The following is a 144,179-nucleotide window of genomic DNA, read 5'->3' on the forward strand; positions in this document are numbered from 1 at the left end:
AGTCAGGTGAGTTCATATGTATTCAACTCTCAATGGATTTTCTGTAGATAGCCTTCGAATACACGTTTGTCCATTATTAATGGATCATATTCAAGGCCGGCAATTTAATTGAAATGTATTGGAATGAAATTTCTATGTAATTCTCAAAAATGAACCCTAGATACTAAAGGATAAAGGATGGACGCATATACTGTACTTAGATGACTTGACCAGTATATTCTATTTCCTGACAAATCCTTCATTCAATTTTACCTGTACCTACCGGTTAACAATGCTTTTATCGTTTGGATTTCTCCTGGTATATCCTAGATCGGTTGCAACGTTATAGACAATTATAAAAAGTATTTCTTTTGAACGAAATAAATTCAAACATTTTCAATCGCCTCGTACTACAAATGTGCATTAAAATAACAACAAATAACCAATGTACTTCCAGATAACCGATAGCCACAAGGTTAATGTTGATAGCTAAGCAGTATGAGGTATCTTGATTTGTCTTCCTCTTTATAGTTTAATACCAACTTCTTAAAGCTCAAATTTTGTCCCTTTGTACAAAAAAGAAATCATTTATTTTTGTTTCCTTCGTGTTTAAACCTAGTCAATATCTTCAATGTAACTTGATCGCCATATAAATCTTCCTTTCTGCGAAAACATATCTATTATAATCATGAAAACACATGGTAATTATAAAATTGAGTAAAAAGATTGTTTACATATGTAATTGACTAGACGCCCGATTGTAACATCGTCGCTACATTTGATGACACTGTGTATAATTAATGTAATGTGATAAGTAAACCAAAACTAGTGTGTTTTTAAAGGATGATGTTATCTCTGCTGTTACAAAGGCAGAGCGTAATAAAAGCTTGCACGCACAATAATACTCAAATAGACATCTTAACCACAGGTAAATTGACCAAATTGTCGTTGAAATTCCAGGAAACGAGTTAAATGTTCGGTCACAATACTCATTACCAAAATAATACACTGCATCGTTTTTATAATTGTGAAGATTTTGGACAGTAAGGTAGCGTTGTAACATTATCTAAAACTGATACATTTTATTAGTCAGCAAGACTGTATTAGGTTGTGTTGTTTGTTCATTATAAACACAAACACCTAGAGTGTCATAAGTGTATAAGAACATGGTGTTGTTAAACTATTTAAACTGATTTAATACAGTGATGTTTGTTTATCATTATACTGTTTCAATGGTTATAGATAGATATACCAAGTTCAGAGCAGCTGCTTGTTTAATCATGCCGATACTATTTCACTTTCACCAGTGAAATATAAAAAAAAAATCAAACAGATAAAAGAGTCACTTTTCAATGAAAAATAACGCATTTGTACCATTTCCGAAACACTTCTGCACACTTACACTTATGAAAACAGATAACAGATAATTTTATAAAAACTGACCAATCAAAAGGTCTGATACAAAAATACGAAAAAAATTGATATGTATGGATATTTCACTCAAGTGTGTAACATTGAAAGATACTTAAATAAAATCATTAGTATACCTCTATGTACTGTTTGTCACGTTCGTGTGGTATAAGTGATCATATGATTATACATGTGACCACCTCTCGTCATACACTTCCGCGGCGAACTAATCGTATAAAACTGACTAACCTCGACAATAATGTAGAGGCGTATTGTAAGGTAGTGATTTGAAGTATATATCAAGACTCCCTGGGAGATGAAAGTTATATAATATACATTGATTTAAGTGAACATTTAAATAATTCCATACACAGATTTATTGATAAATAATGATTTTACATTCAAAAACAGATTACACGTTATTACAGTGTTTGGCGCGGCGACTGGAGGTAAAGGTAACACATGTTGTGGGAAATCGGATTCCGGCACTGAATGTGTCACTTCTATACAAGTAAAGTGTCCCAGAGAACTTCTTGTCGCCCAAACTATTCATTGGTTCTAAGGGGCGTGCCAAATCATTCCGCGGATCGATTGTAGTTGAATATATGTACATGTCTAACATTAGACATCCGCTTCTGGTATCATTACTGCTACTTCTTTGTCCAGTTATTATCACCAGATTGTCATTTCGTAAGTCCATCTTTATGGACAAGTTAATTTAATAGATATTGCAGCTTCAAGCAAGCGTAGTGCACGAAGATTGAATGTTGTTGTCTCTAGATACATAATACCAGGACGTTAAAGTCGAATAAAAGAAACTAGAAACGCAAATATATTTGTAATAACCAACGGTTCAACAGTTCACATACCCTTGCTCAACGAACCCATTATTCAAATGAACGAGCCTGCTACCACTGTAAATATATTATCTTGTTATAAAGTATACAAGGGCCTTTTAATAGCCATCTATAGGCTATCTATACGGGCCTGTTTCTAGGATTAAACACAATTATTATGTTACTCCAACTGCACGTGCCTGTTATTAGGATTAAACACGATTATCATGTTACTCCAACTGCACGTGCCTGTTACTAGGATTAAACAAAATTATTATGTTACACCAACTGCACGTGCCTGTTATTAGGATTAAATACAATTATTAGTTACTCCAACTGCACGTGCCTGTTACTAGGATTAAGTACAATTATCATGTTACTCCAACTACACGTGCCTGTTACTAGGTAATTAGTATTAAATCTAATGTATTTGTTATTATGTAACTAGTATTTAACCTGAACTGTCCTGTTACTCCACTTTAACGATCCTGTTACTTGTTAAATCAAGCCATATGGCCCTTAGCTATTCGGCTCAGTATCTCCATCTATATGGATGTGTTTGTTCAGCTATGCGACCACATAATTTGTATGTAAATCTAGCTTTAGACATATCTACATGACTAGGTTAGTTCAGTAATATCGAACGTTAATTTCAACTGTATATAAATTCTTCATTTTACTGTATGTGATACACTACCCTAATCCGTAATATCGACATCTTTGGAACGATTGATATGAAAATATCAACTTTAGAGTGTCCATGATATATATTAGGTGACAGCGTCTTTGAAAAGGGCCGGTTAGATTTTGCATGCTTGTATACAATTTCGAAAAGGCGTGTTTATGTGAAGGGTGCTAACAACTATACGGCACCTTAATTTCAATGCTATTTGTACTGTGCAAACATATTATTATTCTCTTTATTTCCTCCAAGCTGAAGATTTTACAAACAGAATAATAGTCATTTACATATCAACGCATATACAATTGTTAACAATAACATTACTTGAGCATACTAGATATACATCAATTGAAAAACATAATTGGCAATTATAATTAAGAAATACAGTTCATTAATAGTTTCACTATCCTTATGATGTACCTTCCTTGATGGTCAACAATAGAGAACATAATATTAGTAATTAACAATTAGTAATTAACAATTAGTAATTAACAGTTTTACAGCAAAAGTAATTGCGAAGAGTTTCAGGTACAAAAATAATCAAAGTATTATGAAATCATAAAATGTTGTAGATACAGGTATGCCGACTGAAATGTCAATACACAACGCATAAGAAATCTCGTAGGCAAAGATAAGAACCCGACACAGGAATTCTGGATCTGCTTAGCAATGGAAAACATGGGACTTATTTCTACATTCGGAACGTTCTACCGATAGTTTCTTCAGTTTGTTTCTATACACAATATTCGTTAATATCTTTAGAGTAGCTAGCATGTTAAATGAAGAATATAATGTCGCGGTTTAATGGTCGCCAGGGAAACATCCGTTTTAGATAGCTTTTTCTAAGTGAAGAACTTCTTTTCAAACTGATAGCAAATTCTGTGATGCTGAGATGATTTCAATTTGATCATTGATAAACCCTTTTTGAAGCCACATCCTCTGAAATGGTTATCTGTAATATATAGACCTCTAATTGACTAGTCTGGTTTTGAGTTCACGGCGCAGTTTAACTAGTAATGTCATTTGGGACTTTCATTTTTTCAGGTGAGTTCACATATTCCCATTATTGATACCACAAATTAAATCATGTATATTTCCTCTGTCTAAGGGTAGTATCATTTTGAAACTAACTACCACCAACAGATTGAACAAAACGAAACTAGAAATTCATCGTACTATCTCAGATATAAATCTATATGTTATAGCACCTATTTGAATTGACGATATCAATTACTGTCTTTTCACCGTCAAGCTAACAAGTCTGATCTTCTGCTTGATTACACGTGGTTTTATAAGAGGTCTTTGCATCATATACCTGTTGATCAAGTCGAGGTATATAAATAAAATCTGTCGACAAAATGAATTGTATGTACGTTTAACATGGCTGTCCTTACATACCTCTCTCGTACTTCACACGTGTAGATTTTAGTTGCGTTTAATTGTTCTGTATATTACCACATTTATCATGATATCAAAGTATAGTGTTTATAGTCTACGCTTGCCTGTTGGCTGAATCTGCTGTTATTTGATCACGGATTTCAATGAAACAATTTCAGTCTTAGCGTTCTAGGTCATATATTTGTCTAGTGTATTGAATGAAGTTTCTTACACAGGATACCGCAACGTATGGGTACTAAAGTACATACTAAAGAAGGGGAAAAGCATTGGTTTGGGTTGGGTTTTTTTTTTCGTTTACTTTTTCAGAATTGAAGGAAGTTGACGTCGAAGGGATTTCGCCTTTATGTAGTTTTAATCTGGTAATTTCCATATTGTACATTAGAAATATTGTCAGACAAATATACGTACAAAAAATTCAACATGTAATTTTCCTGCGTGACGTAAATCGACTCCTTGTTGATTACCGAATAAGTAAGTAACCATACAATCGGTTTTTGTAAATAATAACGACACCATATTAGACAAGTGTGATGTTTACATTCGTCATAAACGGACGGAGAACATGTACGTGTGAAATCATCCTCGTATTTATTTTGATTTTCAACTGTTGTAAACGATCATTTTTAATTGAGAGTTCTCTCAATATCGTACCCGATATCCCGCGTAATACTTCTATCAACGTGTTTATCTCATGGAAAGCAATGTACCAAGTCATAAATCAGACAAAAGTACACATCTTTTTTAAATCTGTGGTAGATATCCGGTAATAAGAACACTACGTGTGCATCCACCCTTAACACTATAAGGATTCAATTAAAGTGTGATGTATGGCATCACGATTGAAGGGGTTTTAAGCCTTCTTCATATTTATGCTAGTTTGAAGTCTGATAATGTGCACATCTTAATATGTATTTTCGGAAATGTACCAGAACAATTGTGGTCCAAATGGAAAATATTGGGGTGAATATTTGAAAATAAAGAAGCAAACTAATGAAAAGACCTGGTGACACGTGCACACAAGAAAGAATACCTTCTGTGAAATGTATGTATGTTTGTAATTTCAACGGCGTAGTATAATTCATTATTTGAATCTACTGTATGTAATTCTAAATTTGTATTGAAAGGTGATATCAACCAATATTTTTATTTTAAAAAATAGAGATTGAAGGCGGGAGACATTCCTAGAACATGTTTTTATTCATTCGAGTAGTGGCGCGGTTCGGAATATATACGAGTGGCACGGTTCGGAATATATACGAGTGGCCGTTCGGAATACACGAGTGGCCGTTCGGAATATACACATGTATTTGACGTTCCCCTGATATTATTCAGTGCTGAAAATCATAAAATGACATTTGGGGAAAGTACATCCCCTCCCAAACCCAGGGTCTGACATTTTATCGACCAATTTCCAGTTTGCTCAGTTGTCTCCAAAGTTTCAACATTTATGCCCATTACTATCGGCTTCTGGAGGAACATCTGAATAATGAGGTTGAATTAATTGTATTACTCTACCGTATCAAACTGAAATTTTGTATTGAAATGTGATATTTGACCAAAGATAGGTGTCCGTTATACTGTGGAACTGAACATACAAATTTATATTTGACTTGTGTCATTCCTTAACATCTTTCCTATACACTAACACACTCTTCACCATAGTCACTCTGTTCTCCTGGTAGGTCATTCCAACTGCCGTAAATCAAAGTATTTTAAAGTATCAAGTTATTAAGTTTGCAGTAAATTTACCATTCTCGGCTTGTATAGAACTAAGACAGAAGAGAATATCGAGTTGAATCATTATCGAATATCAGTTCGAGGAGAGAAAGTCAAAAATTGCATTTGTACTCCCTATTTAGAAAGATTGATCCAAAAGCATCATCGACTGACCAATGACGCTCCTATTCCAAAGCGGCAACAAACCACCATCTGCTGCCGATACGTCTATATAATGTCTGAATTCCAAATTAAACGAAACAAAGTTAAATTTAGTCAGACAAGAAATGTGTTATTCTGCTGACCGTGTCACGATGTCAACACCTGTTTGTTAAATGCATGACCATTGCGCGTTGACAGCGTTATTAATAGATACAGAGTTAGGCTGCAGCATAACAAGATTCATTAGTGAATGACACATGTCACATTAATGTTCATGATAAATAGATAATCTGATTTTGTTTCTTTTCATCTCGTTAATCTGTAGGAGCAAGTGCTCTGTAGCAGTGTATGGCGGTATCATCATCTTATTACCCGATGCGAAGCGATTTTCCCATGATCCCACACCCGATTTTTTTAAACGTTATTGGCTATGTAGTACCTGGAGGAGAGGGTGAAGGGAGAAGAAGGGACTTCAATCGTAATGCCAGTCACAGGATAAACCAGTCAAACAATCCACGAGGTATAATGATCAGACCGAGGTGGTACATGCATATTTTGTAGCGGAAACATAACATAAGATGATCACGTGATATTGTCCTCCACGTGTCTTCGACAATGGAGGGCGTTGTTCACGGTGTCTCACTATTCGGTTTCGAACAATCCTTGCCATATTTATCATTGTCGTTCGTGCGAGCGTGAAACAGGTGCTGTTTCCTAAATTAGACCTACCCTGGGATGGCTCGTGGCCCTCCAGAGTTCCTGATATCTTCCATTCGCAGGCAACACTAAAATCTTACAAATTTATCGCTGATTAATTTGTCACACTAACAACATATTATAATTTTATCCTAATATAGCATCAATTGTAACTTTAAAGTTATTTATTAATTTTCATATGTTTATAACCCCATAAAATTGTTATATAAATTGATAACTAATTAATTAAGATAATCATGTATGTATCTCCGAGCTTGTTACTTACATTTTGTACTCGTTTTTTATGTCATTAAATATGCTTATATCTATGGTTTTGCATTAGTGAAGATGTAGTAGATCATGATTTGTATTTGTTTAATTACAAACAAAATGATCAATTCAGATTATCTATCTCTTAACAGCATGTGTCTGAGGTTCCGGATTCAGGTTGAGTATCTATCAGCTATTTAACAATATCAGCTAACACTTTTCATAATTATCTATAGGCAATTAATATGTCAATACATAAGTATAGGCCGCTAACCAATAAAACATCTTGTGATATACCAATTTTTTAGACTATCATAAATAATTAAATTAGTATAGACAGTATTTAAGGTAAATAAATAAAATATAGTAAAATGTATAAAATTTGAATTTAAGCGGCCACAAGCTATTAAGTGACAAACTGATAGTTTATATATACACGGTAATAATCAGGTGATGACTGCATTTAAATAAAATTCATACACATATCAAAATATATGCATTTGAAAATGATAATTAAATCACATTACCATATTATAGATTGCACTCTTGTGTGTATATCTTTTGTATTGATTTGTATTCTTTGTAAATAAAATTAAAGTTAAATTAATAGGATAGGAAAGTCACACTGATAGATACGTAACAATCTTATTTACTTTATAAATCAAACAAATTATACCAAAAGTTAAGTCCTCTAGATAACAGTTACATCAATTAATACTATAACAATTCGTCCATGTAGTAAAACTACAAAAAACAATCATATTTAGGTGACACAGCAATTCAAAGTCCTATTGTTCCCATGTAGATATAAAGCAAAGTCTGACTTTGAGATATGTAGTATTAAATAGTAGTTACGGGATAATTAGGGGTACTTAAGGTCCGTTCCATCGTCATGTATTGTATATATGGGTATAGGCCTATTCTCACATAGGGCGTGGGACTTCACTGTTTAGCGGTACTGTATATCAGTATATAGGCCTGTTCTCACACTAGGGTGTGGGCCTTCACTGTTTAGCGGTACTGTATATCAGAGTATAGGCCTATTCTCACATAGGGCGTGGGACTTCACTGTTTAGCGGTACTGTATATCTGTGTATAGGCCTGTTCTCACACTAGGGTGTGGGCCTTCACTGTTTAGCGGTACTGTATATCAGAGTATAGGCCTATTCTCACATAGGGCGTGGGACTTCACTGTTTAGCGGTACTGTATATCAGTGTATAGGCCTGTTCTCACACTAGGGTGTGGGACTTTACTGTTTAGCGGTACTGTATATCAGGGTGTAGACCTGTTCTCACACTAGGGTGTGGGACTTCACTGTTTAGCGGTACTGTATATCAGTGTATACGCCTGTTCTCACACTAGGGTGTGGGACTTCACTGTTTAGCGGTACTGTATATCAGTGTATACGCCTATTCTCACAGGGCGTGAGACTTCACTGTTTAGCGGTACTGTATATCAGTGTATAGGCCTGTTCTCACACTAGGGTGTGGGACTTCACTGTTTAGCGGTACTGTATATCAGGGTGTAGACCTGTTCTCACACTAGGGTGTGGGACTTCACTGTTTAGCGGTACTGTATATCAGTGTATACGCCTGTTCTCACACTAGGGTGTGGGACTTCACTGTTTAGCGGTACTGTATATCAGTGTATAGGCCTGTTCTCACACTAGGGTGTGGGACTTCACTGTTTAGCGGTACTGTATATCAGTGTATAGGCCTGTTCTCACACTAGGGTGTGGGCTTTCACTGTTTAGCGGTACTGTATATCAGTGTATAGGCCTGTTCTCACACTAGGGTGTGGGCCTTCACTGTTTAGCGGTACTGTATATCAGCATTGCTTGATAACACGAACAAACCACCACTTTGTAATCACCACTATACTTATCTGATTGTCACAGGCTCGCAGGTTGTTTGGGACAAAGTGACATCAATTTGTGATAGTTTTATCGCTTTGGATACACATATTTGAGGATATAAATGGCTAAATGGTTAACATGGGAAATTACATTAACAAAGAAGGAGTTATTTAGTCGTCTGTTATACATCTACTTAAATAAGAAATAAAACTTCCTCGTGCTGAGAAAAAATGTTCAGTTGATAACGTACCACTAAACTGGATCGATATTTTGTTTCGGATATTTCAATAATGTGTGGTGTGATTAAAAATCATCGAACAAATATGCAAAATAAACTCGAACTAATATTTGATAAAGAAGTCGTAGACATTAAAATATTTGAAAAATTGCATCACTTTTCATCGCAATATACAAATATTAAGGAACAAGTGTAGATACATTCTCGAGTAATCACACGGTCTAATTGTCACGTGCGTGACTTACCGTTCTACAACACAATCTCACAGGACTTGTTTTATTGATTTTTAAAAATGTGGAATCCACATACTTCATCAGCGTACGACGTACAGGATCTTAAATGACTTTACATTGCATGAAACGAGTCTTAAAAGTGTTAGTTTTGGCGAGCAAAAATTAAAAGTTAGAGACGCGTTTATACATTTGAGATACATTTCAAGAAATCGGTCGGAAAAAACGTTTATTTTGACAGCATCTAAAGTAAGATTGTGAAGGACAAAATCAAACGGAGGCAGCTATTTGGCTGAGCCATTCTCAATTAATAACGTAACGTCATTTTCAACATTACGTCATCAGAAACGATTTCTTACTGGTGCAGCCAATTAAAAATGACCACTATTGACATACAGGGCGAATTCACCGGACAACATGTAGATAGTGTGATAAAATGTCGGTAGTTTATGACTAAATATTAATTGTGATAGCGCATTAAACTGATGGCGTTTGTGTGCATGCGTAAAATAATGATTTAATACCATTGATATTGTATAACAGAAGTATTACTCGTGATCGGCAGAAAAAAGGCTTCTAAGTATGTTATAGATTGTGTCATCATGATCCTCGGTACAAACAGGTCTTAATGAAATGATCGACAAAATAACATCTGCAGTATGACCTATGTTACGGTATCAAAATCTCGGAAGTAAATAGAATTTCGCTCGATGTAAAGTTACATGTCTTGGACGCTTGATGTTATCGTTGTATCCGTTTATGAAAGCTCACCTTACCATGATTGATCTAGATTTTCAAAACGGAAATGTAAAATACAAACGTAAATAGCATCATTCAATACGAATTTTGAATTCGATACACCATACATAAGATAAAATTAACTACCTAATGTTGTTTTCCTGTAAGGACCATTAATACTAAAGTTAAGTGGAACGCTAGGAGGCAAGTAAAAAACAAGTATTGACATGTCAACAGGACCAGAATTCAAAGTAAAAATCAACGAAATGAAAAAAAAGTAAAAGAACGATTTACATGAAAAACACAAATACATGAAGTATAATACAAGACGTTTCAAAAGGGTAAGCGTCTTTTGCTTACTTCATAGACGACGCCCGCAATTTAATGTGGTCTGTATTAGTAGGTTCTTAGCCAACACACATCACAATTAAGATGGGGAAGTGCACTAACCTCGTTAATCAAATCTAATAATTTCTAATGTTACATGGTTTCAAAAGAATATCAATGTCTTATTATTCTTGACCTTTTCAAATTACACACGCTCATCTTATTCTTGTTCGTGTCTTTTATTTGCTTCATCGAATTGGGGTCAGTTAAACGTACTTTTGATCGTGTGTTGGGATATTGTGGTTGTTTTAGTCACTGGATAAAACCGTTACTTCATTTTGTAAAACACGACTACAAACATCAATGTATACATTTCATATACATGTTAAGGAAAAAAATAAAGAAATCAAATATCACTATTTATTAATGATCTCATGTGACTGAGCAATTTTTAATTTTCATATTTCACTCTATCAAACGTTAGGAATGTAACACTATGAGAGGAAGTAGAGCAAACAATACGACAATAAAAACAAATACATGTGTAAACGCTTGAATATTGATACAGCGATCGAAAACGTCGCGTTGTCAATAGCATTCGTGACAAAAATGTGTCTATAAAATTTCTGCTGTGATTGTGTTTCAGCGTATGATTCTATTTGTCTATGTCTAATAACCTATCAATCTAACCAGCTACAGTAGCACACAGCGACGATCTGAAGACCTTCTGTCGCTTACAAATCAATCCATTTGAAACTAGACTAGCTAAATGCATTTCAAGGCATACTACTTAATTATTATTTTGTTGGAATGGGGATATTTATATTCTGGACATGATTTTAATGTACAATAGCTTGTTGAATATTTAGAATGAATGACGCTTTTCTTTGTCTAATCCATATACATAGGTATTATAAGGTATGATAGATGGATATTACAGATGGTAGACAGCGACCTAACACAAGCAATAACACATAACTCCGTAGGGAAGGATTAATATAAGTTCTCCCTAAACATTGTCCATGGTTAATATTATAGTAAAAGTCTGTATGCGCTATCATATGAAATGCAATGTTACATTTAGCGAATAAATGGAGACTGACTAATTTGCACGAATCATGCAGAGTCTTACTGCAACAAAAACGCTACACGAGACGTACCACAGGACTGAGCCACACTATATAAACCAACTTCATATCTGTGAAACATGTTTACGCTGCTCCATACAAAATGCTAACTTTTACGACAGAGAAGGATAAAAAGAGAAAGTCAACCATGTACTTTAGACGTAAGGCCTAGGGTTACAGCAGTGATGTGGACTCGATAACATTGCGCAAGTGTAGGGGACATCTGATAAGCGGGGTACACATACAGCAACCACTCGTGTCTTTGGTCGAGTGTGTATTTTGGAATCAGATAAAGTTTTAATTATCTCCAGACATATCAAAGTTTTTGAATGAAAAGCATTTTTGCTTGAAAATTTGACCATGCAAAATTTCAAGTTTTAGGTCACTGTATATTATAAAAGAAAATTATAAAATAGTGTTCAGGTATTAGATATCATGTAAGCGAAATAGATATTTAAACTCTTAGCTCATATGACGTACACCGTTTACACAATGCAAAACACTTCAATGTCAAATAGGAGGGCCATTATACATGCATATTTATATGGAATCTAAAGGGATATCTAGCTGTGTTTGTACCTCCAAAGATGTCTACTATCAAACATTCTGACTGGCTTTATTAACACACAACAACGGCATCCGAAAGGACATCATCAGCACAGTTTGAGACAAACATTAAATAACGAAAAGCTGCCACAATTAATAGCTGATATGGGTTTACCACGAGAACAAATACTTCACGATCTTCAGTTACTTTTATAGAATTATTGATTAAAACAAAATTGATAGGACGAATTTAAAAGGGTTCGTCTTCATATACAACATCAAAATTCATAGAGATAGGCACCCAATCACTGGGAGATCGAGATCCTTGTTTTTGAATAGATATTTTTATGGAATATAATAGTACTGACAATTCGTTTCCAAAATGCTTGAGCAACACCTAAAGTGAAAAGGCAATTTTAAAAAATAATTACATATTTCGATAATGTGTCTGTTGATAAATAAACACTTACTAATTACTTCAAGATACACGTCTTTTAATAGAAGACAGTTAGTACTACAACAGGGAGTAAATACTACAGAAGACCGTATTTGATATAAGTGAAAACCAAAGGTGAATGTGATTATAACAGTAGTGTAATTACTTTAGGTGACAGTAATATCTACAGGATAAAGTAATTAGTAACGGAAACTGGTATTACTACAGCAGAATGTAATTACTACATGAGAGAGTTATTACTGAGGAGATGACAGTGAGCACTACAATTGACAGTAATAACCACCGCAAACATTTTTACTATAGATTATTAGTGACAGTACATGACAAAGTTATTAAAACAGGTGACAGTGATAACTATAGGAGACGGTGATAACTGCAGGAGACGGGTACAACGTTATAACTGATTGAGACGATTATAAGTACAGGAAATTGACTACAGGTAACAATAATTCTATTTCAGTAGCGGTATTCCTTTAGTGTCAAAGAGATGGAAAAATAGACATGCTACATCTAAAACAACGTTGTTTAGTAGGTACTCTTCCGGAACACATGGTCTTAATCTCCCTGTTCTATTTCCAGTAGTCTCCGTGTGAATCTTTCTTTGTTTATATTTTACTCTAGTTTTATTGAATTTGAGTTTAGATTATGATGATGCTGACATGTTTGTATTTCTTATTGTTTTTGATATTACGTTGTATTAAAGATTGCTCCAATTTCATTTCCATCAGAGATCGCTATACAAATGTTTAACGCCACATCTGAATTATGCGGGAATATTGTTGATATGTGTACAGGTTTATGGGAAAGTGATATGGTGTGATTTCCTGAAAGAATTTCGATAACAAAACGCATGTATGTTTCCCATTGCCTATAAATAGTGAACGAGCTCCGTGTGAAAATTTGTGTGTATATCTTTGGTGTGTAAGCTTATCGAATTGATAGACCACTAGTCAAGTACGAGTAAATCAACTCAGAAAATATGCATTGATTGGTGATGGTGTAGATTACAACATTCTTTAAACTAATTCAGAAATCTTATATTACCAAAATAACCTGTATTTATCCTTTCTGCACTGAATACTCTTCTACAGCACGATACGTTGTAAAGGTATATTATATACAACATATAAGTATACGTATTTAGTTTTCCGTCATGCCTGGACTATTTACAACCACTTGGCACAGGGATCTCGTCATGTCATACTGACTTGGGTCTTTTAACCAGGGTTAGAGAATTTGCTACTATAGAACTTAAGAAAGTAAAGTATAATTCATGATACAAAGGCCCCGAATGTACTTTTTGTACGAAAACAAAAGTTAATTGCATAATAGAAAAAACAAGTAACTTCATGTAAAGGTTAGAAAAGAAAATAACAAAAGAATTAAAAAATTATGTACCAACTTGCCGGGTGATCTTATGGTCTGTTTCGACATTATAAAATATCAAAAATTGACATTTTACCTTGATCTGGTCCACTTATGACCTAACTAAAACAAACTGCTCTCTAACATGGATTACTTATATCATATTCATATCAAGGACGGAAGGCCGGTAAAGTATTAGAAGCTGGCCTGCAATATATAACAGATTGGTGGGAAAATGATCGTGAGAGCGGAGTCGGAAGATTTGGGAACAACACCGGGGAGACTGGAAACACTCGAGTTTTGTGTAGTACTCTTATCCCTAGAGTCCGTGCAGATGTATTTTTAACACAAATGGGTTTCTTCAACAACATCTTCTTGGGAATCTCGCGGTGAACTAAATACCATTTCGCGTAGGTATGATTGATAAAAAAAATAAGTACAGCAAAATGTAACATGCAAGATTTTCTAGTCCAAGGATTAAGAGATAACAACATCGTTTTGAGGTGAACACACACCAGATTCTTTAGAGTTTCTGGGACTCTGACGTGCGTGTGTAAAGCTGTATGTTGACGTTGTTGAAATAATATTAACAATAAAAAGGTCGAATCGTCGTGTTTTGTTTTATTTCAAATATATTTGTTTTGAAAATCGTATATTTGTGTTTCAAGTGAATGATTTATTTGGAAAAAAATACGATGTACTATGAACACGTTCTCCTTTATGAGATGTCCTTTTTTTCCCCAATATCGCTCTCTCGAATGATGCACGTGTCTGTTAAATTGATGATGATTTACATCAGCAACATTTAGCCACACGAATAAATACCATTTTCTTCAGTACCAAAACACCAGTAACTGGTATTTATTATAATTTTTATTGGTTAATGCATTGCTTTTGATTTAGAGAAACAAAATATGCGGAAGACAATCCTTACACGGTCCAATGAATTAAGGCAAAAACTGACGGTTACCTGTATTTAACAGTTTTAGATGACCTAAGATATTAAAGGTCATAATTGACCTGTAGTCAACTTCAACCCTACAAAATATCCGAATTCAGTTCAGCTATTCCAACCACTGACACTCCCTATCTAGTATCGATTTCTAAGGCTTAATATGGCCGATAAAAGTCCGTTCTCAAAGCACTCTACCGAACATAGAATGGCGTGGGAAACAGTGTGTAACACTCTTAGGGAAGTTTTCATTGATATAAAGTCCATTTTATGAGCCAATTTACATTGTTCTATATTAAGAGAACTAGTTATTGGCAGCAAAGCAGCTGATCGTAACGGATATGTTGAGTCTGTGAAGTAGAAATCTCATGGAATCATCGGTAAGTCCACTCGGCACTCAAGGGGGCCATCGAAATCTCTTATGTACACGTGTTTCCATCCTCGTTACAACATCATCATCATCTTGGGAAATGCTCATTCGTCAGGATAAGTGGGAATAATCCAATCCTTTTTTTTTCTTTTAGAAAATATCTCATCGGTTCAGCATGCTACGAACATACATAACACAAGTGTGAATAAACGATACAATACCGAATCTCGTGCACTCCACTCTATCGAGCATACCAAAATGACTCCGGTCTTTTTCGAAATATTAACGGTTTCACAAATAAATTTAATTCTGTACTCACTACAGTGTATAAGCTTCAACAAAAAAGGGCATAAAACAACTGTAAAATCGACGGCAACCTATACAGAATTGGGAGTAGTTAAATTTTTGCTGAAATTATAGTTTTTGCTTACACATATATACGACATTTATAGTTTTGACAATGGAATAAGTAGTACAGAGAAATGACCACAAAAAGTTAAACAAAAGACAATGGTTCTGTAGAGGCCCGATTAAAATCCTACCATAAAATAGAGCTGCTGGTTAATTAAAAGTAATCCGATATACAACTGCTGTTTTTGGTTCTAACCATGTGATAATCCCACACTGGTTTATCACGTATCACAGCTGTACGTAGTGCAGACTGCCCCACACAGATATTTATATTGTGGGAATGAGATGCTTATCGAACCTCTGATTAACTCAATGTTTGATTGATCATGTGTAGTTAAGTGCAAGTGTTCCAGTCTCCCACCAAAGCACGTTGCTCCCTGGGAATAGCGTTCCCGGTAAGTCCAGTCAGATTCGGGTCTAGATTGTGTTTTGTTTGATACATTGTCACGGGACAGCACAGGCCACCGTATGTTACTAACTAGGAAAATATGCTGGACTTTACAATAACAAGACATCGTTCTCTGTAACAATAAGATATGCATTCCTTGGCGAACTTAAATGAATTGTTGTACACAACAGCTTCAATGGGATGATATGTGAAGTACCTGTTTATAGTGTTAGGTAAGATAGAACAACCATGTCACCATTATATAGGACAAAAATTAAATAATATAAAAATCGTTAAATCTTGGCAAATTAAGGTTATAACATTTAGGGTAAAAGAATATAAGCATTCACCACTGGGTCATCATACTGGAGAAATAAGATGAATCGGTTTCTCCTTTAAATAGTTCCTGTGAAGCTCCTGTTACCCGCCAGTGTGTATTTTAATGCGCGCATCTGTTAGAGTTGAATGTATACCTTATCACATTCCGTCATAGCAACAGCTGTTACTCTCCACCAAGAAATATAGTTCCGCATCTAGTCTAAATCTATATTTAGACAGGTATGCATTTATACTATTCAAACTTGCCAGAAATCAGTCTAAGATAACATAGCAGACAAATTAATGTCAAGTTTGACCTATATTGAATTAATTGGAAAGAGAACGAACCCCGATGTGCAATCATTTTCTTCGAAATTTCACGATATTGTCATGGGGAACATCCCTTCTAGATTAATTTCACTTCTTCATACAACAATATCGACAGGCCAGCTTCCTCTTGAATTCTTCAAACAGTCCGCACCAAAGAACCTGGCCTGCTATCTCGTTGGTGTTAGATGATGTCTGATAAAGATCACCATCACAAACCGTTCAATCGATGCTCTTATCTCCGCCAAACGATGCGATGAGCAGGGTTGGTTAAACTCACTTTCTTACTGATAACGAAGTCATTGAAACGAAATGAAATTATCACGAAAGTTTCTTCGCATTTTGAATGGGATGAGTTGAAGACTTTTATTGGTTTTCATAGAAGGATGTTGAAAAGTGTTTCAATGATAGAAATGTGATTTTCTTATAACACAACAGTGAAGTACTCTTTAAGATGATGGATTTATCGTCTGCTGTTTTATCGGTATCATGGGTGCTTCGAAGAGAATAAAGGCGCGGTTCGGTGATTTTTAAATATTTGTTCAAAGGCACTTTGACTAAGCTCCAGTGAATTAACACGTTTTTTATATGCGATACCCATGGTCAGTTGGCGAGGAGACATATACCGCCGTCTCGAGTGACCAGTCCTAATATTTGTGTCTGGTTTATGTCATTACATCAAACGAACCGCTGTCTCTGAACTATTTGACCAGAAATATGAATCATCAATCACGGAGTTTGAAAGTGTCGAGATTGAATCGGACCGGTCACCGAATGAGGAATGAAAGGTTTTCAGCTACAAACAGTTCAGAAATGATACAATAACAGGTGTATACGTTCATAGGTCTTCAGAAAATGACATTTGTGGCCATGGCTGTCGATTTAAATAGGACGATACATTTTATACTCGTTTATACCCTGTACCTAATCAATTTAATTGCACGTGCTTCCATGCTCGTGCAAGCAAGACAATTTAAATTAATTCAAACTTTCAAACTTACGTCAAGTAATTCTATGGCAAGTAGCGTAGCAAATAATGCCTTTCGCCGTATGGTGTTTGCGAAGCGTAGGGCGCCGGGTGTATCACCCTTCCATGTTTTCTTGAATAAAAATATCTCTCGTGTTCTGGCGACTTTTTCCCCTGGTGTAATTAAGAAGTTAAATACACAAGTTTATTCGACCACATTTACATAGTGGAACATTTTTAATCTAAATGTTTAATTGCCTTTGTTTTTCCCTAAAGTATATAAGTTGTAACGAGTTTTTTTTTCAACGTGGTTATGTACAGAGAAAGAATAATTTTATACGAAAGTGTATCTGATCATTTTGTGGCCTTCATCCGTTTATGTTGCTATTGAGCTTTTTCTAAACATGCAATTTTTCAGCAATATTTCACAAGGAAACAGTGCAGATATTAATCACTTTTCAAAAGCAGTCCTTGACAGGATGAAAAAAAAAGTAAGATTTTTAACAGAAAATGAATTTTGTCTTTGTTCGTACGGCACAGTGGGCTCCGTGGCATCTAAGTACTGCGCTATCATGTTACGTCTGTATGAATGAAATAACAAGTTTTCTCAAAAATCTTTTCCCGCTTTAAGATGCTTTCATTGATAACATAACCAACGTACTGCGAATGTAAACAAGGCGAGAGTGAGGAGGGGGACCCCCCGTAGGGAGGAGCCTCGCCGGGAGGGAACCCGGCCCGACCCTTATTTAGAAACATATAGAAAAATATGAAAAGCTGCACAGGACAAACTTCACTGTTCGTGGTGATTTCCTGAAGTTTGGGGATACACCCATCATGTACAATATGAGCCAGTTTAGCAAGTGTTACAGTTATTGCCGGTCTCCGGTGTGTTTAACGATATTTTACTTGTTTTTGAAGATATAATGTATTATGCGAATAATTAAGTGGGCTTCAATATTTTTCACTTTTTAATTTTCTTTGGGAGGAAGACAACGTTAATGAAGCAAATCGGAATGAATTGCAATTGTAAAAAAAATGTCACATAAAAAGTTTACATACAACGAACACAATTATGATTTTAGTTTCCAGTTAGCATAACAAGAACTTATCAAATACTTAAAATTATGTTGCATAGGCTCTAGCCGAAGCTCACCACTCTCAATGTTTGTATTTATCCATACTTCCGCTTGGCGAGTAGAGAGTATACCGTCTTGTCATTACTTATACGTGTTGTAAATGCAAGACATTTGCTTGCACGCAAAAACTATATAAACGTTTAAATGTTAACATTGTAAACATGTAATATAGTACATGTATTTGCAAAACGTTCAGAAAAAAAAAAACAATTTAATAATTCGCTCTTACAACTATTTTGTTGGTGTTCGCGTTGTCAATGACACCAAAGCAGCGCCACATGCTGCGTCCTGTTTTATCAGTGTGTATGACTTAATTTGTTTGAATGTTTCATGAAATTTTGTGGTTATCAAATGTAAAAATAAGGAATTTTATCAATCAAAAATAAAAAAAAAAATCATAAGTTATAAAAAAATCAATCGGTATCTGCTGAATATTGTAAAAAGCATAATTCGCCTCACTAGGTGTAATAGTCCCAAACAAGAGATAATGACTGTGAGACAACATACCATGCGACATTTGTATGACGGACAGTAATTACTATATGTCTGTTCTATCAAGCACGTACAACACAATATTATGTCAAAGAGCTTGATATTGTTACAACATCGTATGTCAAAGAGCTTGATATTGTTACAACATCGTATGTCAAAGAGCTTGATATTGTTACAACATCGTATGTCAAAGAGCTTGATATTGTTACAACATTGTATGTCAAAGAGCTTGATATTGTTACAACATTGTATGTCAAAGAGCTTGATATTGTTACAACATCGTATGTCAAAGAGCTTGATATTGTTACAACATCGTATGTCAAAGAGCTTGATATTGTTACAACATTGTATGTCAAAGAGCTTGATATTGTTACAACATTGTAGGTCAATACAATGTCAGTTTGAAACTGTTACAACATTGTATGTCAAAGAGACTGTGATGCTGATAGGTAATACATTGTATGTCAAAGAGCTTGACATTGTTACAACATTGTATGTCAAAGAGCTTGATATTGTTACAACATCGTATGTCAAAGAGCTTGATATTGTTACAACATTGTATGTCAAAGAGCTTGATATTGTTACAACATTGTATGTCAAAGAGCTTGATATTGTTACAACATTGTATGTCAAAGAGCTTGATATTGTTACAACATTGTATGTCAAAGAGCTTGATATTGTTACAACATTGTATGTCAAAGAGCTTGATATTGTTACAACATTGTATGTCAAAGAGCTTGGTATTGTTACAACATCATATGTAAAAAGCATACCCCACTGGTACATCTTTGTATTCAAACAGCATGATATCGGTACAATATTGTACTAAAACAGTGTGATACCGGTACAATATTGTACTAAAACAGTATGATACCGGTACAATATTGTACTAAAACAGTGTGATACCGGTAAAATATTGTACTAAAACAGTGTGATACCGGTACAATATTGTAATAAAACAGTGTGATACCGGTACAATATTGCATTTTAAGTCAAAGTACATATGATACACGTTGAAACTAGGAAACATAAGTAAACATTTCTCAACTTCCTAGTAACTCATGTGATGATTTATTACTAAATGTACTATTTTAGTGTGAATTCATGAAAACAACATGGCGGGAATAACGATCCACACTTGGCCGACTTAGCGGTAAATTCAGCCACACATCAGTATAATGAACGCAATGCTTATCTGTATTCCAGATATACAAAATGCGTGAGTTATGATGAAATATTTTCTGGTGAAGCAAAATCTGAATGAAAACCTGAACAAGAAATAACATAGATATTAACATTAATTGCCAAACCTGTTTTATAAGTTAAAAAGACTTACGAGACAAGAAATGCAGGGACTCAGCACCTGCCTCCGTAGTGGATACGGTTTATCAGCGAATAGATTGGTATCGGGAGTCGGGTTTCTGCCCGGGAGGGGGAAATTCGTCAGGGAGGGGGACTAACAGTCTTGGGAGGGGATCAAGCCAGTACACCAGGGAGAAACCTATATAGAGTTACACCAATTTGAGGCCATCATCCGTTACTGCAGCAGATTCGACTTGGCGTTTGCAGTTTTATGACCACTTGTACATAGAGATTGCTGTCGTAGGTACATAGCCTTACATTCACAATTTGGCGGCTACATTGCAATATATTTTCTTTTTAAAATCTGTGCGGTTTTTTATTTGTTTTTCACGCCCTTCACACTACCAGCGTTATGAGTTTCAAGTACACGTGTACATCCAGTTACAAGTTGCTGTGTGCATCACTGTCAAACATAACGATCTCCATAAAATGAGACAATTAAACGGCTATTACTGTGATCGCGACAGGTTGGTTATATAACACGTTATTGAGTCAAATCGACAAATTCAGTTTTTTTTTAAGTACTATGATGTATTTGGGAAAAATGCCAGTCATCTAAATTTACAAAGCGACTTTGAAAGCTTGATATAAAATTTAAAAAATTACTTTCACTCTAAATAGTGTACAAGATAAATTAGGCTTGGCCGAGCTAAGTATTAATATTGTCAAGAAACGAAGATATAAAAATCACAGTATTTCTGCCGTGAGGATTCCAGTAAATGCATGAGAGTGTTAAGATCATTAGCATGAATTTTCCTCGATAGACAGAAACGTCAGTGGATTTTAGGTGTACAGTTGACGACCCGGGAGTGATTCAGTATATATATTGGTAGGTAGGGATGTTGACGGCCCGAGAGTGATTCAGTATATATACAGGTAGGTAGGGATGTTGACGGCCCGAGAGTTATTCAGTATATGTACTGGTAGGTAGGGGTGTTGACGGCCGGCCCGGGGGTGATTCAGTATATATACTGGTAGGTAGGGATGTTGACGGCCGGCCCGGGGGGTGATTCAGTATATATACTGGTAGGTAGGGATGTTGACGGCCCGGGAGTGATTCAGTATATGTACTGGTAGGTAGGGATGTTGACGGCCGGCCCGGGGGTGATTCAGTATATATACTGGTAGGTAGGGATGTTGACGGCCCGAGAGTGATTCAGTATATATACAGGTAGGTAGGGATGTTGACGGCCCGAGAGTGATTCAGTATATATACAGGTAGGTAAGGATGTTGACGGCTCGGGAGTGATTCAGTATATATAAAAGTAGGTAGGGATGTAGACGGCCCGGGAGTGATTCATGAAGTGTGGTTAAGAAGTTGATGATCTTGAATTGATTCGATATAGGGATGGTGACTTTCCGGGAACGATCAAAGTAGCATTTTTTTTACTCGTGTCCTGTCCGGGCCTCGAACACACGATCTACAGCACCAAATCGCTAGTCAAAAATTTTAAAATGCATAACTATTACATCACCTCGAAAAGGATGTTTGGAAGTTGTATTGATAGACAGCTGGAGAGGGCAGGAGTCAAAAATTGTCGTCCTTCGTCAATTGTGTTACAATATCCAAAATATCAATAGAATTTGAATTACCTGCCGTAATTGTACCAGAGCTTGGTGTTTGTTGTATACATAGCTATCCAGGTGTTCATATTAAGTTATTACACAATTCGTCACTGTGATCATGAAAGAATTTCTAGAATATATATATATGAGCTAATGTTTAAATTTACATGTTTTTCAAGTTTAATTTGATATATATGTGATCAATGAAGTTATAACGACAGTTTGGCAATCAAGACACAAATTTCATGAGTGTTCTATAGAAATATATATTAACATCAGTGATTATCCTACGCAACGTAGCCAGATTTCTTTAACACATTTTTTATGTTTGAATCACCATCTTTCATCTAAGATGTTTTTTGGCCCCTTATAAAGGAACTTCGGCGTTCATCGGCCGAAGAGATTATCGGGACACCTAAATTGACATTACCGTTCCCGATTTTAATCTATAACTTTGTACTTGTTTTCTGTTCTATGCATCTAATGTCATGTATGTTATATTGTCTTGATAAATGAACACATTGTTTCGAAAAAAATGATAATACACTTATCCGTACTGTCGTTATTACTTCATTGACTAAATATACATGGTTAAGAATGGTGACGTTCGGAGTATTCAGCATCTGTAGGACCACGTAGGGATGTTGGCTAAACCAGCTTTGTACCATTTGTGAGGTCGCAATTAGCTAAACCAGTCAAGAAAGAATGAGAACGATCTTGTAGTATTTTTACTACCCAAGGGTTCCATCCATTTCACAAAACTTCTTCACAAGTGACCTCTAAGTAGTTCTTGTATCAAAAATGAAATTCAGCTTGAACACTTTGTCTATTAAGGATATTTGAGTAGCACGCGTGGCTACACCGTCTTGACCATCACCCTCTCCCCCAACACACACCAGTTTGCTTTGAATGTAGACACGTCTTATTGGTGTATCAAAGCCATATAACCTACCCCAACTTGATTGATCCGTTTGTCATTTCGCCCCTAATGGAAGGTGTAGATAGGTAACTATAGGAAAGCATACCATAGAGCCATTTGTACGGAATGGCATGATCTCAATGTTTCCTAAAGTAGGTCATTGGCGGTCATACACTAATAGTCAATTGGCTGCTTTCTATATAAAAAGTGAATAAATATCCTCTCCCCAGACCTCGTAACCCAGACAGGACTTGACCTTATACCTTCTCTAAGTGACCTCTGACCTTCACTGTCACCCTCTACGTCAAGTACAATGTCTTTTTTCGCCTCATAAAGCACAACCCCTTCATCTGCTTCGCTCCGGAATTTGAGGAAAAGAAGATTCACACCTCTGTGTTTAACCAAGGTGAGCGTCACATCAACAGAGATGTTAGTCTTTCAAGAATTTACAAATTCGTTTCCAGTCAATACATACGTATTGAAAAAAATATTTCAGACTTTTTTCCATCCCTAAATTCAATTTTAGAATTTCTAGCAAACCGATTTTGGACTCCATTTGTAATTTAGAGCCTAATTAGATAAGACGATTCGTTTTTTGTGGTCACATCAAGCTTACAATGCGTCTGCCAGCCAAGCCTGATTGACATCGAATCACCCGATAGCGCATTCCCCACGGTCCTCTGGAAATGAGAGGAATATCTATAATTTGTTACGTGACGTCTCGATACTCTGCATTTCATGAATGAAGTCATAAAGCAAGAACATGTACGTGTTCGGTCACATGAGAGAAAAATGATTATTGTAAGCATGTTCTATAAATAGAAATTCTTTGCTACATATCACTCATTCTTGAATATATTTGTACATAAGATGCATTTAGATAAAGAATATGGGTGCGCTTGTTTGTCACTTATATATAATACACTACATAACAAAGTTAATATATCACTATTTGGAAATACTCATATAAAAGGAACATGTAGACATGTCAAGATGCACGTGGTATGTTGCTTAACTATAAAGTAAGGGAAGTAACTCCCAATAAATTTACATACTTTCCTGTAAACTAAAAAACTGAAGTTGCATCACGTATTCGGTCGCGGACTTCTGTAATTTTATATCACCACAAGTTAAAAAATGTATAGTATTTTCTTATACCTGGCACATACTAGTATTGGAAAACCGATCTGCAAAGGCGTTTTCAGTGGCTCCAACACATGACACGAGAGAACTGTAATTCTGACATTTTAATAATGCTCGATCAGTGCTAACTCAACTCCCGTCCTACAAATTACACTTTATCACACTATTGTAGCACAGACACACAATCTGTAAAAGAAGCAATTGACCAAGTAAGATTATCAAACACTGCCAGAGTAAACATATAAACAAAGATACCAATTTCAACAAAAAATAAGTTACTGTAGAAACGAGATCCCACAGGGATCTTGGCGCTTACCATTGAGCTTTACTCACTCTTTCAAAGTTGGATTTTCCCCCTTCTTTTATCTTCTCTGTTTTTGCTCTAAACGATGAGAAATTTGAACATTGCAGAAAAAGCGATGATAATCTTTACCTGCCAAATCCAAGATGGTCGCCTGCAAGCAATTTTGTTATTCTGATAAATCCCAAAATCAAAGGGGCACAACTAGAGACGAAGGGAAACCTAGATATGGAACCTGGGAGATCTCCATGAAGTACTTCACAAACAATGGCAGTAACAAAGTTTACTTGTCTTCATCCAAGATTGCCACCTGCCGGCCATTTTGTCTTTCTGATCAGACCCAAAATCAAATGGGCAAAAATAGGGATATAGGGAAACCTACATATAAAATTTGAGAGAGATCCCTTGAGTACTTCTTAAGAAATAGGGATAACAAACTTTATTCAGCGAAATCAAAAATGGCCGCCCGCAGGCCATTTTCTTTTTCGGATCAGTACCAGAATCAAACAGGCACAACTAAGAATCAAGGAAACATACACATAAAAATTTGAGGAAGATCTATGCTGTAGTTCTCAAGATTTAGTGAAAACAAATTTTAAAGTAAAAATAAAAAATCGCCACCTGTCTGTAATTTTGTTCATCTGATCAGATCCAAAATCAAATGGGCACAACCAAGGACCAAGGCAAACCTACAGGAAATTTGAGAGATCAATCCAGTACTTCTCAAGAAGTTAGAGATAACAAAAATTTATAACAGACAGACGAACAGTCGCACTAGCAGATGTAGGGCAATTTGAACGGCCCACCATCTGGTGAAGGCGAGATAAAAACAAAACCAATAGTTTTGTAAAACTCTAAATCATCAATTGCAGTTAGGGTTGCCCGATACCCTGCAATATCTTTACGACAACTGTAATGGCTATTTACAAAATTAACATAATTGTCACAGAACCATTCCTAGACAACTATATTTTGTGCTTTGGTGATCGTAATTCTTTATTATTTTGTTTACTCACCTGTTATTCATGTCACTATTGTGAACTTTCAAGTGTAGTAAAGTCAAACTTCTTTTTATGAGATAAGCAGTAGTGACATTGCTTTGTCACTAATGGATCTTTGATGGAATGTTTGTTTTGGCGATTTTTGCTGCATTTTAAATCATGTAATCCAAGTATGTAAGATTTTATTATGACAAATTCCACCACTGATCATCTCCGAAAGTCTAGAACATCTAGGCTACTATGTTAAATCTTTCCTGGTGTCTAGTTTTATGACAGCTATGCATCAGATTTGGTCAAAATAACGTGACGCAAACATACGAACAGCAAAAGAATTTTAAAGACACAAGAGCTACCACTGTCAGTATACAATGACTGTAGATGTTCCACTATGTTATGCATTACTGGTCAAAACAACAACTATCTTGTTAAGTCAAATGATGTGTGCAACACACCATAAAACATTTTAATATTGAAATGATCCCTGTGAAATGAACACCCAAATTGTATATGTTTTAAAATTGTGGGTTCCGAACAAGGTAGTATTCTAATCATTGACCAAATACCATTACCCTGAATCCTTGATTTAAAAATTTGACCCCTGTGACTTCCGTCGATGGAGGTTCTTCATTTGGATGAGCTTGATTGCCATTGATCATGGTATGTTTTGGGAAAATTGTCAAGAACCTGAGCTTTAATGTTGTCAGAATTTGTTTTGAAATTGTACCACCCATAGCTCATGTGATCTTGAATGTTGTTTAAGTCATTTATCTCTATACATCATAGTAAAGAAAATAGCATGATCTGTTTAAAACTACATCAAAATCTGGGGTAAAACTAAGCCAAGGAATCACACAAGCTCAGCTGATGAATCCAGAACATACATGTCATCTTGTCTAGACTACTTTTAAAAGGTAAATCTAAAATGACATTTTTACATCCTGGTTAATTTTCGTGCTAAAACAACAAAATATGGCTCTGGCACAAGTGTAGGAATAACATGGCTGTAGTGCTGCTTTTAAATCATCATTTAACTGCAATTAACTCACATGTAACCACCTTCAGGCTTTCACCGGTACAAACTTGTATGGTAGCTTGACATCATTATTTATGACAGTCAAAAGTTATTTACAGACAATAATCTGACAAACACCATTTATGTGACCCAACTATTTACCACATTTAAAAACAAATTTGGAAAACATGCATATTCCTCAAAATAATTCAGCTTGATTAAGCTGAAACCTGTTTTATATATCAAAGAACTGCCTAAACACCTGAACAGCTCGACTGTTTTGACACCTGTATAACTGCCTGTATACCTGAGCAAATCAAATGTTACAACACCTGTACAACTGCCTGGATACCTGAGAAAATCAAATGTTACGACACCTGTACAACTGCCCAGAGACCTTGACAACTCAACTGTTCTGACATCTGTACAACTGCCCAGATACCTTGACAACTCAACAACTATTCTGATACCTGTGTAATTGCCTGGATACCTTGACAACTCAACAACTATTCTGATACCTGTGTAATTGCCTGGATACATTGACAACTCAACAACTATTCTGATACCTGTGTAATTGCCTGGATACCTTGACAACTCAACAACTATTATGAGACCTGTGTAATTGCCTGATTACCTTGACAACTCAACAACTATTATGAGACCTGTGTAATTGCCTGGATACATTGACAACTCAACAACTATTCTGAGACCTGTGTAATTGCCTGGATACCTTGACAACTCAACAACTATTCTGATACCTGTGTAATTGCCTGGATACCTTGACAACTCAACAACTATTCTGAGACCTGTGTAATTGCCTGGATTCCTGGAAAACTCATCAATTGTTCTGGTACCAGTGCAACTGCCTGTATACCAGAACATCTGTTGGGACACTTGGACAATTGCCATGTTTTCTGAACTGCCCTATTATAATATAAACATGTACTATATATATATATTTCTTTGTGTTGCTTGAACATACAAGAGGACAGCACTTCTCATTAATTTACATACAAAATATTAACCTTTAAATGCTACACCCTTTGACTTTTACTGCTATCAGCAACAACAATTCAAGGTATAGACAAAAATATACTGTATAATCAATAACAACAACAATGGTATGTAAACAGAAACATTTTGTATAAGACCAATAACATTTTAAAAAATAACAAAAATAAATATATCTCTCAAAACCTTACAAATATACACCGACTAGGAATTTTATGAAGTTCATAAATAAAGAAAAATACCAAAGTAAACCTTGCTAGCAAAATCTAGTGAAATCTATATCCTATTTATGATGTCTTAAAACATAACTAAAATAGAAAGTGTGATAATCATCTGCTCAAATCATGATTTGTTTTGTAGTCATGAGTAAAGAATAGGCAAAAAACCTCTTTATTCTCATTGTAAACCACACACCCATTCTGCTTGGATGTTCTTCCACCAAATAAACACAAACAACTTGTTATTATTGAAAACAACACAGTCATCATGGTAATATAAGGCACAGCTTGCGTGCTGTCTTTTGAAATCAATCACATATCAGATTCATTTGTTCTAATACAACAAGTACAGACCTCTAAGCTGATCTTCATTGAAATGACTTACCAAATAAGAAAATGTCTGAGACATAGATGACCCCACTCCAAGGCCTATACTGTATCATTATTTGAAGAATTTGAAAATATTGCCAAATATGACCTCTGATTCTTTAACCTTGACTGATAAGTATCTTAATATGACATTCAGCCCTTCTTGATGTTATGACATCATAATGGTAACATGAACCCTATCTATTGCGAGGTTCTAAAGATAGAACAGTGAGTTTGAACAAGGAATGAATCTAGAGGACGGGATGGACACAGGAAATAACACAAAATGTTCCTCTCATCAGAAAAATAGGTAAAGTTTGCTTGTTCAGATTGCAAACATAACATACAGAGTTCATAGGTTTCCTTGAAAGCGTTACATAAATGCCAAGTTTGTGTACTTTTAGACAACAACATATACATTTGTTCTTTTGGTGCTTTCTCTGTTGCAGCGACCACATTAAGGCTCTCTGTTATTTGGCCACAGAGATGATGTTTGTGGAAGGCAGACTGGGTGAAATGTTGGCAGATGTGACTAGATTAACCTGATCATCATATTTCTGTGCCTCCAACTTTAGTTTATCATGGTAGGACACAGAGAGAACGGCATTGGGATTGACATAATCTGGTGTCGAGCTACGGCTGACATTATAGGTAGCCGTTATGTTACTGTTTCCATAGTATTGATATAATGATTGGGTGTCAAGAAAAAGTCCAAATGTGTCATTTCGATCAACACCAGTTTGTTTTGTCGACATGGGAGGATTAAAAAATGTTGCAGATGAAAAAGGGTCATGTGATGTGTTGAGGACACGCCCCCCAACTGTTGAATCATAGTCATAGAGAGTGGAGGTGTGTGGCATCTGCATGGACTGGTACGGAAACGTGCTGTTTGACTGATCTGGAAAAGAAAACCACAAAGTTTTTCTTTCCATTAATCAGAAGAGAGAATATTTTACATTTAACTCACATCTAAAATATTGTTACAATAGATAAGTATGAAGTGTCATGTACCCTGATTAATGAGGAGTTACAATAAACATATTACCGCAGGGTACTACAAATAGGGAGGTCAAGGTCACTGATCTAGCATGAAGGCAGGTCACTTTAATGAAGTGGAAAACAGGTCACATAATCATATGAAAAGCAACACTGACAGTTACTCCAAGAGCAGAGCTGATTTCATCATTTGATCATCAGCTGACACAACTCGAGGCCCCAACATTGTATTCAAAGCTAGGCGATCGGTAAATATATATGGACCACCAGATGTCAAATAACATCATTATTTCACTTTACATTTTGAAAAGATAATCATGTTTTGACTGTCCCAATAATTGTAAGATTAAAGGTTTTAACAAACAATTACCCCTAGTCATATTTAGTCGCAATCCACTCTCCCCATACTGATATGTTAATTTTAACTTCAGCCAATACACAAGCAGAAACATGTATTTTATAGGCTTGTTTCTTCGTCAACTCCCATTGTAATGCCATTTCCATCCAGTAGTTTCCTACCCTGCTAAGACACTTTCAGACACTTTGATTGTAGGCAATGCCGACCCCGATAGCTCAAACTCTAATTTATTTTCACAAGCATAATTTCAAAACGGTTCAGGTTTAAAAATATTTTATTCATTTTGTTTGAACTGACCGAAGGTTTACTGTATTTATACCATGTACAGATATAGGCATACATTTACTTCAATTTACCACAAAACCATGTTTGGTTTCATCTAGAAAGAATCATCCACTTGTAGAAAAAAGTACAGTAATTTTATCATACATAAAATGACGGCATAATTCATAAACCTGACCCTAAACAAATGATTAAGTTAAAGAGGTTCCTACCTAGACTGGTGCTTTCCTGTCGGGAAATCCTGATGTTTTCAAAGGAAGGGAGAGCCTGGATAGGGGATGCACACACACTCTGAAGGTCAGATAGAGGCTGAAGGCAAAACTTCTTGTTTGGTTTTGATTCATGTAATGTCTTTGGTAACTCTGAAAATAAACATTTTCTGATGATGATTTCGCTCACATTTAAAACCAATTTAACAAATTTCATACAGGTGATTAAACCACCTATTACTTAATAAGTAAGTAAACAATCTGAAAAACTGTATTTGCAGACAAAAAATTTTGAATAATCTTATGTCATACCAATTTCATTTTCTTCAGAAACTGATGTTAAACTTGTTACCAAATGTAATATCCTTTGTATTATTGTTTATTGATCCTGTTATTTAGATATGGAAATGATATACTGAAATAGGAGCGAGTAAGCAAAATTTGTTCTTTCAACTTTAAAATCTAAGAAATTGATGAAAGCACATATCAGTAAAAACCTAGAAAGGGACCCTTTCCCTCATTCAGCCCTCCCCCCGCATTGCAATTTCTCAAAATTCACCAACTTTCATGATTGTATATGAAACATTATTTGCATCTCTACGTTATGTGAGATTTGAATTCTACTCCTCAGAATTCAATTACACACTGATTGTTTCAGCAGGGTACAAATCCATAATGCCATGAAAATGTCAAATGTATACATGTACAAAATATTTCCCCTAATGATTACAATTAAATGAGCAAAACACCAGTCCAGTTTTAAATCATTTAGTGCAATATTTTTTTTCCTTATCTCCACAATTACCAATTACCAAACTCCATCAAAATTTGATATTTTTTATCCAAAAATTGGACTTTATGAATGCAAATATCCATCTTGTCTTAATATCAGTTGTACACCCAATGAAGTAATTAAACACTTTAATTAGATGAATCAAGATACATACTGCTATAATATAATACTTTCTGAGAAACCGAACCAAACAAAACTTTTTAACTAATGCTGATATATAAACAACATGATGGCCCTTCACTGTAACAAGGCCAAAATCTCACCTCGCTTCAGTATGCTGGCTTCTGTTTCTCCAATTGAAAAGTTAAATGATCCTGCTTCTGTTTTTGGTGTAGAACTATCAAATCCAGTTCTGTGAAATATATTCTATTGCTCAAGCAATGTTTGTATATAAAATCAATAAATATACTGTGAAACAAGACAGAGCATTGAAAACACTAGGTATTTAACAGAATACACTATATAACATTGTGTAACTACTGAACAGGAAATATCAAATAATTAATGTATCAAAGATATAAATAATTATTATTTGTAGTATGTAACAAAGAACCATTATGAATTTACACCATGAAGAAATTTAAATGAGCAGCTCTGTTAGAAATTGTCCACCATCTTCCAATAAAAAGACACCAAATATATTTCTATACGATAAAACCGTAACTAAAGCCAATCTGATAGTAGGCAATCTATCCTAGCTACCCCCTTACCTGGATACCTAATACAACATATAGTAAGTATAAATAAATACCCAGTGACAAAACTATCCAGATTGGCAGGCTTTCAAGAAAATTCAAATTTAATGCTTACTTATCTGACTCGACAGTGGATGATACCAAGTTTGCAGAGGGAGATTCTGAAAACTGGGAACCCCGTTTGTTTTTTTTTGAAGTTGATCCTCTTGGTCGTCCAACTGTGGATGTGGTGTCCTTACTTAGCACATCAACAATCTACAACATCAGCAGTGATTAGGATTTGAAATCTCTGTAACAGCTATAAATGACATCAAAGATGAAACCATATTTATCTTAATTACTCGGTATCTGGCAATGAGTCTATAAAGGGAGACCACAATTTCAGGTGAAATTGTTCCGTCATAGTAAGCCCATACTGTTCCCCAAGCCTACATGGAACCAGAGGTTATATTTGCCCTCTGGGATTATTGCAAAATAAATGCAAAATGTATTGACATTGATGATAATAATGTACAATCGCAGTCTCCAGTATCTATATTACAAAAAAAAATTTTGTCTCAAGAAAAATTTGTTTTGTTTTTTCAACTTATATGTTTTTCATAATAAGTACTGTCACATCTTAAATCTTGTCTTCAACAATTCAGTGGTGATGGTTTGGTTCTCCACTTTTCCTGCTTTTCCAAATAAATAATTGGAACATCATGCAGAAATCAACTTGTTTCATCAACAATTTAAAACACTTCAATGGATTGAACATTGTTACTATCAACAGTTTATTTGTGACATCACCTGATCGGTGTACTGACTTGATCTTAATGTTTCAAAACAAGGTACAGATCTGGGAAAGCTCAGAAAGAAAATATATTATGTACATTGATTATGATCATACAGTTGGAGTAACAGACATTGCAAGTGTGATACAACATAATGAAAGATTTAATGCTCTATAGGTACATATAAGGAAGAAAGCATTCTCCTGCAGATACCCATTACAGACCAGCTCACAACAAATTCTTCACACCAACTATGCTGCTTGAATACATGTAAACCTTCAATGGTATCCTGGTATGTTCTGGCCAAGAATATCACTGTTTATATATACCTGTGATTGGAATTGCTGTGGTAGAGCTGCATTTACTATTTTAAGGTAGTCAACACACATTTCCAGGATGGATGCCATGTCAGTTTTGCGGCCCCTGATATAAGGGAGCAGGACCCGCAGCTGGTCACAACTGTCTTTGATACGTTCTCTATAAATATAGATATATCAATATACTTGTACATCTTATAATCTCTGAGATTTCATGGCAGCTATTAATACATAGTAGGTCAGGATTCAGTGTCTTATATATCTTATAAATGTGTCATGCCTAATTTGCAAAATAGGAATAATTTTGGCACTTAAAAAGTGCCAAACTCACATGAATGTACATCAGTATTTTTGGAATTTTACCTAATAATAATTTAATAGGATGTCTGTTACTGAAGCAATTGTTTTGTCTTCCTTTCATTTTTTCATTTTATTCTTTTATTCAAGTAGATATCCGCATCTTTTCTTTTGATGGAAATCTTGAACTGAGAGCTTAAAAGTGCTCACTTGGTTCAAGAGAAGCACTACCAAAAATTACCTGGTTGGTTCTTAGCTTTCAGAACTTTGCGAGGCATTTGCATATTTCTAAAAGATATGGCTCCTCTGAACCCAAACGTTGATGGCAATTAATTTCTTAAAGTTATAGCACTCCATGCCAGGAAGCTGTAGTTAACACATTTCAGTTCTCAAGAAGGAGTTATTTTAGAGCTATTAAAAATGCAAGGCTGCTTATTTTTACAATACAAAGAAAGCCATAGCACATCATTATTGACTAAATATATACATTGTACCTCTTGGATTTTCTACTCTTCAGCTTGTTCAGTGATCTGAACAATGTTATTAAATGCCCTTCTAATATTTGGTTTGCCAATAGATTTTGTAAAACAATTGCAAAATTTTCTCTATTACTTTGTAAGAACTTGTCTCCTGGCATAAAGTTCAACAGATCACAGACTTAGCAAAAGATTGCATAGCCAAGTGAATGCAAAGAAAATGGTTTACAGATGACAAGAATCCATTCCTAATTCCCTATGGTACCAGCTTAGTATCCTCTTTGGATCTGATAAGGCAAATTACTCTATCAGAAAACAGAACGAACTCATATTTGTATCAATTATGATGACCAGTGATTATTTCCTGAAATGATTTGTTAGAACTCTATATTAACCTCCTCAGTTTTTCTTTTGTGGTGTGGTCAGCAACAATGGAGTGCTGCCTAGGTTTGCTGATTGGTGCCTGTAGATTGGTTAGTCCTGACAGTGCACAGCTAACCTGTTCCGGGGTCATTTGAGGTGTGGACACCAAAGAATCAATGCCACTGTCCAGAGATAGGCTGGCAGATAAAATGAAAAAGAAAACAAAAAAAGTTTTATACCTTAACTACTTCAGCTTAAGAAAAAAAAAGTCAGCAAGTAGATGTATGTCTTGGAACCAGATATCATTGATAACCATAAGATTTTAATAGTTATCTATTTAACTGTATCTATCTTTAATTTTTTTTCATTAAATCCTTGATACGATCAAAACACAGAATCTGTAAAGACAACAATAACTAAGTTGTCTGATGTCTAAAATGTGCGACAACTGTGATACCTGAAGTGTGAACTATCATCAGAGACAGAGGCTGGAGTTGCAGGTGTAGCTGGAGTGTCAGGGGACATAGGGGTCAAAGGTGTAGCAGGGGTCGCTGGCAAGGAGATGATATGGCTGTCCAGATCTTTCAGACTGTCTGATTCTTCTGTAACAAGAATATGTGTACAAATATTAATTCTTCTATAAATGCAAAAGTATATTGAAAATTGTAATACATAGTAACCCTCAATACTGTGGTGTGACTCTGGTGAGTATTTTCCATTGAATGCTGGCATAATACCTCATGGGATGAATTGAAGAATTGATGGCAAGAGGCCCCTGAGCCTTAACAGTAATCTGACAATAAATTTAGCAGTAGCAGTAGTTATCAAATTATTAAAATAATCATAAATATTTTAGCATTAAAGGAAAAAAAAAAAGAAAAAAAAACATTCCTCCTTTCTGTTTCTCAACATTTCCACAAAACTTCAGCTCAATGGAATCAGTGGAATTTTGAAGTTTAAGATGTGTTTTTCAAAAATGCAGCCATACAACTATTGGATTGCTGATGACCCAAAAAATAAAAACAATTGGTCAAGACGATCTCAGAATCATTTCAGGCAAGTTTCAGCTCAATTCCACTGGTAGTTTAAAATAAGTATTGTTCATAGAAACCATAATCAAGGTGACCAGCACAAGAGGTCCTTTGGGTTTGCACTGCTCACCTGGTATTCAATGTTTTCACAAATACATCAGTGACATTTAAAGTATTTCTACAATGTATATCAAACCTTTTTAACAAAGTTTGAAACTTGCATGCTTACACAACAAGGTAAACATTATCAAACTAAAATTGATGTATCCTGTTGTGGATGGCTTAATTCAGTCAATACCAGTTATGAAATGGTAAAGCCTTTTTTTGGTCAAGATCATCACATTGAGCAAACTTTGTTTGATTATATCCCATCAGTAAAAAGTTAAAAGTAAAGAAAGAGCTTTTGGCTGATCAGAAGGTTTTTGGGTTTTTGTTGTTGGGCTTCATACCAGGAACACAAATATCATGATTCTTTATCTTTTAGTTAATCAGAAGAAATTATTTAGTGAATGATAACAGGAGCAATTCTTTTCAATAATGTAGATGTATTTTATGAAGGAGCAATTCTTTTCAATAATGTAGATGTATTTTATAAACAAACTTATGAATACATTTAGGATAATTCAATCTATAAACTATAATGAAATGTATTTATGTCTTCATCCTGTGCCTATACCTGCCACCAGCTCCACTGATGTCCATTTAGAGTACTTCTGCCTGATGGTCAGTGTGGATACTGGTTGGATGACTACCTCATCTATGCCATGAAGTCTTAAGTCAACTGCAAGTATTATAGTACAACTTGGCATTAATGTACATGTGATTTAATGGTTAAGATAATCACAAGTTGTGTAAATATCACATCATGTCAAGTCAAAAGTCATCATATTTGAGGAAGGTCTCACCAATGGTATGATCAGCACCAAGACAAAACCTAGAACTGTCATCCTATGGATATCTGGAACCCCGCCCCCTCCACTTATGCAAAGACATTACATCTTTTAGTTTCAGTCCTACTGACATCATTGTTTTTATATGAATGTACCTGTATATGACCTGTACCATTCCTTTGTAATGCCCCACCTCTTTACCATATATCCTACAGTTAATTGATTATGTGACTCCTGTAAGTCCCAACCAATAAACACAGAGATGACATAAAAAAGGGAAATCAATTGATTAGAAAGTCAATTAGATATAGTACAATATGTACAGTGGTTAAGTAAAGAACAGTTCAAATAACACCTCAATTTTAACCAATCAACGCATCCGTAGTAACAAAGCTGGAATTTGAATGCAAGGTTGAGTTGTAGGGGTTAACTAATGATGTGAATACTTTCAAATTCTTAACTGATTAATTCACATGAAGTTTTTTTTTCACATATATAAACAAAAATGCATATTACTTGATATTCTCTCAACATCATTTCTTAACTAAAGATTTTTTACTAATCTAGACATGTCATGTATAAAAGAAAATGTAATATTTGAATCAACTTTAATTTTCGATAAATTAAATACATAATAAATCACAAAGAAAAATGTTTTCTGGTTATTTTCAGTATCATATTGATATTAAGTAAGAATATGTAAATCCTGAATTATCTTTTCAATTCTCAATGAAATTATTACCATTTCCTACCATATCAGCTTCTAACATAGGCTAGTGGCACATGTAGCCACAGGTTAAATACATGTAAATTCATCTGAAATAAACTATTATCATTCTAACAACCTTCCTCTGTCCATTTTATTTTAAAAAGAGGGAAAAATGGGAGACAGCCGAAGCAACTTAGACAAAATTTACTTGTTCACTAACAGAGGTATTCAGAAGACAAATCAAGAAACATATGATTTTATGCAGTAGTAAACTTACCTGCAGAAGGGCTGGTGGAAACACCAATTAACACGGTTCCTCTGTTGCACTTACTTGCATACCTATTTATATAAAAAGTGAAGTGAGTAAAGGTGACGATGTAGAAGTAATATTATCTATACATAATACGATATCAGCGGAGTATCAAGCTGAAAATTATCTGGTTACAAGATATTTCCACCAAAAGATAATAAACTGTACATGTATTATAATGAAAGGTTATTCAATGTTCAAATAATTCACAGAAAAGTTAATAGTATCAAGCTGAAAATTATCTGGTTACAAGATATTTCCACCAAGAGATGATAAAACTGTACACTTAAATATTATTCAATGTTCAAATAATTCACAGAAAATATAATACTAGAGGTTTTCATTGAACAGTTGTGTAACAAAATTCTGCTAATCATAATGTCCTTGATTGCTTTGGGATTTCTGTTCTGGAAAATAAACATTTTTTGTCTAAAAATCTGTTTTCATGGCAACAAAAAATCATCCAAAGACAGACATTAATTCTAGGTATCAAAATGCATGACAAGTATAAGACAAGTGTAGAAATTTTTGGAAGTTGCTTTGAATTAACCTTAGAAATTTTCTAGAAACAGTAAGGTCTGTATGTTTTACCTGTATGTTTCCAGGGTAACAGAAAGTTTTCAAAATGATTCCTACAAAATAATTGTGAAATACACAACAAGAGTGACAGTTTGATCAGCGTTTTAAGTGTAGTTATCATGTTTAGCAGTGGTGTCATGTCGCTGAAAACCTGAAACATGTCATTGTGTATATGTGTATCCAAAGCAGTATAGTGGAGAAATACCCATAAATGAGAAGTTCTCCACAACAAAAACCACAATCATATTACTATCTTCAAAGTTAAAAACAGTGGTGAAGACACAACATCCCTTAAAGTGTAAACTTCAGAAAGACCTACCATGAATAGTTGGAGTTAACTTCACAATCAGAAGAACCAAGGATATCCAAACCTGAGTGAAGACAACAAAACGTGTCAATGTAATGTAATTGTTACAGGAAACATGGCTTGTACCATATTGATATGGTTTTACCTGATTGATGTAGTAAGACTAAGAATATCTTGTCCTGCAGGCATGGTCATCAGGAGCCATATCAGGAGATAACTTCTGTTGTTACACATCTCAAAGGCATCCTCCTGAGTGCAAGTGAGAATCTGGTGATCTGTGGTCAAACTGGAAATCTGGCTATATAGAACCGAGGTGTCTGGCTCATTCCCCACCACCAAGGACAGGTGGGATCCATCTGGGGCCTATAACAACAACAATTAGAGCAATGATGGTTACTTTACAGTGTCACAGGAGAAAAAAACAAGAACTACAGCTGTAACAGTAACCATATATAAAATGAAAGTTCTTATACACAGCCACATATACCAGAGAAAACGGCTTAAACAAGAAATGTAATTGTTACAGAAAACATGGCTGTTACAAGAAATACAGTTGTCACAGGAAACAAACTGAAACAAGATATAAAAGCACTGCCTTAAGTAGTGCCAAACAGAGCCATGCTGTAAGTAAGCCTAACAAAAACACTGTGGGTCTTGTTATAAAATTCTGATGATCAAAATATATATCATGTTCTATTCTGCAGTAAGTCCATTGGTGGCAATTTGCTCAACCATATCTATTGCTGTGGTTGGACAGAAAAAGTGTACGAATAAATACTCAATTATCATCCCGTAATATGCTCACTCCATTTTTTGACTCCGAGGCAATGCATTTTTCTACCACCTATAACAATAATTGTAAAATAAGTTTCTCCAGCTTATATTAACCACTCGTTGGCACAGAGATAAGCAGATCAAGGGTCCTGTGAAAACCAGAGGCCAGACAAGTGACCCTAAATTTAATTTTCATGTCCATTTCGGGAATCAAATCACTGAAGCTTTGGTGAAGGTACCACTAAACCACCTTCACATACTCCTCTGTCCATATAGGATACATCTCTCTTTAGTGTAATACCCAATTTTCAATTTTTAATTGTGTGATAACTGTAATCCTACAGGGGTGTAATATGAGTGCAATTTCAATGTGATGGTACTTGTCATCTTCTGTTCAAAATAAATCAGTACACCAATTCATTATGAACAGATTGCAGTGTTCTTGAAATTTAAGGTATGCCAAAGGTATACCATACTTGTGATCTTTTCCACAGGCACTCGAGGCCAGGATATTATTTTTTAAACATTGATTTTTGTTTTCGCAGTCATGACTGACGTTATTTAAACGAAATATCAGCAGAATTCAAGTTGATGTGCCGGTTGACAAATCCGAGGTCCACGGTCATTAAAAATACACTTTTAATGACCGTGGGCCTCGGATTTGTCAACCGGCACATAAACTTGAATTCTGCTGATATTTCGTTTAAATAACGTCAGTCATGAGTGCTAAAACAAAAATCAATGTTTAAAAAATAATATCCTGGCCTCGAGTGCCTGTGATCTTTTCATATATTGATATACTTTATAAGGCTATAATTCAGCAATGTTTCCCAAATTTAATATGTTAAACACAGTGATATATGATATTCTGATATACCACTTAAATATTTAAAATGTAGATTTCTAGATCCTCAACTAAGATAATCCACATTCATAGAAAATATATGAAAAATTATCTGGGCAAAGAAAAATAACCAAAATCAATCTCAAAACTGGTCAATAATGTTTCAGTTGCTTACGTGTTTGTTTTGACTACTTTACTGCAATAAATTAAACCCTTCAGGAATCTTTATCATAAATATTAGAGTCATATTGAAAACATCAAATTTACCAGGTTATATAATTTTATGTTTGGCAAGCTAAACCCATATTCTCGTATATTCTTGACACTGTTCAACCTGAAAACATCAAGCCCATTCCTCCCCCTCTCCTTTTTTGAGCAATCTGACTTTACAGGGTACTGTTAGTTTTTAAAACAAATTAATTTGCAAAATATATTTGGGTGGCAGTATAATTCATTTTTGAAATAAAATTATCAGATATTTGGTGAACAACATGTATCAGATACAGATCATCAATAAGTAATTTCCTGATCTTGTTTATATTTTTGTCCTCATTTTAAATCCAGATTTTGGTAACAAGTCAAATTATCTTGTTTTCTCTAAAATTTGTTTTATACAATGCAAGCCAATTAGCTCTTTCACTTCCAGTTTGTTATTCCAGACCATGCATTTGTCTGCAGAGATTTGTTAACCGAGAGTCAATATCATGAAGGCTTTTATGGTCAAAGCAGATCTGCTGAAATACCCCAACTGGTTGACTTGAACAAAGAAAAAACGATAAAGTTGAGTAAAATAGTCACATATGGCTATGTCAATCATTATCTCATTCCTGGTTGATTGTTTCCTTAAATGTATATGCCACTCCTGTTATTATCTGGTTACGTCCCCATCTTGATTAAAGAGTGACATCTAGGGAATGGATTTTGGGAGGTAAGTGATTGAGGACGGGGTGATTAGCAAATAGTCTAGATGTGTCTACTTGTAAGTTTTCGCGTATTGCAGAACTATGTCAGCTAAACAGTTGACTAGTTAGTGAAAAAGGGTTAGGGGTGATCGCTGTGGTGGAGTTGAGACGAAAATAGCCAAACTCAAAAGTGGAAGTACAGAGGCATAAAACGATGCCTCTGAATGGAGACATATATAACACATTATATATGTCTGCTCTGAATGAGGGGTTACATACTACACAATCGTCTCGGTTTCATCATCGCCCATCAGTCATGATTGAATTCGATTTAGTGCAACTCGTGAAAGGCGCACGCCTGGGTCTGATTGCAAAAAACCGACGCAACAACAATCATAACAAATAAATTCGTACGTCATTAATTCATAAACACCTTTTCATCTTCTCGTTTTGATCTCTTCTTTGCTTGTCGACCCATATCGTCGTATCGGCGGATAATGCGATTGGCCGTTGGCGTGCTCACGTAATCGCAATCTCGATTCCGAACACGGGCGCATTCGGAACGTGGTGTTTATCTAAAAGGTCAGCCAGTATTCCGTCCAAATTCGGGAGCATTCGGAGACGCAGGGACATATAAATGATTCAAATCACTAATCAGATTTCCATACAAAATCGGCATACATGACAACAGCATAAGTCATCGCAGTGTATCGATCAGAGTCGAGGTACAACAATGCTTAAGTATGAACTTTGACCTTGTAACCTTGATCGATGGAGATCCTTTGAGCTTGTGGCTGATTAGATATGCTTATGCCTGCTGTTTCCAAGCACCTACATATGTAAAACACAAATTAGAAACCACCAATTCTTTCCGCGAACTATAACAGATAGGAACCACCTACCACATGACACATTAAAGACGACACTTACGAAATTAAGTCAAATCAAGTCTTTCGTCTATTTTTTGTTACTATTCTCTCCAATGGCTATTTGCATGTACCATCGAAATGACAGTCTTCAGCTTGTTGAAGGAGGTTACTAAGAAGTAGATATTTTAAAGTTACTTTTTGGAGAATAATTAAAAAAAAAATGTGTTATAGCTTTGTGTTAAAGTTTGGATCAAGATCGTCTGACATCATAAACCGATGGAAACAACAGAAGGGCTATCACTGAAAAGTTATTTTCCTGTGAATCTGGTTATTAGTTTGAATCCAATATGCGTAAGGAATGCCACGACACAATAACGAGACGGGATACCGCGGACTGTATAATGGAGTTATTGCAGTCTTCGTTTTAGATTGAAATAGATCTATGGCATTAGGAAAAATTGTGGCTAAAACATTTTAACTCGCATGAATCCCAGCGTAAATCTGATATATTTTATTTTAAAACTGTTGGAAAATGCTCGATTTCGCATTTATGTCTCAAAATAACCTCCAGGAAAGGTACCCGCCATCCGGAATTTCCTTCCAAACCAAGAACACCTTTTGAACCTATATCCACTAAGTATAAGCTACATTTACCTCAGGTTACTTACCGACCAGGAAAAAAAGTGAGTGATCAACATCACCTACACACCATTCCTGGTAAGTATTCACAAAACCCGACAAGTGTTCTTTTTTTGTAAAAAAAATCTCCTTGGTGTTCATAAAAATACACCAAATTGTGGGCGTTAAATTTTAACCAGGAACATATCCAATGACAACTTACAGGATAACTGTTACGCCTTAAATTTGTTGAAAGGTGAATATCATTGTTCTATAACTATTAACGGCGGCCTATAGAGAGGACTTGGCTGGGATGCACAGATTGTTGTAGTTGGTTTATTAACAGCGAGGATGTTATTTTATACGATTACATCCCCAAACTGTCTGGGAATGTCTAAACACAGTCAATACTTTCACGAGAAATTGTAAATATAATATATGTTTTTGGATATATAACAGATTTATGTCCCTCTTGCTCGCCGATAAAGCAGGGAGACTTTAAAAAATGCAAAAAATTGGCTTCTTTGACAGCACAGAAAGTGTGGTGTGTATATTGTTGGCGGGTTCGTTAACTATAGCTCCGGACATTTTTACGTGTCTTCTGCACAAAAGAAAGGGTTTAGTTGCTAGATTAAAGCATAGCTTTTTTAAATCGATAGGTATTGAAGACAAATGATATATAACACAGAAGCATATGACAGCGTTTCTCGAGAAGGGAGGCTTGTGTTGTGTTCTATATATATGTCTTCCCCTGATATAGATATTTTGAAAGCAGATTTCCGTAAATCTCCTAAATATTTCTAAACCAATCACTTGTGTTCTTTGCGCGTTCACAGACTGTAGCAATGTCATCAGAAAGCAGAAATGAGACCGACCATGTTTATAATCACAGCAACATAAACACGAATTTCAAGTCAAATTGTATTCATCGCTTCCGGAGGTGTGAGAGTGTCTGTATCTTATTTATTCGTTCTAACAAATGGTGAGCTGTTAAGCTCAAAAGAATAAACGACGTTGACCTTTGACTACCTGCCAAACACCACTCTCTGATGCACTGTTTCATGAACAAAACATTGCCTTTACATGTCCCCATATCTGGGCGGACTATCATGATCTACTGTGACTGGTTCAGAAATGATGTATGACAAAGTACAGTATTGAAGAAATTCAAAGACTGCAAAAAATTGCAAAAGGATGTAAATAAAGGATTACTAAGCTGTAGATAGGGACTTCATGGATTCGGACCAGTAATCATTACCACCAGTAAGTATACCGATGACTTTACCGATCCAACTCACCCACATATCTGTTGGACTCAAAGGTCGGGGAGTGCATATGGGGTCATCGTATACTTCTTCCAGGCATAGTAGTGTATCACTACTGAGGCTGTCATTTTCGTCACAGCCGATATTATGACACGTTTCCTTAGCAACGTTCTTGTCCGGTAAGGCATTGGTACCAGTCGCCAGGGCACGTTGTGTGTTACTCTGTTGAACACTTACATTCCTGTTTTTCTGTGCACCTTTGCCGACGACTATCGCTCGTTTACTAGTCCCTTTCTTGTATCCATTGGAAGACGACATTGGTGACCCTGTGGTTGAATGTTGTACACCGGTTACATACCTGTTGATTGAGATCAGCTGTGACTTTTACCCAATGACCGAGGTACTCGATGGGGGTGAATATATACCTTCAACAGTGATAATGTAATCTTCCTCAGTTTAAGTTACATTCTTTTTTGTTGTTGTATGTTAAGCGACTTGTTTAACTCTAAGGTAAATCCAATCTCCTCGAGGTGTCAACTTTAGTGCATAGATGTTTTGCAAAATTTTTAATTGTACATGACCAATTCCCTTGATCTAACCCTGTCACCCACATGGAAGAGTTCATTGTACGAGGTGGACGAAACCATTGATTTTCTGGTCCGTTACATCGGCAGCTAGTTACAGTTGACTGGTTTATGTACACAGGAAAACGTCGTTGCATGCACGTGGTGTTTAAGTACACACATATCCGTATCCGTTATTTTCGGTTCATCTGGTCCGAAGGACTAGTCAGACTGTGCCATGGCATGTAGTCCATCGTCCGTTCGTCGTCCGTCCAACCTTTTTCATGAACGACTGAGCGGAGTTTGACAAAATTTGGCAAAAAGAATCCATGAGAGAAGGGAAGCGTATTTTATGTAAAGGGTGCCCCGCTCCCCCACCACTTCGCCGTGAGTGGCGGGGCCCAAGTTCCCCAATATGGGGAATAAAGTAAATCCTTAAAGATCCTACTCCTCCTGTAGAGTGGATTTTGTCCAAATTTGTCCAGATTCGGTCGGAAGGATATTTGGGTGAAAGAAATCAATGTTGTATAAACGGCGCGTAGGGAGGGGCCCAATAGAGGAGGCAGAGCATTGAAAAAAATCTGACTTCTCCTGTTGGAATAATTAGATTTTATATAAATTTCATGTAAATGGTGGATCTTGGCCCCTTATGACAGGGCGGGAAAACCTCAATAGGGGGAATTGGTTGTATCTTGGAAACATTTGAGATCCCTACCTCATAACTATACACATTAATAATGTTAGAGTGGGCAAGTTGGTGTGGCTCTAACCCACTGGAGTTAATTTCTGGGTTATATCTTTGAAATAATTGAGATACCCAACCCCATGACCATAATATAGAATTGCTTGGCTTGAAGAGATAAACACATTCATGGTGCACGAATTGACCATTGGGTATGTCACACCTCTTGGTGACTTAATTTCTGGATGCTTGAAACAGTTACGATCCCAATCCGATAACTTTATAAACTCTTAGTGGGCATCAATAGAGCTATAAGAATGTCCTCATTAGTTTTGCGGTACCAAAGAGGTTAAGTGATTTAGATGTAATTTGGAAATGTATGTCATTGCTAGGCTTTAAGATCCAGGTGGGCGATACATGCACTATGGCCTCTTGTACAGAGAGGTTTTGTTACAAATCTATGACTTAAAAATATTGTCAACACATAAGTGTATCCGTTGACCCATTTTAACCTTGACAAATGCCACCACTCAGTAATATTCAAGCGTAGAATTTATTATATAATGGTACCATAATATGGTGCAAAAATAAAATAAAATGTGTCGATTATGTTCAATCTGTAGGGTAAGGAATGAATTACCCTTCTACATTAGCCACTTACAATATACATGAATCATTTCCTACAACGCACGGAATTGGAAAGATTTCCAATCAAGCTGTATTATAAATGTATTGTTTCAGATTTCGCTGTAGTGAACTTTCTCTTTCTAGATAGTAATAGGACCTGTTTCCACAACGTGCGTTTAAATATCGTAATTGGCACGATAGTCATTGAATCCTGTTCCTACTATCACGATTTCCGTGAAAGATATCGGACAGAAAAAAACAACAACATAGGGGTTCGAGGGATGAAAAAAAAATATTAAGACGGGAAATTGTCTTTTTCCAGGTGGAACATGAATATAAGTGTGTTAGTATGTTTAAATGAAATATTAGGTCCTCTTTACGATACAGGCGTGATGACAGGTGGTAACAGGATATAATTATTTTTTACATATTGTTATTTATGTTTTCCTAACTTCGATCTGTTGTTATTTTCAAGTCAACCTATATAAAGATTTGTTTTTCGATAAAGGTAGTAAAATGATACTTAAACAATATGAAAAGAAGAGTAGTCCATCAGTAAATTTCTTCACTATATCATATCATGCGCCCTATTTCTGCTAAGTAGTACAACTGTAAATAACAAAGTATAAAAAAAACCACGAATGTCTAGGACATTTCATACATAGCATTAAAGAACGGAGTAATGTGCGGTCTAGGGGAGGTAATTATTAGAATAACGCATGGTGTTTTTTTACTTGGCAACAGTTACATATGACAAACTCCCGATATAAAAAAAAAACAACAAAAAACAAAAAAACAAAAACGGCATGTGCGTGTCTTTATGGAGAAATATGAACTTGATAACATGATAGATGATAATTATAAAACAATTTGGCTGTGAACAATCGACAAAATAAAAAATACCCTAATGCAAATATACCTTATGGATGTCCTCTGAACAGTAAGAAAAAAAAGTAATCGGCGGTATTGTCATTTTTTGTGATATTTGGAAGGTTGAGCACAGGTGTCAGCATATGTGTAACATGAAATCATACATTTTAACATATTATAAAGAACCAATCTCCCAACATACCTTCATAACGAACGAAACTCCCTACCCAACGTAATATCGAATAAAACCCCCAATATAGCGTTATAATGAATCATACTCTCAATATAGCGTTATAATGAATCAAACTCCCAACATAGCGTTATAATGAATCAAACTCCCAACATAGCGTTATAATGAATCAAACTCTCATCAATGTTTAAATGTATAATTCAAAAATGAGAAACACTTTGTCTATTATTTAAGATGGCAAATGAAGTTCCAATAGCATTGCAAGCCGGCCTGGTGTGCTCTTGATCAACTGTCAGAAGTCTTGGTACCCAAAGGGCTAAAAGATTTCTCATTGCAAAATCGTTCATAAGAATTGAATGTACCGTTTCCTATCAAATCTCAACGTTACTAGCTATATATCTCTCTGTAACTCGCCTGTCAGCCATAACAATATCATGGACTTTATTGACCATTTCTGGGGTTGCAAAATTGACAGGCCTTCCAGGATGGGTGTCATTCCTAAGGCCCTGCCTGCCACGCTGACATTCTGCCACCCACTTTTTCACTATAGCACACGGAGGGATATCATTTCCGATTGTTGCTTCCATATCAGTATGGATATCCTGATATCTGACCGTTCTTTTGCAAATATTGAATTACTGCTATTTCAACGATTTTGTTTATTTTGCAAAAGTCACTTGCCTTGTTTTACTTAAGAGTGCTACCTCTTCGACATAAACTGATCAAATGACACCAGCCTTCGGATACAAAGCCTTAAATAGTCCGGGAATAGTAGAGTTGAAAAGGGACATCGGCTGATGATGGCCGCAAGGCCTGAAAACGGTAGCTATTTGGAACTTCATTTGCCATGTCAATATGTTGTATTTACAAGTATATTTACGAGTATATTTATGTTTGTTGGGTAGTGAGATATAATGACAGCATTAAAAGAAAACAGCCATATCAATGAGATCTGTAATACGCTGTTTGACATACAAACTTCCATCACGAAATATACAGATTTTTGTCAAAATTTCGTTCCTTTAAATTTTGCACCTAGTTATCTTCCTACATATGCAATTGCTTCTATTTCCCAAAACGCTCGATACTTTTTCTCAACTCAGCTTCTCTAAACATGACACATCCATGTGCATCGGAAGGTAATCATCGCCTTGTTGGCCACTCATTGAGAAGTATGTCATTCGCAATATCGTTGAAGTATCCCCGTCGTCGTATTTCGCATCACTGAGGATTGGGTTTGGTCGGTTCATTGGCATATATCCTGTAAGGACTGGGGTTTCCTCAGTATCGGCACCAGCAAGTGATTGTTTTTCATTTACCGCCAATGTTATGTTATGAGCACCGTCCGATACCATTGTGGTGCATGAGCCACTTTTACTTCCATCAACTTTAACACCAGATGAGTCCTCTACAGTGGTTATTTCCTTGGAAGATGCTTCGGTCCTATTCGGCGCGTTATCTGATCTCGGTTCTGATCTTTCGGGGCAATCACAATTTTCACTGGAACTTAAACCAATTTGACTGTAAGTTGGATTAAATTTATCGGAGTTGTGATAGATAACCCGTGTGTCATTTGAGGTTGTTGTTTGTTCCGGCAATTCTGATGAGCGAAAAGTCCCATTAGGGATGTTGGTGACTACGTAATCTATGACGTCATCACTCCTCTGCGATCCAATGCCACTTTCATCAAAATTGCTAAAGCTGGAGTTAAACATCTTCTGCGGTAATAAAAACATAAATCAGTGTTATTGTCCTGCATGAGAGTAGGTTATACAATGGGCTTGTAGAAATGTGGTGCTAAAGCGAATTAAAGTATTGAAATGAAAAATGGCTTTCAAATGCCATGCTCAGTCCGAATTTCATTTCATTGCGAGTAGACTCTGTATATAAGTCATGTAAAAGATAAAAAAGGCAGGTTAAATATGTTTATAACTTCTCTTTCTACTGCACACATATACTAGAGATAGACAGAACCATTCGCTTAATATAAATGTGAAATTATCAAAACTAAGAAATAATATTGAGTTTGAAATAGGTACATAACCTTCAGGAATATTGCAGTATACCAATTAGTTCAAATGCAAATGCATTTATCTTTATATGTGAGATTTCATATTGGTATATTTTGATCACTTTATAAGATTTTGAGTTCGATTTCAACTTAAACCAATCACCACCTTTAAACGTTTTTGGAGTCTTAACATATCCGCAGCTAAATGTTTTGTGATTGAAATAAAATCACAAAGTTGCCAACAAGGGGATAACTGTGTAACAATATAGATGTCCAGATATCAAAGGTGAATGACATCAAACACGGATGTAAGCAAGGACAAACACTTAGACGGAAACAGGTCTCGAGGACACTAATGCTGTTTACTTAATGTGCCCCATTTTCATTTGTACATATACTTGCCTCATTGGAATTTCGAATTTCCACACCTTCGATGGGATGTTCAATGTTGTTGTACCATATAAAGAATTTCGCGATTATTCTGAAATTATACAGTATTGACTAAAACGTTAAGAAGAATATATGTGCTCAATCATATCAATGAATGCGGAATAGATCGTAGAAAACTAAGTTTTAACCATAACTCGAATAAAGCTGTCGTTATAATCCTATTAATTAAATGTTGGCTTATTGTTAAAAGGACCTCTCTGTAGCTTGTAGATTTGGAAATTAATACTTCAAAAAACATGACGCCCATTTTATAATACCCCAAAAAACAACAACTGTTTTATGAACGTCTAATGTTCTTTAATTGAAATATTTGCAATGTCAAGAGACACTAAATAATCATTAATTGAAATGTAGTTTTTAATGTTTTTCATTCACATCTTTTCGTTTACTTACTAACGACATTATTCTCAATTATATCCGACAGCCATTAGATATACATTATCGAAACAAAAAGGTAAATTGATAATAAATTTTAGTTCAAATAGAAACTTCATGTACAGTATTGCCTGAGCTTGATTGACGGTGATTATGATTTCCAAATGTTGTATGGAATGTTTCCGGCATTTGTTGTTTTTGTTTTTTTATGTTTTTTTTTTCTTGTTAGAATGTTATCAGTAACAATATCGAACAAAAATACATACTTTGTCCTCGTGTTATCTAATTTAATTCTGAATAATGATTAGACAAAACGGCGATCTGGATAGGTCAATTGATGACATGCTATAGCACTTACACGAACTGAAAGTAGTTGTTACTGAAACTATTGTATCGTCATACAAATAGTACTCACGTAATTATCACAAGAAGAGCTACGGTGGTCCCGACTGTTACTCCGACTATCACTAAAATAGATAATAGGATATTGCACAGTGATAAAATCTCAGTTGTATGATAATTAACATGAGTATGGTTTATATAACTCATCTAGTAAATGGAAGATATATAGTAGAATATCATTTACCAATACTGGCATGTTTGCGATTCGTGTGTTTTGTTTACTTCATATGTAAACACATGCAAATTCAAATAAAACCAACGTTAATGAATATTCGCCGACAATTGTGATACCGACAAAGAAGCTGTGCATGAATGATAAATCAATCTAGTTGACACATGATTATTACAGTTGTATCAAATATAAAGTATTGTGTTATGTTGTGTCAGAATTTAACTTTTGAATACATACATTTAATTTTTGGTTTAGAGCTGACGTATTTGGAAACTGATTCGCTGTAGAGACTTGTAGTTTGACGATATCCAATATTGTATTTCACATTGTAGGTGGTACCGGCTTTCAAATTGTCAATCTCAAAACGGTCGTATTTGTAGTGAGCCTCAAATGATTTGGTTTGTGTATCTGAAAGGGATGCAGATAAAACATGGCTGAATGTTTATATCTGATAGTACTATTAAACATATTTAGAATCTTATACCCTGTTATGATATTCACAAAATAAAGTGAAACCAATGTGCTAAAAATAGTAAAACTTCGTGAACGCGGCATTCCACATGAATTAGTTGTCACAGATAGAGAAACATTCAGATGAAGAAAGTGATTACATAAAGTTCAGTACACATGATCTAGAAATTATGTAGATGAAGTGTCAAAAATTTATCTTTAATAGCATTTATATAGAAAATGGTTAAATGTCTATTCGTTGCCAATGTACTTCGATCTAATAATATGTGCGGTCATGCAAGCTTACCCTTTCGAATATATTCATTGTCTTCTCTGATATATCAAAAACGTCTTTAAGGATCGATATTCGAATTCTATTGAATTAAAGAATTAATAATTTTCATCTGTGGAATAAAACCTTTTTACTATTTTCCAGAACAAACTACAATATGATGATGTTCACAGAATGCATTTTATTTAGTATCCTAGCTCACCTGGATGGCCCTCGTTGTTCACACAGACAATAGTGTAATTCATTGGCCGAAGACTTAATTCGCCGCTAGCAGCAGATCGACAGAATGACTGAACGTCCACAACTATCTTGTCATTTATGCCGTCAGAAAGTAGTGGTTTTTTAGGTTGACTAGGACTTCGAACTATTGAAAACAAATGTATCACATACATTCTGGTAAATACGGTATCGATTTTTACAGTAGACTATACAAATATATAAACAGATGCAAAATAAAGTACTCTTGAAAACAAAAAGTGTAATCAGTGACCAGTAACACTTATTCGGGCATATATAACCAAAACTATACACTAAATTTTAGACCGAAGCATATTTCAATACATGAAAAAGAATTACCATGATTGTCTGACACGAATAAACAATCTTCCCAGTGTATCCCGGATGTATCCGGACTGACTGATACCCCAAAATGCCATCTGTCACTTGTAGCATATTCTGCGCTGCCAATGGACCAACCAAGTTCTTGCTTTTCTATCATAACCTCTTGTTTGGTGGACTCCTGATATCCATAGCCATCCTGTAAATAAGTTCCAGAAACATTTATGTTTACTGTTCTTTACATGACACGTGGTGTAAAGCCTATACATGGGGAACAATTAATTAGACAGATGGATGGTCCGGATGAAATAAGTTTTATAGTATTCATGTGAGATAACTATGCCTTTGTCTCTGTTGACTTGTTTTCGTTTTCATACGAGACAGACATACAGAGAACAACTTATCAATTAAATCATGCCAAATTGCTTTATGTATATACGTGCATTGATAATATGTGTTGTTTTCTAAAGCGTTTATGATACGTTTAAAGCCAGATGACAAAGATTTTTTCTTACATAAATAATTAGATTTTTCGGCGGGTTGGAAGGGATTGACACTTCAATCAACACAATTTTCGTAGTTCATGTACGCTACTTATTTGAAAATATAGAGGCAGATGCAACTTTGGATTCAATTTCAATAATTCATTATTTTGAAATATACACTGATCATCAAATCTGAATTCCACTGTCCCACAAAATACACATCTCACTATATCAAAAGTCAAAATGATGTTTAAGCTCCAGGGTTTTTTCATATTAAATGTTACGTGCCTGCTATCTTACTTTTAAGCTTAGATAACCACTTAATGACGTCATTGTATGTTTTTGTAAAACAACGTAGTGAAGCGTTGATTTTGTTTGAATCTATTACCGCAAAGGTGATTGATTTTACCAGATCAAATTTCCACTACAAACAAACATTTACAAACCTTACACATCACTGTGTCAACATCGTCGCTTATTCCGTAACACCAATGAAATACATAATTTGAAGGAGAGGCTCCGGATGTCCTCGTCGAGACGATGTAATAGGTCTCTCCTTCTTCAACAATAACCTCCTCGATAATGACTTCACCTGTTAATATCAATTCACAATATTTCTGTCAACCAATCAATCTGATTTGAGATTGTAGTGTTCAAATGTGCATTTATAATAGACAGTGTCAATTATAGTATAACTAACGAGTTCTAGAAGTACGAAACAGCTGTATGATGCATTTAAAATACTGTATATTATGTAGATTTGTATCAAAATGTGCTTGTTTGTCTTTTGCACATTCTCCTTCAAACAACTAAATCAACAAACATGATACATTACATATTGTATCGCAGCTGATTTTTATACATTACTAAACTGTATTATGACGTTAATGAACAGGAGAATACATAAAAATACTTTATACCTGATGTCTTGACTTTCTCATTATGTATTACACAAAATAAACAATACTAGTATATTGATCAAACTAAATAATGAAGATGTCTAAGAAACAAGATGTGAGACTTGTATGAACCTGTTGTCTTACCTTTGCTGAGATTGATGAAAATGTCGGTTGATCCTTTAGACAGTCCTTTGGAGGTTTTGGACCATATAGATACGTTGAACGGTGGAAAAATCCCATTATCCAACGGTCCAATTTCCAAAGTTGTTGGCGTGTTTGAATAATTAAACCATCGGCTTACATTTGGCATTGTGTTACTTGTAATTTCAATTTCATATCCACATATTCTACCATTAGCGTTGATCGTGTCCACATGCTAAAAATGAAATAAAAGCCCTAGCATATATGACATTAACGTAACGGAGAACTTATTTGTGACTTTATTTATTACTGTTTTGGATGTCACAAAATATAGATCTCAGTGTCAAACATTTTGTTACCTTGGTGTGGATGGTCAAGCAGGTATCAGGAATTGCCACTCTGCACCTGGTTAATGTGTAGGACTGGTTGGTTGTGTTAGGTCCAGTAAGAGGAACTGCAAGTATATGAGCAAGAACATTCGGTTTGGTTACACTTAAAAATACAGTTTGAGCAATGATAACAACCAGTGACCTTCAGTTACAATAATATAATAATGACATTCATAATTAACGAAAAAAATCATTATAGCCTATACAAGTATATTGTCAGAAATATTGTATATAGTCATTTAAAGTCAGCACACTGTCATTGGTCGGATGCTAATTAAAATGAATACAGATGTTTAGCCAATACAAAAATGTAGAACTATTGTGATGATAACTTTGACAACTATTTCATAAATCTCGCAAAAGATAATCATATTAATCCTGAAGTTGTCTCAGTCACTCTCAGTACCGCTTATTGTTAAGTTTCTAATATCTCATACCATGTGAAATATAGTGGATCTATTAGATTTAAAACTGCAATAACAATAAAATTAGTTTTATATCAATTTCAGTAATTTCGAGCAGTCAGAGCGGTACTTTCTAGTCATTCCGTTGAAATTCGCAGAACGCTAATGCAGCAAAGGATTTATCCGATGGTTCTTTATCCATTTTTTTTCTGTGTACTTTTCGTGCTTCCTTATTTTTTTGTTAGCGGTTACTTCCCAGATAACAATATTAAAATATTTTAAGAGGACATAAAGCGGAAAATTCAAAATGATGTCATTTTGTTGCCAGTCGTAGCGTCAAAGAATGTACTAATTTATCCCAAATTTGTTTGGTTGGATAGTTTCCATTTTCTGTTTTCCATTTTAAAATATAATAAAAAAAACATTTCATGATTTCGCTTTCAACTTCAAATATTTTTCACTCGTATGCTAGAATGTATCCAGAAAGAGAGAATGTTTTTTTTTCAGTCGTTTAATATTTTTTCTATATTTGTTTGACACGGAGAATTCACCATAATTAAACGGAAAACAATTAAATACCTCTGTATACGGTGCAGTCATACTCACCATCTTCTTCTGTCATGAACGAACGTTCAATTGCTTCTCCCCAACTACTAGATCCATTAACCTTGCATTTGACTGAAATGTTATATTCTGTATAGGGACGAAGTCCCTCGAACACGGTACCCGTAACTTCATATATATTGCCATTAACATCACTTTGGAATACCTGAAGCATTGAAAATAATGACATTAAATTTGATTATATTATTATCATTATTTACACGTGTCACCTTTGTGTTTTATGCATGACCTTATGTACTTTATTCTAACGTTATCAGATTTATTCAAAATATCGAATATAATTCAAAATTATCAGAAATAAAGCAGAAATAAACCAAAGACTAAAACAAACTTCAAGATAGTTTCTTTTACATATCTCTCACCTGTAGTCTGTGGTTATCACCACAAGTCGCCAAGCAAATTATATCTGTAGGATAATACCAGGACAGAGGCCTTTGGAATTTCCATCCAAGCGACATTGTTGTAGATGTCCGGTTTACATTCAGGTTTTGTAATGGATCTATCTTTACTGTAAAATGATTTAAAACTAGTTTTATATACGTCTAATAAAAGGAAAGGTAATCTATTTGCAACACGACTGGAATTCATTATTGATATAAATCATTTACAGCTTTAATATACAAAGTTTACCCGTCTAGGAATCAGTTTTATTTTAATTTAAGCATACATTTCGACTGGCTGTAATTTTATCAATGTTTGATATGAATATAAGTTAAGAAATTATACTTTTTGTGTTGAAATTTGTTTGAAGTCGTTTCATTTGATAGTTACATCACAGATCAGTTCAAGTAAAGCAAACCAAAGTTATACAAACGCGTATATTGTTTTGTTAAATGTAAATGTGATTCTCACCGTTATTGTGAAGAAACCACTTCTCTGTTATAGGAGTACTTTCTCCATATGAGCTCATTCGTTCCAGTCGGAGAGTATAAGTGTGCTGATTGATGTTCATATGACATTGCATTTTCATTTGCCCACCTTCAAATGGAATGCGGCAACGTGTCCGTGTCTGCATAACAAAAACTTATTAAATAACTTAGTCATTAATTGAAGATAACAGGAGCAAATTTAACGGAACGACATCAATTCAAAATGAAGAATAGAGCTGCTTTCGAATCAAATGGAAAGACAAATTACTTAAATGAGAGAGCAGGTCAACACAAATGTATGCACTCAGAACAAACTTAAAACGACAGAATCAAATGTAGGAAGGAAACCCGTAGTCAAAGAATGACATCAGACTCCAGCATCAACGATAGCTAGACGTCAGCAGCGGAGGTCTAATCGGTGATTAGAGGACATAATGGAAATCTGGAACTCGAAATAAAATTGAGCCTGGCCATTCGGTTTTTGAACAATGCATGTAATGTCCGCCATCAAATATTCAAGCAACTTATATATTTAGATGCTCCCAGGTTTGACACTATCTTTTTATATCTTTGTGTATATACAAGCAATTATATGCATACCTGTTGACGACATTGATACGTACGTATGTGTTAGAATCAATGCTCTGACCCGCGCATCGCTCGGGAATTTCTTGCTGGGGAAGCACACACTGAATCTCATCACTGTATAAAAATCAGCAACATAAGTAATCAAATGTTTGTTCTCTAAATAGGTCTGAGAACAATGTGACATTTTTCCTTCAATAGCTAGTTTTTAATTCCAAATCTGGCATTTATTTTTCATATTCAAATTATATGAGTATTATGAAATCATTAGTTATATTCAAAAATATTAAACAGGAAAGTGTTGAACTATAAAAAACACTCGTGATAATTAACAGAAACGTATGACATGCCAGAAGATTTTAATGCTGTATCACTGCAAAAAAAAAAAAAAAAGTAAAAGTTTATCAAAATAGTTTAGTCCTATGACGTAAAGTGTTAGATGTATTTACATTTAAAGAAAAAAACAAGATTGAAATTAACCCGACCCTGCTACAATACACAAGCAGGAAAATATAAACTGCAAAATTATGCATTTTTCGTATGTACCTTTTTGAATTAAAAAACAGGCTCCAGGTTGCACATTTATCTTGACTGGTCCAGGTACAATTGACCTCTGTTTCTTTACCGTTAGCAATGCAGTCGACATGTTCCGGAAAAGGGTCATGTTCTAAGATATGTAGGTACATAAAAAGTAATATCGACGGTATAATCAAATGCGATTACTGAGTTTTAGCAAACAAATAATTGTTGGATGCAAATAAATAAATAACCAATGAAATTATAACCACAATAGGGACATAATATCGTATAATAGCTTTTTAACTCAGTTTTAATGTGCAATAACAAAATATGAACATTACTTCAATGTGAAGACATTTATATTTACTAGTACAAAGGTACACCCACTGAAAAAAACATCCTGTTGGGAGCCAAACTCGTATGAAGACAGTTTTAAGAATTCACATTTGCAAAAATTCACATACTCGATACTCAATTGGTCACGCGCACTTTCGCGTTCTACATCACTGGAATATTTCATTGCAAAATCTATGGTGAGAAAACTAGTTTGATCCTTTGGAATCTCGAGATCGCATAACGATATGTTGTACTGGCTTTGAAGTTGGGCGTCGTTCCTTTGTAATCAGCAAGGATCGTATCAGTCTGTGATTGGTCAGTTTTTGTCCTCCTGAACACCGCTCCAGACCAATCAAAGAACTTCCTTCAATTTTGCCAAGAAATATTCCGGTTATGCAAAGAACGAAAGTGATCATAACTCATATAGTGTCGGAAATGAATATTCAATCGACTATAATGAAGACCCTACTAATCATTACTTGTATGTAAGTACAATAACAACTCCCATAATCATATATATGAAAATAAAAGCTATATAGTAATCATTTACCATGTACTTTGCAATTAGATATGGCATTACTGTACCTGCGACGTCAAAGATAAGCGACCTTGCCAACTCGCAGTCCGGCTTATAGCAGCATTCGTATCTTCCACTTTCACCTATTCCTATATTTGTAAGGACCGCTTGAACTGTTCTGTTATCGACGATGGACGTGCTGATCGGCGCCGACGTTCGTCGATTAGAATGAGTTATACGTAGTTGTTGTATATCGGGTTCATGGATTTCATTCCAGTTGTTAATACTGCAGTTCAGTTCTAGTGTGTCTCCGACGATCAAACATTTGCCGGCATTGGCCTGCATCTCTGAAAGAGAAAGAACTTCGTCACTTCTTCGAATAATACTGACAACGTTATCTTACATAAAATGCGCTCACATAAACTAGATAATTAGCATATGATAAAGCGATATTTCATCCAGGAGTTAATACTTACATGTAATGTCATTTATTTCTTAGAAGCTATATATAAACTCAGATGTTAATTCATCCTTAAAATGGTTTGTAGTAATTAACTATAAGCTGTATTTCTTTCATAATTTCGATACACTAAGAAAAATTCCTAAATGAATGTTCTTGTTCACTTTTCACATTTAAACTACATGTAGGTAAACATAATATGTAAATATGAGGTATCTTACCAATTGTAACACCATGACTGTATCGCTGATTCAGCAGTATCAGGTATATTGCGGCAAATAGCATCTTCCAACTGAAAAGAAATAAATCATTCATGTGAATCAATGGCATTTTTAGACACTACTTTATACTGTCGCAATACGAGTTTTGATGTTTCCGACGAAAGCACCCGGGATATATTACCACTAAGTTTATAGAGTGTAACCATTAAAATTTCCATATTATTTTCCATGTGATCAGTGTCGAAAGCAGAGGGGAAAAACATTAAATCTTTAATGGAGAGAAGATTTCCTGTCGTTATCGTGATCGGTTTTGAAACTGTTCTGTTACTTTGCTCAATATGCAGTTCGACTCTAGCAAATCTACAAATATTTTTAGGTTGAAAATATTCGTGAATCAGATTGAGCAAAACTTACATTGGGTATATATATATATATCCTTTGTTCAAACTTTGTCCTTTATCAATTTTTGGAAACCTGGAGTAACAGCGGAAGGCATGATATACATATGCCCTCTTTTAAATATTCTTTATTCAACACTTGGATAGAAAAAATAATATGATGATAAACAAAAGCTAACTTTTAAACGTTAGAGCCTTCTCGATTCTCAAAACCAAACTCACGAACGATAGATATTTATAATAATTTTCAAAACATAACACTTGAGTTGAAAGAGAAAGAAAATATGGAATTTAAGATTTGAAGTTAAAAAAGATCGTATTTGCAGGTTTCGCTGAAAGAAAGTGACAGCTGAAGCAAAACTGGCTGCAAATACATAATATCATAAAACCAGTTCTAGTCAGTTTTATGGCTGTTTTTATATACAAATTTATATAACTAAAATAAACAAAATATCGAAATGTTGCGCCGGCTATCTGCATGAAATTATATTCATAATAGTAAACCCTAAGTTAATTCTTTGAAAGTGTTCGACATTAAGTATTAAGAAGGATATTTGTGAAGTACCTACGGCGTCACCCATTTAGAAGGGTGGGGCTTAGGCGGGATAAGTACATCGTATACTGATGCATGTATTTGTATAACGGAAATGTGTCCTGTACAAGTATGAAGAATTGTTGGCTACATATTCTTTAATGAACTGAGTTTATATCCTCTGAATCGTTTCCATTGTTATTATGCACAACCATGTTTTTATTGAAAGCAACGGAATATACATAGCTTTTGGACATTTTGGTTAACATATCATGATAATGTTCTAATATCGGTGAACTATGTTGTTCACAAAGACTAAAAAAGTAATCTTGATTTGCACCCGATTTCCTATTAGCTGAACCTACCTTAAGATTTAACCATTTTCAGGCTGGAATTATATTTTGCTTAAGGAAGTAGTAATTTTAAAACACATATATACAAATGTTAAGGATTGTTTTTGCATCTGAAGGTATCAATGATATAATTCGCATTTTAGATAATACAGTAAGTACATAATAAGCCTTTCTACTCATTAATTTAATTTTTACATTGTATTGAATTTTTGAATTATTATCACCGTTTCTACAATATTTTCTTTTTTTACTTTTTTTATTATTATGTTAAGAAAATATCTTGCTTCTTTAAAAATGATTAACAAGGTATATACGGATTGATTTTCTTTATTCTAATACTTCAAGTAAGTTGTGTACATATAACGATTGTTCACTGGTCTACAAAATCACTTGTTTTCTCCATATTGCAAGCATATAACAGTAAGCTTTTAAGATAAGGGATCATTATACGTGTGTGCATTTTTTTATTAATCATAAATAGCTTCATCAAGAAAATCATAGACTATATTCGATTACATATTTTTACGGGTGCCTCGCACTCGTACTTGTAAGATATATATTATATTAAGCGAAAAATTATTATAAATCTTCTTTATGTTTATTATAAAATATTAATCTTGAGTTATTTAGCAGTTACGAAGAGTATACTAGGTGAACAAAACAAAAATACGTGTAATTATGTAAGAGTTCTGTTTACGTACACGTAATAAACTTCCATCTATAAATATAACCCTGTTAAACAATTATGAAGAAAATTGACTAGGACAGGTTCTCCTCGATGAAGGTCTCATGAGTATACAATGTGCCTTATTGTTTTATCAACTGAATAATATCATCCCAAAATATCATTACTAATGTCTAAGTTACATGGTGAATTATTGTACATTTCATGACAAGAAATGACAAAAGAACACTCCATATCACGTTATTTTTAGTCGTTATTAAATATCTTCGTCATATCCCTTCAATTCTCAGTAATTAAGTACACTTAGGTATACCAAGGATATATAACTTACTTCTGAGTACAAATTAAATATTAAAAATGTGGCTGCAAATATAGTCAAATAACTTCAAAATAGCGAAATTCACTTTTTCTAATCATAAATAGTATAAAGACTAACCTGATCTGACAGTCTGCTGCATGAATGTGGAATTATTAAAAATAAATGTTGATATCACCTTCCTGTCCACAATTGCTGTGGATATACGTTCGGTTTAAATACGTGTTCTCTTCACCATTGCGTACATCCTGTCCCTTCTGTATTGATAACGTGCACAGATTTATGTAACATGGCCCTCCATAACACTTGAACAGATTACTGAAATTTTGAGTAGATCGCTAAACACATTTGTGTTCTAGTAAAGCACTTCAAAACTTATTTATATAAACAAAAGTATTAGCCTTGAACCCAGCTTTAGTTCTGAGATTTAAATTCCTTTAGGTGCATGGCGTAATAAAGATAGCAGCCCCTCAAAATGTATTATTTGATATGGTTTGTAATGAGTATTTTGGATGTATTTCTAAATTTATTTTAGCAATATTTCACAAGTCATTACCTTCCGATGTGGTATTCAAAACAAACGTTGGGAAAGCTTTTCTTGTGGCAGAAACATGTCATACGAACTCTAGTTGTTTAAGCTAAATCTGAGGGTTTTTTTTATAAATTTTGAAAAAAACTAACAAGAGTAAAAGAAATACTATATATTATGACCAACTCGTTGTGTAACTTCTATATAAACCACCCATGGTGTCAATCAGTTGTACATATTTTGCCATTATACCCCTATATCCATACTAATTTATCAAAGAAGCATCATCTTTCCGACTGAATTGATCAGCTATTTTGGTTTTGGCATTGGAAACAAGATGACAAGAGTCGATATGTTTAAAAATTCACTCTGTCGTAGAAAATATTAAAAAAATGAATGGAATGCAATTGAATTGAACCTTATAGTATTTAAGCTGGTGTCACCCACTATACATTTTTACCATACACAAGTATGTAAGAAATATGCCTACGTTATATGTATACATTAATGCATAAAATTTCGAGACAGTTAACATATTTGCCAATATATTGAAAAGATGGCGTTTTGATATTGGCATGTCTATGTTAGATTCCTTTTTAGTGATTCACTGCATTTTACAAAATCAGGAAGTATTGGGACTTAAACATATTAATGCTAACAATTTCAGCATCCTGTCAATAACATCCTGAACAATAAGTGTGTGATAGACTCTACAAAACGTCTTAACCAATGCCATCGACTCCAGTCCAAAGCATGTGAACTTTTAAAAATGAATCAATTCATGAAAAGATATAGATATTTTCCATGACTGTTCGGAATTGTTATTTTTCCTCCAAAGAACATTTTCACGAGCTACCAGCATCTTATCACTCTTAATGAGTACGTAGCAGACCCTACAAGATTTCTTAACCAACAACTCGTTGATAAAATTTGACCAAGCAGTGATCATTTCATCAGGAAAATGGCGTCACTCATGTCTTAATATGAAGGAGTCAGTCTGAGAATAGAGGGATTGACCCAAGACAATAATCATGTTATGAAATATAGAGAAATAATGACAGTATAATCAGTCTAATGGAGAACAACATTTCCACCAACGAAAACAAAGAACACATTTCATATAGTAAAAAACTGAAAAGTTGAAATGGGAAACACGACCTTTACAATACACGTGTAAACTGCAAGTTGGAAAAATTATATTAAGAAAATGTTTATGATTGACATTGATATGTTTCCAGGTTGTATAAGCACATTCCACTGTTCTGGTAACCCGTTTAGATCGTTACATAGAAAATATAATATGATCAACGTGATCGATCAACATCACCTTGTTTCATCTTTTCAATTTACATTTAGATGGTCCAAACAGGAGCATTTGTAAAGTACATTTCGTCTCTGCTGTGAATTTCGAAATCCGTAGTAAGGATGAAAACATAGCATTTTATTTTCGATGTCTAAATTAAAATGATCGTAACGGCCTGCGTTCCTCGGCAATCCCATCGCATAAAGCTACATTTGTAATTATGTCATAACAGGTGGATTGGAGTTTCTTATGTATTCAATCTGCTGGTAATATTCAAACATTTTCACAATGCCTTGCTATCAAAATTCATAAATATCAATATATTTTACGCAGTCACTAAACATGACAAGAATGGGATAATAGCATACAGGCCAAGTTGTACATACTGTTCAAACTGCCGATATTCCATCGAAAGATAAGGTATTGATTTCGTTATACATTACATGTCAGTTGTACTATCCAAAGAATCGAAACTCGACAATCTGCGAACTACAGTCAAGATAATATATATGAGCACATTATCTTTATTTCATGTTTTTATTGTCTGGGGTTCCTCCTGCTTCAGGAGGAGTGTTGTAAGGCATCCTTCGTGCTAAAGGAGAGATGGGGAGAGGTTTTCTACAGTTAGACTGTGATCTTGGCGGTGTGATTGGCGGGTTTTGAACAATACAGGAAGGTGATCCTTTTATCGGCGTCGAAGTCAGATTTACACGGGCACCACTGAAAGTATAAATCACATGAATTAAAGAAGCGATATTCAATATTTTGTTGTATACGTATATACGATAATACTCGCAACTTTACTGTTCCAATTCTATAGTATATTATATATTACGAAATTGCTAAATGTTCTTTCAGAGGAAATCAAAGTGTAACCAACCTGTTATATTGTGAAAATGAGTTGTCGGATGATTTATAACCAGACACATTGAAGATCTCTTCCTCTGAACTACTACTTTCACTTTCACTGTCGATGGAAAAGTTGTTGGATTCGTCTAATCTGAGGGCACAAATACGGAAAATGCACGTAAATATATAGTTCAGTGAATTGTGTACGATACAGAGGTAACGAAGGAATGAAGAACAGAAGTAAAATTTCTAATCTTTCCTTGACAACTACTTCGTATAACTGTGAAGTTATCACTGGATGTGGGGCCGGCGTTACTTACACACTGACCACATAATGCGAGCCTTTGTTACGTTTTCGTGGGTTGTGGAGCTGGGACAATCTTACGTACACTGGGGCCGGGTAGGTTTTCTCCTTCAGGGAACAGAAACTCAGCTCGGTCAGATCTATGCACCGCTTCCGTCTGTCAAGATGAAAAAGACAACAATGTCGTACCAAGACTGGTTATTCTTTAATCTAAGTATGTCTGTTTAAGCAAAAACCTGCAGAATGTTTGAAGATATGAAGTGGTTAATTAAGCTTACTCGTAATGTTAATATATTTAATGTACACTTAAACAAGTTTTGGAATACAATACCATTAAATATTTGGACTTATTCGATATTCGCTCGTTATTAGATAAGTGTTTTCAATAATAACTATTAACCCTGCGTGATTAGGTTCAAAACAATGACATCGTGTAGCAGGTATTTAATAACAGTTCAATGTGTAGAAGAAACAGCATCTTCAATTAAATGAACAAAACTTGTTAAACTTTACTTCGAAAGTCATTTGACTAATGCCAATACTTTATCGTCCGGTGAATTGTGTAATCATAGAAAGAACCACAAAAGAAACAGTTTCACAAGCACAATATACCTGCTGTATCGCTTAGCTAAGTTCCAAACCAGCAAACCCAGCAATAGTACTGATAGACTCGCGAGAGCTCCCAGGCCAACACCAAGCCATAAATTAGGATCTAGGGTGATGGAAATATCGACATTTTAATATTATAAAGAATTAATAACATTTTTTGTCATTTTCACTTCATGATAAAAAAAATACAAATATTTGGCTGAAAGGTTATTGATGAAAACCGAAGATCTGGTCAAAATTCAACGTTTGTACAAATATCAGCAGAAGAGTATTGACGACAAGCTGTTTCTCAAAACATTTATATGTCGCAATTATTTTGCTTACTTTTCAGTAGATGGTCAAACAAAAACGCCTTTAACGGAAGTTGCAATAGTCTGAAAAGTCCTCGTTTCTGCTTTGGAAAGAAAAGAAGGTCCTGTCTCTTTCGCGCGTTTTCTAGTTTTGTTTGTTTGGTTTTTTTTATGTCCAAACCCAACAAAGTCTCTTGTAACCCATCTTACATTCTTGTTGGGTAACTGAAAACTTATATATTTCATTGCATTTCTACACAGTAGCAAACAAATATGAAAATACATAGTAACCAGTGTCTGAGGTTGGAACAGACTTGAAGCAGAAATGTTTTTGAAATAATGCACAATGAACAACATCAAATGATAAACAACAATCATAAGAAATGGAAGGGCTTCTTTTCTTTTGATCTTTCAAAATGATCCCCAGACTACAGAACAATAAAATCTACATAGGCATGACTTCAAGCCTTTAAACGCTTCAACTTCAAACTTCAGAATGCCTTCAGACATTTTCTGTCCGGTATAACCTGTTGTATCCTTTCGGATTCGAAAACTGTAACCTGCTGGAAGAATTAATGTAACCTTATCGAATCGGAGTTTATATTACTGTAAATACTTACCTTGACTGTCGATAAGAGGTTTCACCTGAAATAAACCAGCATGTGTCACGGATGTATGTCGGGTCGTGTTTTGTGTCGTCAGCACATTCTTTGTTTGTTTGGTGTCGTTTTCAGCATTCTTAAAGTATGATATGTTCAGTACATCGTTGCTATCGACGCTCCATGTGGAGTCTGGTACAGAAAATTTCGCTCCGACAACTCTCTGTTGTATGCTGGCGTGCCACGTACTTTGGTCATCATCTGCGCTGCCCAGTTTCTCTATCAACTGTCGAATTTGGTCAATCCTATCAACTGGTTCCATTCCAGGAGAAGGAATGTGATACGCTGTAACCATTAAGAATTTACATTTACATATCCATCACCCCGGAGTTACTGTCGTACACTTGGTACGAAGGGCAAAAATTTCAAAATGGCGGCATGTAATTAAACAACCGAGAAGCTATGTACTGAATTTCAATCCATTTATCTGGTGTTTTCGAAACTGTTTTACCTAACCGTTACACACCATTTTATTATTAGCTGTGACCGACAAAGCACATAAGTATAGGTAAGTGTTCAACATGAACAGTAAATCTTTATTCACAACAAGAAGCGGTGATTTTCCCGTAAATTCGAATACGTGTTTGTTCCTAATAAATCGTACGGTTGCTTATTTAGCCCTGTACATGTTGAATGCCGTACTGATTTAATCATTTCTTTCCAACTATCTTTATGATTATTTGTGTTAAGATGAAATAATAAGTCAATGAAGGAGATATAGTAAACGTTTTTTTTAAATTCCCGTTGAAGAGTGCTTTCTTTTTGACCAATTTTTACTACATATAAACAAGATACAAAATGCACTCATATGCTGTTATGATACAACTGTCAAATTGATCTATATAACATTGGAGCACGGAAACTATCAGAAAAATGAAAAATCTTTGTATCCACTCCAAATTCTCTGTTACGCGTACACGCCTGCTAGACACGAACATCGGGTCACTAGTGAACAAATTCAGAAGGTCGTTTATACCTTTCGCATTTTATATGATGTTCAACATTTCTACCGCGAGATCTCTGTTGCTAAGATTCCGCAATCTTGAAATGTCCCCTCCTAACCTAGCTTGGGTTATGGTAGACTACTCTATCTGTCATCATGTCCCTCCCAAAGCCCAACTCAATACTGACTTACTATGTATATGTACTGTACTGTAGAGTCAGAGACTGAAAGAGTCATCGTCGCTTTTTCGATCATCTAACAGATCACTTCAGTTTTATCTTGAATGTAGAAGCATTACTCATCTTATACCATACAAAACGCAACATGATATAAATGCGTAACAAGGGTCGGTCTTACCTTTCACAAATGGGAATGAAATGGATAGTATTGAAAACGCAAAAATACAACCATTCTCCAACGCCATTTTGCATATAATGATTACGTCATAATGACGTTATTGAAGCTATGACGTTGCATTTTACGTGATATATTCCGCTACTTGGGGATACCATAGTTTTCCATTTTATTTCATTTTATTTCTTTGGTAACCGAGTACATGCGAATTTTATCGCATTTCTACCAGTTGTATTCCATGCATGTACACATTTTCATTTTACACATTTTTTTCTGGGATGATATAACGAATTCGATGCATTTCATGCTGTTAGATTTCCAACATGAACATGTTTATATCGACCTAATGTCATGGTTTGCATATTCATTTATGCAAACGTTAGGGCGTCTGCATTTTGCCTTTTCCATCCGACAACAAAAGAAATGAAAACAAACGACATTCTTTTTAGTTGGGACTCATATAATCTCTGGTGTATTACTGGAGTTTTTTTTTTTCTAATTTCTACATAAGTGATGCATTTTTATATGTATATATTCGTCGTGTTTTCCTTGTTGAAATAAATTTACCAAATTCCGCAACAAACTCGACAAATATATATATATTATATATACAATTATATCTAGTTATTTTTATTAAACAGGTAAGTCGCAGAGCGTTGTCAATTATTAGATTGGTGTATTTGAAAACATGACATGAACATTTTGTAAATTAATTAAATTCCAAATTTTCACGGTTCTTATCGTATTTGTGAACATTTCAGTGGGATGTGTTGGGATATCTAGTATGTAATCTATTATCTTAGATATGGTTTTGTTTAAGTTCTAGAAGATTCATACTCTTTCAGCTAGGGATCTAAACGCAAAACTTTTCAGTAAGTGAAATGTTTGCCGATGCCGCCGCCTACACCGCTGGGACAGAAAGTTGTTTTCAAAGGAGTTGTGGTATAAGGGAGGTAATTCATAATAATTTTTTATTTCTTCATCCGGGGATTTTCAAGATGGATGCGCCCATGTATTAGAACAGTTAAGACTAAAATTGTCTTTGCAGCAGTTAGCCGGCTTACACAAAAAGGTCCATGCGTCGTCGTTTTGGTGAACAACTAAGTACTTACGGAAAACACGACTACTCATAACAATTCAATCTTGCTGGTTGTAATATTACAACTTGCCGACCAATTTCAAATTCAGTCTCAACTCATCATGTGTATCATTATTTCCTTCCGACTAACAGTGTTAAAGGTTTACACCTCGAGAAACTGATAACAAGCACCTGTCAGAGTCGCGTACGTCAGCACAATAATGTCAGAAAATTAAATTGGCTACCATGGGTCTCTTATGTTAATTAAGGCTAAGCCATATCTGACAATTGTGGATATGATAAAAAATCCTTATAAAACCTCTGGTGGGACTAGTAGATTGACAAATTGGGAATGAAATAAACCCTAAGTGTTGCAAACACCCACAGCTCCGCCCCCCTTTTTTTACCAGTCGGGAACTTGTGATAACAACTTTATTGTTTGTTTATATATATATATATATATAGGTAAATTAAAGGATAGACAATGAGTGAAAAACAAGAAGAAGTTGATGACAAGGTCAGTGATTTAGCTGATGGCGTTCAGAAGGAGGAGATTTATGATGAAGATGTGGACACATATTATTTTGAATCAGATCACACAGCGTTGAAAGGAAACCCAGACTATCAAACACTTTTGAAGACGGTTATCTTGCTAGAATCTCAACGAATTCAAGCCATGAAGGATCTAGACAAATTACATCAGTGTCAAGCAGAAGCTCTGAAAGATCCCATATCATTTGTCGAAAAACTTCAGAGTGGAGCAGATATTGGATTTCCAAGGCGACAACATGTGGCCAATATCCCTTCCCTCAACTGGGGAAAATACACAAAAAATGTTGACTTTTCATCATTGGGTGTACCAAAACACATGACCAGACTCAAAAGGCAAATAATTGAAGGGAGTTCAGGTACATACTCTATATGTATATCCTTGTACATGTTTCGTTTTTATCTTTTATACTGCACATCAGATTCAGTAGTTGATATTTGAAATTATAGATATATATATATACACACATTGTAATGCTAGATGCTAGTAAATGGCGTTCCCTGTTTCCCCATGTCGAAGTCAGTGTAAACAATCTATAATTAAATACCTTCGGATACCACGGTAGGTACAGATATGGGGACAAGATATGATTGAAACTTTTCAGACAGTTAAAACAACATCGTTTTTCTGAGCAATAGCCAAAGCCGGGTGTCGTCAATCTCCTCCTACTCAATGTGTTTGTTACCTGTTAAGAACCGTTAATTATCCAATTAGCCAAGCCATTTATGCTTGTTAAGTCAGGCACCTGTGTGAATTTGTTTACATAAGGTAATTAAATATGTTAGGGGCACGATGATTTTGGTTTACTAATTATCAATGGATCAAACCACAACCGTTTCATAGCGGTAACCAGTAATCAATTAATCTTAATGTTGAAAATCTTTTTTTTTTTTTTTGAATCTGACCCCTAAATAGTACCTGCACACTATACCCGCAAATTTACGGTATACGTCCCTGGCTAGAGTAACAAAAACGTAGTAATACTTTGATATATATATATATATATGTATTGCATTCCTTCAATTTCAGTATTACTATCATTTCACTAAGCTAAAGAATAAAAGAAGAGTACCAACAATAACTTTTTTTTAGCTTATTACTACTTTTAAGGGACCTCTCTACACCACTAGGTTTCCTCCTGAAGCCTAGAAGATGAAACTCCAAATACTTATGAAGTTAGCAGTATGTTGATTCTTTTGAAAATTCTCCGTTTGGAGATTTGTCTTGTCTGTTTAGTTTGTAATATTTCACTTATAAAGTACCTGATTTGTGTAATAACAGAAACGTATAACTATACAGCATCCGTATTATAAGTAAAGATTGTTATATCTGAGGGGTTCTACTTTTTCATTATTGTTCAGGACAGAATGAAAACACATACACACAAACACAAACACAAAAATATGATCTGAAACTAGAATTAAAAGAGGAAACATTTCAGGATTTCTGTAATATCAAATACATCCTTCTTTTGTCATGCTTTAGGTTAAAAAATTAAACCTCAAAAAAGCATTTGCCCTGACAGTATCTAAAAAAAGTTTTTTTGGTAAAGAACATAATGGAAAAGTACATTAAAAACCTGTACATGTATTTTTGGTCACATGTACAACGGCATGAGAATTCTGCACCATGGAACTTTAATGCTGAAATATTCAGGAAGCTCTCCGATGTAGGACAGGCTACTGTTTTGTTCATCAGAAAGCATTCAATTAGATTTGAAAAATTGACATATATGATATTTTTATTGAAACTTCAGATAATGACCCAATGCAGGTAAGCTCTAGTGGAACGGAATCACAAGTGACCATGGTGAGAGGTCGCCTGAAGGACGAAAGCAAGTCGGTAACATTCAACAAGCTCTGGAATGTGGAAGAACAGAAAAGGTCAGTAACTAAAGTGTACTCTTTTGTTAACAGTCATAAACACTCACAAATCTCTATAATACCAAGCATGTCTGACATGGTGGTCCTTATTACAGATTGGAGGATTTGTTGATCCAGTATCAACCAGAAGAAGTAGAGGCCAAGCGATGGCAGAAAATTGCAGCAGCCCTTGGTAATAGGACTCCACAACAGGTAAAGTGTGTGTGCATTCACTAGCTGTTGGTGCATGTATGCAAGGAATCTTAAAGAAACAACAAATTCTCTAAAAGGAAATTAGTAAATAATGACATTTATAATTCCTTACAAGTATTTTGTATTAGTACAAGTAAAAAATCTGGCTTTTCCTCACATTCTGTCTAAATCTAATCTAGTGACCGCACATAATGAAGTTGTACAAAAATTGTTTGCAACTACTTTTTAATAGTTTGTATTCAAATTTTATGAGAAATAATAAGTTGTCCCATTTTTTAAGGAAGTTTAAGATAGCATTTCAACATATTGAATTAATTAGGTGTAAAATATCAATCAATCAATCTCTTTTTCTGATATATTAAAGCAAACTGGGTGTCCTGAATGAAGTTATGTCTGAAATTATCATGTCTATTTTATCAAGTTATATACTTGGTAATATTTTCTCCCTGTATGTTTATAAACTGGAACAGAATCGTAGAAACCAAAATTATTGTAAAGTTTGATATACAGTTATAGTATGTGAAATTGTCTGAGGAGACATGTGAAATGTTGATTAAATGTAGGTCAAGTTCAATTAACATTGTGTTTCCAAATGCAGCAACAATTACATTCATGTGTACAAGATGGCAGAGAACACAGCTGGAGCATTTCAGATTCATACCAATACATATATATATACAAATAACACTAAAAAACCTTATTGTTGACATAATTACAGTAACAATGTACTTAGAAATAATGTAATTTCAAATTTTTAGTAATGACATTCTTTTTTATGAGGCATGAATTAGATATTCACAAAATTTCTCACAGATTTTATATTTTTACTTGTAAATCATTCAGTTAACTTGTATAGAAAGGAGCACCAGTAAAAATACAGTCAAATGTAGGTCATCATAGTGTCAAATTGATGTCTAGTGATCTAGAATGTGTCTACACTTCTGTGGTTACTGATTTAATGGATACATAGATCATAATACAAAATGTCAGTATTTCTGAATGAATATGATTGTTTGATAATTCAGCCAAATTAAAGCTTGTCATATTGTGAATCCCACAAAAACATGTTAAACCAGGCATTTGAACTTGTGTAGTTATTTTACATGTACATGAAAAATTATATAACAATATACTGCCTACAACTGAGAAAGAAAATACTTGCAAATGAAAATAGCTTGGCTTAAAGGCACCCATCCTGTGGTAAAATTATTTTGTATGAAAGTGGTATTTAGGACAAAACCAGTTACAATATATTGTGTTTAAAACTTGGCTTTGAATTTGTTTTCCATTATTTCAGGTGGCAAGTCGAGTGCAGAAATACTTCATCAAGTTGGCTAAAGCTGGATTACCTATTCCAGGGAGATTACCAAATCTAGCCACACATACTAAAAAGGTGTCATACTGCTCAGTTTTATCCTCATTCTGTTGTCTAGTATTCCTTTTTGAAATATTTTTTTTGTGAGAGATATAGTGTAAAAATTCAAGTGACATTTAGTGAGGAATGTAAACATTTGAAATTTTCTGCATCAGTTCATTTATAGACATTCCTGAGGAAATAATACAAATTAACAGTAAGAAAAAAAAACCTAGTATATTTTTTGTCACTATTTTGTAAATAATAAAGAATTTTTATTGGGCATGATATTGAAATAAACCAGAAAAAGAGCTTTGTATGCATGATATCTCTCCTCTTTAAGAAATGTCATCTAACTAATTTGAAAGTTCTTTAGAGAGGTAGGTTGTGTCCTTAGTATGTGTACTTATAATACCCCTTGTCATTAGTTCAGGTATACCCATTTTTCCTACCATGGTAAAAATACAGTCATCTATCTTTTAATATATCTTTTTGTTGACAATCTTGGTTTACATCTTTGTCATCAATCTGTGTATAAAAAGTACTTGGTTTTTTTATCAGTTAATATGTATGTTATCATGAATCTGTGTATAAAAAAAACAATTGATCACATTATCAATCAATGTATACTTCAGACTTCTCATCGCCATCACCGGTTCCATAAGTTTTATCACCAGCCGTCCACATTCCTGTCTTCCCATGAGCCTCCTGTATACATGTCTGACGATGAATCTATGGCACCAGATGATCCAATGTACGATGACACAAACAGTAACCTACCTGATACATACACCCCAGACATTTCTGTAAGTTCCTAAGGTACCTAGTATGTATACACTGTATATGATTCTATGATGATTATCGTGAAATGCATGTAACAGCCTTAGCACGTTTCTTCACTGTATATAATGTATTAGAATGGAAACTGATGTTTCATTTTATTTGCTTGTATTTTACAAACACTCATATTACATGTATATTTGTGAGTATAATTTAATCTGATTGATAAGTAGTTGGTTTTGGCTGTTTGTAGTTAATTATACCTGTTGCATTCTACCTAGTACATTACTTATAATGAATGTCTACAATATTATCACTATTCAGGATGACGAGAGTATACCTGCAGAGCTGAGAGAGTCAGAAGAGTATTCAGAACTGATGAGACTGAAACGACTTCGTGTGGAAAAAGTTCAGGGCAGGAATGGTATACCTCCACAACACATTGGTTTTAAGGTATATATTGCAAGCGTAAATAACAAGTTTCTGAAAGTGAATCATACTAACCACAAAGTACTGACAGTGTATGAAACAAATCACACATTACTAACAGTGTATGAAACAAATCACACATTACTAACTGATTCAATCAAACCACAAGATACTGGGAGTGTATAAAACAAAGTGTAAGGTACTGATAGTGTACCAAACAAACCACAAGGTACTGACAGTGTACCAAACAAACCACAAGGTACTGATAGTGTACCAAACAAACCACAAGGTACTGACAGTGTACCAAACAAACCACAAGGTACTGATAGTGTACCAAACAAACCACAGGGTACTGACAGTGTACCAAACAAACCACAAGGTACTGACAGTGTACCAAACAAACCACAAGGTACTGATAGTGTACCAAACAAACCACAGGGTACTGACAGTGTAGCTAACAAACCACAAGGTACTGATAGTGTACCAAACAAACCACAGGGTACTGACAGTGTACCAAACAAACCACAAGGTACTGATAGTGTACCAAACAAACCACAAGGTACTGACAGTGTACCAAACAAACCACAAGGTACTGATAGTGTACCAAACAAACCACAGGGTACTGACAGTGTAGCTAACAAACCACAAGGTACTGACAGTGCAGCTAACAAACCACAGGGTACTGATAGTGTGTCAAACGAACCACAAGGTACTGACAGTGTTCCAAACAAACCACAAGGTACTGACAGTGTAGCAAACAAACCACAAGGTACTGACAGTGTACCAAACAAATCACAAGGTACTGACAGTGTACCAAACAAACCACAAGGTACTGACTGTGTATCAAACAAACCACAAGGTACTGACAGTGTAGCAAACAAACCACAAGGTACTGACAGTGTAGCTAACAAACCACAAGGTACTGACAGTGTAGCAAACAAACCACAAGGTACTGACAGTGTAGCTAACAAACCACAAGGTAGTGACAGTGTAGCTAACAAACCACAAGGTACTGACAGTGCAGCTAACAAACCACAAGGTACTGACAGTGCAGCTATCAAACCACAAGGTACTGACAGTGTAGCTAACAAACCACAAGGTACTGAAAGTGTAGCTAACAAACCACAAGGTAGTGACAGTGTAGCTAACAAACCACAAGGTACTGACAGTGCAGCTAACAAACCACAAGTTACTGACAGTGCAGCTATCAAACCACAAGGTACTGACAGTGTAGCTAACAAACCACAAGGTACTGACAGTGTAGTTAACAAACCACAAGGTACTGACAGTGTAGCTAACAAACCACAAGGTACTGACTGTGTATCAAACAAACCACAAGGTACTGACAGTGCAGCTAACAAACCACAAGGTACTGACTGTGTATCAAACAAACCACAAGGTACTGACTGTGTATCAAACAAACCACAAGTTACTGACAGTGTATGAAATAAACTATGTATTAGGCCTTAGAATGTTAACATTTTGTGAAGAATTTTAAAAGATTGTCTCACCAACAGAAAAGAATGCTTATATCTCATTTGAATGTTTTGAAGGCAGATAATGGTATGATAACTTTAATCAATAACTCATTGTTGACTGTCTCACTTACTATGTGAAAATTCCTTCTCATTCATTTGCTGTGTATGTCATTTTTTTTCATAACATTCTAAAATAAATTTTGGCATGTATCAGGGCAGCAATAAATAAGTGTAACTAACATACTCTAGATAGCATGGTTTGATCACAAAATGTAACTATACCTTCAAGTAAACCGACAACACAGGAATTTTGGATCTTGATATGTACTCTTGTTTGCACAGTGTGACCGCTGCCAGTGTGAACCCATTGTTGGCACCAGATGGCACTGCAGTGACTGTCTCCAGGAAGAGGCTGTGGACTTTTGTGACATGTGTGTGGAAAGGTACATTCTTTGTTGATAGCTTTCTGGGTGCCAAAATGTTTTTGAGGAATAAAATTTTGTATGGAAGAGAATTTTTAGTTGTTGTAAACACAATAACACAAAAATAAGGAATAACAAATTCACTTTTAAAAGTTAGTAAACAGTGATAAATGCTACAAACATATTATTATGGTATTATATATTTGTATATACAATTTCGGAAGACGTCTGAAAACAACTGTTATTTTATAGATACATGAATTATCTTCTGGAACTACACTTCAACATAGGATCGATGACAATTTCTTGTTTAAAGTAAAGGTCCTCACTCAGTAAATGCAGTCTGAAATACTTTTGTTTTCAGCAATTTTGAAACCAGAAAACACAACTCTAGTCATCGATTAAGACCAATCAGTGTGCCTGAAACAACAGGCTTGGTGGACACTGATTACACAACTTTCACCCCAGGAAACTACAATTACCTTGACTCTAACTACATGCCAGCCAACTGAAGCTGTCTACAAGAATAATGTGATGCTACTGCAGTGGGTACATAGTAAAACAATGTTACAAATATCAACTATTTTGAAATTAAAGCATTGCATACAACTTCATAGGTATTTGTTAATATTTCTGATATTACGTATCAAAGAGGTTTTTTTGTGTCAAACATGCTTGAAACAAATACATTGGATAAGTTGAATGTTTTGTTGGACCCAATTTTTTCTCTTCTTTATCTTAGTAAATTAAACATGGATGATTCGAACACTGTTGAGTCCAGAACTGTGTTTGTGTCAAATACATTTTGTGGTCCATCCCTTCTAAGTTCTACCAAAATTTCCTTTTTTGTGTCAAACATTCAGGCATCGCTTTGTCTCAGGTAAAAAAGTCCTGGATTTGGTCCAAATGTATTTTGTGATCCATGCCTTCTAAATTGTACCAAAATTTCCTTTTTGTGTCAAACATTCAGATAAAAAAATCTGGGTTTTGTTCCGAATGACTTACTGTGGTTGGTCAGCTGCTATTAACAAGTCTTATTGTAATTTTTGATCGAGCATTAATCCGTGTTTACACTTGTGAAAATTAATATTTATTCAGAAATAGGTAACCAAACTTTATACACCGCAGTCTGTTAACAGTAAATCTACTGTGTATTGTTTCCTTTTTCGTGGCATGGCTGTCGGAAATATAAGGAGAAAAAACAAGTGATAACTATCGCACATCGCACAAAATATATTTACTGGATATGCTTGTACATATTCAAAGTACAAATTTTATTTTATTCTATTTTATGGTTACAGATGACATTACACTTTTACGATGCTTGTATGTGTAAACTTATGCTTCAGTAACATGGCTGCAGCCTTTGGTATATTGGTTGTTACATTTACCAGATACATGTAATCCAAAATTGCTTTCAAAAACAGCACCAATTAGAAGAAATATATGTCAGATGCATAACTAGATGTACATAAAGGCAGACCACATTCTCTCAATGTCAACAGGACTGTGGGAAGTTTAGGTGGTTACTCCAGGAGACAGGTATTATCCTCTCTAATCCCTTGAAAATTAGGTCGATAAAAATAATATAATATGTGGGTTAACTCACATTGATGACAGGTGATAAAAAAGTACAAAACTTTCTTGTAATAAAATAAATGTCACCTTTTATTTCAAGTATGGAAATTGGATGATCATACATTACATACACAGAAGTTAAAGCAATGTTGTGTAAAGATATCCTCGTTATAAATAGTTCACACATCACACTTAAATTTGCATAACAAAAACTAATATAGAACAGATGTGATGAAGCTGACGTTTGTATAATTCTGACAGAAAATGGCAGGATGCTTCAGCCTTTATCTCTCCCAAGAACATCTTAATTACTTCCTTGTTGACCTAGGACATCAGGTAACCCCTAAAGGAAAACAAAAAATGTGTCTCAGACAAAACTGACTTGTAAGGCGAAGTTTTTATCATACAGTAGCCATGTTTTGAACAAATTTAATCTGATACTTGCTCCCACACTTCACAAGTGCAGTCATGTATTTGTCATTAAATTTAACTCTGCCTTAACCTACAGCTACTTGGTAAAAAGACCAGTAAATAGAAGTGACTTGTGTCGTCACAATATACAGTGTAACCATGCCATACTCGGATCATGTATGTCATCAATTATGTCCTGTATTTCACTGTAACCTTTTAACTGTACCATTACAAATGTATTGCAATATCTCACCACTGAAAAGTTTAAGGGAAAACAATCCTATCATATGTGCGTGACTCAGAGAAATATCAACTCCAGAATAAGATCGGTTGATGTTTAATACTTGACAAAGTCTTTTCCTTAACGCCAACCATCTTACGTTCTCTTTCTACATCTGACATACAAATATTTTGATTATCAGTCTTTTGAATCAAAATTACGTAAAGTTGTAATTGAAAATCATTTTCAAGGAGATTTATTGATAAAATCTTTCAATAATTTAGTTATCAGCTATATATATCCATATTATTTCACTACTTGGCTATAAGTGGGATGAAGACATCCATACACGGTATGTCAGAGAGACTTTAATATTCCAGGGTAAAGTATTAATTACTTCATGAATTCATTGTGATGACATGTATGATATCAACACTGAATTACCATTTTCAAACAGGGAAATTGAAATCTTCATTTCCTTTTTCATAATTGCATTTATAGTATTTTTTACCATTACTTTGATATCCTAAATGCCCCAATTAATCTGAAAAGGACAAATTTATACCTGGGGCTGACCCTGTAGCAAAATGGTATTGTTATAACTTTCTCTAGAAAAACGGATACTTACGGAAGTTTCATTCTCATGAATACTCTGCATGTAAAAAATGACAGAAGTATACAGACAAATCCGACTGCCAAAAGGAGGATACGGTTTAGTTTTGGAGTTGTTGGTTTATTTGTTTGGTCCAATATGACAAATCCCAATCCACCCAAAGTAAATAGGAAGCTGGAAGCTAATCCCTCCATAATATACTGACCATTCACTCTGTAGGGCATGAAAGCAACCTGAAGACAAAACAACATAAGTAATCAAAATTTCATTGATGTATCATAGGTAAACATCAAGTCAAGTCTGCAATATACATGTATACCATACTTTGAACACATGATTTCTCAACAAACAATAACTTTATCTTGTGACAGTTCCATTATTATCTATATTTTATTATAATCAAAATCCTCTCTACAAATCAGTTTTGCATCTCTAATGCTGTGATAAAGCTGGAAGTTTTCATTATTTACATACATATATATATAGACAGTTACACTTGAGTGTCAGGTTGTTTCTGAAATTTTATGAGTGACCATTAAAAATGGTAAAAAAGCATATATTGATGTTCATGGTAGTTATGTTCAACACTCAACGGAGGATTTGTAACATTTCTATTCATAAAATATTGATATAATTTGTATTACCAAAGTAACAAAGCCTGCATCTTTGGTAAATATATGTACATTTTATACATTCTTGTCATTTTTATAGATATATATGGCCTGTTGATTAGGAAGTTATATCAGGTCCCTGTGTTTTGATGTCAATTTCTAAGCCGTGTACATGTTATACCAATATTGACCAATATTTCTGATACATTGTATTATTGAAAATCCATTTATAAGTTTCTATTTCAATTACATTATTATCAATAATAAATTGTTTAGAATTTCCAAACATTACAAATGAGAATATCTGTTGGTAAGTACAAGACTTTCTCAAGGATTATGCCACACTGAAAGTAAATTAGCTTTGATTTGTGTTGCTTTTCCTTTAAGGTTAGGTGCTTTCTGGCAGTGAATGGGTACACTGATTAAGTCTGCATATACAGCTAATAATAGAAACAAAAAGCATATGGTATACTTACTGGTTTTGAATTTCCTCTTTCATCTGTTGTTGATCCAATACTGGGAGGCTCAACAATAACATCATAGATAATACCTAAACAGAGATGATAAATGTTGTAATGATATCACAAATTTTCATACCTACAATTACAGAGGACAAGTGGCTGTTAGATCAATGATGCACGTTTAAAAAGGAAAATTAAAACAAATTTCAATATTGATATATCTATTTTGTACCAAATATAGACTTTTATACATTACAACCATAATAAAAATTTTGTGATATAAAGTAATGAATTGACAGGATTTTCCGGCAGCACTGTAATCTCATGCACTGACCAAGGTGGAAATTAGGGTGAAAATGGCAATAAGATTATAGCTGAAATAGCCCCATTGATTAGCTTCCATAATATATTAACTGATAACAATTTACTATTCCAATGATGATCATTCAGCTATGCTTTGTTAAAAACTAGTCATAGATGTACAAGTGTCTATGGGCCTCATGTCTCTCTTTACAGAAGACACCCACTAAGGCTTATCCACATGGCTGCCTTGACCTAAGGCTTGAAAAAACATTGTTTTCTCTACAACTACTACATATCATGTTGTTAGAAATGGTACTCTAGACTCACAAGAAAGAATCAAATGCAAACACTTGTCCTGAATACCTCATCTCACCTTTGTTTTTTTTGTAAAAATCCATAATGTTTCCTGTGTTATTGTCTCTTTACTCATTGCAATTGTCTGATGGCCACTTTTGATTTTCCATTACTTATTTCTATGATATTCTGTTGCTTAAAGTTTTTCCATTTTCTTTTGTTTTTTTTACATACTGGTATATTTACACAGTAATAAACAAATACACAATTTTTTTTATCTTTATTTCAACATTTAGAGTGAAAGAATCAGGTCTTCAGATATGCATTTGATATAATTTGTTACACCAACTATATTTACAAAACAAAATCCCCATAATTCTTAATGACTTGGTGACAGCCATCTTCCCAGAAAGGTGTCAAGATACGGTAATATGTGACATCTGTCTGATGCACAGAGTCGAAGTAATTTTTTTGCCAAAATGTTGGGGATAAGAGCATCAGAGTTGGTTAATGCTGTGCGATATTATAAAAATACTGGTGTACTGTGATGTACAGAGGTCGATACAATATACCAGTATGCAGTCCCTAAAAACTGGTATATCGCAATGGTTTAAAATATGCATGTTTATCAGTAATAATTCACTATTTTCACAATATTTGTTAACACAAATGATGTTAATTGTTTAAATGTAAAACGGGCTTACGAGAATGTCATTCTGTCATTAATTGTTTAAATGTGAAATGAACATACAAGATTGTCATTCTGTTGCTGCGTGGTCATTGAAGCGTTTGATCCCCTTGTTAAAATCAAGCATTTTTGTGATTGTAATTCTTGACCTACTTATTCACAGCATCGGTGCTACTAAACAAAATTTGCACATGAGGTTCGTATGTAAGATTATCTAAATTCACAAAAAACAACATATTAAACCTTAATCATTTTGTAATAATATATTGATATGATCGTAATCAACTGACGTACATAGCGTCAAGTTACTGGTTTCGGTGAGTGTAAGGATAGGCATGAGTACTCATTTAAGCTTCTCCAGAAATGATAATATTGTTCAGCTTCTAGTTTGCAGTGCATGTGACATGATAAAACATTCAGTAGTCACCGATTTAGGCATCTCACCAAAAAAAGGTACAATAGGCATTTTATATGCATATAACTATAGTCAATTTATTGCAATGTGTACCACAAAATCTTGTTGGATATTGCAATACGGTTTTTTTCTGCAATACCCAGCACTAGATTTGGTTGCATAAAAAATGATTGGAAACACATTTTTTGGCCTAGTAAAAATCACCCTGCTCCACTGAGGTTTGAACTAGCGACCATTCAGTCTCTAGCTACACACCATATAGTGCTTGACATTCTCAATACAATAGTCAAGGCTAGTAAGGTGACCTGTACTTGGAACTTCTTAACACTACTCTTCATTCACAATGCTTCAAACCCAAAGAAAACCATAACCCAGGTTCAATATCTCCAAGTAAGCACTCATTCTTCAACTGGTGCTTGAAGTTTGACAACAATGATATCAGTCCACAGTATTAAGCAATATGTATGCCATGTACTGCAGTCCATTGTTAATATGTCACTATGTGGTATAAGAAATGACTGTGATGAAGACTGTCAACGCACAGGGATCAGACTTTTTTTATGTCAATGATTCCTGCTACTTTAGCAGTATAATATTCATATTTCACATATAGAACAACTTGGTACCGAAATGACTAGAATTCCCGATTCCCATGGTCAACGCACCAAAATCTATAATAGCGAGGAGTAAAGAATAACATGCAATGACCACCTCAGAATCAAACCAGCGACGCTGCGTATTCTAAGCTTAAACCTTCTGTTTGACTATAGGAAATTCCCTTTAGCCGGTACTAGCTAGTGCCTGTATTGTCGGGGTGTTCTCATCCGATTCGTTCATCGACTCCTACGGGTTGGTATGCGATTCTTGATGAAAACACGTATATATCTTATCAACATGTCAGAAATCAATATTGTACGACTAACTACATCTGTTTTCATTTTAACGATCTTATTTAAACCTCGAGTAAATGCCGGTCCATGTGCAGTTATACACAGTAAACTCGGTAAGCGGCATGAGAATGGCTTTTGCAATATTTATACAAACCTCCAGTTACAAGAAAGTACGACAGTAAGATCGCTGAAAACATAAACATCGCAGAAGGCTGCTTTAACCATGTTGGTTTCTTTAGCTTGAGATTCGGACAAACCAAGACGTTGTAAGGCAGGGCATACAGAGCTTCCATCGTGAAAGTTGGAGATGTGGCAAACGGAAGTGAAACTTGTAAACACCTGGCGGGGTGTAGCAGAGTAAGTATTTCAAGGGAGGCTACTTTTACAAGTCCTCCTAAGCGGAGGAAAACAGCTTGTGGATTTTCATTGCCTTTCCTGGAATTACATTTTAAAGATATAGGACATCTAATATGACTTTTAATGAAGTAAACAGTTTGATTTTTTTGGTGATGGTTACTCGTCTCATACAATTACTCTCATCGAAAATCCATCGCTGTGATCTTATAGCTAGTAGGCCTACACGTATAGTATTTTGCATTTAAATTTATTTTAAAATATATTTTATGTTAAAAAATTAAACTTACGTTTCAACCAATGTACTTATGATTTTATGCATGAAAATAAACACTCCGACATAAGACATGAAATATAAATGCCATACAATTAAGTTTCGATGGTAGAAGTAGAATCGAGTTAAAAGCGAGACCTTCCATAGCGATCTTGTTCCTGTTTATTTATTACAATTATATGTTCGATGAACTTATTCCAGAATGAAGTTTAGAACATAAAAGGATTAGTCAGTATGTTTCACGCCATTAGTTACAGAGATCTTTCCATGCACAAAAGGCATCTAAAAACCCTAAGCAAAAGACAGACAGACAGTGATAATTCCTTTGATTAATGATAGACTACCAGCAATTCAATTCAACTTCATCAGCACGATTATAATTACATGTGTAATTTAATGGTTAGCTCGAACAACATAGAAATAACAAATTAAAGTTTACAAATGGAGAAAAGATTTTAAATCGTATAATACTTCATCAATCTGCCATTTCTTGTTACACAGCGTCTCATCAGAGGTACCATACTTTTAAAGTATGTTTGGGTTTTAAATACTACACGTCGTTGTTTCACAACAATTTTAACGTAACTATTCTGTAGGTGAAGCAAAGAAATTGTTTTTATTGTCGATATACGACTTTCAGTTCATATCATACTGTTGTTTTATTTATCATATTTTGTCATATTTATCATATTGAAAAAGAAACCAGTGGATTACCATGAAGTTGTAATGTCGTAGATAGATTACTACCGACGCCTAGAAGTCAAAATGATTGAGGATACATGTTAAAGAAAGAGAAGATACGTTGTTGTTTTTTTTTCTGATCTCAAACCGTGTTAAAACATCCACTACACCAGTAAATCTATAAACCATTGAGTTGATACTTTGTACTTCAGTCACCATATTTTAGAGATTCGGTTTGAACTGTTTGGTACTTTATAAATCTGACTTTTCCCTTCCTTGTCTCAAAGTTATGGTTATATAGTGTTATGGTAATGATCATCAAACTGTGGTTTCAGGATTGTCAATCAGATACGGAAGACGAAATATTTCATAATCCTCAATACTGCAACAAACATCAGTTTACTATGAATATCAGTTAACAAATATTAAAGTCGACATTTTGTCAACAAGTTCACAAGGCTAGATAAAAGCATTAGATAATTTTTTTATAGTTTATCAATACTTTTATCATAACCAGCTCATAACAATTGAATACGTTGTAAATGTAAACAGGTTATCACTTGACTTATAAAGGTCCCCCACCCCACAAGTTCTATGTACGGATACACAATTTCTTCTACTTCAGAGGAAGATATCATTTAGAACTTAAGTACTGGCATTCATTTTATATATGGCTGAATCGTGAAACTTCAGAAAGTCGACATCGCACATCCTGTTAAGGTTCAGAGTCGAGTTGGAACCCGAACACCAACATGATTGACAGCTAATGCATTATCAATAAAATGATTATTTAAATAGGTTAACCAGTATCCTTAATTACTAAATAGATTAAAAGGTAGAATCTTTGCACCCTGTCCGAAGTGTTTTGACCATTAAACCGCATCTTAGACAAGACTTATAGATATTCGGAATCCTTCGGGCTAATTTTCACAAAAGATAACGTTAATAGACCAGGCCCCACTTGTATAAAACATCTAAACTTGAGATTTCCTCAAGTCGAGATTTTCCTCAGCTGATATCTCCTCAAAAACAGCTTGTATAAAATTTTCTCAAGGAACAGGAGGAAGTCATCAGCTAGGATGTCCTGAAATTCCTTGAGGAATTTTCATACAAGATATTTTCAAGGAGATATTAGCTGAGGAAAATCTGGGCTTGAAGAAATCTGAAATTGAGATGTTTTATACAAGTGGGGCTAGATATTCTATTACACACTTTGCTTTTGGAATGCTGATCTTATCTCAGATTGTGTTACTCTGTTAAATGACAAAGTTCTGATAGGTTATCACAATAGCTCAGTAAAGTTTATCATTCGAATGAATATTGATACGACCTAGTTGTACCAATAAGTTGAAAACGGGCAGTTTATATGAAGTTTTGAGGAAATTTCGCTTGTGGAGTACATTTTTTTTGACAGCGTAGTTGACGGCATGAGTCGGTTAAAAGCGACAACAATTCCAGCGTTTTCTGGTTGCCACGGTACTTCTCTTTAGTATAACACAGAAAATCTTGAGTATATTTCAAGTAAATTTTAAGGAATTATTTTAAATCACAGATTTCAAATTCCTGAATTCCGACTTGGTGACCATTTCCCCGGATTTTTAGGATCCGCTAATATATCAGCTGGTTTCTTAAGTTTGGAAAAACATGCTATTTGGAAATTGCAAACAATAAGGCACAGAGACCCACTCTTTTATTAATCATGAAAAGCATCTTCGAAAATTAAAAAAAAGTATAATACCAGTAGATGGCACTTTTTGGTTGCTACGCAGTTTTAAGCTAGTTAACTCAAATGGAGGACTAGCATTTTCGCACGATTGTTTTTCTTAAAATCCGAGTATCGTTACCTTTCGTTGTAATAAAAGACGGAAATTTATTTATGGCAAAAGGTTGCCTCGAAAATAACAGCGAATGTCTGTTATTCAGGAAATAATAAGGATGATATATGGAAAGAAATATTTCCTGTTTCACATATTCTGATGCATGTACTAGAGTAATTAGTGTACCAACAAATTGTTTATTTGGTTTTTGTATACCTTATTAAATCAAACCATTCAAAAAGTCATCACCGGAAAAAAGTTTAATACTGTTTTTTTTCCTTCATTTCTCAGAGGAGTGCACCATTCTATAACTAGAGAACAACAGTTCAGTTGAGATCCATGGCTAGTATGGGACCGTACCACACTTGTTCTATTTCTTGTTGGAGGCTGGTTTATGTATTCACTAAATATCAATTATATAAAATTGTGTTGAGAATTCATAGTTTCATTTTTGTCAGTATATTCTACAACTCAAGTGTCAAAATTTGCAGAGGTTTGTCTTACTGATATGCAAATTTGAATGAATGTTTGTTAAGAATATATCTTGTTCTAGTCACGCACTTGCCTGTTTATCTTGATATTGGCTGGTATGTTGGGATGTTGTTCTCTCTGTAGTACATTGTATTAAGATGTCTATGCACCCACCAGTGATAACGTGTTGTCATAGGCCTCCATTCCATCAATAAGTTATTCTCTCTTTCCGCTCAATAGAGATATTGAATTGTTATTTGGTATACAGTTATATAACGGTATTGTAATATGAGATAAAGTTATGATTTGGCTTCACCACACTATAGGACGCGTTGTATGTAAAACATTTTTACAACAATACTTATACAGCTGATTTAAGATATAGTTTCTGCTAAGTAAATAGTAATGATAGATAAAGTATTAATTTAGTTTTACCACATGTATCGGATGCGCTGTATGTAAAACATTTTTATGATAATACTACAACAGCTGATTAAGGATATGGTTTCTGCTAAGCAAACAGTATGATAGATAACATGACAGGTAATTCTTACATAGAACATCCGATACCTGTCATTTGACCTAATTTCCTTATTTGCAAAAATATGATCATTTGAGTTCGCAAATTGAAATATTCTTTATTCTTTTTAACAAAATAAAGTATTGCAGAAAGTGGAAAGTCTTGTCTTCTGCATTGGATTTGGGGGCGGGGTCCACAGAAAATAGTATGACTAAATGTAGAGAAAGTTCATAATATGCATTGAAGTTTTTGAAATAAGACATTGAATATTTTGGAACCCATTGATTATTTTATTTCAAATTCTTAACCACAAGTTCTTCTGACAAAGTCCCAATTAATCCTCCTTTCCATAGATTCTGCAGGTAAATCTTCAACATAATCAAAATGAAGTGACTTTCATTATTATCATATTTTTATTTCATTCCTTTGTACGCTACATTACAATACACAACAATACAATTATAACGATGATAGGAAAACAAGATAAAAGCTTATATTACTTCCTCTCCCCCATTACAGGTACAGCAATTTACATGGACATTCATATACAACACTGATGAGATAGACAAAACAAAATTGAAACAATAGAAAAAGTACATCAGTAAACTTAATTAGTTAGGCATTTAATAACATTTCTTACAATCAGCTGTAAAAAAAAAAAAAAAATCAAACAGTATGTGTTGGTGCCGGAAAACAACTTTCCTGTGTATACAGTGTTACAAAAATGCTATTGTAATTGGCGTCCTTTAGTATCAGAGTATTGCCATATGGATTTAGCAGATATCAAGAAACTCCCAGTTAAAGCTCATTCCCAGCTGGTCATTAACTGTGGACGTGCGGCGTGGTCAATTCATACCTTATACAGCTTGGGGAAATGGGAGTGCGCCTATTACAAAGTAAATACCACTGAACAAGCTTTACAATGTATGCAGTCCTACAACTTTATCAGTAATTGAAACCTAAATATGTATATTACATACACGCTCAATCAACAGACAGTCATATCAAAGCAGATTTATCTTCTTTAACTTTGATCCTATGGGACATTTATCTGCCTTGCCAATCATAAAAACAGAGGGTATGAAGAATTCTGTATTTTTCGGTAAGTATCAGAATTTCTGTGTCACCCATCTTATTTGGCATGCTATTGATAATATTGCCTTGGATTATTTTTCTGTTGTTTTTTCTCTCGAATCTATCATTGGTGTGTGTGTGTGTGTGAGAGAGAGAGAGGGTGTATGTGTGTGGTTTTTTGGCTAATTCTCATGTTAATGGCTGTCCTCTCAATGTCATATCTTACACACTGCGAGAAGTTACTACTCTTGTATCTTACAGTATAATCTTCCTTAACGGTATGTATTGTAAGTCACACACTGTATAAAATCGGTAAATCTACAGTAATTGGTATCTATCATCATTTACAGCTGTTGTTGTCATTAACTGAAGCAGCAAATATCGACAAAGAAATCACAATCTCATTATCAGTATGCATATGTCTAACTTTACACCCACCGAACAGCTGATCATAGGGCACAAAGTTAGCTTTCTTAGGAATACATCGATAATAACAACAGTCTCGTTACTGTGACAGACAGATGTTTCAGGCATGGCTTTAGATATCATTAAGTCTGTGATGAAGGAGCCAACCTCAAAAATAAACCTATCCAATAAGCTTTTAGTTTTAGTCTTCTTCAAACCTGCATTTGCTTACTGTTAAAGAAAAAAAGCCGCGTCCTATTTTCGAGGTTTTAGGATACGTCATATAAACAAACATGAGACATGGACTATGTTAAATTTATGTCAAGCTATAGCTTCAAAATAAGGACTAAATCTAGAGCTGGAATTCAGATAATCATGTTAAGAGATTTCTGTGAGGTATTATAAGAATTACAGTGAAAATAGCCGGGCTGTCAACACCTTTGTTATGACACTGCGGATAAACAAAATAAAGAATACTAACACCGAATCTACTATTCTGGTTTACTCAGCACGTCCACCCCAGATTCAAGAAGACTCACTGTAAAAAGTTAGTAAAACGTCATTACATAACACATTTTTAGATAAAAGGTAGATTTGTTACACAAATATGCATTAATACCATGTTTTAGATTGATTCCTTGTTGTCGGTAGCGAACATAGTACTGGAGGTATGATATACATTTAAACGTGATGCACTTGTCAATGTCTTAGATCGTTTCGGAACTAAGCAAATTAATCATTTACCGAGATGATAGCATTGACGTACGCAACGCTGATATGGCGCAACAGCTCATCTTTATAATGCTGTATCTGACAATGAAATCGTATTTCTGAATGATGATGGTCTTTTCGAGAATGTGAATTTTTGTGTCAGACATTGAATTATAAAGCGGGTGATCTGTGATAAGACAAATATATTATCTTGTTAATGTGATTAAACATCTGTTAGATACTCATTAGTGGGATTCCCATATACATCTCCGTAAAGGTATTTTAAACTACACCATTTAACATAATGTTAGTAGCTATTTGTATCAGAAGGCTGTGAACGTATTTAGTAATACTTAATTTTACAGGTAAATTAGACATCAATAACATGCAAAACGTTATATTCAAAGTATTTCAGAAAATGTTTGGGCAATAACATCAACATCATTCGTAACTATCGTTATTGCAACCATTAACAACCAATAACGATTCAATCATTAGTTTTGATGAAACTATTTACATCCAATGAGAGAATATCGACATATCAGCAAAATCGGAATTCAAACAAAAAGATGTACATTGTAGATTAGAAATCTTTAAAGATTCTTCCTACGGATACTATATAAAAGTACAAGACAATTGCTCCATCGACGACAACTGCCATCTGTCTAATAAATGTCTCGTTATTAGAGTGGGAATCGAGTTAACAAAAACGATATTGAAAAGGAAAAGGATATTATCATGCTTATCATAAATCCTACAGAAATGCAGAATCAAAGAAGAAAATAGTTAAATCTAAATAAAAAATTGTAAAATATATTGAGGTTTGATATCACTTTATCCTGTATATAATCCTTCGTTTACATTAACTCATTAATTCAACACATATGCAGCATAAACGAAACTTAGATTGAGTATATACGCACTCTCAATCGTATTGCGAGAGTTGTATTTGCTCGGTTCTATCCGGGGAATCAGGCTGTTGTCGATTTATGCTACATGGTAACAATGGATAAGCAAGCAGTTTGACGCGTTCTCGGAAAGATTTGTACATAAAGGAATAAACAAAGACGTTAGTGAAACTGTTACTGTTGGCGAGCCACATAGTTGTAAACTTAACTGATGGTGGGATGGTAGTGATGTCAAACAAACTTATACTGACCACTTCTAAGACATAAGGCCCCCACACAATGAAGTAAATGGTAGAAGTCACTATAAGCAACTTCACAGCTTTGATATCGTTTGTGCGAGCTGCAGAATAATTCTTGCTCTGATGGCTATTGCGTCGAGCGACAGATATTACCTTACGCATTACGCTTACGTTTGTGAATATCAAAATGGTCCCGGAAAGGACAGGAATATACACCGCTGTCACGACACAAAACCACTTATATTCCCAGTACAATCCACATATCATTTCCTCTTGGCTGAATTGGTAGTACAGAAATGAATCTTTTGTTGGTAAAGGCAGGAAGAACGTTGCCAAAGCCACAACCCATAAACAAAACACAATAATATATGTCCGTTTGACGGTCAACAAAGACCGATATCTCAATGGCTTTTTGATTGCCAGGTATCGGTCAATACTGACCAATGACAAACTCCAAATAGATATAGTAACAGAGGATCCATGCATAATTCCGGCGATCTGACACCATACTGGTCCATAAGGCCATTCTCCAACAGCTACAACCACAATACAGGGAAAACAGGACACCAAGCCAACTAACAAGTCGCTACAACTCATATTAAGAAAACATATGCGCGTTATCCTTGGAAGCTGTTTGGTCTTCGACACAATACAAATATTCAAACAATTTGTCATTATTATCATTACTGATATCAAAGCAACGAAAAAGATTTTCACATATCTAGTTGGGTCATCACTGAAGGTGTAACCCATATGTTCAGAAACAATGTCCTTTGGTATGGATATATTACATTTAGAAGTTGTAGAGTCTGGTGATTCGGCCATTCCAATAATACAGCAATTGATTTTATCTTCGTTCATTTCCTCAAGGCTTTGTATGGAAACTGTTGGTAAAAAAGTGATAAAGCTTCCATTTATCAAACTATATTTCAATTGAAAATCTAGGAAGTCAATTTCGAGGCTCAGCTAATAAATTACACGTGATGTAAAATTTAAATTCCACTAATTCAACTGATGGTTGAGATATGATTCAATTAGGAAACAAAAGATGGCAAAAGTAAAATTAAGAAGTTTAACAAAGAGCAAAGCTTTATGTTTATAGATTGTAGTTTAATATCGTGTTTAGTATAATGTAATTACCTCTTTATAATCGATTATGTCACAGAAAAAAAACCCAACTGACATACTCTATCAAATCGGACTCATGCTGCATGTACAGTAATTTTACCACTTATCACTTAAACACATAGAAAATTTTCATATTTGGAATGCTTCTACTTATTATCAGCTATATCTAAGTGACTCACCATTCAACGTTAAGAAAATGGTTACAATTTGTATAACTATGTCACCTACCTTAGTGTAGTCTGTATTACTTTTCATTGCATGCATGTCTGAACAACGTGTCCTATTCAGTCAGCAAATTGCCCGGTACATGTATCGTGTAAAGATACAACTATCACCACCTACATTAAAAGGTCATCGTAACGGGAAAGTCATTAATGATAAGGATTAATGACAAACTGATATCCAGATATCTATTGGTTCCCGTGCGATGACATCAGATCAGATTATAACGAAATAAGATTGTTTGAAAGCCCGCACAGCAACAGATGCCAGTTTATAACTTGGTATGGTAACGTATCTGTTACTGTAACCTCCAATCATCAAGTCACGCCCACATAAATGATTCTTTGTTCATCATGTATAACGTAGAGAGAAATTGATTTTTAAGCCTCCTGAAACAATATTCATTACTTGGTAAAAACTGATTAAGTCAGTGCTGTAGACAAGATCAAGCAGGGAAAACTTGGTAGATGACAGCAAATACCGGTCATTTAAGTGGCCTCTTGGTTTTACTGTGGTTTCCTTGAACATATCACTGTCTCCGAGGCCTCCGAAGGGTGTTGCTTTAATAAAATGCTTATCATTGAAGACTAAATCAGATAAAATACTGGAACATAGCATATACTACATTTCCTCCACTCACAAAAGAGTGACGTTGTACTGACATCATTTTGAAGGCATTACCGCAACACTAAGTATCTTATAAAATCAAATCAGGATTCATCAAAACGGTATTAGCTGTATGATGGGAACCCTCACACCCTTGATTTTACCCAGTGATATAAATATCATAAATTTACTACTAGATACTACTAAAAATAAGTGTAACATGCAAACATAAAGGCCTAAAGGAAAGTTTCTGAACAATTTATATAATATGCGCTGCATAGTCTCCACCACTAAGTCATGTCTGAACGGGCCCCAACCCTTTGCCATAAAAGGAAGTGTGAGTTGGGATTGGTTGGAGGTAGTCCCTATTTTCATACATTATTGAATTAACTTCAACTAAAAATTGCAGATAAACACTGGTTACAATGTCATTATCTGGATAAATGGAATCTCCATCTGAACGTTAACGTTAAACCAGCTAATTCGCCTTCTGGACCCTCCATTCATACGCAATCGAGTCCCTATTACCAGCCAATTCCCAATATCAAAATCTAACTAAGTACAAGAGCCGATATGGAGGAAGAATGCTCACTTGCTCCAACATCACCTCTTGGCACCATTTTTGTGGTAATGTGGAGCAGATTGTAGTTTTATATTAAGATGAAGTTGCCTTCAGACGATTGTAAATATGTGTGCTATAGTTCCGGTCTAGTTATATTTTAAAGAAATGGTTGACAAAGGAATTAACAGAGATCATGATATGGCAAAAGTTTGTGGTTTGTGGGAAAGGAGGGAATAAACAAACACAGTAATTATTTTCCATGGACAGTCTCTCCCGGTGCAGTATCTTAATATCAGAAATATCGTTCCTGATGTCAATGATGCACTATGAGAAAATTTATATTTTCCCTCGAAATACTATGCTATGAATGTGTGAAAATATCACAACCTGTTTTTTTCACAAGAACGAAACTATCATTTATAATTTCACCGTAAAACTTTATATTTCACTGCAAATAAATATCATATTTCTACGTATGACTCAAATAAATACAACATTCAAAATCACTTGTAAATTTATCATTTATTTCAGATTCGATGAAATCAGAAATGAGAAATTACTATCTGAAATGTGATTATTTACCTTGAAAAAAATTAAGTACCTTAGCATGTGTAGGGAATCGAACAGAAACATTCTTCTAGAACCATGAATGACGAGATGTCATACAAATACAGTAGCACCATTTCATAAAGTAGGTATACAGACCTAATGTTATCAATTATCACGGTTGTCGTTTAATCAATTATTGATAAGATTTGTATTGAACACTAAAATATAATATTTATCACTTGAAGTAAACATACTGTAATATCAATCAAATTAGAAATATTGCCTCTGACACTAAAACATTAATTGATGCCATTGTATCTTACGTCATTTGTTATGTACTTCTTAAATAAATTAAGTCATTCATATGCCGAATTAATGGCCAGACGTCTATTGGAACCCTTAAACAGTCTAGCTTAAAAAAGACATAATCCAAAGATATATCGAATGTGTCTATTGTGCCATCGATACATTTTTTTTAACAAACATAGAGGAGACCTGCTAATTCTCATAGTTTGTTACGTTGTTTTAATGTAAGATGCCCAACATATTCTCGTAGAGACATATAAATTCCGATAATCAATTTGTCATAACGGAAATAGTAGTAAACCACTTGTTGTTACTGAGGTAAACAATCATAGGTAAGAAAAAAAGCTGAATATATGTCGTCTCTCTTCTCAAATAAGGAAAGATTACAACTCTCCATTTTTGAAAATTAAACATTTACTTTCTGTCTCACAATTACGTAATCATGTTTTGATTCAGCATAAAGTTGTAATCTGCACTTTGTGAAGTATCCATTACATTTCATTGTTTGTTCAATAAATCATAATATTGGCCTTTTTTGGTAAAATGTCTATATTTTTAATCATCGTTTGACTTTTCTACTTTAATTGTAGCATCCTTTGTTGGGTCCATGAAGTCTTTCCCACTCAGGTCAGTGAAGTTTGTACAATCTCGAATTGCGGAATTCGGGACCTGAAAATTAAGATAGAGGACATGAGTCTGATTCATTTGAGGATATCATCATGGTAGTAACTGGTATTTTTATGCGAGTATAGTATTTAATATTTCAAACACATAACTAGTTAAGTTTCAGACTAGTAAGTTAAGTTTCTAATCCTAGCAGAGGCATTGAAATCTATGACTTCTGTGACATGTATATATGTACATTAATATATAGTCTATTTTAGTTATTTTCTTTTTTCCATTTTCTTTCGTTAAATTGAAAGGGTACCATCATCTCCAAAAATGTAGCTATTATTTCGTTGTAAAATTAAACAAAAGATGACTATTGAAACCTTGACCTTCATTTCTCTCAAGGAATTATGAATGTATTCAATGCAATTGGTAAAGTAACCCTGAAAATGATGTTATAATGACCACGTGGTGTATGGTCTTTATTGAATCTGAACCCATACATCTATCATACTACCATACTATCATATAAGCTTTCTTTTACGTTGGAGTAATATTTGACCAATATATCTTTTTTTATCTTATGACATATCCTTTTAAATTTACTTTAGCTATAATCATTTTTCGAAAAGCAATAATCGTGAATTGGCGTAAAAGTGATTGTGACGCGAACATAAGTAATAACAGTATTTCAGTAACACGGTGCTTTTACTTGGGGTTCCTTCTTTTACGGAAGCAGAGCCTGACCTAGGGTTCAAAGGTTACACGGCAATATCCTTTTGTTGTTTCCTCCGATCGAAGTTAAATCTAGATTCTTACTTTCCATTACTACTGTGTTGATCGTGGATGACAGGTCTTTTTCCTTAACTGCAGTGAAATCGACCTTGTAATGGTTTTATGGTAGCCGATTTATCTTTTACAAATTTAAAACGACAGCAGACGATTGAGAAGTATTCTTAAAGAAGGACTCCCACAGAACCGTAAAGATTCTATTGTCAAAACATATCGTCTATAATAAAGGGACCTTAAACTATTTTGCAATAAAGTGTTGGCTGCAGATGATATCTAGGTTACATAATACTTTTGTACAAATATCATCAGATTAATTTACATGTTATTTCGATAGTATATAAATGTAATACCTAGCGAGGCATAACATTCTCATAAGGATAAATTGTACCTATGAGTTACCTTTATGAGAGGTGTGTATTGAGGATGATGGTGTTTAATAACAGGGTTATTGGAAGTCTTGTTGTAGGCACATAGGAATGCCCAACGTCTCAGGTCACTGTCGTTCCCGCTACTTGTGTGCAGTAAATTGCAATGAAAGAATAGCGCATCCCCTACAACATCAAAAACCAAATGTGAACAAAATTAAATGAACGAGAGAAACAAAAATGAATAAAAACAAATTTGACTCGGTGTTTATTTGACAATAGGTATATTCAGAAAAGGTATATTGGTTATCTACATCATATTTAATATATGCATGTAGAGAGAATTAAAAAAACTAGATTTTTACCAGGCAATTTGTTATATGTGAAAACGAATGTACGTGAACAGCTACATTATTTTACATATGAACAAAAGGACCATATATTAATATCAAAACAATAGGAAAAGAGGGGGAACAAATGTTTTGTAGAACCATACACTGCTACTGAGTTCTAAGCATTCAGATCTACAATAAATGCTTATGTACAATACAGAAAGAGACTAACAGATCACAGCGAGAAAGTGACGTTGATAATAAGATCCTATTTCTTATCATATATTATTTATTTATGTTAGTTTGTCAGCAATGAGAATGTAATTGTTGTTAAAACATTTATTATTTAATTTACTTTACTCTCTTAAATGTCATATCGTCAAACAGCAATCAAAGGTTTCATAATGAGACACATGACTTCATATAAATGTTGGTATGACCAAAATATGTTATCATACAAAATCAAATAGCATTTTCCGTAATATTGATATGATGTGTTCTTAAGAAAACGGTATAATACCTTTGTCAATAATCAGTTACTGAGTTGTCTTAACTGCGGGCGTTATGTATTACCATTTCTATTTTATCATTTCAAATCAATATGCAGTTCATGATGGTTTCGCTACGTTAGATTTTAAAACATAAGTTTTATGATGGATTTTTGTTAATCAGATGTACTGATATTCAACTTCCTATATTTGCCTAGGTATATTTCTTCATCTGTGTTTTATTTTAAAGAGTAGTCATTTAGTTCCTTAAACTAACAAACAAACCAACAACAATACAAGATATAATATTTGTTTACACAGCTCCCTAATGTCATATGATTCCGCAAAATTAGGATCCGTTGTTGTAATTTATAAAACGACTAGCAATTAAAAGTCAACGTACGGAAGGCAGTTACCTCCCTTCAATAAGTTACTACGCTATCATGTCTATAGCGTTACATTTTGTTTTAAATACGATAACAAGCTATTTTATTAGGATTTAGTGAGCTTAAAGACACTTGACATGTCTGTGAGTAATAACTTGACATGAGTAAACCGCCATCTTGAGTATTGGAACGATCTCAGACTATGATGTGATATCAACTACAAACCAAATGGATCATATTCCTTATATTTCATGATAAAGTGCTTATTGAAAAGGTTTTGTTTATGGACAGAAGGACGGCAAAGGAAAAACGTAAAATTAAAAATGAAAATAAATAAATAAATAAATAAAAAATAATAATAAAGACTGTTGTTTCTATCGGATGCCCTTACCAGGCTGCATTTCCACTTTTTCCAGCGGACACCGGCCTGAATTTTGTATGGCCTCAACACGTTCAATATCAGCACCTGTTTGTCCAGCCATCATCACATGATTTATTCGTCCACACTTGTGCGATCCTCGTAGTATCTGTTTAATAAAATCACAAAGAGGGATGTTAGATTTGTGCTTTGTATAAGATATTGTCATAGTGATAGCAACGTGGTCTTTTTCTCTATGTACATTTTGGGAGACCTTCGTTTAATTCGTGATTTATTCAAATTTTACTCTAGTTACATCAACTTTGAGATAAGACTCTGTTAACAGTACTTTCTTTGTTGTTTTTATGATATAATGACATTATATAATTCTACCTTCAGACACCCGTTTTCCTCCACACACTTATCTATGGCTATGAAGACGGTCAGCATATCAGGAAAGAGACAACCGTTTTTGTACCAGTACCTTGTCAATAGACCGAAACTCGATCATGAATCACTTATATAATTTGAAATGTCTTCAAAATACATTTTTCACATATTGTGAGAAAAATATTACTTACTATTTAATATTTCTAGTGTATCGGTGATTCCTGTTTTATTCTATACGTTGATACTTACAGCGAACAAATGTTTTATCAACTGTAACACCCGAAGAATCTCATACAAAAAGTGACTTTAATACTGTTAAACTTTTTCAACTCCTTTGAAATACATATTATGATACAACAGGAAATTAACACTCTGACGAGAAGAATTCGGAACAAAAACGATGTAATAAGTATCTACCCGTAGTCTTGGTGCCATAGATGACTTCCTCCTGTCCGCGGATTTTTCATCATAAGCTTGGTGTGATAGTGGTACACTTCTCCGCCCAAAAGCTATGAACAGAATGGCAAAACATCCGTATGGAAGGCATGCATTCTCATCAAATTCATCAATAAATATTACTTTTATGTTATATGGGACTTAATGTCTTACCGATGAATTATTTAATGTATTCAACAACAGGTTAACAACATCATGAAAAGGTGGTCCATTGTATGACGATTAATTATATATCTAAATTTACATTATTTCAAAGTGTTTCCATCGAATTTCCTTTCCTTATTTTAAGGTGACCAATCTTTCACTTCACTGAGAAATGCGATTTGTTACGCAAGACAATACAGCGCTAATGAAACAAAACAGCCAGGTAAAAAGACACCTTTTCACAAGTATTGACGGTTTTCTCACATCTAGCTACCATTCCCGTGACGTCATCACCCGGATGATTCCAGAGGCACATTTTGCTTTCCCGGCCTGTACCGTCTGCGACCTAAACAAATGATGATATTATTAAAGAATAAATCTGTATTGAATTTCGTATCTTTTCCAAAACCATTGAAGTTCGTGTATGATGATTAATACACATGATTGATATGTATTACATGTTTCTAGTTTATTGACAGAAAATAGTTACTTCCATAAAAATACAAATTAAACGATTACTTATGCGCTTAACAAATATTCTTTGTTTTCACTTTTCAGTAGGTCAATGACTAAGGTTGCAATGTACATGCTATTTCATATTATACGACTCCTGTGAGGAAACTGATCTGGGAAATTCCTGCTGGATTGGGAGTTTTAGGACACGTATAAGACCAAATTGAATTTGATGTACTCATAGCAACATTTTGAATACATTTTTCTTACGTTTCTCTCTGCTTAACAACAACGATTAATATAATTCCTTTCTTTCTTGGTGATTATCTTTCGTTTGACATTAATGCCGAGCATCTACTAATATTAGTGTCAGATGCTAAATGAGTTAAATTAGTGATACAACTATTTTTTTCATCTTAATATGTTAGTGTGATAACGCTTTAAATGGTCCATATGTAGCCTAACTGACATACCATCCACTGTATCCTTGTGATGTAGTGGTTTACTGACAATGTTCTTATATTTAAAACCATGACGGAGTATTTTCCTCGATGCTTAGATGTGTTATATTATCTTAGATGTAATAAGATGTTCCTTAAAGTAAATGTACACAATGCCTAACTCTCTAAAGATAGAAAAGATCAACAAAAGCTTGAAAATAGGATGCGGCGTATTTTCTCCAATAATAAGCAAGTGCAGAAGTATCTAGATAAGAAATTACATCCTGTTTATGGGATTTATGGACCTTTTCTGGTCTAACTGTTTAGGTCCTTTGGCTTGCAATAATCTTAAAACATAAATTGATTTGGTTATGGTTTTTTATTATAAATGCATTTTATGAGATGTTGTCACTGCTTTTCACATTGACTGCTCTTATCTTTTTCACATGCTGAGCATGTCTATTGATGTAATTTTCTCTAAAGAAAATAACCACCGATCTATCTACATGTACTTGTGTGTAAATATGACGAGATCGAAAGTACAACTTGGTGTTTGTAAGATCTGGTTTCATATCAACAGGCAGAGCCATGAGTGAAATTATATCTCAAATGTGAAGTCATTCATTTTTGAAAATGGGGACTGAACTCTTACCCCAAAAGCTTTCTTGACGATTTCGCCATTTTCTTCAACAACCTGTCTTACTTTTTTGAGTTCATCAGGATCAAAGAAGTTTCTGCAATATAACAAAATGTATCAAATTTTATTAAAATGTGTGTATCAATAACTGATTAAGCAAATTCCCGTTATTTGAATTTCGTTTTTGATTCATAGCGTAAAAATACCATATTGTTTACGTTAAATCTTGGATAGGTGTAAGGTCATGTGTGCTATTTGCACTACTAATATATATTTGACTGCATTCTAAATCAGCTAAGTAGAGATTAAAAAAAGACATTTTATCTCAAACAGGGAAAAGACGGCAAGGCGCTAATGAAAAATGGTCGAAATTACTCGCCTTTTATTTGTCGAATTTCTTCTGAATAACAACAACACTGTTTGTCTGAATAAATTCATGTTATGCTGATTTAAAAATCACATTTGTGTGTCAAAAAGCATTCATCTAGAATCATAAGTTAAAAATATCCCGTGTTTTCAAAGTTCAGGCCCAGGTTAGAAGTGGTGGTATTTTGGTTTCCTAAATACGGAATGTTACTAGTGGAAGGAAGCAAAGGCGAATTTGTCATTCTCAGTCTCGGGGCTTACCAAGGGTTATGTACATGTAGTCACGGACAGTATCTTACGAGTAAATATTGTTCACTAGAACAGATGTGGAAGCTCTTGTCTCTAACAAACGATTTGATTCTTAGCTAGAATTTATGTGGAATCCAAGAGTGTCTGCATGCTATTAATTATTTACATTTGTACGTAAACATTTCAATCAACGTCAGTATGATGTACATAGTTCATCGTTTGTACATGAATACAATGATGATGATGATGAAGATTATGATGATGATAATGATGATGATTGACCACGAAGATCGAAGACTGATGATGATGATGATGATGATGATGATGATGATGATGATGATGATGGCGAAGGAGATGGATATTTTTTGTCTCGTGTTTCAAAGTGATATGATTTCATCTTAGTCAATATTCAAGATAGAGGAAAGCGTTAAAAAAACCCAGGATATCTCTATATTCCTGGGGTAAGGTAGCCTGCACGCAAAATCATAAACACGTGCTGAACCAGAAGTCCTTAATTTGAGAGGTGATTCATTTTTGTTTTGTCAAGATAAATCTTATACAATGTAAAACAGTACAAGATCAATTTTCTTGATACAAATGAATCTTAAATGCATTATGGCAATTATTCATCATTACGACTGTCTTTGTACAATGTATAATGTAGATTGTAATTCGATCAAAGCGAAAATAGAAGTTGTGTTTTTTATTTTGTTTCCATATTTGTCATTGCTTATTTGTCTCGTAATTTTATTTCTAGTATGTTGGAGAAAGTGGGTAGAAAAAAATCATTTCCTAATTTCAATGTAGAAAAGAGAAATCTTTATCCTCGGAGATTCCACCAAGCTTTCAATTTTTGTCATTTACTGTTGATACCGCTCAAAACCACGTGACAGCGTTGATTTGACAAATATGTCTTTAGTATTCAAGCTTTCTCCTGTGTTATTAGAAACAGCAATTAACATATTATGTTTAAAATAATAGTTTTATGATAAACAGAGGTTTTTTTTTTACTACAGGTCGATGTAAAGACAGAATTTTTAGACGATGACACATTCTCAAATTCGGCAGCTTGATGCAGTCTCCATCTAAAGCATGGCTTCGAAGTAGTCCGTCTATTTGACTTATTGTCGGAGTAACATGGATTATAAAGTACCACATGTAGAGATGTTTATCTGTGGTACGTTCACGACCATGCAATAATGTCTGGCATGTTTAATGCTTCATTTCTCAAGAAATATGCTTAAGTGAGAATTTGTTGTTTTTGATTAAAACTTTTCATATCAAACTTTCATTTTAACACTACTAAATTGTAATACAATATTCTAAAAATGTATCATACGCCAAATTAAAATTGAAATTAAAATATTGCATTATCTAGTGTTTAGAAATAGTGTTATATCTTAATAATTATTCAATGGTGTGAAGCAAGTCGTTAAAATTAAGAAACGTGAAAGATGAAAATGATGGTTATAAAAAAGTAATAAAATATCATTAAGATATATACTGAACAAAAAAAGAAAGGTTAGCATGTTTCCCTGGAGAATACCTGTAAATGAGTGAAAACAAAATGACGTTTGTGCAATATTAGAAAATGGTAATGCTTTACATGACAAAATCCAAGGGGGTTACCAAAACCATTCAAGCGTGAAAGTCTTTATTAGCGAAAGAGCTGCACGAGGTTTTCTGCGACTAACTTGTATCTTCGCTTGAATTTCATAAACATTCAAACTGACAACTGTTCCTTAGATCCTTAGGACTTAGAAATCACCGAATCTTGATATGTATCAACTTTATCATTATGCCCCGGCTGTCACAAGTACAGAGAGAAAGGGCTGTAGGCATGATCCAGGCTGGGGAGGCTCGCCGTCGAGTTGCACGGCATTTTGGTTGCAGTGTTAAGACAATTTGCCAGTTGGTTAGTCGTTTAAACCAAAGTGGGTCAACATCCGATCGTCCCCGAAGATGCCGACCCAGTAAAACGACCGCCAGGGATGACCGTCGTATACGATTGATACACTTGCGCAATCGATTCGTAACCGCAGAAGAGACTACAAGGACATTGTTTGGGCGTCGTGTGTCTCCCCAAACAGTCCGCAACAGGTTGAGGGCCTACCAATTGAAAGCGTGGCGTCCCTACACTGGACCCAATTTGTCGCGACGTCACCGTAATAATCGGCGTAACTGGACCCGTGTTCACCGTCGTTGGGCCTTACGACAATGGAACAATGCTCTGTTTTCAGATAAGTCCAGGTTTTGTCTGCAACACGGTGACGGAAGGCGCAGAGTGTGGAGGCGACAAGGAGAGCGGTTTGCGAACTGATGCGTCGCAGAACGGGACCGCTTTGGCGGCGGAAGTGTAATGGTTTGGGGTGGAATTTGTGGGGGGACTCGTACCAGGCTTGTTGTGTTAAATGGCAATTTAACGGCATTCGATATCGGGACGAAATTTTAAGACCAGTGGTTCTACCATTCTTAAGACGCCATGGCGTTGGCGCCATTTTTCAACAGGATAACGCACCAGCGCACACCAGTCGCGTCAGCAGAACTTTCTTGCAGCAGAATAACGTACAGGTGTTAGATTGACCATCTAAATCACCTGATTTGTCACCGATTGAGCATGTCTGGGACGTTCTTGGGCGACGCATGAGAGAACATCAAAATCAGCCGTCAAACTTGCAGGAGCTGGCCCAAGCCTTGATCGCTGAATGGAACAACATCTCTCCTCGAATTATCCGCCGGTTTACGAGTTCCATGCGACGACGCTACAATGCTGTTTACCTCGCAAACGGTGGCCATACCCGTTACTAATGGTGTTACCTTTGAAATTGACCCCAACGTCCTTTACAGTCGAATAAAATCAACTGAACGCAAAGTTTTATAATGAACCATGACTGCAGTTTTATCAGAATTGATCAATTACTTTATTCGTACATGATTGGTAAGGATTTATGAATGGGTTAATTAATTAATCACAGAATAAAGTAGTGTTACCTTTCTTGTTTTGTTTAGTATAGTTGGTTGATATCTTAAACGTAGTATAATAATGTTTGTACATATTCATATACCAATCTTTGTACTGAAACACAAATCCTAACATAACCACCACATTATATGAGATGGTGTTTTACTATCATATATTAGCATACAAATGTTTTGAGAAGGTGTAAAATGCTTACATTGACCATATACTTTTAAATGCTTATATTTGAGGAATGGAGACGTGTAAATAAAACAACGCTGTTGCTGGATAATTTCATTGATATATTCCAGAAAGTGAGTTGAAATTTCAATGTGATTTTGCCAGTCTCTTTCTCTGTGTATATTGAGATAAGTCAAAGTTGTGTTATCAAAATGAAAGTAAATTGTTCTTGGAGATTGCTGTAACATATTTGCCTTAATTTAATCAATTCGCCTAGTTGCATTGTTTAAAATATATATTCGTAACTTTCTTTTGAGATTATCAGAGATATGAAACACACTCCCTTGCCAAGGTGAACCCATACGGCAAGTATGAAGTACTAGTGACTAATAGTGTAGGAGATGGAACACATACAAACGTTTTTGATGTTGATCATACAGCCTTACCGAATTAGTATTAGGTAGGGCCCGGACAATCTTTTTTGATGTAGATCAAAGGTCAGAATGTAGGTTACAATGACTTTCTTTTGATGCGTAACGCACCGTTTCACTTAGGTGAACCCATAGCCTAGGCATTCAGTTCTCGCAATTAGTTGTGTAGAAGATAGGGCCCGAACAATTGTTTTCTTATATGTAGGCCAAAAGCAACAATGTACGTCAGAGTGACCTCGTTTTCATACACGACAAATCTTCTCACCAAGCTGAACCCATATCCTAAACATTGAGTTCTCTTGATTAGCACTGTAAGAAACAAATGTTTTTTGTGGTGGTTAAAGTTCAAAATATAGTTCAAAGTGACTTCCTTTTGATGTACGACCGTGTCTCATCAATGTGAACAAATATCCCATAACATGTTGAAGATAGGGCCCGGAAAAAGATTTCTTCGATGAAGGCGCTATGTCAAAATGTAAGTCAGAATGACCTACTTTGACTCGCGACACACTTTTTTTTTACATAGATGAACAATATTTTAAATTTTAAGTGTTCATGATAAGTTTTGTAGAAGGTATGGAACAGACAATATAGCGGAAGGACGGAAAGACGGAAGGGAAATGTAAATAAACATTCCAGATTACATCGGGTTATCAATCACTGCCACTGAACTATACATTAGTATCATTTATAAATATTTGGATGGCATGATTTCATTAAGAAAGTAATTGAATTCTTTAACCGAACTAATGTACACCACTATATACATTTTATGAGTAGAAAATTATTGAAATATATTGCATGTCTATCACATTAGACAAACCCAAACAAAGTCCACAGAACCGATTTTTTTCAACTACAAACAAACGTTGCATGAAGGGTCCAAAACATCGTAAAAGCCCGTTTGTTAATGGAATATGAATTTCAAGTTACTTATGGATTCCGTTAAAAGCCATGCCAGTTTTATTAAATTTGATTTTAATGACATGTTGTTATTTTCTTTTATTTGAATTTTTGAATTTTGTTTTTATTGAATGGAAATAAAATGTTATCATACATTTCAGACTTGATGTTTAGATTTATTTCCCATTCTCCAATTTTAGGACATTAGATATATCTGATATCTGTGTATTTTATTAATCTACTTTTTTTCAAAGAAATATATGTCCGGCATTTCGAATGTTGATCTGGAATAGGCAGTTTCACGTGTCTGAAATAAAGTTACCATAGAATGGCAACAGAGAATGGTTTTTCTGAGTGGGATTTTGTCGCTCATTGAGAAGGCTTGAGTATATATGTAGTAAATTTTAGGTACTCGTTACTTATTTCTGCATACCATATCATTTCATGTTTGAAAGGTCGAGTTCGATTGCTTAAAGCTGTCTTTATATAGAGTTATGTGTCTTTGGAATTACAGAATTGTTTTTGTAATCTTCTGAGTTTTCCTTGTCGTTACTTTCTAAATCTGGCCTTCTTACTTCAAACTGAATGCTCAACGCAATTAGGATATGTACAATACTTTTTATCGGCGCAGAGTTATTCGGTTAAAGATTAAACAAACGAAACGAATTATATTATTACAAGAAAAGTAGCAACAAAGTACAATGGTATAATACTTTCACTATTATTTTCATTGTAATTCAGAGATATTACGGAAAATACATCCCACATGAAAACATGATTCCGTTACATATACTTTATTCATCAATGAAGTCCGCTTAATCTCAACTTCGATCGATCTCATTTTTTATTTTAAATAAGCATGCGCAATGCGAATTTATATGGCAGATGATTGGTAAGCAAATTGTATAGCTGAAATTTATTTTCCATACTTTTTCAACTTTATCAGTTAAAATAGCTACAGGCAAACGTTCAGACATGTCAAAGAGAACACGATTTCGTATTTTCATAGATATATTAATATTTGGAATAAGTAATATTTAAGTATATGAAATGAATGAAAGCATCTGCTACGCTTGAGTCAAAATATGTTATTCTGATCAAGATATGTATTGTCAGATAGTTTGTATAAATAATCTTACAGCGCTTGCATAAACATAATAAGGAATAATTGTAATTCAACATGTGAATAGAATGATAAATCACACCAATTCGGTATTTTATAAGACTGCATTTTCCCTTACTTCTCTGGATCTATTTCCGGAATATTACGTATCACGTGATAAATATAGGAAATTACATCATAGATCTGTTTTTAACCACCTTTACAAAAAGAATGTCATTCTGATTAAGATAAACATACCAAGAATTCAGTACATGTTTTTACAGACTTTTGAAAGAAGCGAAATTATTATTTCATCGATTTGTTTCAGTGAATAATGAATTGAAGCAATATAGAAATAAATATTCTGTTTTCATACAGGAATAGACTTACCTATATTTAATTCCATTGATAGTTTGTCCATTGGAAATATCAATTTAAACATTTTTTTCGTCAGCTACTGACGATCTGGGATAAATTCTCACAAATACAAAATAAAAAGTTGCCAAACAGAAATTACTATAGCTCATTTATATGAGGTATATAAGGTACCGCTTATATTTAAAATTGTTCATTATTCGCGGCTTAACATAACCAAAATGAAAGGCAGAATGAATATAGCATATTAGCTATATATTTTTCATGGGAAACCGAACACATCATTACAAGAAATAAGCAGCATGTAGTGATACCGTAAGTACTGAACGGCTCGAATATATTTCTATGTTTTAGCAACAAGGACTTATATGATTGGTCTCATGCTACAAAAGAATTAAGTTGACGCCCCTCCACCTTGACATGCTATTTCGATCACGATACATGATATGTATTAAAGATATTACATTTACAAACAACTCTATGAAATAACATTAAAGATATCATGATATCATATACTAAAGGCCAATTATACACATATACTTAACCAATGAGAACAGCAGTGTATTGAAAAATGCTTTTCTTTCTCTCATTGTTTACAACTTTATCACTTGATACATATTATAATTTTGTTATAGCTGTCATCGTATAACTCTATGTGCTTGTGGTCAGTTCTAGAATAATGAAATAATGAAACAGATATACAATAATCCATTTTTGACGTATTCAATGCTAAACTTTATTGAAGGTAGAACGTTTATACAATCGATAAAAAGTTGTTACTATATGTCATATATTCCTTATCTTGATATACAACATTTCACTGCAGAAACGGTAGACCGGTTATAAATGCATCGTGCATTACAACGTCTTTGGTTCAGACCAAATACCTTAATAAAACAGATTCTTATACATCATGTTTCTCCAAATCATCTAAACTCAATTATGATTTTTATCATTTTCAGCTTCATCTGATATGGACAGAATGCCACATACAATTGGTGTAATTGAATTGGACATATTAATAGATTTTGTAAGTTTATCATAGATTTGAATTTATTTCATTAATCAAATATTGTTAAAATTTTAATTTAATGTCGTTATGCTTTGGTTTTTCTGAAGTCATACGTAAATCTGGTATGCTATTTTTAAGCTACAATATGTTTCAAAATGGAACACGACAGAGTAAACGGAACTTGATCCAGAACGTCCTGGTATATGCATATCATTTTCAGTGTCATCTGATGCGGTATGCTGAATGTCGTTGCATTGAAGTGTTAACCAATAATCGAATCAGCTTCCCGTGCTGGTATCTAGACCTACAAAACATCATGCTGATGAGCATACTGGGGATAAGAAATTTAAGCGCCCCTTTCACACAACACCCACTTCTACAGAGTGAAGGGGTAAGCGTTTTTCTTTTGACATGACTTTTTCTTTCAACGAATATCAAAAACTCACTTAGAGGCACTTGCTCTAAAACTTAACATGCATAATGTAATATCTGATGAAGGTAACTGTCAACATAGAATGCAGTACCAAATGTAATGTTAAAGATTGGATATATTTTGTTCATAAAATGCGATTCTATATTTGTCAAAAGTTTAACCGAGTCGTCGAATGATCCAACACTATATCACGTTATGACAATACGTTCATTTTATTTTACTCTAGAATCAAGTCTGCAATGCTGTTCGAGGTCGCCTTTACATCATCGACTACGTAATCATGTGCATCCTTTTTGAAGGAGAATTCCCTTCAAATATTCTACCATTTATAAACGCTTTGATTCCGACCTAATACATACTGCAGCCATTAATTATATCGTGTCCAAGATTTCATTCTATATGTCATTTCCACACGTGATTGATAAAAATGGTAAAAATTAATCAAATTGGTAGTATCAGTAACATCTACACGTCAAAAAATTAAAACAAGGAACATTTTGGAAATACAAAGCAAAAAAGGAAGACAGTTGACCACGATTGTGAAAAATCTATCATCTAGTCCAGTGTGTGGAGTCTCTTTATAATCTAGTACAATGTGTGACTCTGTATCATCTAGTACAATGTTTAGCTCTTTATAATATGTGGCTCATTAAAAAAACTGTAATTGAAACCAGGTATCTTACTGAACTTCATTGTTATATGACGAATCCCACTGGAACCGAGTGAAATTATTAGCATAGGTCAAATACATTATGTCGTTTTGCTTGTTCTAATTGTCCATCTCTATGACAATTACTATAACAAAAAGGCAGCATAAAGTCACCCTTTGTTACAGCAGGGTATACAATTTTTTTCTGAATATTTTCAATAGTTTGTTTAGAAAGCTTTTTTGTCAAACTTTCATTTCCGTCTTTTTCCCATATATTATACAAAGAATTAAACTTCAGAATGCTGTCGTTTGAAATGTCTGTAATAACTGAATGATAAAAAAGTTATGACATCAGATCGGATATTCCAAAAGCCAAAGACGTATATAGTAAAGAAGAAATTTTATTTTACTTGGACAGATATCATGGTCTACATAGAACTATAATCGTATTAACTTCGAAGCAAGTCTTATCTCTATAACTAGTATAATCATCGATCTGATTCACTGACATGATAAATTATGTTTAATTATAATATCAAGATAGTTGTTTCACATCATTACTTCCTTACATGCGTATTACTTATTTGATCATGTGCATGCTATCTGTGCCAAACCACGTTGGTCGTATTTACGCAATTACACAATTACGAGAAGGACATCTAATGGTTTGTGTAACAAACATGTCATATCTTTATCTTTGTGACCCGTGGGGTGTACATGTTACGACAGATATATGCTTACTCTTAGACTAGAACAGAAGTGTAATAATGAAATATATTGACATAAATGTAAGAAACATGGCATGGACAATGAATTTCCTCTAATACTGTCTGAATCGAAAATACTCGCCCATAAAATGCATAGACAAACTAAATTTAATCTGATAGCAATCCACTGTCGTTTTCTTGTTTTTAATTAATATAAACAAATCCCAATACAATATTGCGACACTATCTGCTTCGTAAGATGTCCGATGTAAGCTAATATTGCAATTGAAAAGCAGTAATAAAAGAGAACGTGACATTATTTACTTGCATTGGCCAAACTTTACGTGATGGGAATTGACGAAGAAGCATAAGGCGCTTACTATTCCGACACATCTGGTGTTATTCTCTCTTTTTATCATGGGTTTAAGTCTTTCATTTGTTAATATTAAACCTAGTTATCGGGCTAACGCCTCGGTTGGGATTATGTTACAAGATGTTAGCCCTCGACATAGATATCCCGATCTCGCTCAGTTACAGATTAACATATTTTATTAATCAATATATCTTATATAAATTGATGGAATACATGATCGATTATGTTTCTTATATATTGGTATTAATGATGTCTGTTCGGTTTTTCTGTAGATTCATGTATCAAGCATATAATGATGACTGATCTAAAAATCAACTGATTTTCATTATGTTAATACCGGAAAACATGTCATGTGCATTCGATAGAAAGAATGTCAAGAAATATATAATATGTGAAAATTAAAGAGGAAAATTTACCTGACCATGATATATCCAAATTGTTGGAAATCCTCGCGCATCTCTTCAGTAACAATCAAGTCACCGCTTGTATACCTATACTCTACAAAAGAAAAGCCTTTATTCAATAAAGGATCTAAACGAATTTTACAACAGATAACACCTGCAAGCATTTATTGTAAAGTACCAAAGGAGGACTTTCTGGTCATTACATCAGTGTAAACTGCATTTAAACTTTTCCAAATTTGGGATGGACGAAGGAAGATAGATAATGTATCATTAGAAGGAACGTTGTTATGAACCACATTCGTACATTCTACATGTATATTGCTATATGAAATCCGTGTCAATAATTAATCTGAAGTGAAGGATTAGAAGAAAGTATTTTCAGACATTTTTATGGGTTTGAGGGTTATATTATAAACGTGCTTGTTTCTACACCATTAATTTTGTATCGTAACTTACCCGCAGATGTTGACATTGTGGAATTCAGATAGTTAATTGATCTGTCAAAAAGAATAAAGGAGACGATTATTGAAGTTTGGTTCTGTTAAAGGGAAGAGACCATTGTCTTGTGTTGGAATGTTATGATTATTAGTTTCAGAGTACGATTCGTTGTATTAAGTTTATTTAACATTCCAAGAGAAAAATTGTTAAATGATATAATCTTGGGTTGATTAGTGTTTTAAATATGACATACTAAATAAACTATAAAAAATGAATGAAACGAGAAGCCTGCATATTGTGAATTAAGCACAAAGTGACAAAGTGGATTCTATATGTCGCTGACTTTACATTTTGTTTGAAGTGACAAAGTTTTTGGTTGCTCACAATTTGCAACTTTTTTCAACTTTCCGAGCAATAACAGTACACTGTCTATTAAGTTCTCAAGATAACAACAAGGTAAGTGGAAAACAAGAACAAGACATATTAACAAACATCGTACTCACTCATTTTACTTGATATAAGCAAATGATAAGGCACCGAGACTATAATGGCAATGAAAATTTCTTCTCGATGTATGTATCTGTCTCGAGGTGTAAGTTAGTTTCTGCTATGGATGCTATCATGATGATGTGAATAAATGTAATATTTGATAACATTGTTTTTGAGGCTTCAGTTCACTGTTACAACGAATGCTATCATGATGATGTGAATAAATGTAATATTTGATAACATTGTTTTTGAGGCTTCAGTTCACTGTTACAACGAATGCTATCATGATGATGTGAATAAATGTAATATTTGATAACATTGTTTTTGAGGCTTCAGTTCACTGTTACAACGAATAATAGTGAGTAATGTTCCAACCTAAGAGTTTTGGTAGATGGTTTGAAATATCAAGGGATTTACATGGTACATCACTCTACACGACGATAAATATCGTCGATGAAGCAGTATAAGCGTGCTATTCTGGAATCGTTTTTACTCATATGTGTATTATATCATTAAGACAATTTGTATTCATATATTAGACATCTTAGGGAACACTCTACGATAGGTTAATGTTCAAGGAGATATATATATATTCCTATTGAAGCTTTGACTGTATTTAACCTTCAATATATAACTGGTATTTAGAACTATATACTCAAATTTAATAAATACTGAATTTTCCAACCTCATAATCAAACCTTTTAGATGTAATAACTATTTTATTTGTCAATTCGAAACTATATTGGCTACTCCATTCCAGTAGGATGCGATATTTAATATATAAACGTATGCAATGTCAGCCTTTTATGTATATCATGACTGAAAATACTACCATGCGCAAAATTTGCAATCCAATATTTTTCTAATAAAATTAATTAATGTTTACTGAAACAACGACAATCTAGCACAGCCCCAATTAATTTTTTAAAATTCTTATTTTATTTTCATTGATATGTTGATGGGTGAAGAATTATCTGTAAGCAAACTTTATACACAAAAATACAACAAAGGATTGTTTTAAATTTCATTTCAAACTCAATATTGACGAAACCTGGAGGTAGAACGTGAACAAAAGAATCACCCGGATATAGATATTGTAGCGCCAGACTTCCACGGGGAGAGCATATTACATTATTTTTTTATCATACATCGAATAAATTTACAAATATGACATCTGCGTGTCCTTTAAAATACTTTTAATCAATATCATACGTAAATCAACAGCTTGTAAGTTTATTACTTATGGTCAGTATGGTTTACCGTAAATTACGTGGGATATTATCAGCCACAACATTACTAGTACACCTGAGCTAGATAAAGTACGTCCATGAACTGATATGATCTTGTAACAATTATACACATCTTTAGCGTCCACGCAGTGGTGTATGAAATGCATTTAAAACGTTTAGTTTTGAGCAAAGACATGCTATTGCTACATGTCACGTTGTGCAAAATATGATTTAAATATGATAATTACCAATACTTAACAAAAAAAACAAAAAAAAAAAACATTATCTACAAGTAGAGCTGTAAACATACCCAAGTGATTATACATATAATCAGAAATAACGTCCTTTATCTCAGGTATATCGAAATATTGCCTACATTTAAGAACTGTCATGTATGCCTCGTTAGATGATTTCCGGATATAATTTATACTTACATGGCTATGGGAAATAATCAAATACTTCTGTACGTCGTATACATGTCTCCCAGATAGAATAACTATGGAAGCCTCTGGTGTCTGTAAAGATCCATTTGGATTAGAAATCTTTTTCAGTCAATGAAGTCAAATAATTGAATCTTAAATCGTGTACGTACAAAAATCTCTTTATTTGGCTAATGACTTGTATGAGGTTAATTTTACAATTAAGGAATTGCCATATCATTTTTTGTTGACAAACGAAAGATCAACTGGAAACATTTTACAAAAACCTCTTGTTTGTAGCATGTATAGAGAGGATGGTAAGAAATTGTAATACAACAATGACAACGTATTTTTGCTGGAATCGCTATAATGTTTCCACTCGTCATAGTATATACTTTTGGCCCATTGTAATGTTGATGTCTTGCCAAGATAAGTCACATTTGAAGAGAGAACAAATATATAAAGTTTGTTCCCCTTATGTTTGTATGGGAAAAAAATAACATGCATATTTCATTTATTAGAGAAATATCCAAACTTGGCTTGCGCCTGTATATATTAACTTAATTGATTTGAATTTGTTTTCATATTATATTCCATTAGCACAATCATGAATGAGGAAGTCTGACGAAATCACCATACTACCGTGCGTTCATTACATAAAGCATACTTAAAGTATTATGACCTTTTTAATACTGTATAGTTGGTTATATTCGTGGGGAGGTAAATTAGCTATAATCGCGGTTATTAAAGTTAGAATCAAGATTGTCATAGATCAAAATGCAAGGAAATACATGTACATGGTATAGTTTTAAAAAGTGCTCTTAATTTGTGTGTCTTTTGTACAATTTTTGAGCAGATCGTAGACACTACTGGTGGACTTTAAGTTCTCGAGAAAAAGTTCTGGAAAATTATAATAATGTAGTGTAAGAAGGGGTCTCTGTTTGGCCATGTCTATTCTTTCACACGATTTGCTTCCCTGTGATAATTCTAGAATACATGCACAATAATTATTCAGGTTATGCTTAAACATGTGTCTCAAAGACAATGGAGAAATTGGAAATCCTTTGACTAACCATTCAGCGAGGAAATTTCGTACTCGCTTGTGAAGTTACACATTGATAAATATGTAATATACTTGTACTGTTTCCAATTGGCATGACTATTTCTTGCAATAGCTAGTATATTATCGTCAACAGAACAAAACTATATAATAATTTCACTTAACTGTATTACAAATATATATCCCAAACACAAAATTATAAATTTCCTTTTTGGAACACTTTTCTCAGGTCAATAAATTGATAAAATGATCTCGTGTAAACAATAAATTACATGGCATGTTGGATACAAACATGTTGATGGCAAAGTCGTGATTTTTTCTCAAAGAAGTAGATTACAGGACACGATGGATTTTGGCGTTGATCTCCCGTCGATTACACAACAATTCCCCCGTATTGTCAACCGGTCAGTGTAGCAGCCCTGGCGACATCGCCAAATATGTGTAATGGCAGTAACGGTAGCTCATTACCTACCTTGATTGACCAAGATTTACATGACAGGTGTCACTGATGAGGAGAGGAGACGCTTAATCTTCCGGAGCACATGGTCTTATTATCGTACTTTTTTAGGAGTATCCTTGAAAATCTTTCCTTTGATCATATTGTGCCCTAGTTCTACAGGAATTCGTGTTTGGATTATGAATATTTCGACACGTTGGTATTTTCTTGTTGTTGTAAAGACTTCTTTATCAACATAACATATGATGATTGAATGTTTAAACTCTAAATCTCAATTTCACCGAAGTCCATTTTGATAATGTTATATGTTCTGTTAGCGTGCCCAATAAAAAAATCCAAAGAGTATTGCAATCTTTTAAACTATTTCTGACAACTGCTTCTATATTGGGGAATAATTTGCAGACTCAAAGTATATATTAAACAGTTTAAACAGATAGTTCTTTGATATCATATTACCAGCCGACCCTGAATAAAGGCATTTTCTATTTAAACACTTTACCATTACTCCCATTTCATCTTAAGGGATTAACTTATTCCCTTATAATTATGTTTTTTTTCTTTTCCACTACTTACGAACGTCAATTAGGCCATGTTGAAAAAGACTCCATATAGGTTCATCAAGTCTACAGCCTATGAAGAGTCAGCATTCAGGTTAACCTTTAATGCTTTTTGGACCATATCTTACAGGTGAAACAGCAAAACTCGGGCATCAAGATTTTAAAAAGAAGCACTTTGAAGATTTTGATACATTTGGCCCCTATGACCTAGCAAGGTGTCCATGACTAAATATTTGCATATACTTAGTAATGGTTTGTCCCGGCATGCTACAGGCACATTATCATGATCTCCTGAGTGACTTAGTTATAAAGAAAGGCTGATAAAAATAATTATTTTAAGTTTTGACCTCTGAAATTGGCCAAGATCTACCATTTGAACAAACATAGCAACACTTCATCTAAGTATGAAAAAGACACATGATTATGACCGCTTATTCACGAGAAGAATTAGGGTCAAACATCTGACGCCTTGAAAAGTTCAAGTTCATTGCTTACTTTTCATTTCAATATGACCAAAATCAATACTAAAAACCGCTTGATTACTAAGAATGTATATAAAGACTTTAAATACATTTTAGGAACAAACTGATAGCTCTTATTTTGGTTCAATATTTCACACAGAGAACGTCCGACTCTTGTGATATATCTACAGACGGACTGACCAAATGATTTCAGTATATCCTACCCCCCGCCTCAGGGGTATAAACATTTTGTTTCCAATGAGTTCAATTAAATTCTTTCCATTTAAGTGAAATAATATACAATTGAAACACGAATATATATTCATGGTATAAAATGTATTCCACTTCAGCGAAATTAATTTAAAATGTATTTTACCTTATTGTTAGAAACTATCAACTGTTAAAAATGGTTTGCCATATTAATGGTACAATATGCAGTCAGCCTTGCATTTCAAAGTCCAATTGTCTCAATCAGGTGAAATATGATCCAGATAAGGTGTTTTCTGTAGATGAAGGAAAACATATATGTCTGAATGTGTGACGTGAGATGATGTGCCTGCTCCGTGTGATTAACACTTCATCAATGAATGTAGTGTGTGGGATAAGAACAGCAAGAAAAAAATGCATATTGATACTAGCTACTGTGCTTCATGCAAGAAATATGCTGGAAAATAGAAATGATTCGGGTTGGAAGAACAATTAGAGACGGGGTGTGGACAATGCATTTGTCCTATGGTAGCAGTAAACAGTTAATTTGCATTTTTCCTGAAATTATCTGTCATGTTTGAGATATACAGGTATAGCAGATTGGTTATGGAAAATACATCATTACATGTATATATATTTATAAACTATATAACAATTACATTAACAGTAGAGAGATGAAATTTGTGTAAAAAAAAATTTCCTTTGATTTCTGACATTTGATTGTCATGGTTACCTACTGAAAAAATGCTAAAAATGCAAAAATACTGCTAATTCCAACCCAACACTACAACTTTCTAGGAGAAATTTAATTCTAAACACCTATCTTACAATCAACAACACTGTCATGGTAACAAAGTACTTACATTTCAGCAAATTCCAACTCGGAAATTCTTCATAACATGACCACATGTGAACACTATGAAAATTTCACTTCCTGTAAAGCTAGTTTTTGGTGCATAGACACAGATTCGAGACTGCCCAAATAGTAATCTCCAACACAAAGCTAAAATATTATCCTGAAAAAAATGAAACCCCACATTGTCCACTTTAACATGACAGAACCAATTTTAGCAAGGATTTTTTTTTCATTTTTAATTAAAACCTTTATAATGGGGTAATCTAATGAGCAAAAAAAAATCACCCATGGCCACGCCGAGAAACTGTGTACTGCTACCTATGATACAGATATAATCAACATAAAATAATAACAATAAATTATAAACTTTTATTGAAATATCAACACATCTGCAACAAGATGCAAAAGCTGTGATTTTAAACAAATCAATTCAAAAGCACTTTTCTTTCTGGTAAAATATTAGATTTGGTTGCAGAATCTGAACCACAAAACCAAAGAACCACTAAATCGAGACAACGAATTACTTAACCGAGGCCTTGGATAAGCAAGATTCAATCCTTATATTTCAATTCACGCTTCTTTTTTCTATAGCTTGGGAACTGACGCAATTTATCTTCTCCTTTCATTTCCGTTTCTTGTCATCATATCGTTTGACGTCATACAAGCAAATAGTCCGTCATTTGAAGACAGATTATTGTGACAGGTTGAAATATATTAAAGCGTGGTTACTTAATATTCAATGAAACTTAAATAAGAACAAAATGTAATATATATTTCGACAACTTTAATGAAAAATTAAATAATACTGTGCAACAGTGTGCATTTTTCCCGCGGAGGAATAACGTCTAGAGTGGTGCTTATTTTGGTGTTTTCAAATCTCATATTGCCGGTATAGAAGATGGGGAGTCACTCCCCTGACCTAATCTTTGTATTCATACGCACTAGCACTGGGAAAAATTGAAATATTATATCTCAAGATATTTCTACTAAATAGAGAGAAAAAGTAAGTATATATAACACGTATTTTATTTTTGAAATGTTTTATAAATTGTTTGCTGTTATTGATGTATGTGAGATATTCGTTGTAAAACTATTTATATTGATTACAGCTTACTTTAACGGCTTGCCAATTCAGATCCGGTATCAAAATTTTGATTGTTGTTTTGTTACGTAAATAGGACATAATGTTACTCAGTTTAAGTGATTTTGGTAACAATTAATAGTATTTTAGAATGTTTCCTTCAGCCAAGTATATTTTTTTTGTTATTTTCAAAACGGTTTTAACCAAAAGAACAACGTCAGAAATCACGATTAATTCGTAAGACGTCAATCGATCAAAATTAACCTAATACTTGAATCAATCTAGACAACATCGACTAACCTGTATTATTCCTCTTGGTTGGAAGGGGAATGTTTTAAGTATTATACATTCCAGTTTAGATATGTTGTAACTGTAGTTTAGTCAGCCTTTTACATCCAATATATTCTTCTAAGTAGAATGTTGTAAACATGATTTTCAAGCTTGTCCAATAGGTGTAGAAATCAATAATTTATCACAACAGGAATAAGAGTTGTTAAGTAAGTAAAATATCATTAAAAACAACACAAATAATGACAACCATGAATCAATTATCCGTAGAATACATCCCCCAGACTCTCGCAAGCGATTTATGTTTGTAACCTTTAAGAAAAAAAATTCCATTTCCTTTTACATTGCCATGTTAAGTTTGGTCTCAGTACTGGTTGTCCTATATGTTTTAATAAGCTAATCTCAGTCGTGTTTTGTGAATTGTCAATCAGTCCACTGGCTCTACCCGGATGACTTACGGTGTATATCTTACAGAAAACCATGTGACTGTATGTCATGATTTTGTGAATACGGAATTTAGGTTCTCTTGGCACACCTCTATAATTATCAGCTTGTCCAATTACAATGAGAGATATCTTCAGAATTGCTCACACCTAGCAATACCTAAACAAGTCAGTACATGACAGACCAATCCAATAAGATCAATCAAGTAACCAGACAAAATAAAACATCACCATAACAGAAAATAAGCCGCATCTTACTTTGGAGTTTCATGGTATCATAGCAATGCGATTTATTGTGGTATCAAGTTCTTTAGTTTGGTGTAAGTATGGAATACTATTTATTGTAAGCAAACGACGACTTGTTTTTGTATTACATTGTGCTCTTTCGTCGTTCGGACTTACCGATACGTTATAAGATGTAACTCAATAACTTATGATACAGTCCAATGTGTTAACGAGAATGTTCGGGTGAACGGGAAAGTTGTGTACTATACATGTATCTAACAACACATCTATATCATAAGGGGTTTGTTTTACATTTTTTGACGTATGATGTTGATAATCAGCTCATTTTAGTACATTTATGTATTTGTTAGAGCTCGGGTGTGTATAATATTTTATTGGGTTATTGCAATGGTACAGTATTTACTTAAAACGTCATATGAACAACCAAAACTTGTCCTCATATGCTGTCGGCTATATTGCCTGGATAATTATATGTTATTTGATATACGGACTAGGGAGATTGTAAAACTATCAGGACTGATCAGGTGATCTGGGATGATGTCATAAGTCTGATCTCAAATTTTGCATTGCTATAATCCTGTAGTTTGGTTTTATAATTGTTTTTGTCAGTGGATATGGTATCAATCGGTACAATGCATCTAAAGCATGTTCATATTATCATTGCGTTCATTGATATATAAATATTGTCAATGAAAAATATTTGGTGTTGAAATCTATAGTCTAAAGATGATTCATATTCAATATTCTAACACATGTTTCTTCAATAACAATATATGTACTTCTGAAAAGGTGTTATTTTCAAGGAATACCATATTTGTAGGATGGGAAAATAAACAAAAAAAAAACAAAAAACAAAAAACAAAAAAAAAAAAAACAAAAAAAAAAAAAAAAAAAAAAAAAAAAACAAAAAACAAAAAAACAAAAACAAAAACCAAAAAAATAAAAACAAAAACAAAAATAAATGATAATGATAATAATAAAAACAACAAAATCCATGGAATAAAAAACTACATACAACCCTTTTGTACCAAACAGTTGACAAGACTTGAAACATGTCATGAAAAATGTAACGTGCGCTGTGATATGTACCGGTCTGGTCTTTCTTAGTGGCCATCCAGCATTAAACCATTATAACTACTAAACCAAAGTCTGACTAGTAAACTAATCGGTAATGCATGCAAATGATTTTGGCACGCAAAATGACAGAATGTTCATACAAGATTTGTTACCTTTGTGTTATTGATATCTTGGCTGCAACTTTGACCTTTCACACATTTCAACCAATGGCTACGGCGTATTAGAATCGACAAACTCGTGAGAGAGATAATGACTGTAAAGAGACACAGTATAATTTGTATTGCACCATACACTCGTTTCATTTACACACCAATCAATGGTGTCTAAAATATTACCATAAAACGGATAAGTCGCGAACGAATTTCGCCGTTTTGTGCCAAATCATAATATCTCCGTGTTATATAACACGAAATAGTTTCGCCATCGAAGAGTCGGAACTAATTTATACTAGCGGAAAAAGAAACTTTGCATGTATAAAATGTTAATGTATTGCTTATTTTTTTTTATAATCAAAGCTTGAAACTTTACACAGGTAAGTTGTGTATGCCTCTCTGTCATTTACACCGGTCAATGCATGAATTGCATGGGTAGTTTGTCTGTCTTGTCCACGTCTTCGTTTTCATGCTCTTTTCCGGCCAGAAGAAAATCGCAAACACGTCTTGTCTCCCACACTTGTGTAAAAGCATGATATAAATACCTGTAACACACAAAACCTGCATACTTTTGATGAAAAGTCTCTGATACGCCATGCCAAGTTTGAATGAAACTGACAGATGCCGCGCCGTAGACATGATCGAAGCTGATGTATTTGGGGGTCTATTGTACTAGTTGAACCCACATGGATTCCTTCGTTCCTTATAAAGAAAGGCCATACTTGTCGAATTTCTGGGGAGCCGTAGTTTACCGGGTGAGGGTTACAGGAACCTGTGTATCTTTCATCAGAACGGTGAACGGGTTGGACCCTCAGTAGTTCGAGCGGGAGGTCCGGGACAACGCGGGGGTTAGTTTCTCGAGCGAGTGCACGGGGTTGTCTTGTTGAAAGGGTTTTCTCATCAACAGATTGTTCATTGTTCTCCCCCTAATTGGATCAAGGTGACTTTTTGTTCCGAGCATAGATAACATTGGCGTTTTAGCTTAGAGTCAAATGTCCTCATACATGGTTATCATGGCACAATGGGAATCAGGAAGTACAACCACAGGCCATTTGCGGCCTGGCATTGTATGGTACAACACACCGTCTTTGAGAGCCAAGCATTGTCTCATTAACCACAAGGCCTTCACAGTACAACAATGTGGAAACAGTTTCTCCTAGGAGGGGCTTGTCCCTCCCTGTAGCCATTTTAGTTGTCTCATTCTGTTGGTTTACGAGGTCACAATCCGTTCATTCAATCAATCGATTCCTTGGAATTTGATTGTTCTCCGTGAGTGTTGATGAAGATGAGGTGTCATCCACGTGTACAGTGTAGATGTTTTGAATAGCTATTGGTTGATTGGTGTGGGAGTCCTGTAATTCAGGGACACTGGTTCGGTAGAATAGTGGTACAACGTCGTCCACATCTTCACTGAACCGTTCCCATTGCTGGTGAGCTTTCTGACAAAATGAACACCCCTCCGCAAGGGAGATCCTTTATTTAAACTCCAGCAAGGCAGCGGTTACAGACCTCCTTGCCGGCAGAGATCCGCGACAGCCCGTCGGCGTTGCCATGAGGTTTTCCCCTGTCCCACGGAGGATATGCATATCACACTGAGCATCAAGCTCTTCCAACCAGCGAGATAACTGTCCCTCTATTGTGTATTGTCAGTACGGATGTAGAATTCCGTCCAAGTAGGTAGTGGCTGAAATGTCTGCAGAACTTATCTACTGCTAATAGTTCCTTGAGTGTAGTACAGTACCTATGCTGCGCTGGCATCAGTACATGGTTGGCGCACGTAATGACCTTTACCTCACCATTTTGGACTTCAGATAGTTCGGCCCCTATAGCCGACCCGGAGGCGTCCGTGTCTAGTATGAATTCTCCGTCCCCATCCGGGTTCGACAAGCATTGTCAAAATCAAAAACTTTCTGATGTTCCTCCCCCCAATCCCATCACCGGAAGTCGGTTGAAATCTTAGTGATATCGTATAATGGCTGTGTTATTCCAGCATAGTTCCTATGATAGTTCGCAAATTCTAGTAGGACTAGCTTGATCCGATGCACTGAAATCAGCCTAGTTCTCACTGTTTTCACTTCTTAGGATCTATGGAAATCCCAAACTTGTACACGAGTCGTCACAGGAAAACTGCTTCCTTTCGGAATAACTCACATTTTTGGGGTTTGAGTTTGAGTCCATCCTTCCAAATTCGTTCAAACACATTTCTCAGTTTGTTCAGCGTGTCCAGAAAAAAGATTTCCTTAATATCACAATATAATCCAGGTAAACAAGCACCTGAAACCTAGCCAATTTGAACACGTTGAAAGGTGGCAGGTTCGTCATACAATCCAAAACCCATTCTGGAGTGCTCAAATAGGCTGTACCTCGTGATGAATGCTGATTTCTTGCGATCCTTCCTATCCAAGATTATTTTGTAGTAACCGAAAACCTAATCTAGTTTGAAAAATATTGGTCCCCTTCAGGGAATCCAAACAAGCATCGATGTTCGGTAAGGAAAAATGATCCTTTACAATTTTGTCAGTCAGTGCACGATAGTCTTTGCTACACCTTATACTTCAGTCATTTTTCCTCACTGCACTGGTGTTGAGGACCTAAGTATGCCCTGGGCGGCAGGGATAACCTTGTGACATGTTACTCTGGATGGAATATGTTAGGGGATTTCCCACACGGCCCCTGTCTTGCTACCATTTGAAAACAGATTATGGCATGTGGGTGGATGTTGCAGTGGGGATACTTTCGTATCCGAGGGCATGTCCCCATCCATGGGTAGACTAGTGCTTGGGTGCCATAACACTGTATCAGACTAGAATTCTGGTTATCAAGTGTTAACCGAATTACCCCTGAGTCGACATTCTCCCCCTGTAAATGAGAAGGGTCTGATTCTAGTTTAAGTCCCCATTTTACTAGCCTTAGGTTCAGCACATGATAATGTTGACACATGTATACTTTGTTCCCTCATATACCTGTCATCCCAAGGCATAGCCTGCAGTATGGGCCCAAAAAGTTATCAATTTTCTCACTGTAGTTGTAGACTTGTTATCCCATAAAGACCAAATTGGTGCAGAGGAGCCCTGAATGTGCATATATCGACTTCCCCGAGGCTTCGTCCATGTGACAGTACCCGAGTTCGAACTACCAGTCTCTGAACTAATTAGGGCTTCGGTTTCCCTATCAGCTGTTATTCTTTTTAACTCCTGCTGCAGTTCCCTGAACTGGTACTTGATCTCTGTCAAGTCTATCTCCAGTCTATCAGTTGGTATATTACTACGTGGGGAATGGGACTGGTTGTTTTCAGTTATATTAATGCCTCAATGCCTGTTATCACACACTCTGACAGCCAATCCTGCCATATATCTATACCTAAATTTGTAATATCTGCCAACGTCTGTAGGGGTTCTTCATCACTCTGCCTTGCACTAATAATTTTCTCAGCAAACACTGGTCCAATGCTACGGAGGTTGCATAGTTGTTCTTCCGTTGCCTGGAGGATGTAAACACATGGACTGGTAGCCATGTTTTGTCGACGAATAAGTGCGTGTTCTGAAAATAGCACATATACCCGGCAAGTACAAAAATATACCTAAACTACCCTAAACTTAAAGAGTAACCTAACAACTGAACCTAACAACTATCTACTCTAAATAATGATGAAAAATAACACCTACTCTACACCGGCCCAAACTCGCGCACCCAGCCTTTGTATGTTGGGCAGATATGGCGCCCACCCCACACGATCAGGTGCGATAGGACAATACAAAATACAACTCTTGCCTAACAAAAACGCTGGAGCAACGCCAGGCTTGCTACAAACAATAAAAACCGAAAATAGTACATTGTGTTGTGCACGTGTGCCCACGAGGTGCCAAAATGGCAACTACGCGCTGCAGCAACACACCAGTGGTGAAAAAAAGGGAAAATATAAAAATATATCGAAAGTTCGCTGAATTCTGACACCAAATGTAGATAATTCCTGTGTGTGTGTTCACATAGGACACCCTAAGGAAGTCCCCAGTTCCTTACTATAAGTGATACAGCAAGGTTTACTCACGTTTCGGATACCCGTCCGTATACTTCAGAAGTTAAGAGTCGAGAAAGCGCTGTCGTACGGGTTCGCGTCAAACTGTCACATGAGCTCCACGAAATCTCGCGGTGGACATCACCTTGGTCAGTGGTGAATGCAAGTCAAGTCGCCCCCAAGACAAGTCGCCCCCAATCCTAAATAAGACAAGTCACCCCGAGGGGGCTTGAGATAATAGGGAGCGACTTGACTTGATACCACAGCCGTGACAACCAGGGGAGATAATTTCTCACGATTTTCACTAAAATATCAAACGATTCTGACCAATGCAGACTGCTAAGGTATCAACTTAGTTTTCAAGTCAATGCAGTTTTCCCCATATACTAATATTTGTCACGATATCGTTTCCACATGATAAGAAAACACTGCAGAAATTGAAGACAGTCGATGTACGTTGTTTCTCAATATTTTAGATATAATCAACTGTTTTTGTCTTTTGGCGCGTCATATAAATATATAAGCGCTTATGTTTTACAGCTCATCGTGTTTTCCAGTCTTTTAAAACCAATTTATATTTTTGCTGGGCACGGAGAATTCATCACATTTTCACTATATATACATGTATATAAATAGATTGATAAGGGTTCCAAAATTATTCAATAAAAAATAATACTGAAAAAGTATCAATTTTATCACGATATCATTATTTCTTTTTGTAGAATGGATTTTCTTCCACTGCTGGTTATGTTGATAATCGTAAGTAATCTATTCTGCACTATGTTGGGAATGTGTGGTATGCTTTAGATTTTGATGCATTTTCATTACATGTGATAGTGCTTATTTATTTCATTTATCCAAAGACAAATAACATGATGTAACGTAGAGGCTACCTACGATTTTGATATACTTCCGTGTTCTGTTTATGTTCGGTGTCAAATAGATACCTGGATATATACGTTCATATAGCTAAATACAATTGAGATGTTTGCTTCCAGTTATTCCCCCCTGTACAATATAAAAGGGAGGCACACACTGCACATTAAGACTCCTATTCTGATCGTTGAAGCTGACAGAACCAGCTATGTCTAATAACGGTAGATGTGTTTATCACGATTCATTCCTTAGTTGGTCGTTATAACACACCGAAACTCACCTAATCACTCCCGTGAATAGCATGGGGTTTGCTCGTCCATCGTGCTTTGACACCATTAGGCGTTATAGCATGTATAGAACAGTTAGAGTTGCGCCCCTTCGGACAATTCTCAGTAGCCTGACAGCTCTTTGTAAATAGTTCAGTGAGTGGTGAGTGTTACTGCTCATTGTATCATCTCGAACGTTAAACATTATGGTTATTTGGTATAACTCAGAGCCCAGATAAGCTCAGTCACATTTGTATATGTTTGTATTTCAGGCGTTATGCTTGGTTAGTTATAGATAAACATATATGTTGTGTACTCACATACTGCGATTCGGAGAAAATACTCGTAACGAACCCCCTCTACATGTTACAATGATGCCGTTTAATGTTAAAATAGTATTTATTCTTGTAAAACCTTGTATTCCACATATACTAAAATGTACTATTTTGCTGTCGTACTGTCACGAGGTTGCATTGTGATAGCACATACATGTATGACTCTAGATCTGTGTTTGACATTAACGTAAAATGTCTTCTATCGTAATTACACGAACGCACCAATCTTTTCTCAGGTCTTCAGTGATATCATATATCTATATTTTAACATATTATTTACATGAATACAACCATTATTGTTTAAAATTGGTTGTGTTATACCAATATATATATATACAAAATAAGGTTACTTCTTATAAAATTATGTTGATGGAATTTATGGGATATTCTTATAGTTGGTATCCTGAACTCTTGGAAATACTTTCTTTTGCGAGTGGTCGATGATCGTTAGTATGTACGACACCAACCCTTTGGGTAGACCTAGTCTACTGATCCTTGCAATTTTGAGAGCATGAGTGTAAATCTGCTCTTGTATCATAATTTGCATTTGTTTAATGTGATATGGTGTTTTGATCATCAATGTGGTACTTGTTTTTTTTTTAGATGGATTTTATTAATCGCACCTTCTATCACCTATATTGGCTAGCTGAGTTACATGTTCTACAGATACTCAGAAACGCAGAGCACCAAAACCAGTTTGAACTTGCCACCGTCATGATTCTCATGAATACAATCCTCATCAACAAATTAGGAATCGGTTGTATCAACGATCTTCATCAGAATCATTTCCTTCATCAGAAGTTTGTGGAATAATCATTCCGATAGCCTTTGAAATCTTCCGTGTCATTCAGTAATGATATAATATATATTTGATCGAGATCTTCAAGTTTGACTTACCATGGTGAAACTAAATAAAGCAAAAAGAAAGCTTCACTGTGTCGTCTCACTGTCAATTTTTATTTTTATTGGTTATCGCCATCTTGTACACAACAACGATATTTTTCCACCTAGCGGTAACAGGGAAAGTAGCTCTATATTATTTACCTTAGGCTGACTGGGGAGCGGTCATTATTTATACACATATATATATCGTTATATATCGTTACAATCGTTACATCCCCCTTTTTCAAATTTGAAGATTGTTTCACACAATTTTAACCAAGTCTCTGATAAAAAAACTTTAACTAAATATTTTGAGCTACTCCACGAGATGTTAACAGTCTTTGTATAACTAATCGCGATAGTGCCACATTAAACACGTTATCGTTAACACAGTCTCTGGTCGGCAAGATGCTAACTATAGACTAACACTTCAACTATAATAATAAAGTCCAATTCTGGTTTACTTTAACTATAACAAACTAAACTACAAACTATGACTAGTAAATATAAATGGATTGGCACATTAAATGACATCTTGGCACAGGTTCCTCACATCTGGTAATCCTTGAACCGTTTTGGCAGGACACTTCGTCCCCGGGTCGTCATTTTCACTGGTGTTACTGCGGCTGGTTCCTGATTAACGGACGTCGGACTCCTCTGTTTAGAAAGTAGTGCCTGCTGAGACACTGACGACGCATCAAGCTGACTAGACACTGGAGTGTACACCTCGGGTGGTGTATCAACATGGTTTGAAGATGAATAGTTAATTTCAACGTCGTTTTGCCTTACGTCACTTGGCGTTACTTCAACGTCGTCTCTTTCGACAACCATCCTTTCTTTGGTGGGTTTCAAATCCAATCTGTTCCTGCGGTAACTCCTTCCATCCTCCGTGCGGACCTTATACGACCTGATGTCAACCTGACCTTCAACCGTTGCCTTTGTCCATCCATTAGTCTGTCCATTCCGTAATGGCCTGATCCGTACAGTATCTCCTCGTTTCAAACTGTTCAGATCTGTTCTACGAGACTTTCTGTCGTAGTGAAAAGTTTCTTTTGCCTTTCTTTCCATGAGTTTTTCTCTGGTGTTTTTCACTATCTGTGGCTCTAATTTCCTCGACAACATCGGTAGTAGAGTTTTAGCTCGTCTTCCAAGGAGTCGTTGAGCTGGAGATGACCCTATCCCTTCGGTAGTAGTGTTTCTCCACTCCAGGAGAGCTATGTATGGGTCTGTGGAGTCGTGGAGCGACTTCCCCAATAGTCTCTTAGCTGTTTTAACAGCATTCTCAGATTTTCCATTTGATTGTGGGTATCCCGGTGAGCTTGTGACATGTTCTATGTCATATTTCTCAGTAAAGTTCTCGAACTCACGGCTATTGAAAGGTGGCCCGTTATCTGTCACTAGAATATCAGGAATTCCTTGACGCGCGATATGGGCTTTCAACTTGTTTATAACATCTTTCCCTGTCTTAGTTGTAAGACGATCAACTTCGAAGAAGTCAGAGTAGTAATCAACTGTGATTAAATAACTCTTCTGGTTCAACTCGAATAAATCACAACCCAATTTCTGCCATGGGCGTGCTGGAACCTCATGACTGATCATTGGTTCACGGTGTTGTTTACTTCCAAATGTGTTGCACGTGTCACATGCATTTGTAAACTCTTCGAGATCCTTGAACATGTTTGGCCAATAGACGCTTTCTCGTGCACGTCGTAAGGTACTCTGTAGTCCTACATGTCCCGAGTGAAGTCTCACTATCGTGTCATGGCGCTGGCTCAGTGGTACAACGACCCTGTCGTTTTTGAACACTAGTCCATTCTGTATAGTCATTTCCTCTCGATATGGGAAATATATGTGCATAGCCTTAGGCAATTGTTCTTTGCTATCTGGCCATCCTCGTCGGATCACTGACTTTAAGAGGCAGAGATCTTGGTCACATTCTGTGGCCTGTTGTAGAGCAGATAGTCGTTTCTCACTTATTGGAAGATGTTGTAGCATGTTTATCTCTTCCTCGTCAAGGGTGAACACATGTTCATTGTTCTGCTTTTCTTCAGACTGATACGGTAGATATGCTCTGCTTAGTGTGTCTGCCATATACATCTCCACGCCACGCTTGTATACTACCTCATATTCAAATCTCTGTAAGCGTAGAAGCATCCTTTGAAGTCTCTTAGGCGCGCTCGCCAGACTTTTCTTGCATATTATCTCCAAAGGTTTGTGGTCCGACTCTACCAGGACTTTCTTGCCATATACATAGGTTTCAAATCTCTCCAGACCAAACACTACCGCTAAAAGTTCTTTTTCTATTTGCGCATAGTTTCTTTCTGTTGTGGTCAAAGCTCGCGACGCGTACGCGACGGGGTGATCATCCTGCATCAGACATGCGCCTAATCCAGCCTCTGATGCATCACATTGGAGAGTGATAGGTTTTCCTGGATCAAAATACCTCAACACAGGAGTGTCGGACAACATAGTCTTGATTTTCTCAAAACATTCTCCATGAATGCTGTCTTCCCAACAAAACTCATTCTCATTCTTCAGCAGGTTACGCAGTATTGTAGTTACCTGTGATATGTTGGGTGCAAACTTCTGCACATAGTTGACCATGCCCAGCAGTCTTTGAATAGCTGCCTTGTCTGTAGGTGTTGGCATGTCTACAATAGCTTTGATCTTTGCTGGGTCCACTTTCAGTCCTTCTGCTGATATTACATGTCCCAGGTATGTAACAGACTTTAACCTCAGTTTCAGTTTTTCCTTGTTGATTTTCAGATTCTTTTTCTGACATCTATCAAACAGAGCCTGTAATTTCTTGTCATGATCTATGAGAGCTTCTTCATCTGTCTCACCACACCCATATACAAGAATGTCATCGTGTATAGCCATGGTACCCTCTAGTCCTTCTAGCGCCTCGTCCACTCTACGTTGGAACTCCTCCGGTGCTGGACTTATACCAAATGGCATCCGTCTCCACCTATATCTTCCCCAAGGCGTACCGAATGTTGTTAAATAGCTGCTCTCCTCATCCAACTCCACCTGCCAAAATCCATCCTTTGCATCTGCGACAGTAAAAATCCTCGCTTTGTGTAATTCTGGCAGAATAGCATCAACAGTTGGGGTTGGGTAGTGGTTACGCTTCAGCGCTTTGTTGAGCGGCTTCGGGTCAATACATAACCTGACCTTTCCTGATGGTTTAGTCACTACTACCATCGATGAAATCCATTCAGTAGGGGTTTTCACAGGTGTGATTATCTCCAGTTTGCTCAGTCTGTCAAGTTCATCTTTCAGTTTCTCTCTAACTGCTACTGGAACTTTTCTCGTTGGTATCTGTACTGGTTGTACTGTCCTGTCTACCTCTAACTGTAGCTTTCCAGGAAGTTTTCCCAATCCTTCAAAAACAGAATTGTATTTCAAGGTCAAATCCTGGTCATCTGTTTTTACAGCTTGGACACGCTCGAGTCCTTCGGTTTGGATACAAACATTCTTGTTTACTGTGATCAGTCCCATTTGCTGAGACGCTTGTGCTCCTAGTATTGCCTGGACATTTCCTCTGACAATTACAAACTCGACGCTGTTTCTTTTTCCAGTTGCTGGGTTCACGACCCTCACGCGCCGTTTTCCTAAGGGCTTCGTTTCCGTTTTGTTAAACATAACAAGTCGTATTGTGGTATCCTCAAGATCTCTCAGCTCATTATCTCTGAAGATTTTCATATACATTTTCTCTGGCAAAATGTTCACTGTTGACCCACAGTCTACTTGAAACAAAACATCTTGGTCTTGAATAAACATCTTTGCCTGTATTCGTTTGCTGTAGTCGTTAATAGCATTCACATGTCTAATAGTTAACACAAACTCATCGTCGTAGTCATCTTCATCTACATAGTGGACCTTCTTTGTTAACTTCTGTTTGTGTACGTGTTTCTGTTGTGGTTTCTGTTGTGCACGACCTTGACATTTTATCTCAAAATGGTTGTCTCTTCCACACTTGTGACAGGTCTGACCCCAAGCTGGACAAGCTTCCTTTTTGTGAGCATGTATACGACCACAAAATTTGCATTCAATTTTCGACTTCGACTTACTAAACGACTTTTCATTCTGTCTTTGTCCCTTTGTTTGATGTTTACGTACCACATGGACTTCTTCCTGAGTAATTTCTCGAAGTTGTTTGGATGTTTTCTCGCTTGCTCTACATACGTCAATGCATGTATTTAGTTTCAGCTTGGCATCTTGCAACAGCTTTTTTCGAGTGTTGTTATCACGTATGCCTATCACCATCCTGTCGCGAATTAGATCGTCCTCTAACGCACCGTAATTGCAGGTTTTTGCTAGTGTTCTTAAAATGGAGACATATGTGTCAATATTTTCACTTTGTTCCTGGTCTCTCTTGTTAAAGCAGTATCTTTCATACGTTTCGTTTGTTTTTCCTACACAAAATGTGTCAAATTTCTGTATTACTAGGTTAATGTCTTTAGCTTGGTCTTCGGTTTCGAACTCAAAACCCTCAAAAATCTCCAGCGCATCAGCGCCTATACACGTGAGAAATGTTGCTGTACGTAAGCTTTTATCCTTTGTTGATAAACCCGTAGCTATTTCATAGTTGTCCCACACCCGTTTGAAACGCTTCCACGATTGTGTAAGATTAGATTTTAGATCTAATTTGGGTGGGAATGGTATGTTGAACGCTGGTAAGTTTATGACAGGTTGTGGGGCCGGGGGTTCCATTGTTTACATAAGCTTGATTTTGGCGGTAGTCTTCACCACGTGCTTGGTAACCGTTCGGTCAATTGACATTTACTGTGGGGTATTACACAATATCTCTACACCGTGCGGTGTTTCATCATCGACATCAATCACTTACAGTTCATGTCCCCGTCTTCTGACACCATGTAACGTTATCTAACGTTAGTAAATAAAGAAGAAAGCTTCACTGTGTCGTCCACTCTATATTGGTTATCGCCATCTTGTACACAACAACGCCACCTAGCGGTAACAGGGAGTAGCATATATATATCGTTATATATTATTTACCTTAGGCTGACTGGGGAGCGGTCATTATTTATACACATATATATATCGTTATATATCGTTACAATCGTTACTATGACATAGCAAACTATACAGATACAGCACGAAATCTACAAACGTTAGAAGATAGTCTATCTCTGTTTTGTAAATGGTGGAAAATTAAAATCAATATTGTTAAAACAAAAGTCATTGTGTTCAGAAGAGGTACTAGACTTAGCAAATATGAGAAGTGGTATATTGATGACATCCAGCTACAAGTAGTTTTTCCATAGAAATACATAGGTATTGTATTTACACCAAAGCTTTCCTGGTCAAAAGCAATGTATACTCTTGCAATCCAAGCTCGTAAAGCCCTATACATAATATACATGTAAACAGGTTGGTGGTCTTCGAACAACACAACATAATATTTAAGATATTTGATACAATGATAAAGCCTGTTATTACATACGGGGCAGAAATATGGAGTGAATAAGAAAATGATATCACTGAATCAATACAGTTGAGGTTTTGTAAAACCCTCCTCATGGTATCAAATAGTGCTTCATCTGGAGCAGTACTGGGGGACTGTGGTAGATTCCCTATCTATATTGATTATCATATCAAATGTGTGAAGTACTGGTTTAGATTGTTAAACATGGACAACTGTAGACTATCCAAGCATTGTTATGATATGCTCTTAGACCTGGATTGAAATGTGAGGACAACTTGAGCGAGCAAAATAAAATATTTGTTATATTCTTCTGGTTTGGTGATGTATGGGAAAGTCAGGGATGTGGTGATGAGAAACATTTTTTCTATATCTTCAAACAAAGACTTGTAAACAAAACTGGAGTCACACTACAGATTTATCAAACAAGCTCTCTATCTACTGCACTTTTAAATCAGAGCTGGTGTATGAACATTACCTATCAGTTGTTACTAATATTGAAAACAGAAGACAACTGTATAAATTTCGTATTTCAAACCATGAATTACACGTTGAAAAAGGACGTTTTAACAATGTGACTATAGATCAACGTGTATGTTATGCTTGTTCACTTGAGGGAAATGGTTACATTGAAGATGAAGAACATGTGTTGAAAACACGCAGTATGTACAGCAACTTAAGGCATATCTAGATTCATGAGATATACACTTTATCTGTTAGAGAATGTATGTCCTCTCAAATATGAAGAGGCTTGGTGCATACATCTACCATTGTAGCAGAACAAGAGACATTTCCATCAGAGAAAATAGATAGGTTAACACATATACCAGTGTACAATACAACATTGCATGCATTTCAAATATTAGATACATGTTTCAATTACTACGAATGAAAAATTCCTTTATGGTAAAAACAATGTACAATCTATCAAAATGGTAGAAACATATACATGTTTAAAGTCATAACCTATTGATCGAAGATATATCATTATATACAATGTAACATTGCACATGTATTACAGGTGTTAGATACGTGTTTCAGTTAAAGTGTGTGAATAATTTGCTTTGTGGTGCAAAGCAATATAAGATATATTAATAATTGCACATATATATGCATGTTTTAAAGACATGGTCTATTGATCGATGATATGTTTCATTATTAAATAAAAATAATATTTGGATATTATTCTGTAATATGTACTCTTGGCCTGTAGGCCTTAAATACTGAGTAAAGTGAACTTGAACTTGAACAAATTATATTTAAGCTGATATGACATGTGAACATATTATCATGAATGTTCGATTTTATGAATGGATTACCCTTAACACATGCTGTGAGACAAGAAGGAAAATGAGCTGCTATTGGGATTATCGCAATAGAGATTGGTGTCAATCCCATCGCCATGCCGAGCTGCACTGGATGTCTCTACAGCGAAAATAAGTGACATATGCTGTTAATTCTCATGTCGTGATCTTAATGTGGACTTTTTATGGTGATAATAAAACCCATTCACTCTCCTATTCATGACTGTTAAAATTACTCGATGAAGCAAGAATTAAGATTTCTGGCGTAAAATTAATTCAGCTCGATATGATCGGCATGTGCTCCCACGTGACCACTATGTCACTTAGGATTTTGATCAGAGTCTCACTGAGAGCAGAATTCGGCTGATGAAATGCGACCAATTGGATTGGTTGTCACGCATGGTTAGTATCCGGATGATCGGCATGTAATCTCATATCGGGAACAAAAATAGGATACGCTATAATGACTTCATGTACTCATTGATTAATTCTAACAGTACCGTGCTCAAAGTGATGTCACTGGGGCAATGGCGTGGTTTGTGTTGCAGCCTGAATTAAAGATACTACATTTTAAACAAAGACTCATTCGTCAATGACCTTCATAACCTGGTGTTATGTAATACGATAATGTAACGCCCGGTAGTCGTCCGAACAGAGCTCTTCATTACTAGGCTTGGCAGAATTAGATCCACTAATACAAAATGTGATCAGTTATCTTTGAATAATGGGCAGTCCGATAAATTAAAAGTAGTGATCCAACACAGAGGGCAGCATATATTTTGACGTGCGACTGGAAATAAGTGTTGGCGCCAATAACTAGATCACGTAGTAGTTGAATCTTGTCCATTTCCTCCACATTGTGAAACTTGTGTCTTCTGTTCTAAGATCAATTTAGTTTTGTTTTGTTTTATTTCTACAGTTTTGACGATTTAGAGAAATTCACATTTTTTATAAGATACTTCAATGTCAGCACGAACATGATAATATATCTCAATAAATCACGGCAAACTTTACATGACATTCTAAAACGTTATTGTAGGAAACACGTGATATATATGTTGCATCATGTCTGTAATTAAGGTCACTATGAAAAGTGCAAGATATAGTCCTTTTTCAGGAGAGCAATGCTACATTTATATTGTATTGAATGCCTGCTACTGATACCGTGGATACTCTCGTTTTAGTTCATCTGATAAGATACTCTTAGGACGTCAAATTTCTTAATGATACCAGCAACGACATTTTATGATAAAATCACCATCTTTAATGTTCCGTTATGAAATAATTTTGCCCGTCTATAACAACCTAGACAACACAAACCATAATTATAATATAAATTATCTCAACAGAACAAGAATGTGGTCCTCACATTCTTCAGCATTTTAAGAGATAGGTTATTCAAGGTTGAAATTATCCTTCAGTAATTTGAAACTCATCGTTACCAATGCTGATTTAATAACCTCCCGTTCTTAATCACGTGAAACGTTTGTGTAAAATATAAGGAAATCAGAATCATATCTTATAATTGTGAAGTTTACTGATATCTGATTCTCGATGACTGTAGATATGGTGTTCATATTCAAGGAATTAATGATCGATCTGTAAGAAAATCTCTAATTTCTATCATTGAGTTTTCTTTCATTATGACAAGTGCTGTCATTCTAATTTGTTTCAGAGAAACTAATAGACAGATTGTTTATTGAAGATGATTTATGTATTACTGACGAAATTCTCGGTATTTATTCTCAAGATTTTGAGGATGGAATCATGAAAATAGTTGCTGCTTGAAAATCTCTTTGTTGAAATTGTCTTTACAGCTTTATACTGACCTATACTGTGGCAATATTAAACCATTTCCCTCTCTTGGACGACTTCTGTTTGTGCTGTATGAGGTTGAACCGAAGAAGAGGGCATCAGCAGATACCAGAAAAGGTAAACTATATCTTCAGTTTCATTTTTGATTAATTGATATTATATATAAATATATTAACTTGGAATCAAGGTCACGACATAGTGTGATAATCAATGTTATATACGTGCAGATCTCAATTTCAGAAAAGCATGTCAGTCAGAGGTGGAAACGACCAAGGAGCTGATTCTAACACAATATAACTTTGAAAACAGATTATTTATTCATACAGTAAGATGGTAATAAAAATATTGCATGCCACGCTTTAATTCATTCAGATAATTCATCCAATGAATGAAAATTTCAAACCATCAAAACATCAAGATTTTAGCTTTCCTTTCGATCACTATGGATTTTCCTCAGTTGCCTCCTAGGCTTCAAAAATTTAGATCCTTTCATGCACCATCGCTGACGAGCTTTTGAAGGACAAAACTGCTGTATGATACAGTTTAATTCATTATTTCGCTCTACTGTATCTAACTCTAAATTTGTTTTAGACAGGCGCTATTGACTTCTATGTCTATAGCATGGATTACAGTATATAGACATAAGAAGTATCGCCAAGAAAACGGAATACAATTGCAAATATCGAACGTTGGCATTTGTTTATGAAAATTGATCAAAACATATTTAAACATATATTTAGATTATGAGGTTTTGATGTGCCAGTCTTTTAACCTAAATTATATGGATATTGTGACAGTATCTCTGGTTTAATTTGATCCGAAGCACAAAGCATTGTAATACCCCAATTTCCATACGGAAACCAAAGACTTTAAAAACCGGGCCAGGGTCGTTATGTTTTCTTCGTGAAACACAACGTGTCGTCAATGTTCCCTTCTGCCATGTAACTTCAGTCTGAAGTCTGTTTATGGCTATTTTATACCTAGAGCCTGTCTCGAAAACGTCGTCGACTGTGAACAGTTTATGATTCTAGACAAAGCAGATTCCCTAACCTCAGACATTAGTATGTATTATAAATGAAGACTATATTGTGTCTGCGTTTCGCCTTTAACGTCTGTACTTTCTCTACTGATTTTCGCCCGGGTTTCTAAAATGCCCTGCTTTAAGAAACATCTTCCTGGTTCTTTTTTCGGATTGATTTGCTTGAGTCAGGGGAATTTGCTATGTTTCATTTTATCGCCAATGAAGAACAGAAGAAGAATTATCTGAAGCTTCAGAGCGCTAATTAAACCGATGCCTGCAATTAAAGATATAGGGAGGTGTCACAGTAAAACAGGACGAATCGAGGCAGAAACTACCGAAGGGATGATCCAAAACGAATCTAACTTTTAAAAATTTTAAAACAAATCATATTATACAGCATGATCCATTAGTTTTACTCATATTGCAGAACATGTGCGTGTCCTTGTCAATACCGATAAAATTTCCGGCATTTCCACGATGAAAGTTTCCTCACTTGTGAAGTTTTATGAAATAACCAAAGAAAATATCATTATGTCAAAGGAACCATAGGAGAACACAGTGACCAACAAGTATACTAATGAACATCAAACACGTCCAACTTAATATCACGTAATGAAATAGAATATTTCCCAGTGATGATGAGACGTCATTTTTATCATCTCATAACAATTTTTCAAGTATTCAAAGACTTCATTACCTGTGTGACACACTAATCCGGTGTTTATCTGTGTTTTTCAGATGGAAATATTTGTTTTCTCTTCCAATTTCAGTTGTATGTTCAGAATTTGAATTCCATCGGCCATTAAATAAAACCCTCCTTGATGACGCCCGGGGGGCAACTTCACAACAAATAATGTGTGAAAGAAAGTCTCTTTCGATGTTCATACTCTTTCCATTTCGATTTGTTTCATTTGTTCCTCTACTACTCAGACCTTCTGTCTCACGTACTTTTTATTCTTTTAAATCATGGAAGTATCAATTCAATGTAGGAGAGAGGTAGAATATGTATACGTTGCATTCTCTTTCACACTTTCTCATACATCCAAAAACAACACCATACACACCATTCCTCTTTCCCACCAATAAACGCTTCATCTCTACATCCATATTTGCCTTTGTGTGATTTTATAATGAAACGTTTGAATTAGGTTTTGATTTTGATGTTATCATTTTAACCTGAAGTCAAGTTTACATTGTAGTGGTAAAACGCTATTTGTGATATCCAATTTCTAGTCTTTCGTACATTCTAGATGGTCTGAAATATTAAGAAGAAATGTTTGGTGATGAAAACCTATGTATAAACGAATGCCACGAGTGGTTTGATGTGTTTAGATTATCTCTGATGACAGACAGATTAGGGGCATCATTGTAATAAATGGTCCTGTGCTTTGTTTGAAAGTGCATCTGGCTAAGATACAATTATTGTCGACGGCTAGTGTAGACCCTATCGTTGTATCTGCTGTCCGAGTATCTCACTATTTTGTATCAGAAATAGTTTCAGGGCTGCTACTGAACAAGAAACCTACAATCTAGTCGTCTGTATGTCTTCACACTTTCGACACGACACGAGATACCCTAAGCTTTACACAGCTAAATGACTAGTCAGAGAGCGGTTTCCGGACTTTATTTGTTGAGAACAAATAATCCCATGACTGAATTATTACCGGCAGTCACTTTTGTATGTATACCAACAGTCACTTTTGTATGTATACCAACAGTCACTTTTGTATGTATACCGGCTGTCACTTTTGTATGTATACCAACAGTCACTTTTGTATGTATACCGGCAGTCACTTTTGTATGTATACCGGCAGTCACTTTTGTATGTATACCGGCTGTCACTTTTGTATGTATACCAACAGTCACTTTTGTATGTATACCAAGTCATTTTTGTATGTATACCGGCTGTCACTTTTGTATGTATACCAACAGTCACTTTTGTATGTATAACAACAGTCACTTTTGTATGTATACCAACAGTCACTTTTGTATGTATACCATCTGTCACTTTTGTATGTATACCAACAGTCACTTTTGTATGTATACCAACAGTCACTTTTGTATGTATACCACTGTCACTTTTGTATGTATACCAACAGTCACTTTTGTATGTATACCAACAGTCACTTTTGTATGTATACCAACAGTCACTTTTGTATGTATACCATCTGTCACTTTTGTATGTATACCAACAGTCACTTTTGTATGTATACCAACAGTCACTTTTGTATGTATACCATCTGTCACTTTTGTATGTATACCAACAGTCACTTTTGTATGTATACCAACAGTCACTTTTGTATGTATACCATCTGTCACTTTTGTATGTATACCATCTGTCACTTTTGTATGTTTACCAGCTGTCACTTTTGTATGTTTACCAATAGTCAGTTTGGTATGTTTACCAATAGTCAGTTTGGTATGTTTACCAATAGTCAGTTTTGTATGTTTACCAATAGTCAGTGTTGTATGTTTACCAATAGTCACTTTTGTATGTTTACCAGCAATCACTTTTGTATGTTTACCAACAATCACCTTTGTATGTTTACCAATAGTCAGTTTAGTATGTTTACCAATAGTTTAGTATGTTTACCAACAATTGCTTTTGTATGTTTATCAATAGTCATTTTTGTATGTTTACCAACAATCAGTGTTGTATGTATACCAATAGTCAGTGTTGTATGTATACCAGTTGTTACTTTTGTATGTTTACCAATAGACAGTGTTGTATGTATACCAATAGTCAGTGTTGTATGTATACCAATAGTCAGTGTTGTATGTATGCCAATAGTCAGTGTTGTATGTTTACCAATAGTCAGTGTTGTATGTATACCAGTTGTTGTATGTTTACCAATAGTCAGTGTTGTATGTTTACCAATAGTCAGTGTTGTATATTTACCAATAGTCAGTGTTGTATGTTTACCAATAGTCAGTGTTGTATGTATACCAATAGTCAGTGTTGTATGTATACCAATAGTCAGTGTTGTATGTTTACCAATAGTCAGTGTTTTATGTATACCAATAGTAAGTGTTGTATGTATACCAATAGTCAGTGTTGTATGTTTACCAATAGTCAGTGTTGTATGTATACCAATAGTCAGTGTTGTATGTAAACCAGTTGTTACTTTTGTGTATTTGCCAGCAGCTCCGTTTTACCGAGATGACAAGTGTGATTATTGAAAAAAAATAACCACCAACACGACAATGGCTAAATGTCAATTATTCTTTCAAACCCTTTTGAATCATTAAACACTTCACTGGATGTGAAACAGTGACACAAATGGATCTAAAACCAAGTACGGGGATTCTTAAGTTCGAAAAACCTAGTCATTCCTGACGTGGCGTAAATGCATGGCTGACATGACTACACTTGTTCTGTTGTGTACGTCGTGAAATGTACATTTTCACAAGAAAATTTATTCTTAGGAGGCGTTTTATATTGTACATTTCTGACAATGTTGTAGGACATAGGAGGAATAGAATTGATATGAAACTGTCTCAATATTATCCATGAATTTTAATGTTTTGTTTCGTACAATATTTGTTATATTCCTTGTTTATCACATTCCGAGGTCTACAAGATAGAAATATTCATAGTCAGAAAAATGAGATACAAATCAAATTCCTTTAACACATAAGAGCGGAAGCATAATGGCAGTAACATATCGTTTAGTGTTTCTTCCTGTGAAATATCTTTTATGTGGAATTAACATTTGACAGACCTGCTGGGATTTGACATCATGTGAACCGATGTGTCGATAAAAAACTTGACTTCCTCAAGGTTGACCGTTATAAACACAATTCTTTACATGATTTGGCCATACCACGTCAATTCGTTTCAGCGATATGTCTGCTTCAAAAAGAAACAAACCATCATTCAGAGGTTCATGGTAAAGGAATACTTGGCCTCTGTGTGTACAGAAAGTGACTAACCCAGACCGAGGAATTTTGTAATGAATTAACGTAATACAATCTTGTTATTTGCTGTTAGCTTAGCAATGTGACGGAGTACTTACTAGCTGTTGAAGTGAAATATTTCTATACAGGTTTGAATTCCTTTGCTGAGAAACAGAATCTAGTTAGTATTTCATTCACGTGTCTATATGGCACACCATGAAATCGTCTACTAAATTGAAAAAAATGATTTACGTCATACCGGCAAAATGACGCAAGTCTAATCTTTCCTTAAGTAATATCAGTGAATTAACATTAGCAATATCACCCCATGCACTTGTTATTATAATGATTACACAGATAAACTTAAAACTTTGTAGTTAATATGTTTTCGTAAACAGTAACTGACTAAGCGAAACATAATGGCTGTTTACAAATGAATTCATTCATAGAACTAACACAAACACCTTACATACAACTTTGATTCGCAAGCAGCTTGATTACATTCAAGGCAACGCGTATTTGAAATGTGCATACAGATCCACGTCAGTGTCGAAAGGTCTGTGTCGCAGACACAGTGTTTTACCAAACGTATTGGTAATGTTACAAGATAAAATTCTATCATCTTGTTAAATAAGTATCTTCCTCGTGTCTTGTTATAGGCCTGTGTAAACTGCATAACGTCGTTACCGTTCCCTCTGCTTGGTCACGAGACCTAGAATTGAAGCAGCATTAACACTGCTCAGAACTCCGAGAGTTTTCACCGTATTTAGATAAGTTATTATTTGTATCATAATCACCCAAATATCCAGTAAGGACCCAATTTTCACTGTATAAACACAAATTTACATAGTAAACTGCGAATTTTGAAACTGCTAACATATATCACCGTTCATTATTTTGAATGAGATTTTCATTCATGTGTCCAAGTTTAGTGACTCCGGGAGCCCTACAATGATAGTAATCTATGTACACGTTGCAATATGTGCATCGATGCTATCTATTTCGATATAACAGAATTACTCTCGTGTTTATTTATTTCATGATGTCACTCCAATTGCTGAATGTAGAATTATTTCCAGGAACACACTATCCTTCTAGGATAAATCCTCTCAAAGCATGAAAGCCGATGCTGTTCGAGACGTTGAACCACTACGAGAAGTAAAAACTGAAGTTTAGTGGCAAATATGTAAAAAGGCTGAACAGCACGCAAATACACTGACATGTCCGCTGGTGCAGACTGCACAACATGACCGTTGTAAATAACGCGATGTCATTGGATTGGCGACATTTCAGCAAAGTATCATTTGATGGAAACACTAATAAAAAGTAGGAAGAAGATTTGTTACTATGTGGGCAGTGTCTCGATCAGCTGATCGTGATCGAGTTGACCCCTTTTTGTTTGCAGTTGTGTTTTGTCCAAGAGTCGTGTTAATACTGATCCCAGATGAATTAAACGGTATATATTTGAAGTATTGAGCTTTACTGGTAATGTTATGACATTTGCATAACGTTATTTTGAAAAAAGTATTATATTCCGGAAAATGTGTTATGAGTGCATTGGGTTACGAACAAACTTGTTGTTAGTAACAGTCACATTGGAGTACAGCTTTAATGTACGAATCTGTGTAAATTAATCATTTTCACAGTTTAATTAGTGAATGTACAAACCGATTTTTTACATTGAAGTTGTAGATGTGCCGCTGAATCCCTCCTCAATATCCGCCCGTCTTGGGTTATATTTAGGCACGTGTTTATCCTGGTGCCTCCATCGACTATAACTGTACCGAAGGAGTTCGCATTCCACTCAATATTGCAGTATATCCGTTTTCAGAATTGATTGATAACAAATAGGGATGTAATGTAGGTTTAAGATACTTTTTACACTTGTGTTAGCAGATGCTGCACCGTTTTCTAGTTCAAATTATATTTTTATCGAGGAACTATATCATAGTCCCATTGCGCATTTCTTCATCTGGGATTTGGAGCGCCGTATGTGTTAGCAAATCCGCGGGTCGCCTTGCCTCCATTGCTGGCAAAATTTTATATATAGGGGTGAGTACATGGGTTATGGCACCATTACCACTGCTACTACTATACAGAACACCGTATATGAGTGTAAGGATAAGGTTCTGAGTACTTTAGGTTGTTCATTTGTTTATCATGAAATGCAGAATATTAGTGTAAGTGTAAGGACACTCACTTAGAAAGAGCAAATATATATGAAGCATAACTAAGATTCTGTCTTGTCTCGTTTATTCAAAGAGTAATATTGCCTGGAAACAGTATTTCAAGTATGGACTTGCAGTCTAAAAAGCATCAATAAAATACCAACATGTCTAGATAATCTTAATTCAAATTCTAATTCAATCAGAACAGGCTAAAATAAAGAAAGATTTACACGATGACTCCAGAAAAAGTACAAGGGAATAAAACCAGGTGTTCCGGACGAAAAAGCGTCTTCAGCTTCATCACCGACACCCATCAACTAAATCTTGGTCGATCTTAGTAAGTAATGTCACGTTTTCAAATCAGAACAATGTGTACAACATCGCAACCAACAGGCAAATAACGAACTTCAAACGCATCCAGCTTTATATCGCACCAAGAATTAGAACATTTCTAAATGAGATCGCTATGAAGACCATAAAACTTCTCCATAATGTTCATGCACCAGCATCTTTTGAAATCCTGTGTTACGAGTCACTTCTTGCACGAAAATCGTGTAAATGGGAGCAAGCCATTGAATATTGCGAAATGTAAATGCCATAGGCTGGGAGTGCAGGAATATTGCTATCCAGATATGGAAAATTCACCATTGAGAAATTGAAATAATCACATTTATCATGCAGCTTGATGGAAGCCTGTCCATTTTGGTTTAGTTGAAGGAAATCATTGAGATAACCAGCTGATATAGAAGGGTCTATTGTGTCTTTGAATTCCAATTCTGGAAGGTATAGGCGATGGACATGGTCAATAAATTTCTTGTTACTTAAAGGTAAGATGTCATCTAACCTCACGTAAGTAAAAAGAAAGAAACTTGACTAACGATTATGATTTGGGTGATGGGCACTACTACGTCACGATATTCCTGGAACACCACACCCACGGAAATGTTATTTTTGTCACAACACTAATAAGTCACGGACATATACCGATGTATGATAATACCAAACAACGTTATTTAAATGTAGCTCGTTTCTCATTACCATGTCAATCAAAGCCCACTCTATACCTTGAAACCTATTTATGTTGCATTCAATTTTCCTAACCAATCTTCTAAATTTGGCTCCCAGCATCACTGGTGAGCAATGAAATGACGAGAGTATTATAAATCAAACTTCATGCTCTTCTTGTATCGTTCAATAATTGAGTACTTTATGGAATGGGATTGTCTTGCTGTAACTCATCACAATTACAATTCAAAGGAAAAGTCTTTCAATAAACAAAACCAATGGCTCGTTATGCACACCTTCCTTTATATCATATATCCAGTTCCTGTGTTTTTTGTTTCCTTCCAAACAATTTTACTTTATGACTGAGTTCCTTTAAGTACACCATATACATCACACATCCTGATCGAGTTTCCTTAATTCCTTTATATACATCATACATCCTGATCGAGTTTCCTTAATTCCTTCATATACATCATACATCCTGATCGAGTTTCCTTTATATACATCATACATCCTGATCGAGTTTCCTTAATTCCTTCATATACATCATACATCCTGATCGAGTTTCCTTAATTCCTTCATATACATCACACATCCTGATCGAGTTTCCTTAATTCCTTCATATACATCATACATCCTGATCGAGTTTCCTTAATTCCTTTATATACATCATACATCCTGATCGAGTTTCCTTAATTCCTTCATATACATCATACATCCTGATCGAGTTTCCTTAATTCCTTCATATACATCATACATCCTGATCGAGTTTCCTTAATTCCTTCATATACATCATACATCCTGATCGAGTTTCCTTAATTCCTTCATATACATCATACATCCTGATCGAGTTTCCTTAATTCCTTCATATACATCATACATCCTGATCGAGTTTCCTTAATTCCTTCATATACATCATACATCCTGATCGAGTTTCCTTAATTCCTTCATATACATCATACATCCTGATCGAGTTTCCTTAATTCCTTCATATACATCATACATCCTGATCGAGTTTCCTTAATTCCTTCATATACATCATACATCCTGATCGAGTTTCCTTAATTCCTTCATATACATCACACATCCTGATCGAGTTTCCTTAATTCCTTCATATACATCACGCATCCTGATCGAGTTTTCTTAATTCCTTTATATACATCACACATCCTGATCGAGTTTTCTTAATTCCTTTATATACATCACACATCCTGATCGAGTTCCTAGAAGTATTTAATATATATCATACAACATGAATTATCTCATCTTGTTCTTTTCTTTATATCAAACATCATGACTGAGGAGTTCCTTTAAGTCCTTCATTTACATCATACATCCTGATCGAGTTTCCTTAATTCCTTCATATACATCACACATCCTGATCGAGTTTCCTTAATTCCTTCATATACATCACACATCCTGATCGAGTTTCCTTAATTCTTTCATATACATCATACATCCTGATCGAGTTTTCTTAATTCCTTCATATACATCATACATCCTGATCGAGTTCCTTTAAGTCCTTCATTTACATCATACATCCTGATCGAGTTCCTTTAAGTCCTTCATTTACATCATACATCCTGATCGAGTTTCCTTAATTCCTTCATATACATCACACATCCTGATCGCGTTTCCTTAATTCCTTCATATACATCACACATCCTGATCGAGTTTCCTTAATTCCTTCATATACATCACACATCCTGATCGAGTTTCCTTTAAGTCCTTCATTTACATCACACATCCTGATCGAGTTTCCTTTAAGTCCTTCATATACATCACACATCCTGATCGCGTTTCCTTAATTCCTTCATATACATCACACATCCTGATCGAGTTTCCTTTAAGTCCTTCATATACATCACACATCCTGATCGAGTTTCCTTTAAGTCCTTCATATACATCACACATCCTGATCGCGTTTCCTTAATTCCTTCATATACATCACACATCCTGATCGAGTTTCCTTTAAGTCCTTCATATACATCACACATCCTGATCGCGTTTCCTTAATTCCTTCATATACATCACACATCCTGATCGAGTTTCCTTTAAGTCCTTCATATACATCACACATCCTGATCGAGTTTCCTTAATTCCTTCATATACATCACACATCCTGATCGAGTTTCCTTAATTCCTTCATATACATCACACATCCTGATCGAGTTTCCTTTAAGTCCTTCATTTACATCATACATCCTGCCCGAGTTCCTGGAAGTATTTAATATACATCAAACATCATGAATGAGGATTGCCTTTAATCACTTCATATGCATCGTATACCACCGATTGCATTTTGTTTGTAGCACGGACTCCATTTTTCACATCTGACATATCAATCACCGTTTTCCTTCATCTTCTTTCTGTTTACCTAAAGATAATATAGACTTTGTCCGTTTAAATTCTTCTGATATAGTATACACCAGTGCTCTGTCTAACTCCATCTATTTTTACAAAACATCTCTTTATTTAACTCCTTAAATACAATACATCATGGCCGAGTTCGTTTGACTTCTTATTTACCACACATCGATGTCTGTTCCTTTAACGCCTCTTTTTGGGGTCAATCATCATAATTAGATTAATTTCACTAATGCTTTACCATACATAGATGACTCTTTATGTATCATACATAAATCTTGTCTTAATAAAGTTCTATTACTCCTCTTTATATATCAAACAGCACGGCTTTTCTTCTTTAACACCATGTAGATCTATGTCTGTGCTCTTTTAATTTCCTGTTTTCTATACTACCATTTATACCATATCATCGATAAATGAGTTTCTTTAATTACCATAAATCATAGGTCGTTGACTGTGTTTCTTTAATCTACTTTTACAGCCTATCATAGTAATTTTATCAGAATTAAGCTTGCTGCTTTCATTCCTATTTGTGTCAGAGAGTTGTTTTGAGTATACTTCACAGCAGGAATACTGAATGTATATTGGTTTTATCAATCAGGTTGTTATTGGATTGGAGATTTGATTAAAAAGAACATGGCGACGATATTCCGATTCAAATTAAATCAAGAATTGGCAAATAGCAATATGTGTTTCTTTTTATATCTGTATATAAATTCACAAGGCCTGATCTGAATTTCAAATAATTCATTTGAATAATTTACTAATACATTCCAACTATTGAATGGGACTATGAGGACTACCGTTTTCGAACAATTTACATTACAAAGTTAGTGCGTCTCTTTTAAGCATGTATTTATATTGTAATCATGTAACAGTATAGTCATTTGGTGAAGTCCTTAAACCCAATAATATCATTGATTTACTTTCTGGTCGGTATCACAAATCAATCTTATCGATCCTGTAGTGTTTTTTTTTTTTTTTTTTTACTTTTGTGCAAATTTCAGCAGGCCCTCCTGATAACATAGCGTCCTCTGAAGAAATATTTACCATACACAGGAACTATGCACATCATACAATACCCTCGATATTGACAAACTGAGAAGAATATTACCGTCATATAAAAACTAATGTTCACTACAGTGTTGTTCATCGTCAAGTTGCCAAATACTTGACACAATACATACGTATACAAATATAAACAATGGGCGATGGACAGCTTTGTGATATTGAATGAAAATACAGTATATGTGATGGTCAGATAAACAGCGAGCTACCTGCTCGATAGTCTTGTTCATTCCTAGCCTTGGTTTTAATGTATCGTACACTTCATTATGAGTCTGCTGATATGTCTGTTAACGTTGTCCCAAAAATCCCTCAACCCGACTCCCCTCTCCACCATCTCCCCCCAAAAATGCTTTCTTGAACATAGTTTCGATGTCTATTATATTTGTAAAGTTTCCTTTCTATATAGAACTGACAACAAACTTGAAATCGAAAACCAAATTAGTGAGAACTTTTACGAACCATACGGTCCCCTTCGGCGGTACCAGCTGAAATGTATAAGAGACATGTACTCGCCTTCGATTGTACTATCTGAGAACAACAGCAATTTACAGTCCCCTCTGGAAGTTCCTATGGTACACGATGTAGTACTAGATAATTGGCAACGCTAAACAAATCCACGGATACTATTAGAAGGGAATTCGTAATGTCAAATCGATAGTCTACTAGTGAACCCCGAACTTAAGGAATTAAATCAATGTGGAGTAATAACAAACCGGTAGAGCCCTTCAGTTGTACTTACACTGAACTTTTAACAAACCTACAGTCCTCTCCAGTTGTACTTACACTGAACTTTTAATAAAACTACAGTCCTCTCCAGTTGTACTTACACTGAACTTTTAACAAACCTACAGTCCTCTCCAGTTGTACTTACATTGAACTTTTAACAAACCTACAGTCCTCTCCAGTTGTACTTACACTGAACTTTTAATAAAACTACAGTCCTCTCCAGTTGTACTTACATTGAACTTTTAACAAACCTACAGTCCTCTCCAGTTGTACTTACACTGAACTTTTAATAAACCTACAGTCCTCTCCAGTTGTACTTACACTGAACTTTTAACAAACCTACAGTCCTCTCCAGTTGTACTTACACTGAACTTTTAACAAACCTACAGTCCTCTCCAGTTGTACTTACACTGAACTTTTAACAAACCTACAGTCCTCTCCAGTTGTACTTACACTGAACTTTTTCACACATCAAAATATACGATGTTGCAAACAATACCACAAAGATGTTTACGTAATGTAAACGCATTTCCTTCACGGCTAATGATATTGTGTATAACTGAAAGCTGTCTTCCGAGGCAAATACAAACTGAAAGTCGCACTTCGTACATTTTTAGAGGTTCCAGGAGATTCATATCTATTTTTTCTGTTGTATTTTTTAAACATATATCGGGGTATGTACTATAACTATATAACTGTCTGAATATATGGTTTATAGGCAATTTAAATAATATATGATAGCTGTAGAGAAATAAATGACATTGGTTCATGTTTTCCTAGACGTTCGTATTGCCCATGGACTGATGCTGAAAACAGTTTAATGGTTGCGTGGTTGACATAGTTTTACATCCACTTTCACCTATATTATCAGTGCACAGTGGACGCGA

At 34.9% G+C, this 144,179-nt stretch overlaps 7 protein-coding genes across 8 annotated transcripts; 1 reads left to right on the top strand and 6 right to left on the bottom strand.

Moving 5' to 3' along the window:
* Positions 1-28,766: 28,766 nt before the first annotated feature.
* LOC132546408 (uncharacterized) lies at positions 28,767-40,679 on the bottom strand. The gene is made up of 11 exons (XM_060210121.1): positions 40,635-40,679; positions 37,827-38,044; positions 36,763-36,824; positions 35,563-35,667; positions 34,313-34,457; positions 33,888-34,052; positions 32,732-32,879; positions 31,745-31,884; positions 31,198-31,286; positions 30,145-30,294; positions 28,767-29,194 (listed from the first exon to the last, which is right to left on the bottom strand). The coding sequence occupies exons 1-11, from the start codon at positions 40,677-40,679 to the stop codon at positions 28,767-28,769; spliced, it is 1,695 nt and encodes a 564-aa protein (XP_060066104.1).
* A 21,005-nt stretch (positions 40,680-61,684) lies between these two features.
* LOC132546409 (uncharacterized) lies at positions 61,685-65,238 on the bottom strand. Its single transcript, XM_060210122.1, has 6 exons — positions 65,167-65,238; positions 63,833-64,136; positions 62,926-63,025; positions 62,330-62,470; positions 62,041-62,160; positions 61,685-61,880 (listed from the first exon to the last, which is right to left on the bottom strand). The coding sequence occupies exons 1-6, from the start codon at positions 65,236-65,238 to the stop codon at positions 61,685-61,687; spliced, it is 933 nt and encodes a 310-aa protein (XP_060066105.1).
* Positions 65,239-66,192: 954 nt separating this feature from the next.
* On the top strand, positions 66,193-73,929 carry LOC132546385 (ZZ-type zinc finger-containing protein 3-like). Of its 2 annotated transcripts, XM_060210100.1 has the most exons (9): positions 66,193-66,240; positions 66,712-67,154; positions 68,553-68,679; positions 68,775-68,871; positions 70,169-70,264; positions 70,861-71,031; positions 71,330-71,458; positions 73,255-73,355; positions 73,699-73,929. In XM_060210100.1, exons 2-9 carry the CDS (start codon positions 66,731-66,733, stop codon positions 73,844-73,846), a joined length of 1,293 nt encoding a protein of 430 aa, XP_060066083.1. In that variant the 5' UTR covers positions 66,193-66,240; positions 66,712-66,730; the 3' UTR covers positions 73,847-73,929. The 2 variants fall into 2 exon arrangements, with proteins under 2 accessions (XP_060066083.1, XP_060066082.1); XM_060210099.1 differs by having other exon boundaries at positions 66,199-67,154.
* A 627-nt stretch (positions 73,930-74,556) lies between these two features.
* On the bottom strand, positions 74,557-80,124 carry LOC132546384 (oligosaccharyltransferase complex subunit ostc-B-like). Its single transcript, XM_060210098.1, has 4 exons — positions 79,973-80,124; positions 77,244-77,317; positions 76,172-76,389; positions 74,557-75,255 (listed from the first exon to the last, which is right to left on the bottom strand). Exons 1-4 carry the CDS (start codon positions 80,109-80,111, stop codon positions 75,237-75,239), a joined length of 450 nt encoding a protein of 149 aa, XP_060066081.1. The 5' UTR covers positions 80,112-80,124; the 3' UTR covers positions 74,557-75,236.
* Positions 80,125-87,050: 6,926 nt separating this feature from the next.
* Positions 87,051-88,133, bottom strand: LOC132546422 (trace amine-associated receptor 1-like). Its single transcript, XM_060210135.1, has one exon. It carries the CDS (start codon positions 88,131-88,133, stop codon positions 87,051-87,053), a length of 1,083 nt encoding a protein of 360 aa, XP_060066118.1.
* Positions 88,134-90,293: 2,160 nt separating this feature from the next.
* On the bottom strand, positions 90,294-109,291 carry LOC132546375 (L-proline trans-4-hydroxylase-like). The gene is made up of 10 exons (XM_060210090.1): positions 109,229-109,291; positions 107,095-107,135; positions 106,651-106,732; positions 96,511-96,592; positions 95,201-95,311; positions 94,783-94,874; positions 94,369-94,459; positions 94,009-94,144; positions 92,446-92,597; positions 90,294-91,314 (listed from the first exon to the last, which is right to left on the bottom strand). Exons 2-10 carry the CDS (start codon positions 107,108-107,110, stop codon positions 91,201-91,203), a joined length of 876 nt encoding a protein of 291 aa, XP_060066073.1. The 5' UTR covers positions 107,111-107,135; positions 109,229-109,291; the 3' UTR covers positions 90,294-91,200.
* A 13,730-nt stretch (positions 109,292-123,021) lies between these two features.
* LOC132546410 (uncharacterized protein K02A2.6-like) lies at positions 123,022-127,188 on the bottom strand. Its single transcript, XM_060210123.1, has one exon. It carries the CDS (start codon positions 127,186-127,188, stop codon positions 123,022-123,024), a length of 4,167 nt encoding a protein of 1,388 aa, XP_060066106.1.
* Positions 127,189-144,179: the final 16,991 nt, after the last annotated feature.

The sequence above is a fragment of the Ylistrum balloti genome, unplaced genomic scaffold, assembly GCF_031769215.1.
Source record: "Ylistrum balloti isolate Yb309-2 unplaced genomic scaffold, AGI_CSIRO_Ybal_v1 Utg369888, whole genome shotgun sequence".
NCBI lineage: Eukaryota > Metazoa > Mollusca > Bivalvia > Pectinida > Pectinidae > Ylistrum > Ylistrum balloti.

What these genes read in the sequence shown, in the direction of transcription:
- LOC132546422 (XM_060210135.1), bottom strand. Translation starts at nt 88,133, where the DNA reads ATGAACGAAGATAAAATCAATTGCTGTATTATTGGAATGGCCGAATCA.
- LOC132546410 (XM_060210123.1), bottom strand. Translation starts at nt 127,188, where the DNA reads ATGGAACCCCCGGCCCCACAACCTGTCATAAACTTACCAGCGTTCAAC.
- LOC132546384 (XM_060210098.1), bottom strand. Translation starts at nt 80,111, where the DNA reads ATGGAAGCTCTGTATGCCCTGCCTTACAACGTCTTGGTTTGTCCGAAT. An exon ending in GTACTTTCTTGTAACTGGAG is followed by an intron (nt 77,318 to 79,972) that starts GTTTGTATAAAT and finishes ATCTCTGTTTAG; the next exon opens with GTATTATCTATGATGTTATT. An exon ending in AAAGAGGAAATTCAAAACCA is followed by an intron (nt 76,390 to 77,243) that starts GTAAGTATACCA and finishes TTTTGTCTTCAG; the next exon opens with GTTGCTTTCATGCCCTACAG.
- LOC132546375 (XM_060210090.1), bottom strand. An exon ending in CTATGGCACCAAGACTACGG is followed by an intron (nt 94,460 to 94,782) that starts GTAGATACTTAT and finishes TCTATTGACAAG; the next exon opens with GTACTGGTACAAAAACGGTT. An exon ending in AGGAAAACGGGTGTCTGAAG is followed by an intron (nt 94,145 to 94,368) that starts GTAGAATTATAT and finishes TTTATTAAACAG; the next exon opens with ATACTACGAGGATCGCACAA.
- LOC132546409 (XM_060210122.1), bottom strand. Translation starts at nt 65,238, where the DNA reads ATGGCGTTGGAGAATGGTTGTATTTTTGCGTTTTCAATACTATCCATT. An exon ending in TCCCATTTGTGAAAGGTAAG is followed by an intron (nt 64,137 to 65,166) that starts ACCGACCCTTGT and finishes ATTCCTTCTCCT; the next exon opens with GGAATGGAACCAGTTGATAG. An exon ending in TTAGCTAAGCGATACAGCAG is followed by an intron (nt 62,471 to 62,925) that starts GTATATTGTGCT and finishes TCATCTTGACAG; the next exon opens with ACGGAAGCGGTGCATAGATC.
- LOC132546408 (XM_060210121.1), bottom strand. Translation starts at nt 40,679, where the DNA reads ATGGGTCGACAAGCAAAGAAGAGATCAAAACGAGAAGATGAAAAG. An exon ending in AGCCAGCATACTGAAGCGAG is followed by an intron (nt 30,295 to 31,197) that starts GTGAGATTTTGG and finishes GTTTATTTTCAG; the next exon opens with AGTTACCAAAGACATTACAT. An exon ending in ACAGGAAAGCACCAGTCTAG is followed by an intron (nt 29,195 to 30,144) that starts GTAGGAACCTCT and finishes TTTCTTTTCCAG; the next exon opens with ATCAGTCAAACAGCACGTTT.
- LOC132546385 (XM_060210100.1), top strand. Translation starts at nt 66,731, where the DNA reads ATGAGTGAAAAACAAGAAGAAGTTGATGACAAGGTCAGTGATTTAGCT. An exon ending in AATAATTGAAGGGAGTTCAG is followed by an intron (nt 67,155 to 68,552) that starts GTACATACTCTA and finishes TTGAAACTTCAG; the next exon opens with ATAATGACCCAATGCAGGTA. An exon ending in TGTGACATGTGTGTGGAAAG is followed by an intron (nt 73,356 to 73,698) that starts GTACATTCTTTG and finishes TTTTGTTTTCAG; the next exon opens with CAATTTTGAAACCAGAAAAC.